The following is a 144,179-nucleotide window of genomic DNA, read 5'->3' as shown; positions in this document are numbered from 1 at the left end:
CTGCTGCGTATCACCACAAAAACAACCTCGAATTCGAGCTTAAAATTAGCATCACAATGGCCGCCGGCTCCACAAGTTTTTCCAATCATAAACCGAATGAGATTTGTTAAATAAAGAAAAGATGCGTAAACAACATTTTTCTCCCCCCAGAGTGATCCGTAATTCAGACCCAATGCCACGTCTTCAGAAGGGCTTGATGGAAAAACCCCAGAAACACACACACTGAGGATGGATTTAAAGACCTAAAAATGATACACTGTGTGGCAGTGTGTGTCTCATCACTTGTTTTATAGTACGATTCATGATTCGGGTCAGTTGGTTATTTTATTAGTGTGATTTTTTTTTTTTTAATGCTTTATCATATTCAACTGATCTAAAAACTCGAATCTAATCCTGCATGTTGTGAAGTCTTACACTGGGTACAGATTAACGTATACAGGAAATATTAGAGCTGTGATTTGATTTGACTGGAGTTAACTTTTAGGCGTTGCGATTTACAATTTGATTCAACAGTACCAAAGTTTACTGTCTGATTTATCGCTAGCAGGTACATTTTTTACACCGCAAAAAATTGTTACACCTACCTGGAATTTTTTAAAATACGATTATGAACAAACAAAAGAAACAGATCTAAGACTATTAAGCTTATCCCTGATCAAATTTTACTAAATTTTTCAGCAACGTTTTTTGTTTTATTGGCCGATCATTTACTAGTTTTAGGAATTTATTTCTTAAAACAACCAAAATTAATTCCGAATAGAACATTTTTCGCTTGCAATTTTAGTAACAATTGACTAGAAATTAGCTTAATTCTTATAATTAATTTATTGTAAACTTATTCTAAGAAATTTTTGATAGATTTGGCTAAACTTAAGAATATTTCACTTGCTACAATGTCATTTTAATTGCAGGCCCAGGTTCCAGGCCCCCGACGCCCCTGAATAAAAACCGGGTATACAGTATAAACGGTTTAGACCATGAGTGAGTGAGTGAGTGAGTGATATTTGGTTTGTGGTAACTTGTTTTACAAAATTCCAGACAGGTTTGGCTAGATTTAAGAATTTTTCACTTTCACAAGATGTCCTTTTCTGCGGTGTACGTGTAAAGATTTAGTTTGGCTGCAGTTTCGTAAAAGTGATTCATGACTTGGACTTGAGTCACAAAATATTCTATGTTGAATTCCAATATTCTATACTTTTTTTCCCCAGCAAAAAAGCTGTGCAACCTTCCTTTAGTTCCAAGGTCAACCCTGAACCAGCCACTTTAAGGCACTTTGAGGTAGGATCGCTCCCATGAAGAGCAGACTTCACCTTTAAATCGTGTGCCGTTTGCGATGACAAAAGGGCCGCGACATGTAGAACCTGTGGTTCAAGATTATCAAACGCACAAGCACCAACAAAGCAAACAGCGTTTGAAACAAAGCCACAACGGAAATCGAAGCCAAAGTGAAACGAGACGGATGAGGACACTCTCATGAATACAGTCACAACATCGTAAAAACTGAAGTGTCTGTGTTCGACTTTCCTGGTTACATTAAAACAAGAATCAGTTAGAATCACCTCACACAGACAGTATTAGAAACATGTGTGTGTGTGTGTGTGTGTGTGTGTTTGTACTGTAGACGTACACTTGACAGGCAGCAGCTACATCTCTTTACAATATGTCGTATATTTTTTGTTTTTGTTCCCCTGTCCAGCTCGTTCCCAGTTCCCTCTGAACCCTACATTCCCAATCAGCGCTGTACAGTACAGTATGTCTGGGATCCGAGCGGCTTGAGGTTTTGAATCTTTTCGGAGGTTCGGTCTGTAGTGCAGAACTCTGGGTAAAGATTATGCTGATTGAACAGATAAAGACTAATGTTCTCAGACGGCAGCTGATTGAGGGGGTTAATGCAGCCAGACTAAGAGCAGGAGCGAGGCTTGTGGTGCCCTAGTCTTTGTGTGTGTGTGTGTGTGTGTGTGTGAGAGAGAGAGACGGGGGAAAGGGGGCTGGGATGGAAGAATGCCACCGTGCTCGTTTCCTGTACAGATGGAGGAAGTGGGATTTATTTATGTAGCCTCTTAGCGATGGAGAGATCTGGGAAAGTGTGTGTGAGGGACAGTAGGAATCATTAAAAAGAGAATGTTAAAAGTCTTAATTTTAATTGGTTAGAAGGTGTGTACTAGTTTTTTTCTTTTTTTAATATAAAAGCAGCCACCAAAATAAATTGTATTTATTTATTGTAGGTAAAAATAAAAACATAAAAGGTGGCACAGTGGTTTAGAGATTAGTGCTGGTTACCACAAACCTCCAGGGTTCAGGTTCACATCCCTCCTTAGGTACTGTATGTGTGCATGCATGCATGCATGTTCTCCCAGTTCTTGGTGGGTTTCTCTGGTTTCCTCCCACAGTCCTAGGATTAGGTTAATTGGCGTTCCCAAATTGCCTGCAGTGTGTAAATGAATGTGTGTGTGTGTGTTTTCTGTGATGGATTGGCACCCCATCCAGGGTGTACCCCGCCTCGTACCCTAAGTCTTTTGGGATAGGCTTCAGGATAAAACAGTATAGATGATGAGTGAGCGAGTGAGAATAAAACCAATTAACAGCTGGTATGTTTATTTTTGTGTTTTTCTAAGAACACATTGTTACAAGTTACGGAAAATGAATGAACACCTTCCAACCAATCAGATTTAAGAATTCATTTGGGTTAAAAAAAAACAGATTTAATTAGTGTATATATATAATATGTAGTTGGATTGATGTAATAGCTCGATTTGTAAGCCAACAATAACGATGCACACACATGCACACATCCGCGCGCACACACACACACACAGCACAATGTTGTGTAAGCTACAGTACAGTATGTTTCCCGCAAGTCTGTGCATGCATGTGTGTTCACGCTAGGTGTGTACATGTTAGGAAGCAGACAGGGAGTGTGTTTCTGGGGTTGTGTGTAACACCGTGCACACATGACTATGGGTCTGTGTAATGTTGTCAGACAGAGTTGTGTGTGTGTGTGTGTGTGTAAGCATGAACAGAACTCGTCGTACTGTATGCTTGGTGAGACAGAGGACAAACCCGCACTGACTGGCTCTCTCTTTAACATTTTCCTGTGTGGGCTTTTATAGATGTCTATGAAAATCTCCCACATGGCAGAAGTATGTACACATACACACACACACACACACACAGACTCGGTCAGGGTTCTACTTCATTAGGCGTAATTATTCCTCAGTAGAGTTAATTGGTGCATGCGGTGTGTCTGATTGTGATCCAGTGACACAGCTGGAGGTAAAGCCATGCTAAAGTCAGTGTGTTAATGCTAGCACACACACACAGACATGCACACACACATATGGGCCTCACGTATCAAACTGAATATACCGTTCAATCTTTTTGTGAGCTGCTCCCAGGAGCTTGTGTGCTGTTTGGTGAAATCTGGTTCAGTGGGAAAAACACGATCACGTGATCGACTTCAGATCGTAAAAAAAAAACGGCGATGCGTTTGTGCGATCATGCTGGTGCTGAGAAGTCAGCATGTTTATTTTAATTATTATAAATAATGACATGGAAGCAAGCCACTCGTGACAAATAAGTAATTTAGGCATTCAGTGAAGACGAAATTAATGGCGCCCTTTAAAAATAGCGCATTGGCGACAGTGCTTTACGATTATTTTAGCTTTTCAATCGCTGCACCTAGGAGGCGCTCTTTCATCGCTCTGTATCAGCATTTTGTCTTTTTCAACCTGTTTTTTGGTGTAAGTGCCACGAACAGGCTTGTACATTTATCCATTGCCGTTATATACACACAATTATACAACAGTTTTACTGTAGTTCTGAGGAATTTGATTGGATGAGACGTATTCCGGGAACAGTGATAATAGACAGTAACAGCACTGGGACATTCAAATATATGCATCACTCTGCATAACGGGTGTTCTAATAACTAACGTTTGGTCCGCGGTACTGAGGAGAGAGCAGCTGCCGGAAAAAACCCACATTTACAACCAGTCACAGAAACACTTTCAGCAAGAACACACATCTGATAACGTTATTGATAACTCATTGTCTATATTTACAGGGTCGCAGGGGGCCCTGAGCTTATCCCAGGAGACTTGGGGCATGAGGCGGGGTATACCCTGGACTGGACTATGCCCAGCATACACACACTACAGGGAAATTTGGGAACTCCAGTTGGCCTAATCTGCATGTCTTTGGACTGTGGGAGGAAACCGGAGTACCCGGAGGAAACCCACCAAGCATGTAGGGAGGAACATGCAAACTCCATGCACACAGAGACGGGAATCGAACCTTGCTGGGAATCAAACCCAGACCCTGGAGGTGCAAGGTGACAGTGCTAACCACTACGTACACCCCCGTGTCTCCTAGCAGCTTTAAAGAATAACATATATACTGTATAAATATGGAAATGTGTATAAAATGTTAGAAGATATGTGTGAATCAAAATGATCAGATTTTCCGTGATGATCAAGCCGAGGGTACCGGTGACGAGGAAAAACTCCCTGGGATGGCACTTGAGAACATGCAGAATAGTCTTCATTTAAATCGACATACTGATAACAACCTGAGCCAGGAGAGGGCCGTTCCATTACTCCCTACTACATTTCCTGATCTGTGAAGAATAGTATGAATACTTTGTATTCTTTCTTTTTTTAATCTGTGAAGAAGAGTTGCACTAAGGTCGAGTAACACAAGCAAAGGGACGCAACTCTGATCAGAGTCCAGTAGGAGGTTATTTACCACTTTAACCATTGCTGTGTCATGCTTGGGCTTTTGTCTTGCTAGATATGAGATTTCTCTCAACTATATGATTGTAAAAGCAATGTCATTCATTTTCTCGTGCACAAAGTTTGACGAAAAAAACAATCCCTTCTCCCTAATCAGCGTCTATTACATGAAGTCGACTATTCGGGCCGTGAAAAGGATTTTATGTTTTCAATTGTGACACTTATTTTGACTGGATCTCGACATGAACTCGACCTCCTTCAACATTGAAGGTCTTGACTGCAGTTCTAGGTGACCGGTTTGTTCTACAGGAGATGTTCCGTGTCCATACAGCAGCACATGTGGTCAAGTAATCTGTTTCTAATCTGAGCACAGAGTCATTCATGATTAATTATTTAAATGTCATGAAAAATGGAACTAAATCACCTGTGTGTGGGGGGGGGGGGGGGGTACTGTGCTGATTATCCCCATTATGGAGTTTTGTGTTTGAGGAACAGATGAAAAAGTGTTTAATTGGCACATTATTTCAAACTAGACACATTCAAACTAAACTCATACTGTATGACTGTCGAACTCGGAGCCAAATCACACACCGGGGTACTAAATGCCTGCTAGTGTATTAAAGCGTGCATTAAAAACAAGAGATTTTGTTTTCTCTGCTTGGACTGAAGAAAGGTTTAAACACCAGCATGTGAATGAAACACGTCGCTGCTCTGAGACTCTTACTGAGCAGGTCATGTTTAAACTCATGTAACATAAATCAGCATTTCTGATAAAGTTCAAAAGAACATGCACTGTAGATGCTATCTGGATGTGGGCTACGGGTCTGCTTCAGCAACACACACACACACACACACACACACACACGAATTACAAGGTGATTCATGTCATGCATAAAGAGAGGCGAAAACATGTGTCAGAGCGTGTATGTGAAATATATATGTGTGTGTGTGTGTGTGATTCAGCAGCTCTCCAGCATGAAGCTGATGAGTCACGAGCCGATCAGCACCTGCACCCGACACACCCGACACACAGACGCACACCAACCAACCCACACACACACACACACACACACACATGGGTGTGTATCAGCCTCTTTAAAAACAATTAATACAGCGAATATTGCCAACACACACACTCTTACAGACAAACAGAGGTACACACACGCCCCTCACACACCTGCACAGACACGTCCCACAGCTCCAGGATCATTAGAGCACGGATTAACAAATATTCACAATAAACAAGCAGAACTGGACTCAGACACACAAAAAACACACTCGGTCGGGTACAAGTCTGTACCGGTCGCACAACAGGAGTGACACAAAAACAACACCAGGAATAACCATTACACACTTTAGATCAGCGTTATAAATGGAGCAGGATGTGATCGAGGTGTTCACACTACGAATGAGAAGTTTCAGAATTATTGGCGTGAACAAAATTATTTGTGCAGTATACTGCATATTGTTTTCTATTTCATAAGCAAGTAGGTTTCCCGCCCTGTATTTAAACCAGGGAGGGTGAAGGCTGATACCTGCTTCCTCTAACACTGCGTCACTCAGAGGGAAAACGCTATCCACCCTCTTCCACATACATCAGCCTACAGGATGCCCTTGGGTTGCTGTGATTGACAGGTACTGTAGGAAGAGCATGCCCCTCCCACCCAGACAGCACAACTAGTTTCCACTTCATTTTCTCTTCTCTAATGTTTTTCCTGCTTTCTTTTCTATTTATTTTAGTCGTGTTTAGCCTTCAAACTTACCTGCATACTTTATATTTCCCCTCTCGTCTGTTCCAACCACTCCCTATTCAGCATCATCAGTACACTAATCACCGGCCCGAACATCTGTCATCATCTGTACCCGTTTCTCACTGGTTTATGCCTTAAGTTGGATGAGTTTTTTTTTGTGCCTCATGATTCATAGGTCCATGTGTGGCGCAACAAACAAAACAACATTCCTTTAAAACTGCTCAGGTGCTCTGACTACACTGCAAATGATGAGAGACAAAAAAAGGACCTTTAGGAAGCCTGGAGAACTATTTCTCAAGACTATATTAAAAATACAATAAAGTCTAGAGTTTTGGACGCGAAAAATGAATAAATGTGGGGTCAAAACTTTGCACCTCACATTTATTCATACTCTATCTATTCATCTCAGTCACTCATCGTCTATACCACTTTATCCTGTATACAGGGCCACGGCGGCATGCAGCCTATCCCAGGAGGTCACCAGACGGTACAATTCATCACACACACACACTCATTCGAACACCACAGGAAACTGGGAATGCTAATCAGACTAATCTGCATGTCTTTGAGCTGTGAGAGGGAACCAGAGCACCCAGAGGAAACCCACCAAGCACGGGGGAGAACATAGACCCCGAGGTGGGAATCGAACCCTGTAACTTGGAAGTGCAAGGCGGCAGTGTTAACCAAAGGAAAGATTTTTTAATATAATCTACTATATACTGTTTACTATAACACTGTGACCATGTGTGTGTGTGTGTAAAACATATATTCTTTTGTGTCTGTATGTGTGTGTGTACAGCGCACACGTAAAACAAAAGCAAGTCTCATTAGAGAGGTTAAAGATCCATTTTCTCTCTCTGCTCAAGACTGCTCTTTGTGTTACACACACACACACACACAGATTCCTCCTACTTTTGCAATTATAGACACACACACTCTTTCTCTCTGCTCTACACAGAAACATAGAAAGTCATTAGAGAGATTCCTTGTTTATTTTTCCGATAAAACAGTGTTTCCTTGTGTGTGTGCGTGTGTGTGAAAAGAGTGGAAGAAGGGTAACTGTGTAAGATAAGAAGGGCGAGGGGGAAGCTTACTCTAGATTCACACACGCACACATACACAGCGCCTGTGCCCACAAACAGAAACACTTATTTGTCTGGATTTATTTTTACTTTTTTTTTAAGTAAAGTGCAGGTTAATTTTTCTATTTTTACTTAATATCTTGCGTTCATTTTTTATATGTATTTATTTTTTTGGGCTGTGGAACGAATAATTAAATTTTCCATTATTTCTTATGAGAAAATTCGATTTGGTTTATGAGTGTTCTGGAATACGAGCCCACTCCGACTTATTCGAACGAATTGTGCTCGTAATCCAAGCTTCCACTGTATCTATCTATTTAAACTCATGATATCCTGATGGTTGGTCCGAACGGGTTTCTGATATCCGTCACGAATCTTTTATTTGTTATTTGAAGTCGAACGCAGCATGTGTAAAATCGTTCTAACATTCAGGATGTCACTGTACAAGAAAGTTTATGAATCTTGAATCTTGAAAGACAGGTATTTTGACATCGACCCCGTTTCTATGTTATATAATATGCCTCCTATTTAAATGTTTGTACAGATGGCAATTGGCAAATATTATTACAGCCATGGTAGCTTTGCCACATGTGTTTCAGGGATGAAAGACAAAAAAAAGAACTAAACAAATGCCGAAACTTTGGCAGATTTCACTGCCTCTTTCGGATCAGATCCGGAAAATAGAAGGGTCACGGCAAAACCTTGACATCTTTTCAAACTATTTTTCTGTTGCTTTTGGCTTCTGTCTTGGTCAAAGTTTCATTTCATTTTGAACTTCCTGGAATTCTGTTTTTTTTTTTTCACGCTAAACATTTGCACGTGACTTCGTCTTTCTATCAAAAATCTTCGTTGTATTTTTTTTTTTTTTTGCATACACTCTGTAGCTTATACGATAGCTTATGAGTTAGCCATGTGTTTGCACTCAGCAGGTGGATGTGTTCTATACGACTCCATTTATAGCTCAATCTTCACTGACAAGACATTTTCTTAGGCTCAGAGCCCAAACAGCAAACACACACCTCTCTCTCACACACACTCACACACAATGGTCCTCTCGGCACGCATTGAACTGATTAGCTTTGATGATTTGAGGTCGCTTTCCTTGCGTGTTAAACATTCCTTTGTTTTTCTCCCTGTCAGGGCTCAGGGTGTAGCGTGTAAATCCTCATGTACAGTGCATACAGTCAGGAGCCATGTCACTTACACTAACTGCTGGGTTTCTAAATCCTCACTCACACACACACAGACAGCGTTGTGCAGGAAATTAGGTCCAGTGGGCAATTAACACTCCACGCTCGAGTGTGTGTTTAAGAGCGCAGTGGAGTTCGGTCAATGTAAAGCTTTGTAAAATTGCTCTTATAGGTTTTCCTGGAGGAAGGTGTTGATTAGTTTTCTATACCTGCACCTTTGACAGTTTTTCCAGCCAGCAAGGTTGAATGGCATGGTTTCTATAGTAACACTTTTTAACACAGTTGGATTTGTCCTTGTTTCATCCACTGTGCATGAACATTTTAGATTGTTGTATTCGCAGTGGGTTCAACAAGCTAATCCTATTTTCCTCCTAATGTGACCTCATATAAGAAGATTGTCGCTCAGCTCTGCTGTTCTCTACAGGGGGCGTGGCTCAGCTGTCCGTCATTTACATAAACGACGTATAGAGTGAGCTACAATCTTCTACTTCCGACTTGACTGCGCTGTATTTTATGTTTATCTTATACTTTTTTCACTGTTATTTTCTTTTATTTTATGATTATTATGATTTTTCTTTATGTAAAGCACTTTAAATTACCATTATGTATGAAATGAACTTGCCTTGCCTTAAACACTGAACCAGGACATTTGAAAAAGGAGTGAAATTAAGAAAGTTTGAGGGGTATTTCAGCTGGAGCCTTAACACACACACACACTTTAGAGGAGATCTGAGACCTGTGTTGACTTTTTGAAAAAATTATGGAACCTTTAACTTTTATGGAAGGAGTCTCTGGTGTCAGCGTTTTATTCCAAGTTTTCCAACATCTTCAGGATGGAAGAACATGACAAGCGCCAGGTATCTATTGGACACCGGATCGTGTTGAGTTTTTTACAACGCACTAAAAATTCGCAAAGTACAGTACGATGTTTGAGCCGTCGCCTCCGTCTCTGGTCGTGAAGCGCGCTGCCCTATAAACCAAATCGAATGCATCATAAAGGCCTCAATCAGATTTATCAGGTCCCTGTGATGCGGAATGCCGGCGGACCAGACGTTTTCTCAGCTCCGTCTCGTGTGTGTTAAATGAGAAACCAAGTGTTGGTGTGTTGAAGAACACACAGCATGGAATTTGATTTCCAAGCCAGTTTACAGTTCGGAGCAATTACACTCGGGCATACTCAGCCATGTCTGAGCTTGTGGGACGGTAATTCCATCCACCCGCTCGAGACAAACCCAACAGTCAAAGCACACACACAGACACACACATGATCATGCACTCAGATTTGAGAAGCAAATGGGTCCTGACTGCACACGCTCTCCAGCGTTTGAACACAAACCCAAAAATGAAATAAAGACTGTAAAAATCACAAGAAGGAGCCCAAACTAAGTAATCTAAGTGGCCTACTTTCTAATCTGGGAGGAACCGTGAATGACAAGGTGCTGCTGAAATCCTGATAAAACACTTCCAACTGTAGAAAACTTGTGGGGAAGTCTGGAGCGAGGCCACCTCTGGAGATCAGCGCTACCACACCGGGGCCTCTCTCTGTCTCTCTCTCTCTCTCTCACACACACACACACACACACACACACACGATCCTGCTCCGTCCACAAGAGCGTCCGCTCTGAAATCTCCCAAATTGCAAAGTCAAAGAGAAAGACAGCTGCTCCTGAGCACCGGGTTTCACACACACATGCTTTGTGGCTCAGGCGGAAACAGAAACTGTTTAAACAAAAAAGAGTTCAAGCAGAATTATGAAATGTCCAAATGTAAACACATTCTTACACACAGGCCTGGTTAAACAGTTACAGGACGAGATTAAAGCTGATATTTACAGTATCGCACTGAGACCCTCTCCTACACCGATGACCTGAGTCCTTACGAAAGGAAAGTTTGTGTATCGCCACAAAGTCATTATGAGATAAAAGTATTTATATAAAAAAAATATTACTGTAATGCCTGTGGTTTTGTTCAGTATATATGTATATTTAGTTTAAATGCACATTAAAGGAGTTCCTAGGAGGCCAGCGTTTCAGATGTAAATCAGACAGGCGTTCCGATCATGGCTCCAGCATACTGAGATAACTTTATATCTTAATAGTGTCCAAGCACTAATGAAACACTGGGGATTTTATACATAAATAAATGGAGTTCTTACTCTCAGAACTGTGTTCTGTTATTCCGTAAAATTCAAAGTATGTATACACTATATTGCCAAAAGTATTGGCTCGTCTGCCTTCACATGCATATGAACTTGAGTAACATCCTATTCTTAATCCATAGGGTTTAATATGATGTTGGCTCCACCCCCTTTGCAGCTACAGTATAGCAGCTTCATCTCTTCTGGGAAGGCTTTCCACAAAGTGTAGGAGCGTGTTTATGGTGATTTTTGACCATTCTTTCAGAAGCGCATTTTTGCGGTCAGACACTGATGTTGGACGAGAAGGGCCCGCCTCCTCCCTGTTCGCGCTCTAATTTATCTAATTCAAACCTTGGATTGTTAGCATAATTTGTTCTGGAAGTGTGCTTGTATATCGAAAACACTAGTATATCAAAGCAAATTCCTCCCATAAAAAATAATGGACACTTAGATCATTTGTTCTACAGCCCAAAAATATTCATATTAAAATAACAAATTATATAAGGAAAAAAATAAGGAAAAATAAAACAAATGAACCAGCACTTTACTTTTGAAAAAAAGTCAAAATGAATCCTAACCGATAAGTGTTTCTGTTAGTGTGGTTTTTGCGCGCACACACTATGTGTGTGTGTGTGTGTGTGTGTGTGTGTGTGCATGATTGCCACTGTTGTTAAATGCGCTATACAAGTGAAACTGAAACTGTACTAATTGATGTGGTGTACAGATGAAGGTATGGAGATGGTAACAGTGTCAATAGTCAAGCTTTGAAGTTTTTCTAAAAACTTTTCCAACATAGGAAATTTTTCAGGACAGACACATTTACAGTTACGTTTCTCTGTCATATTCCTATTTATTATTATTTAACTTCCAGAGAGAGAAAACAAATCCAATAGCAAAGTAAAGAAACAAGTGAGGAATACAACAAGAGGAATAAAACACTTGCTTAATCCAAGGTGGTTACAGTGAGTCCTGCCTGTATACACATTTAATCTGTTCCGGAGGCAAGTTCTTAAGCTGAAATTTCGTATTGCGAAATGCATTGTCCCATAGGATATACCGTAAATATAGATAATGCTTTCCAGCCACCCAGAAGTATTACCAATATTACCAATTTCCAACACTATCATCATATTTTTGCATCTAAAAACATCCAAAACATTAAGAAAAAGACAAGTAAATGAAGTAAAATATGAAATAATATAGACAGACTTTATTAACCCTCACTTAACCTTAACTTATGATTCTTCTTGGCACCGGCTGCTTTAAAAACCAAACTGAAAGCGGCTCCCTTTTCTTCTTGCTAACATTCTTGGGATCCGTAGTGGCTAAGATATTTTGTTACCTTGTCTCCTTTTTTCTGTTGTTGTTGCAATGTTGTATCGTTGTCGTTGTTACGTGCTTGTGAATCTGTTTAAACTGACACGCCCTGCACCGTGTGAACAGCAGACATCTTCACTCCCTGAATTTTGGATACAGAACTCGATTTTTATTCATTTTTATTTTTTCGACAAAGGCTAAGATTTTGCACTTTACCCTCACGCTCGCTGACCCGTTCCGAGAATCAAACATCAGACCGGCGCGGAGAGACGAGAACAAAATGACGAAATGTTACAAAACATCCAATTACTGGCGGATTAGAAACCACTTGGCGCAACATCTTCATTAAAATACATCTGTCAATAATTGTCATGTTGCTGATAATTAATGGGTAGCTCCAACTGCTGACATTGTGCTGAGTAAATCTATCATCACGGTTTCAAAATGCATGCACACACACACACACACACACACACACACACACACGATGAGTAAGAGTCTGTCTGGGCTGTAGTTCGGTCCAGGCTGCTCAGCATTAAAGTGTTCACAGACAGGCGGTAAACATGGGGCATTTGGTTTAGTGACACACACACACACACGTGCTTACACTCACACACACACACTCACACACACACACACACATACACACACGTCTGCCAGGACCAGATGGGAAAATTTCACACTCGTCTGGTTTCGCTGAGTTTTCAGCACCTCTCTCTCTCGCTCTCATCCACGGTCTCGGCCTTTTTTTTTTTTCCTATTATTTGTTTTTTTAATACCGGTGTCACGTTCAGGCTCTTAAGGTGTAATACAGAGTATATCACACTGCTCAATTAGTATAATATATAGTAATATAATACAATACAATAATACTTTAGACGTTGAGGTTGTCAGAATCATTCGAACGTAGCGTGTAGCATGGACGCGCGTCGCGAGCAGCGTACTAAATGCATTAACACGCATTCTTACAAAAAAAGCAGCTTGCGGCGAGCTGCGTTAAACAGTCGTCTCAAATTCTGCTGAACATAAAACCTGGGAGGCTGCGTAAAATCCTCCCTTCTTCCCCTCCCCCCCCACACACACACAGTTTTTTCCTTTTTCTCCTTCTCTTCTCCAAACCACCTTTTTTTTTTTCCTTCTTGCTTTTCTTTTCTCCCTCAAGGAATAATAAATAGCTATGAAAATGAATCTTGAAAATGGAGTGGTTGGCAGAAAGCACGGGGTGAAAGAATAGGAAAATAAATTAAAAGCCGCTCTCCAAGTCAAACAGGGCCGCCGTTCAAAGGCCTAGCTGCGGGTGCTAGCCGCTAGCTTTATTGCTAGCATATGCCATGGCTCTATTATATCCTTCCTCTGTTGCTCACCCAGGAAAAAATATTATCACAGGAATGAGGGATGAACCGGGATTCTCAGGGCCTCTGCGTGTTGACACGCTGACATGCTAACAGGCTAACAGGCTAGCGGGTAAACGCAGAAATGATTAGCTGCATGATTCGGCGCTACCGTGTGTTTATCGGTCAGTGTGTGTGTGTGTGTGTTTTAATGTGATGGCCGTGGTTGATAGCGGATCAGATTTCTGACTATTGGTGGATTCGGTCGCTCGTTTGGAGTAAACCTTGTTAGCTTTGGCGTTCTCGTGTTATTTATAAGCCTTCTCCAAGTTTCCATCAGCTTTTTCTAGCCTCAAAGTGTAGATACATCTGTCTCCTGTTGGCTTGGACTAAAATAAAGCAAACTTAGTCAGGTTCCTCTGCAGTCTGCTGATCTACAAGGTCGAGCAGGACGGGATACCAAGCAGATAGGCCGTATCAGGTCAGGGTTCTGATCATTAAAGCCCATTAGCGTATCATTTTTGAAAAATGATTAATTATACTATTTTTTTTCCCAGTACTTCCAGTACCAGGGTAGAAATATTCGTGCCAAAGGGAGGATCTTCATGTCCAAAAACACAAATTGCAACCAGGAGACAAAATATTTGCACCTATCCCATGAGGTACACCCTGGACGGGCCCGCCAATTCATCACAAGGCACACACATAAACAAACTCCATGCATAGAGAGGCGGGAAGCGAACCCAGACCCTAGAGGTGCAAGGCGACAGTGCTAACCACTAAGCCATCGTGCCGCCACCAAGGCCATGCAGATTATGATAATTGGCGTTCCACAATTCACTCTAGTGTCTGAATAGGTGTATGTGTGGGTCTGAATAGGTGTATGTGTGGGTCTACCCTACCCTGTACCCCGAGTCCCCTGGGGTAGGCTCAAACCTTCCTGTACAGAATAAGTGCTATAGAGAATGAGTGAGAAGACAGATTTCTGTATTATTAAATAGTTATTGAATAACATGATCAGCCGGAGTGCTGTTATAGGAAAACAACAAACCACATGGTAGTAAAACAAAGTGTTCTATTCCCTTTGTACCAATAAAATTTGCATTTATTATAAAGGAAAAAGACATAACAGCGCTCACCTGAGTCGAATACACATGAAACCGAACTTGTTGTGTTGGTGACTCTTTCTGCATGGAGATGTTGAACATTTTATGGAAGGAGTCTCCAGTGTCGGCACTCTGTAACAGTACAGGGTTAAGCTTTAAACCTTCTCTGAAACATTTTCCAACACAGGAAAGGTCACATTGTCTTAGAAACAATAAAAATCCTAGAGTAATTGACTGAATATTTAAACATATAAATATGGATAAAATATGATGAATTATTCTATAATTAATAAAATAACGTAATCATTGTCAAAATACGAGATATATGAGGAATAAAACTCCTGGATACAGTAAGTCCTGTTGGTGATAAGTTCCCAACAGCAGCATGTCTGGAAGTGTTTGTATTCTGTCCCATTGGGAATATTTTTAGATTTAGAGAATCTTTAGAACTGAAATGCTTCGTTAAGGCTCAGATTACACTTTGACTTGATGGCACCAACAAAGATTTAATGGTTAACCTCTCCGGTTCCTGGTTCTAGTTTTATAGGAAACTCAGACAACCTTTGGTACTCTGATACACATATACATATGAGTCAGGTTTGTTTTGTTCCTGGGTTAACATGCTGTTAATGTGGACAATGATTAATCAGAAAAAAAAAATCATTGCTATGGATTATTCCATAATGTTGAAAAAACAGATCTAACACTCGCTCAATACCAGAGCTTAAAATTGTATTCCTTATTGATGCAGCACATCTGGCTCTGTCCATGTTACACCTTAAAGGCATCCAGTTTGGACTCTTGCTCATAAACCCTAATATACGACATAACTTCCTTTTTTCTTTAAAAAAAAAAACACACACACACACACACACACACACACCCAGAGCTGGCGTTTCTAATGCTCTGTCTCTCCCGGTGTGAAGAACAGCGCCAGCAGCTTTACACAGCCAAAGCTGGAAATTAGCCGTGCAAATCTCATTATTTGGTGGCTACTTTATATGAGCCCATATTACAGGAAGAGAACAATCATATTCTGGACCTGGCGCACCGCGGGAAGGAGGGACGGCCAGGCGGTCATGCAGAGATAGGCTTTCTGAAAACCGAGGAAGACAAATTACAGACGCTGTTTTGTACCTGTTGATGCCAGAAACTGAGAAACCACACACGTGAAAGCATCTGGTGCAGATGTGAGAAAAAACTCGAGTTGAACACATCAGTCAGGGAGGGAGGAAAAAAAAATCAGAAGAAGGAGAACTTCGCCAGGGCTCAGATCTTCAGCTTTAGCTATCATCGAGATGTTTTAGAGAGTTTTATTCAACTAATAGCTCGATTTTAGAATTTAGAAAATCAATCATGTTAAAACTTTTAGATTTAAGACTAAAATAAGCTAGTTGTATAATTTAACTCAGAATTGATCAGCTTTCTTATACTGTACTTTAAAGCCAGCGGATTATGTGTTCAGAGCTGTTTATGTTGAAAGCTTTAAAAAATACACTCAGCCATCTTTTACTGGAAAAAGGAACTTTTAATCTGTATAAATTAAAAAAATAAACTTTTATCTGTACATGGGGTCAGCATTCGCTCTTTTAATGATATTTTTATGATTCATATATCGGAGGACCAGAAATCAAGTTTAGAAAAATGTCTGTCTGTTTGTCTGTCCAGACAGATTATGTCACAGCATCACACAAAACTGTCTGAACAGAATTTAATGAAACTTCTGCAGCACTCAGATCTCTACCTGAGGTTTAACCTGCACCGTAAGTGACATCTAAATATGGAGTAAAAGTGATGTTATGAACAGTTATGTGTGGGATTTAATAATCTACTTTAAAATAATCTACTAATGCGCTACTGTCTTAATGTAAATAAACACCTGCACCAATAGATATTAATTATTAAAGATGAACTGAATATTTTTACTGGGATTAGTTCATATCTGATCAGCAGATTATTTTTAACTCTTTCTCCAACATCTTTAACCATCAACAACGTGTACTAACCCTAGTACTGTATATAATACTGGAGGGATGATTTGTTGGTTCTTCTGCCTGGAAAATTAGGCATGGATGGAAATATATTGCGTGAACAAGCGAAAAAAATACAATGATTTTTTATACCAATTAGTGATATACAGCTACATATGGATAGTAGTGTTTCTCTCAATGTGCAAATCTTTCACCATATGGGAGTGTCTCTTCATACACACACACACACACACACACACACATAGAGCAAAGTGTGAAAGTCCTGAACTGTCTCAGGATCGAGAAGCAAAACACACAAGACCTGAAGATCCATTCATCAACTACATGGACGGACCAGACTCTGGGATTTATACACACACTGAGTGTGTGTGTGTGTGTGTGTGTGTGTGTGTGTGTGTGTGTGTGTGTGTGTGTGTGTGTGAAAATAAACCGTGGGTGTACCTGGGAGCAGGCCCAGCAATAAATTAGTATGCTAACAGAGCAGGTTCTGTTGCAGGTTGCTGCAGGTCCGTCTACACCCACTACACGCGTCCTCGTCGTCGATGTTTACGTAGAGGCAGACAGCGATTTTCCTCTCCGTCCTTTTTACGTTTCCAGGACGCAGACAGACAACCTCATGACATGATGGTGATAGCGGCGTCTCACAGTCACTCTGGCACGCAGCGACTGGAAAATAATCAGCCAGACATTTAAATATGGAATGTAATGGAGAGATCAGTTCACACATGCACATCTGCTTTTATGGGAGCAGTCAGATAATCTGTGCGACTTTGGTACTGTATGGTCGCTGGTTCCAGACGAGCTGCTTTGGGTTTCATACAAATCAGGCTCTAGAGAGAAAAAGTGCGAAGATTGAGGCACAGCAACCTGACAATGACTCAACCAATCACTCTTCTTACCTGCTGAGCAGAAACTCAACTTACAATGCAAGTACAGTACAGTACTGTGCAAAATATTCTTTATACTGAATGAAATTAAATGATGATTTAATTAATGGCAGCACCATGGCGTAGTGGTTAGCGCTGTCACCCTGCATCTCCAGGGTCTGGGTTCGATTCCCGCCTCTGTGTGTATGAAGTTTTCCTCCCCATACTTGGTGGGTTTCCTTTCTCAGTCCAAAGACATGCAGGTTATGCTAATTGTCGTTCCCCGTAGTGTGTCATGTGAATGAGATTTAATTAAAGATATAGAAACAAATGTTTAAAAACTGTTTTTTTAATGTAACAGTCTCAGCAGCGACCTCATTTCCCCTCTCGTCTGTTCCAACCACTCAGCATTCAGCATCATCAGTATAACTAATCACCGTCCTGATCATCTGTCATCGTCTGCACCTGTTTCTCACTGGGTCAGGACTTAAATTAGATGAGTTTTTAATGTTTGAAATGATTCATAGGTCACTGCGTGGCTCACCAAACCAAAACGTTCCTCTGAAACTGCTCAGGTGCAGCGACTGGACTGAAAGTGAGAGTCCTTCAGGAAGCCTGGAAAACTAATGAAGACTACATTAAAATACAAGAAGGTCTAGCTTTGTGGAAGCAAAATATGAAGAAATAAGGGTTGTCTCAAGACTTTTGCTTCTGTATATGAAGAACTCTGGTGAGCGTCTCTCCCGTCAGCCCAGAGAACAGGTTCATCCAACCAGTGAAGACATTTCCACATCCAGCTTCTGTACCGTCCTCGAACAGAGCTGCAGTACGTCCTGCTCGGGCCTGGGGGCTCACACTTGGTGTTCTAAATGTTCATCGCATCATTGGCGCGCCAGTGTTAGAAAGAGTTATTTCAATTCCTTTCCGCCACATTTATTTCTTCTACAACACCAAATGGAGTCCAGTTCCCATCATGGAGGTGTTAATGGAGCGCCTCTGGGAAAGCACTCGGTGTGAGCACGCTCGGTGGAGCTGGAGCAGGACCCAGGGCGAGGGGTATGTCAGGAATGTGCCGCTCTTTCATGTTGCTACACGGTGCAGTTCGACGACCTCTAATCCGCTAACAGGCGAGGAACATTCCGGCAAGTTGCGGCTTTTAAAACTGATCAGTAAAAAATTACAACAAATCTCATGAGTTAACTTCACTTACTGGTACCCGAGGTTTAAACGTGTGAAGGTGTGAAGAACGTGCTTGCAGAGCTCTGCACGGGAAGGATGTCTTGCTAAACGCCACTTATGACAGACTGGCAAGGAATTGCTCTGGAAATTAAGTTAATGTGAAGATGAAAGCTGGCAGGCAGGAAACATCTCAACACACAGCAAACCAAACAACAGATCCCACATGAACTAATTAGCTATGCTACTGCTAACGCCGCAGGCTAATTAGGATACCAGTGCCGTTCAACAGATTCATATAAACTGGAGTGTTTAATTAACTCCAGACATGCTTCACTGGATAACGCTGGTAATGATATTGGTTTTCTGGATCTCAGTGGCATTTCTGAGGAACATCAACATCACACAAGATCAAAGAAATATGAAGACCCTCATCAAAAGGGGAATCAGATAAAGGAGAGTGGTTTTCTGTTCTGTCTCTTTCCTTAAACTTACACACACCTGCATCCGCACACAAACACACACACACACACATACACAATTTTACCTTGTGTGTGCGATTTCCTCTTACAGTGGGAGATTCACATGGGATTCGCATGGGTGGTCTGCAGTTTTGCAATAAAACTGACAAAGACTATTTAAGACAGAGAGAGAGAAATGATAAAAAGAGAATTATAGAGATTGAATAACAATAATAATGGAGTCAAATTGTCAGCGGGAGTAAGTTGAAAAAAGTCAGAGAGAGGTAAAGAGCGAGTCAGAGAGAGTCAAAGACAGTCAGAGAGAGGGCTAGAGAGTGAGTCAGAGAGAAAGATTCAGAGAGAGGGCTAGAGAGCGAGTTAGAGAGAGAATCAGAGAGAGAGCTAGAGAGCGAGTCAGAGAAAGGGCTAAATATTGATTCAGAGAGAAAGAGTCAGAGAAAGAGAGGGGTAAAGAGTGACTCAGAGAGAAAGAGTCAGAGAGATAGAGAGTGAGTCAGAGAAAGGGCTAGATAGTAAGTCAGAGAGAAAGAGTCAGAGAGAGAGAGAAAGGTAGAGAGCGAGTCAGAGAAAAAGAATCAGAGAGAGAGGTAAAGAGCGAGTCAGAGAGAGAGTCAGAAAAAGAGCTAAAGAGCGAGTCAGAGAGAGACAAAGAATCAGAGAGAGGGCTAGAGAGCGAGTCAGAGAGAAAGAGTCAGAGAGAGGTAGAGAGCGAGTCAGAGAGAAAGAGTCAGAGAGAGAGAGGTAGAGAGCGAGTCAGAGAGAAAGAGTCAGAGAGCGAGTCAGAGAGAAAGAGTCAGAGAGAGAGAGGTAGAGAGTGAGTCAGAGACAAAGAGTCAAAAAGAGGTAGAGAGCGAGTCAGAGAGAAAGAGTCAGAGAGATAGAGTGAGTCAGAGAAAGGGCTAGATAGTGAGTCAGAGAGAAAGAGTCAGAGAGAGAGAGGTAAAGAGCGAGTCAGAGAGAGAGTCAGAAAAAGAGCTAAAGAGCGAGTCGGAGAGAGACAGAGAATCAGAGACAGGGCTAGAGAGCGAGTCAGAGAAAAAGAGTCAGAGAGAGAGAGGTAGAGAGCGAGTCAGAGAGAGAGTCATTGAGCTAGAGAGTGAGTCAGAGAGCGAGCTAGGGAAATAAATCAGACAAAGACAGGGAGAGAAAGTCAGAAAGGGAGTCAGAGAGAGAAAGAGAGAGATGAGGAGAGACAGAATGAGAAAGAGTTTAATTCTGAGAGAAATGGAGAGATGGAGAAACTGAAAGAGAGTCCGAGAGTAAAAGACAGAAAAACAGAGAGACAGATTTTAATGAAGTTAATGTAAAATTTACAATAATATTTACAACTACCCCATATAAACACCATACACCTGTGTGTGTGTGTGTGTGTGTGTGTGGGTGTTTGGACGGGCATGCTGCAAGTTTTTTTTTTTTTATAACCGACAGTACAAAACAACAAACACACACACACCCACTTACACAACCCTGTTCAATACCGGGAACAGGAAACCAAATGGAAAGATGCAAACAAGTTCCACTGAAAGGCATCAATCATCAATTTCCCATACACACACACACACACACACACACACACACACACACACTGGAATAACAGATGGATAGTGCGTCACAATTCAGACAAACAAAGCGTGTGGCGCGGAACACACCGTCACAAGAGTGTGCAAACTGACCATCATATACTGGGAACAAAATGTCAGCAGTTACTGATTAACACACACACACACACACACACACACACACACAGTAGTAGACAGAAATGCAGAAAGTAAATAGACACTCATAGTTTTCTAAACAATTTTTTGCACTTAAATTGCTTGCGGTAACTTTAGCGACTATTTCTTTCCATCTTTAAGCCTGAATGTGACAATCCCATAGAAACTGAAGAATGAATAAAGAGGTCGGATTGTTGCTCAGTCGGAAGGTGGGATGTCTTAGAGACGGGAAACTCCGAATGGCAAGCGCGGAAATTCCTGCTCCTAGTGTCATCAGCGTTGAGGAGAACAAACTCTCATCCTATCCAGATGTTGCTCTTAAAGCCACTAACAACGTGTTAATAATACATTAATAGCTAAACCTTAACTACGGATGTCTGTTACTGTACCTTCTTACGTGTGTGTGTGGGTGTGTGTGTGTGTGTGTGTGAGCTCTTTCCCAGGTTCATAAGTAGAAAACAACAACGTGCGTGTGAAATGTTTGATGCTAGCTCACGTCGCTAGCTAATGCAACGGATAGATGTTCGATAGAAAAGCAGATCTTTTCTCGTTTCTCGTTTTCTTTTTTTTTAATCAAATTCTTATTTTTTATTGTAAATTTAAACACAATGCATTAACATACATACATACCATATATGGTATACTATTTTATTCCCCTCCCCCACTCTATACGAAAACAACAGCCAGCTTGCTGAAACAGAAGTAAGAGAAATTATATAAATAAACAATTACACGTTAAACAAAACAAAAAATATATATAATATATATAATAGGAAGAAGAAGAAGAAGCATTAGAGAAAAAAGAAAAATAAATCTTTAATTACAGATTGACTTTATAAGCGTCTATATTTTCCAAGTGGGTCATGCATGGTTGCCAGATATCACAAAATTCCTGAGTCGACCCCCTTTATGGAATAGAGAATGTTTTCTAGATAAATAAAATACGAGACCTTATTAATCCAGTGAGCGCGCGCGCGCACACACACACACACACACACACACACCGGTGGCAACGACTCCTTCCACTTTGTCTAGCTCTAGTCTGAGAGAGTGTGTGCGATTACTTGTCTTTTACACTCACAGAACAGTCCAACTTTCAAGAAATGAAATAACAACGTTACACCACAATGGTCCTAGAATACACGGAGATAAACAGCTCTACTAGAAAGAACCCAAAGATAATTTGTTACATTTAATGATCTTGTATTGAGCAAAAATAAATAAACAAACAAATAAATAAATAAATAAACCTGCAAATGGAGCATGTTTTTGCTTGGCTAATCAATTCTCAAAACTAGCATGAAATCACAGCGGCCCAGAAACTAGACCAATCAGCCTTATTAAAAGGCGCGTTCGAGTGAAACCGGGACTTTTGATTGTGAACAGAACACAGTTATGAGAGTAAAAACTCCCTTTATGTCTCCCCTGCTACACCAATGCACTTATCCCAGTGTTTCACCGGAGCCATGATCGGACTGCCTGCTTCACATCTGAAACGCTGGCCTCCCAGGAACTCCTAAAATGTCCCAAACATGTTAAAATGTACACGGCCCTGTAACGTGCAAGTGGCGTTGGTGAATGATTGTGTGTACAGCTCGCAGTTCGTGTGTTCTGAAGCTTTGAGACAACGGAAATTTTACTTAACGCCACAAGAAGCTTAATAACTTTAACACAAGGGCATCATGTTTATTGGATATCTAATGTGTTAAACTCACCAAAACATTTATTTTCATGACGATGACACACACGAGCTCTAAATGAAGATTCTCAAAGCGGACACTGGAATAATTCAATCAGCTTTACAGTCCGAGGCTGTGACGGTGCTCTCGTGGTCAAATCACAAACATCAGAGAAAGAATATCAAAGATCAAAGAGATCACATGACGCTCTTCATCTTCACACACACACACAGAGGTTAAACACAAGGAGGAGCCGTAATGACTGCTGAAGGAAGTGAGAAACAGGTGAGGGGATGATTACAGATACAGTACGGAGAAGACGGGGACATGCAAGACAACACACAGCTGAAACGCCCCAGGCTCCCGAGACACACATCAACCTCTTATACAGAGAGAGAGAGAGAGAGAGAGAGGAAAGAAGTCTCTGCAGAGGGTCTTCAGACATTGAAACCAGATGCAGCCTTACAGCAAAGTGTGTGTATGTGTGTGTGTGTGTGTGTGTGTGTGATATATATAGAACGTCCCAGTCTCATCCATCAGACAGACACACTGAGATTAGTCTTCTGTCTCTCTCTCGCTGCTCCTCTCTGTCACGCTGCCAGTAAGGTGAGAAAAACAAACTCATAAAACGGACAGCACGCACCAACTCTACATCACTCCACCATGTGTGTGTGTGTGTGTGTGTGTTGATCTGGGTTATATTGAGAGTTACTCCAGCAAACTGCGAGTGTTCACACTTGTACGGGTAAAAATGTGAAAAACCGCCATCCTGATCCATCCTGTGTGTGTGTGTGTGTGTGTGTGTGTGTGTGTGTGTGTGTGTGTCATTTGTTAACAAATAGATATCCAATCACCCCAACCTATACATGATGAAACAGTCAATGATGACATTCTCTGCTTAACACTAAGCAGGTCACTTATTTCGGTATGAGGATCAGCGTATAGTGACCAAAAAAACAAAAACAAACAAACATAAACAAACATCCCTGGTTTAATTGATATTCTGTATATTTTAATCAACTACATCAACAACCTCAGAAAATCCCATACCGACATGCTGACACAAGCATCATCTATATCATTAGCTGTTATCTTTCTTGCATTGTTTGTTATACAGCAACTACAGTGCAAAAGTCTTGGCCCCCATTTCTGTATATTTTGTGTCCAAGGAGTCAAACTTTGGTGTGATTTGATGTAGTCTTGAGGAATCGCTCTCCAGGCTTCCTGTCTCTCATGTTCAGTCCCGTCCCTGTATCTGAGCAATTTTACACTGTGACCTGTGAAACATTCAAACATAAAAACTTCTAACCTAAGGCACGACCCAGTAGGAAACAGGTGCAGATGATGGCAGATGATCAGGCCGGTGATTAGTTATACTGCTGATGCTGAGTGTTTGGAACAGACGAGAGGGGAAATGAGGTCGCTGCTGAGGCTGGTACAGAAACAAACCAGTTTTTAAATTCTATCTAAAACTGTAGCCTCTTACAGAAAAAAGTTCTGTCCCAGTCCTTTCAATTACTATAATATGAAGCGATGAGGGACACTCGAGACTTTCGCTCATGCCCTGTGTTTGACTCGGACGTTGTGCCTTGTTGGTATTTCTGTCGGTGTGAGTTTGCGTAGCTTGTTTCGGTTATCGCGACTGCGTGAGAAATGGCTGTGTGAGTTTCTCGCCTGGTTTCGAGCACATCGCGAGCCGTCGTGAAAGCACCACGCGGAGCACTGTGAGCAATAACATGGAATGTCGTGAAGACATGAGGAACGACCCAAATACTCGCTTTTACACCCTGCTGTCCTTTAAGGAACGACACGACACAACATCAGGTCTTCTCAACCAGAATGTGGAACAGTTCGTCGGGAGTTAGACTTTTTTTTTTCTTCAATACTGTTGGGCTACTTTAAGAGACATAAGATCTGGATTTGTGTGTGTGTGTGTGTGTGTGTGTGTGTGTGTGTGTGTGTGTTTCTCTCGTATCTGTGTCAGCAGATATAAAAAGCAAAGCAGGATGTGAGTGATAGCTGTGTGCTGCTCACCGTGTGTGTGTGTGTGTGAGAGAGAGACAAAGAAAGAAAAACAGCTCTGGGAAAATGCACTGGCAAACACAAGGCTACAAACACACATGTGGGTGATACAGCGAGAGAGAGAGAGAGAGAGAGAGAGAATCCTTCATATACAGTAGGTTCTTTGTTTAATGCAGGAAAACTATATCCAAACTGCCTCTGTTAATACGTGTGTTTAAGACAGAGAGAAGGGGGGGGGGGGTAACTGATACATAAAATGAAATTTCCTGTGAAAACAGATTTTTATTAATATGTTCAATAATTACACATAATTACAATAATACACCGATTTACTGCTCTGTTTTAGAAAAATATGAGCAGATACTAAACAAACTGTCACATTGGGTTTGGATATACACTGTGTGGACACACACACACACACACACACACACTCCTAACTCAAAGCTTTGAAGTGACCTGGCAATTCATCAAAATTACAGCAGAAAACTGCTGAACCATCAAAGACCAGGGGAAAGTGAAGAGAGAGAGAGAGAGAGAGAGAGAGAGAGAGAGAGAGGGATGATGATTTAAGACAGATACAGATTGCCAGAATTAAACGAAGAATAAAATCTGAAACTGGATTCCAGGTCTCTCTGTTCAACAGAACTCTCACGCTCCGGCTTTTTCCTTTACACTTCTGTGTTACATGCATTCTCTAGTCTCTCACAGAGACACAAAAGAGAAAGGTCTCACTCCTCCATCCTCACTCTAATGTCACTTCTTCATCACTCCTACACCAGTTACCATCACTCCTCCATCACCTCTCCATCACTATTCCATCGCTCTTCCATCACTGTTCCATCACTATTCCATCGCTCCTCCATCACTCCTCCAATGTCACTAAACGTCACTTCTCCATCACTCTAACATCACTCCAACGCCACTCCTCCATTGCTTTAACCTCACTCCAACGTCACTCCTCCATCGCTTCAACACCAGTTACCATCACTCCTCCCTCACTATTCTATCGCTCTTCCATCACTTCTCCATCGCTATTCCATTCCTCTTCCATTGCTCCACCATCACTTCCCCATCACTATTCCATCGATCCTCCATCACTTCTCCATCACTATCCTATCGCTCCTCCATCACTTCTCCATCACTATTCCATCGCTCCTCCATCACTATTCCATCGATCCTCCATCACTTCTCCATCACTATTCCATCGCTCCTCCATCACTTCTCCATCACTATTCCATCGCTCCTCCATCACTTCTCCATCACTATTCCATCGCTCCTCCATCACTATTCCATCGATCCTCTATCACTTCTCCATCACTATTCCATCGATCCTCCATCACTTCTCCATCACTATTCCATCAATCCTCCATCACCTCTCCATCACTATTCCATCGCTCTTCCATCACTGTTCCATCACTATTCCATCGCTCCTCCACCACTTCTCCATCACTATTCCATCGCTCCTCCATCACTTCTCCATCACTATTCCATCGCTCCACCATCACCTCTCTATCACTATTCCATTCCTCTTCCATTGCTCCATCATCACTATTCCATCGCTCCCTCATCACTCCTACACCACTTCCCAGCACTTCTTTATCACTCCATCAACACTTCTCCAACACACTTCCATCACTCCTACACCAGTTTCCATCACTTTCCCAATGCACCTCCATCACTCCTACATCACTTCTCTACCACTCCTCTGTCACCTCTTCATCGTTCCACCATCACTCCATTTTTACTTGCACCATCAGACCTCCATTGCTGCAACATCACTCCACCTTTACTCCTCCATCACTTTATCTCTCTAACTTTGCTTTTTAAGAAATCCATCTACACCATCAGACCCCTACTGCTCCTCCATCATGTCTCCATAACTCCACATAACTTTATCATCACTCCACCATGACTGACTCGTCACTCTACCATCACTAAACCACCACTTGATCATCACTTCATCACCCCCATCAGACCTCAAACACTGACTTGCATAACTTTTTTCTTTTGCAATAACAAGCTCTTTCCTTGTAATAAAATAATTGTTTTATAACGAGCTGTTTTTTTAAGTAAAATCTTGCAGTAACAATAATTTTCTCATAATAACGAGAGGTTTTCTTGCAATAACCAGATGTTTTCTTATAATAACAATGTTACTCTCATACAGTTTTCTTGTAGCAACAAGACCTTATAATGGGACGTTTTCTAATAATACACAAATATTTTCATTTAGTAAGAGCGCAGCAATATTTTCTTGTAGTAGCAAGATGTTGTATGTAATAACAAGATAACTGTCTCATAACAACAAGACGTTTTCTTGTAGAAACAAAATCTTTGTATTAACAAGATGTTTTCTTGTAAAAGCCAGATGTTGATGGGGATTTAATTCAAGTGTGCTGCCAAAAAATAAATACGGTACATAAAATAAAACAAATACAAATAATAAGCATAAAAAAACTCACAACCGTACACATGGATGTGTTTAATAGCTCTTTATCAAGTCTAGCCAAAAGGATGAGGGCGTGTGGGTTTTTTAAATAAGCAAATCCAAAAATATTTAAATGTACTAAACTACGTATTACACAGGGTGTCCTAAAGGTTTAGTTCTGCCTTCGTTTATGTATTTCTGTGAGGATGTACGTCAGAACTCTCTGTCTAACTTATTAATACAAAGAAATCACATTCTGTAAGGTTGAGGATCTTACGCCTTGTTTACACTAAGCTGTTTATTGACTAAAAATAACAAAGACGAGTTCGTTCAGAATCAGTTAGATATAGCAGGTCGGCTGACTTGATTTTCTTCTCATACATTCCCGTAGCGTCACAGTGCATTTCCCCGTTGAAGCCCAGCGTCCATTGACTTCAATGCGGCTGCTTTGAACGTTTTTTTCAGTGCTTTGAAACTAGACGGTCATTGGATAAACGCTGCGATTACGCGGGCCAGGACTCCGAGCTTCTGCATGATGATTGGAGGAGCTGTTTAAAGGGCGGAACCCCTTTTTTGATTGACAGCATGTCTTAAGTATACATCAGAGCTACAGAGATTCAAGTTCAGTCCCATTGTCAGGTTATAGTACAAACTTTCGGGTGGCTCCCGCACTTAAATCCAACTAAAAAGTACTGAAAAGAAAACAAAACTCAGGCTTGATATCCCAGCTTACATCTCGCATTCGCGTTTAACTTCACACACACCGGACTGCATTACCCACAATGCATCTCCCTGGACTACACTCCCGTAAACAGTCGTACTGGACTACACTCCCGTAAACAGTCGTAAATCAACCTCTCTCTCCCGCAACAACACGCTCTTTGTCGGCGGCGCCCGTGCGATCGACGCACTCATTCATATGAGTAGGAAAAAGATGCAATATTATGGTTTCCGTCATTTTTTATATATTTGCGTACTGACTGGGCCGGCCCACACTGGCCAGCGGCCCACCGGGAAAACTCCCGCTACTCCAGATGGCCAGTCCGCCACGGCCCATGCGGATTCCCAGGTGAAGTGCTACGATGAACCGCTGCACTCTGTATTGTTTGCTGGTGATATAAAGCATTTTTGTTTGTACAAATCATTCTTTCAATAATTAAAAAAACTTATTATAGCCTTCTTGACTTTGCTCAGTGTTTCAGCTTTGTAAAGTTAGTACGTTCATATAATTAAAGTAGCTTGTGGAAGGGGAAACTAGCCAAAATTTACGTAAAAATAATTCACAAGCTAGCAGCCGCCACTGACTGAGACAGAAGCGCATTAGTAGATTATTTTAAAGTAGATTATTAAATCCCACACAGAACTGTTCATAACTTCACTTTTACTCCACATTCAGATTTCACTGATGCTGCAGGTTAAACTACAGGCAGAGATCTGAGTGCTGCAGAAGTTCTAGTAAATTCTGGTTGATTTAAGACACGCCCACAGTTTGACGCATGCGCAGTACACTGCTTTTTTTAGACTCTAGCACAAAACAGCTCATAGTTTAGGCAGATACCTAGAGAAAAGCGAAGTTTCATTAACTTCTGACAGAAAGACAGACACACAAACGGAGAAAAACACTGTGAGACTGGTTTCTGGTCCTTTACTGTATCAGACAAAACATTTCCTCTACAGGGTTTACGGTTAGAGAGGTTTTTGTGTATACCGTGTAAGCGGTTTGGAGCCCTCTAGCGGCCCAGTGTCGGAATTACAGTCAAATGTCCAGGTGCGGAAAGCAGTGCGCTGGATTAAAGAGAAAAACGCAGCGTGGAGCCAAAACACACACACACACACACACACACACACACAGAGAGAGACACGCACATGCATGTGTGTGAGGGAGTCAGTCAGACTGAGTCAGTGTACAGGAGCGGACACAGAGAGGAATATCTGCGCACACACACACACACACACACACACAGAGCTCTCCAGGTGCTGGAGGTGTTACAGTGAGACTGAGCGGTGGCTGATCACACACACACACACACACACACACACCAGGTCTACTGAAGAACTCACTTGGATTTAATCTTTTTTTATTTGTATTATTTTGGGCTGATCTGAGCACTGGATATGAACAGAGTGAGGGTTTATTTCACCCGCTGGGATTTCTTAATTAAAGGTAACACACACACACATACACACACACGTGTGTTTCTCTTGAGTTAAATATAATCACAACATTACTAATGTATGTGGGATTTCTCAGCTTTAAACTCAAACTAAAGATCTAAAAGGACAAAAGTTACTTAGTAACTCTCTGTAACTGTTGCTGGGACTTTGATCTTATTCCTTTGATCTCATAAAAACCGACACTTTTTACTAAATCAACGCGATTCTGTTATTGTATAACTCTAATATGTATTAGAATATGTATTTACATACAAAACCTACTGTATTTTACAGTGTGTGTGTGTGTGTGTGTGTGTACACAAAAACACACATTTATATACACTATATACAGCATATACTCAATGTAAATATCACAATACTACATTATATCACTGTTTGGTAACAAACAATAAACAAGTTAATTGATGACTTTTTCTCTGCAGTTAATCAACTCTTGGAAACTATACTTTAATATCAACATATTGTCTAAGAAGGAAGTTAAATGTGTATGTTGTAATGACCATATAAACCAACAAGCAAGTAAATAAATAAACAAACAGATCAATAAATAACCAACCATAAACATGTGAAATACCCCGGGTTGTATACGCGTGTTTAATGAGCAGCTGGGTAGTTGAACGCTGCTTGTGTTCATTTTAAAATAAATTAAGTTCCTGTAGTATACCTTATGGTCTGTTTGTTTGTTTTATGTTTTTAAAAAATATATCATTTCTTTACAGAGTGAAGAGGAGGAGAGCGTTTCAGCGTTCAGCTCCCGATTTTAATTGGATTTTTCTATTTGATTATCATTTTTTATTCCTTTTTTTGCTCTGGACCAGGACTGGGTTGGATTTTAGCCTTAAAAATTTGAAAACACAATCCAGTTTTTTAAAGACTCATCCGGGGACATTTATTTTTCTTGAAAAAAAAAAAAAAGTCTGTAATATATTTCGTCTCGCGGAAATGGTGGGCCATCTACACTTGCAGGCTATGGAGGACAGTCTGAAGGGAAAGAGCCGCGAGGGACTTCTGGACAGTCCCGACTCAGGGCTTCCGCCGAGCCCGAGCCCGCCCCTCTGTCCGCTCTCACCGTCAACCGCAGAGCCTCGGACCCCCATCGCCCTCGAGCACCATGGAGCAATGTACTGGAGGAAGGAGGGCCGGGAAGGCAAACTGGTAAGCTTAAAAACAACCTGTCAGAAATACATAAACACATGTTTATAATTATTTTTTAAATTATTTTTGATTCTAAAATAATGAAAGATACAGTATGTTAAGTGCTGATATTCGTCCATCCTTCGTAAGTAACTGGTCCGTACTGTAGTTTTCGGGATAGACATCAGATTCAGAGGATACAGGTTCAATGCGAAGACGTACTGTACGGTCCCCTCAAAACTCACTACTAGTGTCCGACTGATCCAGTCTGCTCTATGTAGAAACAGAAATTGAAATTTTTTTTCTCCCCCAAATCCCAACCTGGTAGTGGTAAGATTTCCATCTCCCATACATCTCCTTTGGTCCAAACGTCTGCAGTAAGGTAAGAGCTAACCTGATCTTTGACGTTACTTCCAGCATCTACAGTACAGTACCTCGTCCACCATATTACCAGTGGTTGATATTTGGTAAGATCTTACCAAGCCAGTGCAGAGCTGAGGAGGACCAGTGTTGGACCAGTTACGTACAGGTCTCGGCAGCACGTTTTTACGAGAGGGAACAGAACCCTGAGGAACCCTGCATGAACATGGAGCTTTAGATCAGGGACCTGAGAGCTGTGAGGTGAGGCGGTGTTGTTCCTCACCGTACCACTGGCTCTCACACTCAATGTATTGCTCCTTTAAAGTGTCGGGAATGGGAAACAGCCAGGAAAAGGCAAACAGCCATCACATGTTGGACAGAATTGTTTATGGATCAGCAAATCTCAGGTTGATGTAATTTTCATTTATAAATGATTGTTGTGGCAAACGTGTTGGTCCTCATAGAGTTCGTTAATGAAGGAAACACGCAAATGAAACACTGCACAAAGTCATGGTTATATTATGACAAACTGGAACACCTTTCCGCTTACCACAGGACAGCTTCCTCATTGATACACAAAGCCACACCGAGGGTATTTTCACATTGAACACGACTGATTTGTACCGTGCGTCTGTTAAACGCGGAGAGAAGAAGAGAACAGAGAAGTCGCAACGGCGAACTGCTTCCATGCTCATGTACGATTGGCTTCCGTATCGTCGTGTCGTTCTCGGGACCATCTGTACAAGCGGACTCGGGCACGTTCCCGAGCATGAAACGAGTGTGTTCTCACTGATCAAAATGGACCAGACTTTGGGGTGGAGTGTTCTCGGGAACGGACCCGGCGCCATGATGAGAAAACACACTAAATCTTTTTAACCTGATGTTTAATGCAGTGGAAGTGAAAGCGCTATCGTCCCTCTTCCGCATACACGAGCACAGGGGTGCAGACAATCAGGCGTTCGAGCTCTTATAATGAACAGCATCCAGTTTAAATATGTTAAGTCAGTGTATCTTTGGTATAACTCTTTTCGTATAGACGTGTTTCCCAGACCCATGGGTCCCCGTCTGCATTTCTTGATGTCATTCGCAATTATCGGGAACGAGGTCTGTTCCTTAATGTCGCCCCGTCACGTTGTGGAACAGCGTACAGAGGAACAAGGAACAAGGTCAGACATAGCGGGAAAAACAGGGGGAAGAAACGTCCATTCTTTAACCATTGGTGAATATTTCGAGTCCAAAACTCTCGCCATCGAGACGAGTCCTCATATCTCAAAACATTCCCTGCAGTGTCAAAGTGCTTTCCGAGCACATGCCATTCTTAACGATTATACATTCATGCAACCGGAGCGCCTGCGTTAAAAGTAAGGAGATCTCCACGGCTTTGCGGCGCGTAAAAAAACAAAAAACAAAACGTCTTCACGAGGTTCAGATCGAAAAGCGATTCGAGGAAATGCAGGAGAAACCCGAGGCGCGGCTCATCCTGCTGGAGACGCTTGAAAGGAATAGAGATAAGATCGAAGGAGTAGAGAAGTGTAGAGATGTTATCGGGGATAAAGTATTACAAGCCGCCGCACGGTGAAAATGCAGCGAACACCTCGTTTACAGGTGGAACCGCGGAGTCGTAAAAACGTCAAGCGGTTGTAACCACGGTGAAGGATTCGATATCAGCCGGGAAGAGAAATGGGTTTATTAAAAGGCCAGGGATGTGAAGTAAACACACACACACACACACAGAGAATGTTTGCTCGTGTGATAATGACAGAAATCTGACCTTGGCTTTCTCACGTCCATCGTGTAAGCACATACAATCAGGACTTTAAAGCACCACACACACACACACACACACACACACATTTCTACCCTTTAGTACTGCTGCTCCTGTTACAGTGTGTGAGGGCACGCGCTCATCTGCGTTCCCTCAGCTTATATTTCTGCCTTTCAAAAGGTTACAGAGTCCTGGACTAACAGACCCCGGCCTGGAGCCCGGAGCCCGAAGTCAGGGGCCATTCACAACTAATCCTGCAGCACCTTTAAATCTCCCGGCTTTAATCATTACGCAAGAATCTGCAGCATATTTCAGAGTCGGCGCTGAAAACGAAAACAACAACAGCAACACAGAACTGTCACATGGGCGTGGTTCAACACTCCAACATCCATGTTTGATCACAAAATCAGATCAAAAATGTGTTTGTTTTTTTAAACCAACCACTTATTCATTAATATTTTGGAGATGTTCTCAGTGGTGTGGGATTTAACCTCATAACCTTCTCCTCTATAAGAAACAAACAAACAAATAAAACAAGGCCACCGTTCACCAACTGAACAAATGAGCAGGAAAACGGGTCACCTCTCTCTCTCTCTCTCTCACACACACACACACACACACACACACACACACACACACACACACACACACAAATCACCAACACTACAGCTGAACCATGCTGAAGTTCACTTGTACACGCTGTACAGCCGGTGATTATCTCTAATCTCTACAGCATGTTGGAAATTTTTTTCCTTCCACTCTTCTTTAAATCCCTGCGACCTGTACAGACTCCGGTCCTCCTTCTGAACGGTGCTTCACGTGCTTTTGTGGAACGTTTATTCCTGAGTGCATTTTTTCCTCCTCCTCCTCCCCCTCCTCCTCCATGTGCGTGCTCACACTTGCCTAAACTGCAGGAGAGCCAGCACAAGCCCGCGAGCTCAAACCCTCGCCTTGGGTCGACTGCGGCGCGTCGCCTGTGCGTGCACGTTCAGCTTTAATAACAACACCACAAATGATTTTCAGATTTGGATTCATGGAAGCAAACTGGGTGGAAACTGAGCTCCAAAAAGCTCTTTTCGTACCTCTAACAGCAGGTGTGTGTGTGTGTGAGAGAGAGAGAGAGAGCACAGGTGGATGAGTGAATAGGAGACAGACATCATGGTGGAAACACTTATATTTTATCCTTAACGTTTAGTTCAGACAGGTGGATTCTTACACATTGGGTTCTAAGCCCGAGATGTGACCACACTCACAAACCACTCACTCATTAGCTCATCATTTATACGGCTTTATCCTGTATACAGTGTTCACAGGGGCCTGGAGCCTATCTCAGGAGACTTAGGGCACAAAGCAGAGAACACCCTGGACAGGCTTCAAATCCATCACAGTGTACATACACACGTGCTTTAACACACTTCAGGCAATTTGTGAACGCCAGTTTTCTTAATCTGCCTGTTTTTTGGACTGCGGGAGGAAACCGGAGCACCCGGAGGAAACCCACCAAGCACAGGGAGAGAACGTGCAAACTCCATGCACACAGACCCCGAGGTGGGACTCGAACCCAGGACCTGGAGGTGCTAACCACTACGGCACCGTGTCGCCACTAACAAACTCACAAACGCTTCCTTGCTGTCTCTCAGTTTAAAAAATTTACAAACACACACTGTCTAAGCACGGGCAGTGATATGACCCCTACAGTAAGGGCCACAACGAAAAAAGCCTAAAAGTCATTTTCATGAAAACCTGAGATGCAGTGATTCTTACATGATGCATCGTACAAACCAAACTCCAAACTTCCTAAATATCGTTTTTTCCAAAAGGTCCTTTTTTAGTGACCTAAAGCCGAAGCGTCCATGCAGACACGACGACGATGTGATAAATACTGACGGTGTAAAAATGTTTCCTGGAAAAAGAAAGCAGAACAATTTAATCTTGTTCCCCTTTTGGTTTTTTACACAATGACAAAGTGATTTAAAAAAAAAATTGTTTTGTTTTGTTGTTTTTTTTCCACCACCACCCTGCTTATTTTGGACAATATTTGTCTTTAACAATGCGGTGAAATGCTGTTCCGTACACTTCAGTACAGAAAACACAAGGGCTCTGTTTCTTCTCCGCGCCGTGTCTGTAGTAGTGTTCGAGAAATCGGAAACCTGCCTCCTCCGGACACGTCCTGGCCCATGAAACTGGCACGGCTCTTCACGTCGCGGCTTGTGCGGCGCTCTCTGGAGCGCTCCTCCCTGCGATACTGTTTATTAGGATCAAGTAAACTCGGGAGAGAAAACAGAAACACACAATGGCAGCGTTGTTTGCTGTGCTTGGCGTTTTCTAGCCGAGCGGGACGACGTGCACATGCCTGCTCGGTGAAGGCTTTATTATATTTAAGTATTTTCTCTCTCTCTCTCTCTCTCTCTCTCTCTCTCGCATGGCCGCAGGTCTATTTCGGAGTTGTTTGCTCATGCCAGCCAAGAACAATCTCCCTGGTCTATTTTTGCGCGGTGGAGCTACCGGGGGCTGTTGCAGCCCGTTGCATAATTGGACTTTCAGCCCGCTGCGTGTTTGGGAGAGTTAATAAACAGCAGAGGCTGTCATTGAGTTGACTTTGTGATCGGGAGGAGAACGCAGCGCTCCTGCTTTCCCTCACGCTCCTGTTTTTGCAGCTGCTGCTCGGCAAATCCGACAAAGTACAATGCCTTATAATCACAGCCTTATTTCTCCTGTAGTATAGAATTAACTTTTATGTCCTGGGCAGGTTTCTCTGCCTTTTAAACACAAACAAGCACCTCGTTTAGAATTAAAGGTGTGCACGTCCGGCTTCACGTACAACCTCGAACGAGCCGACGTCTCTCAGTATCTGCTCCGTTCTCTTCGTCATAGGTCGACTATTATCATAAACAAGTACAAAATCATTTCGTAGTTCAGGAATATCTTTTTCAAATGATTTGTAAAACGAACCCCACACTGGCTCGAGCGAGAGAAAGATCAAAATCTGAAAAAAAAGAAATTGTAAAAAAAAAAAAGAAATCCTATTAACAAGGTCGTACACCTGCTCTCTGCTCCCTAGTGTGTGTGTTGAAACCCCTCGGATCAGTTTTCGTTTTCCCAAACACCCTCTCGTAACTCCCTGTTCAGAACACACCGTTTCAGTGTCTATGTAAATGAGGTACTACTGAGCCACGACCATCCAGAGCCCATAAGCCGAGCTGAACGACGAGGCCTTTCTTTTATGAGGTCACGTTAGAAGACAATCTACTTGGATTGTTTACATTCAATAACATTACATTTACAGCATTTGGGAGACGCCCTTATCCAGAGCGACATTATTCATGATCACATTATACTGTACATCCGAGGGTTAAGGGCCCAACAGGAGCAAATTGGTGGTGCTTGGGTTTGAACCTGCGACCTGCTGATCATTAGGCCAATGCCCTAAACACTGAGCTACTCACAGCCCCACATTAATGAGGGAGGGGTTTAAGTCCAGGGCGAACACAAAATTCGAAAAAGGACAAAAAGCAGGGACTGGTTATTTTTTTCATTGTAATAATAAAAAATTTGAAAAGTCAACATTCTCAGGTTTTTGTCCTTGTTTTTTCTTTCTTTTTTTTATTTATATTAGCCGGTGCTGTAACCCTTAAAGCGCACCATTTTTGCCATTTTTTTGTTTTACAGTTTTTTTTATAGACCTTTATTTATATATAGGGCTCAGGATTGTGCAGTATAGAGTGACGTATACTTTTTTTCAGTATGCACTAGGCAAAATTTTAAGTTCATTTTAACCAACTATACAAACATGGCTGAGCAAAAAAAAAAATGTTTAAATGGGTCACACAGGCAAAGAAATAACAGTTTCTACAAACCAAAATATTAATAATAATAATAATAATAATAATAAGCAATTTTTTTCGATGTCATTCCCATAGTCCAGTACTGGAAGATTTACACATTATAAAAGTAATAATATCTTTTGTTGTTGTCACGGATCTGTGCCTCCTGAGTTTTAAGGGTTTTAAACAGTGCAATTACATTATTCTCTCCCTATTGTGACCTCATACACAGTATACAGTAAGAAGAGCCCCTCGACCTCGGTGTCCGATTTGTCACATATACAAGGAACAGATGCATGAGAAATACAGTGGAAATCCAGATGTTTGTACAGTATATGCACGTTATGAACAGAAACACCACCCAAATCCTCATAAACCGGTGTTGCGTTTGTCTGCAGGCCTCATTTGCATATTAGAACCTGATAGGCTCTGACATTTTATGACGCAATAACTCCTGATTCCTCTGAACAATATAACGTACAGCCAAAAGTGTGTGGATCATCCTGAGAATATAAAACTAAGTCAAGACCATTCATATGAAATTCTTTGCTGCGTCATTTTTACTTCGTGTTTTCTGACTCCACGTCCACACACACACAAATAATATATGACTCTTTGTTTTAATACATGTGCGATTCATTTATACAACCACGATTATCAGGCAAGATTCCTTAAGCAGCACAAAGCCAAGCACACACACACACACACTAATCTCGAGACTCTTTCTCTGATGTATGTGTGTGTGTGTGTTAGGGCTGCCATTGTGGAAAAGCCCTAATCTAAAATCCACTGCAGCAGAGATAGCAAACAGATGTGGAGAACTCGCAGTGACTTGGCTCGCTCACCGACGTGCCATACGCGGCGTGGGCTCGCTCGGCCCGCCCGACCCTTTCACAAAAACAGCCACTGATTTTTCTTTTCTTTATTTATTTTTAGCTTGGTCGTTTCCGTTCCTTTTGTCAGGCGAGAGCATGAAGTGTGTTTGGGAAAGATGTAGTCGGCCGAGTTTGAGGGAGGAAGGAGGTGTGGAGCGAGACACGGTGATAACGACGGTGAATGGGGCACGTAAAGAAAATATGCACTTTCACAAAGGATCTCTGAGCTCGTCTGGGGTTTCGTCTGTTAGAGTGAGACAAAACACAAATGCATGAATCGTACACCTGTGAGAAGGAGCGCTGTAGCAGAAATACAAAATAAAAAAGAAAAATCCCAGATTCCTTCTTTTAGTCACACAAGTCTTATAGTAGAGACTGACACTTCAACATTATGCTCCTGAATAATATAGTATGTGTGTGTTTGTGTATATGGGGCCATTAAAGGAGTTCCTGGAAGGCCAGGGTTTCAGACATGAATCTGACAGATCATGGTCCTGGAGTACTGAGAAAACGTTCCACCTTGATGTTGTCCAAGCTCTAGTGAAACACTGGGATAAGTGCATTAGTGCAGCAGGAGATTATATAGAGAAATAAAGGGAGTTTTTACTCTCATTGTTATTCTGCACAATCAAAAGTCTCGCTTTGACTTGAACACCCCGAAGGGACTGGAAATCAGCATTCAGACAAATCATATATGTAACAGTACGTATACAGTACGTATGAACTTGGAGGATTAAAGTTGTATCGGCAAAGAGGAACGGACCACAATGCTGCGAAAAAGAGAATTTACTTCTTTTTGTAAATAATAGCGTCAAAGCCAAGTCCAAAGTCAAGGTTACAAAACTGACTGAGTACGTCTTTCACTTTATTTATTCACACACTGATTTTGTGTTTATGAAAAGTGCTGCTTGTTTGTTCCAGTTCTTCGGGAGATATTTGTAATAATGTCTTTCGCTGATGAATTGTAAGACACACGTGTCCAGGGATAATCAGGCTCAGCGGGGGGTGTGGGGGCGGGGGGGGGGTGCGAGTGATGGCACAAGCAGGTGGAGTCACAGACCAACACACACACACTCACACACACACGCAGCATGACAAACACAGATTAAGGCATTCACCAGACACTTAGTCACAACGTAGACCAAGATAGTCCTCTACATAAACATGGTATCTTCAAAGGGCTCATATGTGTCGGGACATTTTCTAGCGTTTTTATTGTCCTCAATATAAACAGATGAATGAATGCTGTACGTTCTCTCTTTTGATGGTTGTCGCATGAGCGTCGTAACTCCCCTAGCACACACACACACACGCACACTACCATCTCAACTGTTCGCATCCTGCAACGTGAATCGTATAAGTGTTACTGATGAATCAGTAGACTAACGTTCCTCTTTTCTGTGTGTGTGTGTGTGTGTGTGTGCAGCTTCCATACCTGCTGCTCAACTCCCAGGGCACAGATATCAAGTCACGCATGCACCCCGTGGTTTTCGGAGAGAGCATCGAGGTGAACCCTAGACCCACCACAGAGATGAGGTAAACACACACACACACACACACACCAAAAGTCTGGGTCCACTACCAGGAGAGGCCTTTTACTCCATCTGCTACATGGATCAGTTGTGTTCAAGAGTACAGTATTCTTACAGGAAATGTGTCTATCTAAATGTCATTATGCTGTTTACACACCGTCTGCTTTATAATCGTCAAACAGCAAAACTGGATTTCATGAAAACCTCACGCTTAAATAAACTGTAATTAAATCACGATTAATCACAGTTTTAAAATACTGTTTTACGGGAAAACAGATTATGCCGTTTTACAAAATCTCAAACTGTAACATTTAACAAATGATCAGTTAAAATCGGGGTAGTTTGGGGTAACCCACCAATCACAGGACTCGAACCCGGATCCCCAGATCCAAAAACCAGCAACTTAGAGCCTTAGCCACTTAAGCCATCACTCCCACAGCTTATAGTTGGTTTTATCCAATATTTCTTCTAGAAGTTTTTTAATTACGAAACTTTGAGTTTGGAACATTGAGTAAACTGGTGACTGGATCACGGGCCAGCAGGGACCGAAGGCCGTCCCGTTTGAGGTGATCCCACAGAAAACTCAATTCAGCACAAATTGCTGAAAAAAGTCAAGAGAGGCACCAGAACAACCAGTGCACCACGGCCTGCCACGCACCGGGAAAGAAGCTTTGGTGGACTCTGTACTTGGTGGGTTTCCTCCAGGTACTCTGGTTTCCGCCCACAGTTCAAAGACATGCAGATTAGGCTAATTGGTGATTGCCTGTAGTGTGGGAGTGTGTGTGGTAGTGTGTGTGTACCCCACCTTGTGCCCTAAGTCTCCTGGAATAGGCTTTGGGCCCCTCTCGACCCTTCGCACAGAATAAATCGATATAGATGATGAGTGAGTGAGAGAGTTTTTTCCTTTGCTAAACTTTGGTTTTGCTAGAACAACCTGGTTTTCAAGCCTTAACTCCCATTCAGACTCTTCTTCTTCTTTGTCTTTCGGCTGTTCCCTTTCAGGGGTCGCCAAAGCGAATCATCTGCTTCCACCCAACCCTATCCTCTGCATCCTCTTCTCTCACACCAACTAACTTCATGTCCTCTCTCACTGCATCCATAAATCTCCTCCATTAGTCTTCCTCTAGACCTCCTGTCTGGCAGTTCCAACTGCAGCAACCTTCTACCAATATGCTCACAATCTCTCCTCTGAACATGTCCAAACCACCTCAATCTGGCCTCTCTGACTTCTAACATGGGTTGTCCCTCTGATGAACTCACTCTTGATCCTATCCATCCTTGTCACTCCCAAAGAGAACCTCAACATCCTTAGCTCTGCTGTCTATTCTTCAGTGCCTCAACTGCCATTTAGACGATAGTTGAATATGTAAATCAATAAAACATCCCTCCACCCTGCCATGTCCGTTATTTACATTGCATGCTCTTCATTCGCTTTAAAGAAACAGACTGACATTTTGTAATGTATACCAAGAACATCTCTTCATTAGGGATATGCAGTATAAATATGTACTTTTGTAGCCTACTATACATCAAGTGGTTGTTTTAAACACTCTGGGTTTGTGTGTTCAGGTTCAGCTCGGAGGTGAAGTACGACTCACACCGGCACTTCCGTGACGAGGTTTACTGCGCACGAGTCCCCACGGTCACCTCCTACAGCGAGACGGTGGTGGCTCTGCAGAACCACACGTGGCGCAACTACAAGTCAGAGGTTCACTTCCTGCCAAAGCAACGGCCCATTCACTACCAGAGCACGGCCATAGTCTACCCCAAACATGCGCGCAACACCTACCGCACCACGCTGCACTACAACGCCAACGCCGCCGGACGCCGCAGGTTCGTGTCCACAGTAAGGCTGGAGTCGAGCGAGGACGGCAGTCCCTGCATCATCTACACAGAGGATCTGTGAGACACACCCACCACACCGAGACACTCTTGTACGAACTCCCTTTCGCTAAGCGTTGAGAAATAGACGCCTTGTGCAACAGGATGACTACAGACTTCTCAGAAAGGGAGGAGAGGATGTGATGTTCATTTTGTCTCGAGTGAAAGAAGTGGGTATTAAATATTGGAATCTGTGTAAGCGGATCTGTTATAACAAGATAAACAATTCATCTTTACTTTGCAGTCGGGAGGTGGGTTAAACCTGTCGTTCTTTTGTCTGTTTACTCGTTCTCGCCCTTACACTCCGGTAGAAAGAGTACGATTGAGAAAAGAAATACTAAATCCTCAAAACTGTACGGCAAGGGGAATAGTACAACTTGCTGCGAGTTGTATAAATGCTTGATTGCACTTTTGCTAAGAATTTTGTTTTTCATTGTTTTATTTTTCTTTTTTGGGCTGCAGTGAGTTTGGTCGAGCTGAGAGCAGTGTACTGTAGGAGCACTTGAAAGATTGGACCAATGTTTTTATACAGATCTGAGAAAGAGACATGGGAGTGTGTAGCACACCGCGGATTTGAAGCGGTCCAAAAATACGGCCTTGAAGCAAAATGTTGTTTTGTTCAAGACTCTGGACCGGTGGTTAATAATCCGGCTGAAGGTTGAAGACTAGAGAGTGGACGTGTCGAGACAGAAGCCTGAGTTTACTAGGATTTAGAAATGACAGTAATTATCAACACAAACTAGTCTAAAAACTCAGTCCAGGCAAGTTTTGTTTACAAATCTGGAACGCTTCAGTCGACTACTTCGAGAGAGTCAATGTAGCTCGAAACTGAGAGATCAGCCGTGCTGTGTTTTCCTGACTGTAAGACTGTAGTGACCACAGGTAGCATCTGCCATCTCATGCACTGATGCATGTTGGGAGATTTGGTTTCTACCTTCTAGAAATTTCATGCTGGTGACTGTTGGCTCATCCAACGTGACTATTGATCAGAAAAGCTTATGTACAATGAGCTTTGTAATAAACTGTTGGACAACCTTGTTTTTGAAAGTTAGAATGACGTTGATAAACTAACGTGGAGATAAAGTTGGTAATACAACCTCAAATCAATTAACATCAACTCGCACAACATTTGAGCAAAATTCTAATCAGAGATTGGGACGGATGCATCAGCTTCCCACACACAGCGTGTGTATCTCATGTCACGTCTCTTTCTATTTTCTCCCTAATTCAGTCTCGGCCAATTCCTCCCCGTCGCCAGGGGGCTCCCACAATAAGGCTACTACTACCATTCAGCCGGGAGGGCCGAAGACTATCACGTGTTTCCTCAGAACAACGTGGCGTCAGCCGACCGCATCTTTTCGAACTGCTTGCTCACGCACCGTTAGAGCCGTGAAAAATGTGGGAGCACAAAGTACCTCTCATCCCCCCCTTCTGAGAGAGCTCGGCCTATCAGCTCTCTCTAGACCTCCGGCTGCAAGAGGTAACAGCATCACCCGGGGATCGAACCAGCGATCTCTGGATGATAGGGCGAGCTCTTTACCACTGCGCCCCTCGGAGACCCATTAGTATTGTTTTTAACATCATTTCGGAAAATCTGTATAAGTTAACATTTGTTGAACGTTACCCATTTCGTTATTTACTCAGTGTTGTTCCGACATCATTTCATCAAAGTCATTCTAACTTTCAAAAACAACTGAATAACAACGTTGCCAAATTAACAACACAACATTTCAACAACCAAAAATTCCGTCTGGGTTATCTTTAGCTTTAATTTTAAAATCCTTACTATTGATACAGTTTAAATATAAAATATACGTTGAAATACTGAATAGAAGTAAAATCCAGGTCAGGAATGTGTTTTTATACTCAGGAAAATTCACAGCACCTGACGACTGATACGAGCTGATAACTATGGCAGGAGGATGGAAAGGGACTCGGAAACGATGATCTTTGCTACATAACGCGTCCAGGCACGCCGGAAGGTGTTTTGCATTTGTCTTACAAACATCTGGATTTCAAATAAGACGTTTTTTTTTTTTTTATTATTCGATTTCTTACCTCACACAGAATCTACTTTATGACGACTTTTGTTCTTAATCCAGACATGTGCGTAATTCGTTGTATGTGAAAGTGAAGCACGGAATTTGTCGGTTTTTAGGTACCAGTAGACAGATACAGAACGACTCTGTGTGATGTGATTTGCCTGGAAAGTGAGACGAGGTAAAGAAACTGGACAAGATGTGTACTTAAATGACAAAGTGAGGGTTTTTATTTTTTCCAGATAAACTGTAGCGATGGACAAGGTCAAGTTGGTATGAAAGGAATTTGGAAAGTGTTAAAAAGTTCCACGAGGGGTGAAGCGGTTTCTGTATAAGTAAATGAAGGTCTATGATTTTCAATCATTTTTTTAAATTCTTTTTACTTTTTTCCTCTGTAAAATACTTACTGATGATGTATATGTTGCATAAGGCACTTAATGATTTTCTTTATATTTTTGTATTCACAAGTTTAAATCTTTTTGTTGTTGTTTTTTGGGGCAAAAGATTAGAAAATAATTTAAGACACAGTGTATATCTTAAATGAACAAATAAAATCTCAATTCTTTATTTTTTGTGGATTTATGACTGATGATAAAAAAAGGAATTACCACTTCTATTTTTATAAAGAATTATCTTTTCATTTCCTTTTGTTTTATTCAATAAAATTCAGTGTGAAGCTTTGAAGAAGAGGAGCAAGATAAACCATGAGTCTCTGCAGGAGCCGAACCCCGAGCCTGGTGATGGTGGTAGGGCAGAGGTAGTTTGCAGGGTAACATTCTTAAGGTTTCTAATTAAAATCTCAAAACTTCCCCAAAACCACAAGACCACATGCTAAGATTGGACTTCTTACTTTAGATAAATATCGCACAATGTGAGTCAAAATAATTGGACTTGGAACAAGTAACCGGATATCCTTTGATTTAGTGACTAAAATTTTTTTTAGAAAACATTCTCAGGCGTGTGAGAGAAGCTACGATGCTAAAACGATTTTAAATCCATCCACCGATTTATGCAAAACTTACTGTACAGCTACAAATACAGTAGTCGTGTTAATTGCTGTATAATACGACATGGAGAACACAGGTCTGTTGTAGGATCCATTCAAAAGATAATTGCTGTTCTTCTTACACAGCGTGACTAATACTAGCTTTATAATGATGCTGAAGTGGAGTTACTAAGTTCTTGCCTACATCCTAAGCATGTCACAAAAGGGTGGACAGCCTATTCATAGGTATTCATCTTTATATGAAATTTAATTCTTTTAAGATGGCTTTGAAAATGGAATAAAGCTAGACCGACAGTAACACCTCTGACTTAAGGCTCATCTGAAGGCGGGAGTAGAAGGCAGTACGGAAATCTCCCCAGAACTGAAGATCTAAAACACTACAGTAAAGGAGGAAAGAACTTCTGATGTTATGGAACATCAGCTCTGATACCTTTTACGAAATGTTTAACTTTCTTGGATTCAGTCACCAAGTCCGAGTCTGTTAATTTTAGCTATTATTTAATTTCATACTATTAAATACTTTTTTTTGTTTTGTTCATGGTTCCAGACTTCTGGTCCACACTGTATCGTACTGTATGTCTATTTATGTGCTTTCTGTTACAGGAAAGGGCTGGAAAATTAAAAGGAAATAGGTCGACTGTTAAAGCATGCCAGATATTATGGCGCCCTCTTGTGTTTGAAACATCACTTCAACCTAAATATATACAGTCATTTTTTTTGGGTGGGCGGAGTGTTACAAGTGTTTTAGGCTAAATTGAACTTTTTCATGACTCCCAGTGAAACCTCACGAATGAATCACAAAGCACAAAGTCCAACGGTGGAAAAACTCAAAAATAACTAACATCATCTCGAGAAACAAGTGTATGACAATAAAACACAGGTACACAGCTAGATCTCATAATCAGATGGTATTAGATTAACACAATGTAGGCAAAAGTTCGAGCACCGAATTAAAGATAAAAAATCTATCTGCATTCACAGGGTTTTTTGTTTTGCTTTTAAAGACAAGTTTTCTTCAGGGGGTCAAGATTTTTTTTTTTTTTTTTTTGTCAGGGGTGCGCAGACTTTTGCATACAACCATAAGTGCTACTCTCACAGGTTTTATTTCTATCAGGATCGGTAACGTCCGTTTTTCTCTCTTCTTTTTGACTGCTGAAAGAGGAATACGCCAAACAATACAGTGTGGAACGTCCTAAATCCACGAGTGTACAAGCAGATGAACGTTGCTACTCCTAGTACTAATACTGAACCACTGCTGATTTAAACTTCTATTAAACTACAACCACTAAACTCCTGCTACTATTTCCAATGCTACCATTTCTAGCAGTACACTACTACTACTACTACTGAACAATCACTACATTTTTACCAAAGCATTGCTATCTACTACTACTACTGCTAGTTTTCTTCTTTTGTTGGTGGTGGTACGGGTCAGCACGAGCACCCTGCAGCTACGCCGCCCTGTGCTCAATAAATAAACAAATGAATAAATAAAAACATAAAAAATGATGCACTGTTTTGCATATTATTCATTTTGTCCCCACCCCCCGTTTTTGTTCCCCCATCGCCTGAAGCATTGCATTTGTTTGTCTTTATAATTGAATATTTAATATAAAAGTTATTAAAAAAAAAAAAACATGATGCACTGTTTTCTGACACTGTTCTATCAGATCCAGCATGAACTTTTTCCGAGCTACTGTAGCTCGTCTATCAAATCAGATTACACTAGCCTCTTTTCCGCCCCACACACATCATTGATTGTGGTTCACTGGTTTTTCTTCCTTGGAACACGTTTCTAGATGTCGTCCATTCGTCTAGACATTCCAATTAAGCCCTTATCAGCGTCACTCAGGTCCTTACCTTAAATCCTTAACTTTAACAGACATCATCTGTTATACTGAACCTCCAGAGCCCTAACGCACAGTGTGACTACAGATCAATCCCTGCTATCTGTTATCACCCAAATGACAATGAGTTTCCTGTTGAGTCTGGTTCCCCTTAAGGTTTCTTCTTATTGCCATTTCAGGGAGTTTTCTCCTCTTTTCTGCTTTCAGCACATCAACTTCACGGACATCTCACCCAATTCCAGGTGCCACTGTAGTGAGATGATCAGTGTTATTCTCTTCACCAGTCACTCATCATAACATTGCCAGATGGGCAGGTCTGAGTATTTCTGACGCTGTTTATAGAGAGCGATGTGAAAAAGAGAAAAAATTATCCAGAGGGCAGTTTTCTGTGTTCTCTGGTGTTCTTGAACATGACCATTGTATATCATTCATCTTGTACTTATAAAACTCTTCTGTCAACCATATGATGATACTTTTCGACAGGGTTACTATCAAGCTGCCTACATTGTAAGATGAAATAATAATAATAAAAAAAAGAAAGTAAAATGTAACCATTATCGTTGAGTAAAAAGGCAAACACCCGACATAGTAATGGCAATAAGCTTTTTATTTAAACATTAAGGCAGTGTCTGTTGTATTTTTTTTTTCTTCCCCCGTTTCATTTTTGTACACTGCTTATCCACAAAGCTTTGCTGGTGGCCATGTTGATGTACAACAGTGTGAACAGTTTTCTTTTTGAATCTCCACCTCGCAGCAAATCACATAAATATGTACACCCTTTTAGGCCTATTTACACCCCGACACTCCGCATTATAATACAGTGGGTTGGAATTATGTTGAAAAAAGAAAAACAAGAATGAGCATACAATACAATAGTACAAAAAAAAAAAAAAAAAAAAAAAAAACCCCGGATGACACCCGACTCTCGCTTTCCTCACATCCGGAAGCTTCGATTGGGGTCTGGTCTTACCTTTTCATTATTTATAGAATCGTTTTTTTCTTCTTCTTCTTTGTTTTCCAGACCCATGTATGATTTTTATAATCGTACACAGTTTTTAACATCTGGGAAAACAGAGACAGCTGTTCCAGAGAGAACGCGCTGCATGTTTACTGTAAAAGTATTTTTTTTTTGTTTAGTTTTTTTATTTTATTTTTATTTAATAATTTCATTTTTATGTCTTCTAAAACATGCAGTAATGTTAAAAGCATGAAATGCACGATCTGGAAATGTAGAGTAATATTTAACGCTATCACAATATTTTAACATTTGTAAAAAATAAAAAAAAAGAGAGAAAAACAAGAAATATACAATACAAAAATGACTAAAATTTAATCAATGCTTAATAGAAGTTGCATTTTTATGCAAAAAAAAAAAAAAGAGAAAAAATGCGTTTTTGCAGAACAAAACAAATAAAGTCGCAGTGACCAAAAACAATATGGTTGGCACACGTCTTGAGAACGTAACGTGATTTTACACAAAATCAACACTTGATATAATACACACCGAATGATCGATGATCAATTCTCAACACAAAAAAAAAAAAAAACATAAAATGAAAAACTTAAACCCCTCCCATTGAGGTAAACCTGCGGAATAGAATCATAAAAGTCTTTATTTTTTTATATCAACATTAAAGAGGGATCACGTGTGAGGAGCAAACAATAAAAGTTGACGTTTATCTAAAGCACATGCAAATCATTAGATAGTACTGTTAGCGTCGCGGATATCGGCGACGGATTCCGGAGACGCGTTAGTGTGAGGACATTAAATCCACCGCTTTCAGCAGTGTGTGTGTGTGTGTTTGTGAAAAAACAGTGACACACCAAGTTGTCTCTTAAGCCTCAAAAAAAAAAAAAAAAAAAAAAAGTTGTGCGCAGGTCACATGGTAGTTTAAACTTCGGTAAATATACGTCTCAGATAAATGGCACTTAACACCAGAAATAGTTTTTGTTTTTGTACACAACGAAGGGATACACGTTTATACACATGAGGTGTTGTGTTTGGAGTCCCAGTGAGCCGGAGGTCCTCTTTCTCGGGGGAGGGAAAAAAACTGTTAAAATATTATATCGTTCATCTGTTTTTTTTTATTGTTGTGGTGTATTTGTTTATGTATTTATAAGATAACGACAGCGCAGTGCTCAATGTCCATGGCTTTTATTAGGCGCAGTCTCTTTAACCGTGTGTGTGTTTATGTTCCTGTTTGAGGACGTTGTGGGGACCTGAAAAAAGCAGCTCTGCGTCCGTATGCTCAGCTCAGCACTTCTTGTTTCTCATCTAGATTGTCGCTGCAGCATCGGACATTTAATTTCTTTATTTGTTTTTTTATTCTTTGTTTTCTTTTTTACAAAAGATGTACAGGTGACGAACATAAAAACAATAATCATTCAACTTAAAAAAAACAAAAACAATACTGTATAAAGAAACTGGAACAAAAAAAAGAAAAGGCTTAAACAAATATGTTTTAGTATCCATGACGGGATGCCGACAAAAACCGCCTGCTGGCCAAGTGCTTAAAAAAAGAAAACGCAATCAAATTAGTGACACACACACAAAAGAAAAACTGTTTTTAAATGTTGCAGCTTTCATGAAAGAAAAATGGTTTGACTAGAGACGACTCGCAAACTGTTATATATGTATAAAAAGGAAAAACAGAAATTCCAATGTTATCAATGATGTTTAAAAAAAATGCTGTGTGTACCTTGTAAACTAACGCTCATGGAAAAGAGTAAAACACTCACACACACACGGTCCTCTGTACCTTAAAATGTGCCTTGGAAAGTCAAGTGGTGAATCAGTGAGTCTGTAAAAGCAAACGTGTGACACGTGTGACACCACCGGCAGCCATCCTGGGCCGAGATACGCTCGGGTGAACACAGCTAGCAAACAAACCAAGCGAATATCGAGATATACCAGATTAGCCTCGCTCACAAACTACACATTGGCTTTGTGGAGTGGTTTAACACACGGATAAAAACCTAAAATAATAAACAACAACCCGGACACGTTTTTGTCGTAGCAGCTACCAGTCAGGACGTAGCACGAGGATCAGACTCGAGTAAGGGGCGTGGCCTGAAGTTTATCGGCGGGGAAGGGTGTTATAACGATACGAACGAATACATGCTAGCATCCTGGTTAAGCTAGCTTTTTGCTGTTTCGCTACGTTAACCCTTAAGACGTTACACGAGCTGAGCTGAGCGACTTGTTCATTCCATTTTGGGATTTAAAACAGCGATGCAGAGCTGTAAGTCTTGTCTAAGTGTGTGTGTGTGTGTGTGTGTGTGTGTGTGTGTGTGTGTTGTCAGCAAGAGGTGAGAGTGTACAGATCCTGAGCAGTACTATGGAGAGAGAGAGAGAGGTGTCTCAGGGAGAGTCTGATCTGATAAGACCAGTGTAAAAAAAAAAAAGAAAATCGTGTGTGTGTGTGTGTGTGTGTGTGAGATACGGAGTGGCGAATGCTAAAGCTGCTGTGCAAGTGTGTACACACTCACGGGTACGAGTGTGGTCTACTGAAGAGAAGTGCATTAGTAACATGACGGGATGCACGTTAGATTGTGGGTGAGTGTGTGTGTGTGTGTGTGTGTGTGTGTGTGTGTGTGAGAGAGAGAGTGTATATATGTGCTCTCTAGTGTGTCTCACCATATGGGTGCATGTGTGTGTGTGTGTGTGTGTGTGTGTGTATCTATTCCTGTTTAAAGCTTAAACAAGCACAAGGAGAGTGTGTGTGTGTGTTAGAGAGAAAGTGTGTGTGTTCACTCGCTGTCCGACAGCGTCTCGTATTGAGAGCAGAGCAGCGGTTTGGGTTCCTCCTCCCAGGTGCGGCTCTGAGGCTGCGGAGGTCCTGCAGCGGGCTGGGTGGGCGACGGGGAGGGCCCGGACATCACCGAGCCGGGCAAACGCATCATCGTGAAGGGGTTGCAGGGGTACTGGGTGGAGCCTGTGCACACACACACACACACACACACACACACACACACACACACACACAAATTAATGAATGAGGTTCAAAACCAAAACATTATCATAATGATTATGATTAATGAAAGTATTATATAGGGAAATAATCAGGGACCAAGAGGTGTGATGAAGAATGAATAAAGTAATAATGTAAATGCAGATCATCTGTTCCAGGTAGTTAGAAATATTTCCAATATTAAAAATAAATAAATAAATAAAACCATGGGTTGATCCCTAAACAGCTTTTGCTGACGGGGTAAAAAACAACAAAAAAAAAAAAAAACGTAAAATCCATCAAACTTGCTTGGCTTGGCTTTCCACTGACACAAACAAGTTTTGAACGAAATTTTTTTATAATTCATGATGTGGAACATTTTTATTTATTTATTTATTTTTAAACAAACTCATCTGTGCGTCAAAAAGATTTACAAGTTCACCTCCGACACTGGAGACACCTTCTTCCATATACCGAAAATTTGTCCCTTTTTTAATTTTTTTTTTATTTGTTCAGGTGAAGCATGCACCGCTGACCCTGACTTAACAGTTACCATAGAAACAACACATTTTAAAATCCTTTTTTAAAATCGTTTCTGAGCCTCGCTGCGCTTCAATTATAATGCACAGTATAAAATCTAAGTTTGCAGTCAGAGTGTAGTAACCTGTAGACGACGGTCTGTCCTCCCACACGCGGCTGGTGAGAGGCGTGCGGCGGTTGCAGTCTCCCTCAGAGTGGACGGAGGACACAGACGACGGTCTCTCTCCTCCCGACAGTCCAGGCCCGGGAGACTTTGTCTTGCGCCCGTTGGAGCGCGCGCTGCTCTTTGATTTACCTACAACACACAAACACACACATGCGACTTAAAACCCTTTCCATAAAGCACACAGTGACACGGTACTAAAAATCAGACTGCATCATCAATTTTTTTTAAATCAGAGTAAAGTGTGTCTGTGGTCTAGACATGTACCAGGCAGTGAGTAAGGCTCTTCAGTGCGCGGATCGGCAGTGGCGGCGGCAGCAGCAGCAGAAGGTCCGGAGTTAGAGGGCGAGCGCTCGCCTGCCTGCTCCTCAAAATTTCCCATCAGAGCTTTGCGGATGATCGCCTCCAGGCCGATGGTGTTCCCACTAGAGTCTGAAGGAGGTTGGCTACGAATGCTCGGCGTCCCTAAGACACACACACACACACACACAGATACACAAAGGTATAAGATGGAACTATTTCTGATCATGTGTATAAATTAATACACTAATATTAGACTTATCAAAGGTTCCACAAGATGTTAAGTCCAGGAGAACAGGAGGACATTATTGTATCACAAAACCCAAACCTGTCGCTACGTAACCAAGAGCGCAAGTCTGCGCTTGTTGACACCAGAGAATATTTCCGTAAACGATAGAGATAAACCTCTCCTTTATCATAACTAGGCTTATTATAATATCCTTATATAACACCTGCCGTTACATGTAGAAAAGATAACAGGTTAGAACAAACGCATTACTATAAACACCATCTGAACAATCAGATTTGAGAACTGTAGTCTAAAACACAAATAAGGAGATTTGAACTAATTAGTTAAGAACTCTTTAACAACATTATTAAATCTGAAAGGACAAAGCTGAGCCGTTAACTTTGTGGAAGAAATGTATTTATGCAGGGTTCTGTTAACGTGCCGTCCTGCGCATCGGGCAACGGATATACACCTGCTGTTTCTGTCGGGTTGCCAGTTCGACCACCGGTTGTATCTGAGCACTTGTGGGTTGAAGAACCTTGCTCAAAGAGTCCATCAGTGGCGACCCAGCGACGTCGGGGCTCGAACCAGGGACTTCCTGATCCACAGCCCAACACCTTAACCAGAGAGCCACCCCTTTAGACTTTAGAGCGATAAAAAAGGTCATGTGACTCATCTGATGAGTCCAGACTGATCCTATTCCAGAGTGGTGGGCGTGTAAGGGTAGGAAGGGAAGGTCATAAAGTGATGCTCCCAAGCCTCTGGAGCCAGTGTTATGATCTGGGGTTGATCAGTCGCTCAGGTCGAGACTCAGCAACGTTATGGGCCAATAAAATAAAGACAGCTGACGACCTGAATGTACTGAATGACTTTTGGCGACTGAATGAAGTCTTCAAGTGTGTCACTTTAACCGGCAGTATAGATCACAGTACACATTAGACCTTTTGATATCAACACATACAGTAAGATTTATCGATTCGACTTGATCATGTTATACCTCCACTAGCCGAAGCAGGCATGTTGAAGATCTCGGTCCCGGGCTGTCCTGAGTCTGGAGAGGAAAATAAAATAGATGAAAATTTATTTATAGCTCATATAGGGGAAAAAAAACAAACAAAGAAAAACAAAAAAAAACGCACACTGTACCCTACACACTTACTAAAATCGTTCTCGTTGCCCACGACCATCTTCTTAATCATCTCCTTCTTGCTCTTGACGATGGCGGAGTTGTTCTCGGTGAGCTTGCTGAAGAACGCGGGTGGCTGGGAGGTGCTGGAGGGAGAGCGAGATCCCATACTGAGGGAGACATCAGGAACGGAGAAGGTACAGGGGTTAGGTGGTGTATGACAGGACAGTACAGTGTACAGTGTGTCTGACGTATGAAACGTCCATACCCTTGCTCGGCTTGCTCGCTGGGACATGTGGCTGCCTGGGACTCTGGCTCGGACCCGCCCCCTGGTGGAGAGACTGGCTCGATGCACTCAGCCGACAGAGTCACTGGGGACACTTTACTCTGAGGAGGTGACCTGAGGGGGCGGGGGGGGGGTGTGTATAAATAATATAAATAAATATAAATAGTGGAGCTGAACTGTACTATACTGTATAAGGTGTACGCTTCCCTACCTGTCTCTTAGCCTGTCGCTGTTGGAGCCCTCCGGGGTGAAGCGGCTGATGATGCTTGGATCCGAGGGCGTCTGGGGGGCACTCGGGGGTCGGGTGAGGTCCAGCACGGGTGAACTGTGGTAGCCGAACACAGCCTGGCCTCCGGCCGGCCCTTGCTGTGATTGACGCAAGTAATCCTTCTTAATCACCTCCTGCAAAACAGGGAGCCAGATTTGTCATGTGGGAATTTGCCATGAAACGTCCCGCTCCGTCCCCAGAAGCACGAAAGTGTGTAAGATAAAAGGCTCACGCTGATGTGCTGGGCGAGAGTCACCACTCTCTGGGAGCCTTTAACAGCAGGGGATGGTGGCTGCTGGCTTGGAGAGAGTCGATCATCTGGAATGAAAAAATAACCCTGTTGCTCCAGAGGCTTCTGCTGAGCTGTAGTGGGGAGGGGAAAAAAATAAATAAATAAAAATGCTTGACATCAGTTAGTTACTCACTGACCTTAATTACATTCAAATTGTAATTTCTTGTACAAAAACAAATGTATTTCTGCTTTTAGAGAACAATACATCCAAACACTCGTCCCCTACACATGACTCCCCTCTCTATGAACTCTCAGGAATCTTTTCATGCCCGACCCCGAGCCACTGTTTTCTCTCCCATTTGATTTTTACATCCTCCCACACACACACACACACAGCTATCCAAACACGAGCATCGCCTCATGAGACGAGAACTGAGAAACGTAACAAAAGAAAAAAAAAAAGAACCGTGACGAGATCACAGTGCAGTAACCCCGGTCTTACCGAGCGCACGGAGGTCGTGGTCCTTGTTCTGAGTCTTATCCCTGTTCATCATCCCGGCCTCCGTAACCATTATGGGGAGACCGCGGCTAGTCGTGAGCCCCATATGACCGCCGGGGGCCTGGGCGAACGCAGAGGGGTACACGATGCCCCCGCTCGGGCTGGACATCTTGGATTCGGACTTGGGCTCGTGTTGTTTGGGGGGAACGCTGCGACTCTGCGATTTACACGACTCCCGGCTCAGATCTTTAACCCCGCTCGAGTCTGGATACGCCTCGCTGGCTCTCTGGAGATGCCCAGGGTAGTTTGAGTAACGTGAAGAACTCTGTGGCACAGACCTGGACAGGAAGGTGAAACAGGAATACTCATTAAGTGATCTAAGTTGTTGTACCGCTCATGTGTTACAGTCTAATGAGATTAAATTCTGTGTGCGTGTGTGTGTGTGTGTCTGACCTGAGGACAGACGGGCTGCTGTGTTCTGAACTCTGCAGGGTTTTCGAGCTGGTGTTGTGCAGGACAGTGGGTCTGTGCTGGAGGCTCTCCTGGGGCCGAGGGCTCATCGTCGGGGACCTCACCTGGTGGCTGTAAGGCAGGGACGAAGGACGCGAGCTAGAGCTGCTGCCCCCGGTCTGCTCCGCTGCTCCTGTGAAGAGAGAGAGAGACATATTTATACAGTCTGTTCCTCTATGAATATAAACGTTTGTGCGTTTTAACAATCACGTGCAAGTTACCGGGTCTCCAGATGGGGGCGTGCTCCACGTTGCCATGGCCGAGAGACTTCTCCCTCTCTCTGTCCCGATCCCGCTCTCTCTCCCTCTCTCGCTCCCTATCACGCTCCCTCTCTCTCTCTCGATCCCGCTCTCGCTCTCTTTCTCTCTCGCGCTCCCTCTCTCGGTCCCGCTCTCGTTCCCTCTCCCGGTCCCTTTCGCGCTCTCGTTCGCGTTCGCGCTCCCTCTCGCGCTCTCTCTCGGACGACGACGGCGTGCCCTGGAGTTTGCTTATGTGAGAGTTTCCGACTAGACGAGAGAAGAAAAACGAAGAAAGAGACGTTACAAATACAGGAACCTGCAATGTCGTGTGTGTTATACTGAAAGCTGAGTGTTTTTCCGCTTGTGCGTGTATATGTGTGTTACCTGGTGAGATCGGTGAGGTGGTGTATGCATGGCTGGCGAAAGTGGCTGGGGTTCCAGAGAGGTAGTTGATGCGGTCCATTGGTGACGCGGATGCTCCTGTAAATCAAGTATGATGTCATAAAATCATAAACGACAATTCATCCCCCCCCCCCCCCCCCATCCTCACTAAGTGTGTGTGTGTACCTCGTGTTGAGGGCGAGTACTGTAATGTGAGGGGTGGATCTCGGGGACCTCTCAGTAGGTCTGATCTCTGCGTCATGGCTGCTGCAGGCCACTGGTGCATCTGCTGTGAGGTGATGTAGTCGGTGAAGAGTGTGTGTCTGTTCTCCAGGGATGCCGTGTCTGGAAAGCTCCGGATTAGATACGGGGGATAGGGGTGGGGGTAACCCGGGGCTGGAGCCAGGTGTCGGGGCAGGTAATAAGCAGCTGAGGATGGCAGACAAACACACATACAGATTTAGGAATACACCTTGCTCGGGTAACAATATTTGTTTGAAGGTGATAACACTTATTTAAAGCTTATTTATATTGATCTACTTGGGTCTAGAGGGATGCCCCTGGCAGGGTCGAACGGGAGAGGGATCTGCCCTCGGTACATATCGGCTCCCAGGCCCTGAAGGAGCCTCTCGTAGGAGGCCAGAGAGGCGGCGTGATCCCCCACGACAGGCAGCGGAGACTTGGTGGTGCTCATTTCCCGCGGAGTGGGAGTGGACTTGCGCTCCTGCTGCGGCGCCTTCGCAGAGCCTGAGAACAACAACAACACGTGTACGTCAAATACAATCTTTTTTTTACATTTTTATTTTGCATTAAAAAGGCTGTGTACCATCGTGTGGCCGCTGCGGCGTGTCCCTGCTGGTCAGCGGGGATCCTCTGTGTGAAGCCGGGGCATATCCCGCCCTCTTGTGCTCGTCGTATCCCACCGGGCTGTGGTGGCTTTTACCCGCCTGCTCTGGCCCCAGCACCAGGGAGCTCGAGTTGCTGACTACGGCGCTGGGACGAGATTTGGGACCCGGTTCGTCGTAGTGCCCTCTCTCCAAATGACCCGGGAGGCCCGGGTATGGCCGGGGGGAGCTGGATATGATCGAGCGCACGTCGTGGCGTTTGGACGAACCCGCCGACTCCATTTTCAGCGGCGTGCCCTGCGAATAAATCATCAATTATCTATGAAGTCCGTGGTTACGCTTCCGGGGTACAGATCCTCACAACCGGATGCAGGTCCGGGTTACCTGTGTGATGGAGCCCTCTTTGGGGGCTTTGCTCATGAGCACGCCCTCCGGCGGGATGAGGTGGATGGAGGGTCCGGCCTCTTTAACCGTCGACACTAACCGTGGACTCTTGATGGAGTCGGGGCCGCGCGGGGACGGGGAGCTCTCGCGCTTCAGCTGCTTTGGCTCTCGGCGCGAATACTCCTCCTGAGAATCTATGTGACGTGGAATACCTGAGAGAGAGAAAGAAGAAAGAACAACAAATAAAGTTAGGAGGCACCTGACCATCTGTCCTAGACATAGAGGAAACAAGACACTGATAAAAATCACAGTACAGTGCAAAAACTTTGTTGTATTTTTTTTATTTTATGACTTTATTATTGAGTCAGGACAAAAAGCGATCCTGATTTTCAGTATTTCTACACAAAATTAAAAGTTTTTAAATTTTTTGTAGAAAACAGTAAACAGTAAATTTACTGGACCATATCATTTATTTGCATGTGCCTAAGACTTTTGCACAGCACTGTACTGTACATAACCCTTTTAAAATAAATAAATAAACCACATTGTTAAAGTAAACAAATTGCTGAAGAACAACGCTCCAGCATTTTCAGGCTCTTATAATTTACATTTTATAACCGAATAAGCAGACAGACGCTTTCTCTCTCTCTTTTTTTCTTCTTTCTCAGACATTAAACAAACACAGACACCACATGTTTCGTAAACAAGCGCGATCTTTCACATGCAGCGCGATCTTTCACATGCAGCGCGATCTTTCACATGCAGCGCGATCTTTCACATGCAGCGCGATCTTTCACATGCAGCGCGATCTTTCACATGCAGCGCGATCTTTCACGTGCGGCGCTCACCCTGTGAGATGGAGCCGCGGATATGATGAGGACGAGGACTCTCTCGCTCCTGAGGCATCGCTCTCCCCATCAGACCTATGGCCGAGGGAGGGTGAATAAACAGATTATCTGTTAATAAACATGAACAAAAAAAAAAAAAAAAAAAAAAGAAATGGCTGGTGTTGTGTCGTCGTGTTTACTGACCTTCGGCGGCGGACAGAGAGTCGCGTAACGGCAGCACTCGGGAGATGGCTCCGCCTTCCATGACCTCGTAGGGGCGTTTCAACCCCAACACCTCTCCCCTGACCTCCTCCTTCGGGTTCGGAGCGCCTGTAGAAATTAGAGGAGTGTGTGTCAAAAGTGTGCACCTGATGGAGAGAGTGTGTGTGTGTGTGAGAGAGAGAGAGAGAGATTAGACTTACGGTCGTACGAGAGGATGTGCCCGCTAAGGCCTTCATACAGAACGTGTCCCTTGGCTTGGTTTTCGTCTCTGGATCTGTCCCTGCTGGGGCTGTCCTCCGCAATGAGACGAGTGATGGTACCCTTATACAGGACGTCTGCCGGGGTGCCCTGTCGCGCACGCACACACACACACACATATATATATATAAAAACAGTGCTGTTTGTTCTAGTCCCGTGCTCTCAGCATAGTAGCAAGTAGACTAGAAAACAACATGACCTTTACTGAGTGTGTGTGTGAGAGTGTGTGTGTGTGTGTGTGTGTGTGTGTGTGTGTGTGTGTGTTACTTTCATAATCACAAGCATGCTGTGAAAACAGGCCTTCGGAAAAAAGAAAAAAAATTTTGCATGACTATCCTTCACTGTGTCATTTCAGGGTCAATTCCCAGCAGGCCAGAAGGGGGCGAGCTCTATACACTTTAAGCGTTAAGGAAATCTTTACATCGTGATGCCGCGTTGTGTTTTATTATAGCGATGATTAGGGATTATTACGAGCTGTCACGGGCGAACTTTAATCCTGCTCCACGTGTCAAAAGTGCCCTCGAAATAAACATCGCTGGAAACGTCATATACACGTCTGACTCATTACAGAGCCGCATTACCCTATAATCGTGTGTTAATGCGTTCATGGCTGTGTGTGTGTGTGTGTGTGTGTGTGTGTGTGTGTGTGTGTGTGTGTGTGTGTGTATGATCAGCAGAAGGGTAAATAAAAGAAGAGAACACCAGGGGGACAGCGTGTACCTGCTGCTATAGCAACAGAGCACAGACAGAGCACTGGTTATATCACACTGTGCCGACGTGCACCCACGCGCACCCACACACACACACACATGTGCGTGTGCACACACTTACGCACAGATAGACAAGATCAGACTATGCTAGTTGCAGAAATGTGAAGTGAAAGACAGACAGACAGACACAGACAGACAGAGAGTCTCCATCTCTCTGCTCGTCCCTCTTTTTTTTTTTTTTTTATTAAATCGGCAGTTTAATATGATTTTTTTTGGCATTTTGCACCCAGTAAAGCCTTGTGATTATTAAACCAGGTCAGACCCCACATCTCTAATATCTGAACATATTATAAAGTTCAGAGGTAGGAATAAAAAAGGAATAAAAACGTATTAAAAAAGTTTTTATTTATATATATATTTTTAGTAATAATAATAATAATAATACAGCACATTTTTCGGAATACGAATTTAATTTAAGGTGAGGAATTTAATTTGTATTTAGTTTAATACGAATTTAATTTAGGACCAAATATCGTATTTTGAAACGCATTTTCCAATAAGAAATAATGTAAACGCAGATAATCTGTTCCAGTCACCCAAAAATATCACCAATATTACCAATTTCCAACACTATGATCATATTTTTGCATATAAAAACAATCAAAACATGTAAATAATGTAAAATATGAACTAAATAGACATTATTAACATATGACATATGATTTCTCTTGGCATCAAAAAGCGAATTAAGAGTGACGGCATTTTCTTCTTGCTACTGTCCGTGTTAACATTTTTGTGACCCGTGGTGCTATGTCTTCACTGAATCTTGCACAAAATTAAAACAAACAAACAAACAAAAAAAAAAACGTAAGCTCATTTCCACTAACGGAAAAGGTTTAGAACTGCTCCTGGACGTATGTACGGCTTAGCTGGTATTTGATTTGGAGCCACATCACCATCACCAATCTGGGAATATCAACAAGCAGTACCAAAGTTTATTTCTAAACACGTGGGGGAACGTCTGCCAAAAGAGGCAAAAATGTGAGGATTTAAAGGTATCCACAAAAGCAGCAGCATCTCTTAAAAATACAGAAATTGTGATATTTAAAAATAATCGCCCGCCCTCGCTGCTTACTAACGAGTAGATATGATCGATTTGCCAAAATGCACACTGACTGATGTTTGTTTAATTGAAAAACATTTGGTTTATTCTTTACTGCTGCAGCCTGGTTCCATGTGCTGCATGTAATAATGAGCGTGTATAGCGGGGCAGTCAGGTCTGAAATGAGCATTAAGTCCCTTGACGTTTATGGAAATGGAATTTGTTTTGCTCTTTAGTCGAGCGTAAGCTTTCTATTGCTTTCAGTTTCTTTATAATCTACATAATATAATAACAGAATGGAACATGCTGCCTTCAGGTAAATAAAAGTTTGAAATCTACGATACTTTCTCAGATCTTAATTCTATTTGTGCACGGTTGTTTGGAATAATTACTTTCTACTTTTATAAATAGTAAATCAATAAAAAGATAAAAAAAATAAAAAAAAGAACACTTTAAATGTAATATCCAGTTTTCGGGGGGGGAAAAAAAAACCTGTTCGAAGCAGCCCTACCTAAAACACGTCCGAGTTTCTGCTCAGAGCTCAGAGAGGAGATGTTTGGGATGATGGCTGTGAACTTACAGAAATGTAATCTTGTCAAATCTGATGGTATTATGGACAGACAAGACTGAAGTGTGTATGTTTCTACTTCCTGTAGTGCACAGTGTGTACAGAGAGAAAGAGAGACCCTGTTCTGAACAGAGGTTTACAGGTTTTGTTGTGTTCCTTCTTTTCCCATTTTAAAACTGTGAGTCCTCGCTCTGTATTTACTTAAATACACAATACATTTTATACACCGATTTTGTATAAAAAAAAAAAAAAATCACCGGGAGAACTGAATCAGCGTGTGCTTATGAGGCTTTTAGCTCAGATACACAAACAATCAGAGCGTCACACACTCATGGCACTGTCGCTGCTAAACGACAGGGATTTAACGAGACACTTTTGGAAATCAAAAAATTTACGCGATGAAGTTTCTAAACCTTTCAATAATGGTCCTTTCCATGCTGATCAGTGGCCCTCTCTTATTCCCCTGAGAGATCATCAGATTTTAGATTTTTAGAATTTAGACTTTAATCATCAGAATTGGAAATTAAGTCCTGACTGTTTACATGAACGCTGATCTGACACAAAGTGGTTCTGTTTGAATGTGAAGTGTTTAAATCTGTCAGAAACATAAACTATACATAATTATCTTTTTTGTTAAATCCCGCCTTCTGCGTTGTGATTGGTTACAAGGATTGGGTCTCGTCTGTGATTGGTTAGTTGCTTAACTGTGTGCGAATCAGATCTCTGAACTCAGCCGGCGACCCAGTGGATGGGAGTCTGAAGTGAAGACGGATCAGGAATGGAAGGTAAAAGTTTCCCCCCACGTGGGGCAAACGTGCAGGATCAGATGACGTGATTACACGGCTAATGATTATTACCGTCAGGACCGATCGAGTCAGACGGGTCAGAATGAGGTGACGTGTTTTACACACTGCTGGTCTTACACAAGGAAATAATAGACACCACACACACCTGTGTGATGGAACCACCCCGGTATGTAACAGAGGGCTCTTGGTGGATGCGTGTGCCAGGAAGGCCCTTTGTGATGCTTCCTCCCTGAACAGCTGGCATAGGCCCTGTAAAAAACACACACACACAGTAAAAATTTAACTACCATAAACTCTAACAGAAGACTCTCTCTCTCTTTATAACATCCAAACCAATCAGATGAACCTCTGCATCGAGTCTAATCATCCTCGTTACTACGTCCCGCGCTCTAACCCCGTGGTGCAGGAACGAACGGGAACACAGGACGACTGACCTGACGTTACCGCTCCTCTGCCCTAGTCTACTCTCTGGACTCATAATCATGGTGATGATGATGATGTGAACACTTTTCCATTACACCACTCATTTTTATACACAGGGTAGTGTCTGTTCTCACAACATCCAACTGCATGTAACTGTTTTGTCTCCTTTCTCAAACATCTGCGCACAAGTTACCCGTCCAGACATTTCAGCTAAAATGCAATAACAGTATAAGTGTACAGTGTTTCTTGGCTATTCGATCAATCTAGATGCACAAAGCGATCCCAAACAGCTCTAAATCACATGATGCGTCGCTGACGTTAACCGACACGTGACTGTCTGACAGTCGTGTGAGGCCGAAGCTTGTGCTACGACGTTTGTTTAGTCGTCGTGTATAAACTGAGTGAGTGTGAATAATCGCGTGTGGACGCTGCTGTTCTCTGAGACGCTGTTTTTTGTTGCGCACTAACCGCGGGCGGCGGCGAGGCTCTCGTGAGCGATGGCGTGTGTGGACAGATTCTCAGCCTGGGAGGAGGCGGGGCCACGAGGAGACAGCTGCTCTTGTTTAACCACTGGGAACGTGGCTGTTGGAGAGAGAGAGAGAGAGAGAGAGAGAGAGAGAGAGACAAGCCAGCGGTTAGAAGATGATAACTTAAAAAAGGAGGATCATGTACCATACAATAGCGGCTTCTAAATAAAACAATGTCGCAAATCTTTCAGTTTAAGCACACACACACATATACACACAGGACACACACCGAGTTTCCGCGGCTCTATCCAGGACAGAGCTCCCGGAGGCAACTTGGTGTGCTCTGAACCATGAGCAGGGCTGTGCATCTGCACCGGGGTACCCTGCAAACAAACACACATTTATGAGAAAAGGAAACCTTACATGCAAGGAATAACACACTCCAGGCTGTGCGGTTATGTGAAATCCATCAACAATGTCAAAGTGGAGAAGATGAAGCTGAAACTGTACCTGTGTGATGGAGCCGCCCGGTTTGGCCGAGGAGATGAGGGGAGGAGGATCAGGGATCCGTACACCAACCAGCCTGTCCTGCTGTGGGAGAGCTACACACACACATACACGCACAAACACGCACACACACGCACACACACAGAGTAATCAGACTGTGCTTTCTTTCTTTCCTTTTTTCTTTTGTTTTTTTACACGCATCATCTTTCACTCATCACTCAACATTTTTTCCTTTTCCTCTTTTCTTTTTCATGTCCTATGTCTTGCTCTGTTCTTTCTACAAAAACTTTTTTCTTCCTTACCATCCTCCTTCTTTTCCTATTTATATTCCTTTTCTATTCTGTAGGTTTTCCCCCCTGAACCTCTTTATCTTTTCTCTTATTTTATACTTTCTTTCCAATTCTAATTCTGTCTTCCTTTTTTAGGATCTGGAAACTGTCCTTAATTGTTTGTTTGTTTCCTTCTTTATACAAATCCCACTTTATTATTTCTTACTATTTTCTAGAAACGGCAGGAAAAATCTATACAGGTAGTCCCCGACTTACGAATGATTTTTTTGGGAGCACATTTTGTAAGTGGGATTTGTCCTTAAGTAAGACAAGTTGAGTCTTATACGCCTTTGACCCGAATATACAATGTAAAGCATACCGATCCACTCGACTAAATCTCTGTCCCCTTTCCCCACACTGCCATTATGTGACCAAAAACCGTAACGATGCCAAAGGGAAATGAATCGCACACGTTTCTTTTAATTGTGTAAAAGTGCTTTGTGGCAATGACACTGTTAAAGCGCTTTAAAAATAAAACTGATTTGTAGTAAATCTAAGTGTATTTTTGTGTGACTTTAAATCATGAGGGGAATCCCCCGCACATGATTTTGTCTTAGAGCTGTTTTCCACTGTATTGGACTTTCTGAAATTAAAATTATTTACCATCAGGACAGCTTTACGGGACAGACATTTTCTATCATCGTGCTCCCGGACTGATTCATTGAAACCGGTGAGGCAGACTCATTTCTCCCGGACCCTCATACAATATAGCAGACATTTCAATATTGTATATATTTGTAAAGATTGGTATCTGGTGAATTGGTATTCTTTCTTCATTTTTATTTCTACCCAATCATTCTTCTTTTATCTATCTATCTATCTATCTATCTATCTATCTATCTTTTTTCCTTCCCATAAATAGGAAGATCTACGGCAACAAAAACAGGACACACAGTTACATGACCAGGTTGCACATATTAGTGGTGGAATATTAACTAAATATTATACGCCTTAATTCAGAAGAAATATGACATACACACCACACACACACAAAGTCTTACAGGAGTTGTAGTGCAGAACTTGTTCATGGCTCAGCTTGGCCATGTCTCTCGGGTATGATGACATCACAGGACGGGCGAGACCCATGACTCTGATGTGGTCCTGGCCGGGATCTTTCTTCATGTCAGTAAGAGGAGAGAACTCCCTGGGTTTATCTACAAACACACACACACACACACACACACACACACACACCCACCATGTTCAGTAGGTGATTATGACCTGCCTGTACTGAAGCGAGCGGAGTGTGAGATCAGGTTGACTCAGACCCGAACCCAATTCTCACACTGACAGAACCAGCACAAGCACCAGGAGCGGAAACGTGCTCGCACATCTCTTTCTTTCTCTCACACACACACACACACTTGAGGGAAAAAAACACACACACTCAGCAAAAAGCAGAGGAGCAGACGTGCCAGTAAACAAATAATCTGTGAAGAGTGTGACTGGCCACCGTGATCGTATACCACACGTGAGTCTGGAAAGAGAGAGTGGTGTGTGTGTGTGTGTGTGTGAGTGAGTGTGGGTGTGTATTTTTTTTCTGTGTCATGTGTAAACCTACACAATCGGTGAAGTAGAGTGTGTAGCCATCTTTCCTTCCCCCCCTCCAGTTCTGCAGGGACAGACAGACTACAGCTGAGCACTTCAGCTCACAGCAAAAAATAAAACACAGTAAAAAAACAAAAATAAATAAAAAATGAAAAAAAAATAAATAAATAAAAACCCAATCACAGACGTATTCCAGCACGGGCGTTTTCTTTTTTATCCGAACGGTGAGGGGACTCGGGCGCGCGGGGTGGGGTGTGGGGGGAGACGCTCAATCCTGCTCTGAGGACGCGCGGGTTTTGGATATTGTCTGGAGGGATGGACCACGTCTCCTCCACAGACACACACACAATCTGTTATTCTCTTTCCTTGTTCAAGTTTGATGTTGCTTTCCTCCCCCCTCTGATTTGGTGCATTACCCATGAGCACTTGGTGTTCCTCTGCCTCACCCTCTTCACCGGTCCACAGCTGTCCTGCATTCTCTCCTCCTTTAATATCAGATGTAACTTCCTAATAAACTCAGTGTGTCGGATCAGTTCCGGAAACCAAACCCATGAACGCTACACTCTTCTCGTCTTCTTTCTCTTTATATTTTCTTTCTTTCCTTTCTTTTAATTCACAGGTCATTGCCCACAATCCTATTTTCCTCTCTCTCTCTCTCTTTATCCATCCTATATCATTTCTCCTACCCTGCTGTTTTTCTTCTGGATGCATTTCTTCTTTCGTTCTGTCTTTATATCCTATTATTCTTTTTCATGCCTTAAATCTTTCAATCCATTTTTCCATTCCTATTTCTTTCTACCCCTTCGTTCTTCTATTTATTCATTTCTTTCCTTCTTCCTTTTTTACACACCCAATTCCCTTGTGTGTTTCTTTCCCTTACCCTTTTCCCACCTTGTTGTTTTTTTTTCTCTATTTAATTCCTTTTTTCTATCCAGCTCATTGTCCATCTTGTTTTCTTTTTTTATGTTTTTTAATCTCCTTGTACTTTCATTCTTTCTAACCAGTGCTCTCTCTTCATTTCTTCTTGTCTACCTTATCGTACTTTTCTACACTTGTACTATACACATCCCATTTCTTTCTATCTTTCTTTCCCTCTCTTTATCTATTCTAGATCCTTCTTCTATCCTACCATTTAAATTCCTTTTCTTTTTTTTTTAAATCCATTACATCATCTTTCCACGCTTTTTTAACCTTCGTTTTTTTTCCTTCTTTCCTTACAGGGTATTTATCTCTCTTTATCATGACCTAATTATATAACCTAACTATTTTTATCACTTTTTCCCGTTGTTGTTTTCCTTCTGTATTTAAATCCCTTTTTCTTTGTATTTTCTACCTAGGTCACCATCTTTCATTTATTCTTTTCTTAAATTCTATGTAGTTCTCCTTATATGTTCTAATGCTTTCGTACCTTTCTTTATTGATCTGTCCCCCTTGTACCTTAGTTCTTTATTTCTATCCTTTATGGATCGATTGATACATCATTTAATTTTTTCCAGCTTAGGGAACGATGGCAAACAAAAGAAGATAGAGTTACATGACCAAATTAAGTGTTTTTGCAACCAAAACCACAAACACTTCGTCTCCAGGTGTACTTATACTCTAGTCGCATTATAATAATCAATCTAATGGACTGAGCGCAATGTGAAAGGGTCAATCCGAGTTCCCCACCTGGACACAACAGGTTATTTTATACAGATGCATAGAACATATGAAATTTACTTCATGGACCGAGGTCGATAGGGGGCCGATACTTGTGCACGGCACTGGAAAGGCTGGAGCAGCTGTTCAGAAGTGCATTTAGAAATCTATAAAAATACTATAATGGAAGGAGCGGGGGAGGGGGGTCTCGGTGAGACAAAGCGGTTAGTGAAAGCTGGACGTGTGCGGCAGAACGGATGATCAAGCCCTCGCGGTTTCACTTTATGGATGTTTGCTTTAAAGGCCCTTGGTGTGATAACACGCGACAACCTGTTCCATCTGACACATCTTCATCTCCAGTACACCATCCACCCTTATTATAAACACCATGCATTGTTGCTACGGCAACTCTCTCATTCCTTACAGTAAAAAGCAGACGAGTGGCCGTTTAAAAACAAGCGTGTTACACAGACGCTACAATCGATCACGGCATTCAATCAATCGATCATGCTCGATTCTGATCGGTCAGGAGAAGCCGAAGTGGCGGGGATGGGTCAATTCGGCTGTTCCAGAAAAACGGATTAAAATCGTGTGTGTGATGGGAGGGCAAGGTGAAGTTTTCTGTAGAGAGAGGTTTATTTAACATATAGGGAAGAAGTCTCTAGTGTCAGTCATGAGGCAGATTAAAAGTTTTAACATCATGTATACTGGATGGAGAGTTTTTCACACACAGAGAGAGAGAGAGAGACTGGAAGGGAGAGACTGCAAGTGAGAGATGGGAGAGAGAGAGACTGGAGGGGAGGATGAGATAAGGAGAGAGAGAGAGAGAGAGAGAGAGAGAGAGAGAGAGAGAGAAAGACTGGGGGGGGAGATGAGAAGAAAAAGAGAGACTGGAAGTGAGAGATGGGAGAGAGAGAGAGACTGGAGGGGAGAGATGAGATAAGGAGAGAGAGAGAGAGAAAGACTGGAGGGGGAGATGAGAAGAAAAAGAGAGAGACTGAAAGGGAGAGATGAGGAGAGAGAGAGAGATGAAGAGAGAGAGACTGGAGGAAAGATATGAGGAGAGAGAGAGAGAGACTGGAGGGAAGAGATGAGGAGAGAGAGAAACTGGAGGGGAGAAATGATTAGAGAGAGAGATAAAGAGAGAGAGAGACTTGAGGAGAGATATGAGAAGAGAGAGAGACTGGAGGAGAGATATGAGAAGAGAGAGACTGGAGGAGAGATATGAGAAGAGAGAGAGCGAGAGACTGGAGGAGATATGAGGAGAGAGAGCGAGAGACTGGAGGGGAGAGATGAGGAGAGAGAGACTAGAGGGAAGAGATGAGGAGAGAAAGACTGGAGGAGAGATATGAGGAGAGAGAGAGGGAGAGAAAGATGGGAGAGAGAGAGACTGGAGGGGAGAGATGAGGAGAGAGAGAGAAAGAGAGAAAAAGAGGAATGAGGAGAGATGAGAAGGGAGAGAGACTGGAGGGGAGAGAGGAGGAGAGAGAGAGAGACTGGAGGGAAGAGATGAGGAGAGAGAGAGACTGGAGGGGGGAGATGAGGAGAGAGATGGACTGAAGGGGAGAGATAAGAGAGAAAGAACGAAAGAGAGAGCAAGAGACTGGAGCGGAGAGATGAGGAGAGAGAGAGATGAGGAGAAAGATGGGAGAGAGAGAGACTGGGTGGGAGAGATGAGGAGAGAGAGAGAGAGAGACTGGATGGGAGGAGATGAAGGGAGAGAGAGAGAGAGAGAAAGAGAGATGAGGAGAGAGAGAGACTGGATGGGATAAGATGAGTGGAGAGAGAGAGAGAGAGAAAAAGACTGGAGGAGAGAGATAAGGAGAGAGCCTGAAGGGAGAGATAATGAGAAAGAGAGAGAGTGAAAGAGATGAGGAGTGAGAGAGAGCGCGAGAAAGAGACTGGAGGGGAGAGAGGAGGAAAGAGAGAGAGAGAGAGAGAGACTGCAGGGGAGAGATGAGAGACAGAGAGAGATGAGAGACAGAGAGAGAGAGAAATAGACTGGAGGGGAAAGATGAGGAGAGGGGTAGACTGGAGGGGCAAGAGAGAGACTGGAGAGGAGAGATGCAGAGAGAGAGAGAGAGACTGGAGAGGGGAGATGAGGGGGAGAAAAAGAGAGAGAAAGACTGGTGGAGAGAGATGAGGAGAGAGAGGTGGACTGGAGGGGAGAGAGAGAGAGAGACTGGAGGGGAGAGATGAGGGGAGAGAGAGAGAGAGACTTGGGAGAGATGAGGGGAGAGAGAGAGACTTGAGGGGAGAGAAAGCGTGAGACTTGAGAGGGAGAGAGAGACTTGAAGAGAGAGATAAAAAAAAGAAAGTATTAGAGGAAGAGAGAGAGAAAGAGATGTGGAGACAGGGGGAGACTGGTGAGGAGGGGGAGAAGAAAGAGAGGGAGGGATATGGAAATGGAAAAAGATAAAGAAAGGACGACAGGAAGAAGAGGAGAGAGGGAAATGAGAAAGACAGAGAGAAAGAGAGAGAGAGAGAGAAGAGGAGGCTGGTGAGGAAATGGTGGTTAGTCGCTGTTGTAAGAGAACTGGTAATAAAGTTGGAATTGCCGAGGTATCAGAGGAATAAAACGCATTCGGACATGCTGTTACAGTCAGACACTTCAGGTGAGTGGTTCCTTCCACACTCACCAAAAAAACAACAAATAAAAATAATAATAATTTTAAAAAACTAGCGAGAACACACAGTCTAAAGATGGAACAACACCCCAGGGGTGAAGGTACGTACCTTCTTTCTCTCTCTCCGAGGGCGTCGGCGTCCTATCTCGGATCCGCGGGCTGCCGGACTCAGCCATACCGCCGGGGTAATGCTGTGATTTGATTGGCTGAGGGGGCTGCTGCTTGGCCCCTTGCGAGGACTCGTGTGCCATAATTATCTGCTGCTCGTAGAGGGCCTGAGCGTCGGGCATCACCTGCTGCTTCCCCAACACGCCACCGGCGACTGCAGAAACGTCCGGCATCTACACGCACGCACACACACACACAACAGGATCAGGATTACACACCACATACAGCGTTTCAGGTATTTAGGAAAGTGTTCAAACCCCTGAAGCGGACTGTATCGAGTACCAGATCTGTGGACTTAACAATAACTAAAGATCAGCAGGTCAGAGATGTTTAGGTCCTGACGTGACGTTTATTTAGTGTTCAAAACCTAGACTACCCTTTAGTACTCGAATGGACGTAAAAGTAAAAATGTTTTACCGAAACTTCCAGTACTGCTCTTCATTTTATTGCCCCATAACGTTACTGAGTCTCGACCTGAGCGACTGATCAACCCCGGATCATAACACTGTCTCCAGAGGCTTGTACAGTGGACACTATGCATGATGGGAGCATCACCTTACATGCTTCCCTTCTTACCCTGACACGCCAGATCACATGACCTTATTAAATCTTTATTTGTTCAATACTTTTACTATAAAACATAGCTCCGGTTTATACTGGCCATTTCAGTTTATTTTCACGAGTTTCTTTCCTTTTTTTAACACCATGACAGCTTCTACTGCTATATCATGGCGAGAGTCTGTTTTTGGTAAAACTGAATTAAAACTAGATGAGATGTTTGAGATTAATTTTTTTTTCTATGAACTTTAATACTAAATTGCGATTCACTTGTTTAAAAACTTTTGTTAAAAGTATCAACAGAACAAAACAAGTTATTTTTCATGAGTTCAAATGATCACGTGTTCTTTTTGGTTCGTTTTCCTGACCACCCCATGTGATGTTCACGGTGCAGAGCGATCCGTCTTTAATGATGCGTTACACACACGGCTCCTAACCCAGTTCCAGTCATTTCATCTCTAATTTGACTCTTCTGAAACTGGTCTGACGTGGTTATTTAAGAAATGAAAAGCTCTTCTCTGCATCGGTTATTTATTATTCTGTCTTTCTCTGGGGACGATCCAGATCCGTGTGACTGTCAGCCACGTGCCGCTAGGACGCGCGGCGTTGAAGAGCAGCTCTCAGGGATTAACAGCGGCCTTATTATCCATGGTAACGGCGGCGGCGGATCGGTGCGTCTAATCCAGTCTGAGGCAGCGGGGGCCTCGATCTTCACACGGCCATGTGACACACACACACACACACACACACACACACGACTCCTTTCATCCGAGTGTGGTAAGGAATTACAGACGTCTGACTTGAATGTCGGTGCAATTAAAGTGTACGAGTGTGTAATTAGGGACACGACTATTAAGGTGTGTGGTGGACATGCACGCACGTGTGTGTGTGTGTGTGTGTGTGTGTGTGTGTGTGTGTGTGTGTGTGTGTGTGTGTGCGCGTGCTCACTATGGGAGGTATAGCTGCCGCTCTCTGCTTGAGCTGCTTGAGGTCCAGTGGTTTCTGCAGTGCAGTTGAGATCATTCCGTCGTTATGGGCGTAACTCAGAAGACTCGGCCTTGGAGACGTTATTCTGGAGACGAACAGAGAGAGAGAGAGAGAGAGAGAGAGAGAGAGAGAGAGAGAGAGAGAGAGGGTTAGTTAGTATCGTGTATTTTTATTTCTTACAATGTGTGTGCATTTCTAGTTAGTTTAATTTGCTTTGGCAACATTCTTATTACGGTCATGTCAATAAAGCACAATTTGAACTTTAAGAGAGACAGAGACCTGCAACCAAGTGAGAGGCAGCGAGTGACCACACACACACACACACGCACTGATCACTGTAATTATTATCATTATTACTACTATTATTATTAGGATGATTATAATGTACATGCTTTTCTTTATTCCCGAGAGTGACTTTATCTTTGACCTTAACCAAACGTTGCTCTAAATACCCTTTAATGTTATATACATTTATCTATCGTTACTCTTTCTATACCATTCTGTTGTCTTTGTTTTCTAGTCGCTACTCCTGGTATTATCTTGTGACTTATCTTTAAGCGTTGCCAATGCAAATGTAAATATTTGTCATGCCAATAAAGCACCTTTGAATCTAGAGAAAGAGAGAGAGGTAAGGAGGAGGAAGGAAAGGACAGGAGAAAGAGAGGACAGGAGGAGGAGATTTAAGAAAGGAAACTCAAAAGGAAAAGGAATGAAGAGGGAGAGAGCGAGAAAGGGAAAGACACGGAGAGCACGGAGGAAAGAAAAGAGACGGGAAGGGAAAAGAATGAGATCAGACATGATGGGAGAGAAAAAGGAAATGAAAACAGAGACAAGTAAGGTGAGGTAAGGACAACGGGAAGCGAGAGGACACAACGGGGGTGGACAGGAAAGCGAAGGGAAGAGAATGAAAGATACAGTCAAATGTATCAAGAGAGGAGAGAAGAGGATGTCATTCCTTAATATGGACAGAGTCGAACTCTCGCCTATTTACACTCGTTATAAACAACTCAACACTCAAGTCTTATTGAATTCCTTTCTCTCTCTCTCTCACACACACACACACACACACACACACACACACACACACACACACACACACACACACACACACTTCTCGCTCGCACTCAGACTGATGTTTCCTCTGCTGTAGCCAACAGTGTGAGAAAACACACAGCCGTCACCGCTCTGCCAAAGCAGCGGACACGCACCTGTTCTTCTCCGTGCTCTCAGTCTCCTCCACCTCGTCCGCGCTGCAGGTGGCGCTGGAGTCGCTGTCTCGTCCTCCGTGCTCCCGCTCTCTTTTCCTTGCTTCTCTCTTCCCTTCTTCCACCTCCAGAGCGGGAGGCTTCTTATCCTCCGCCTCCCCCTGAGCCTCCTTCGCCGCGTCCACTCCCTCGGGCCGCTCTTCCTGCTTCACGACTCCCGGCTCCACCTTGACCTGCGGCTTCTCCTCCTCGGGACCGTCTTTGTCGGAGGAAGACGCCGACGTGGACGTGGCGTTGGACGCGGACTTGAAGCGGCCCGAGCTGGCGTCTTTCGCCTTGCTGCTCTCCGAGGAGTGCGGCGACGGCAGGCTCTCCGTGTCCGAGCTCTGGTTAGGGCCGCCTGGGAAAGCGCAAGAGGTCGAAGGTTAACAGTGTTTTTTTTTTTACTACCTTTTTCTTAAGCAAATTAGTCTCAAACACACTAATTACACACACTTACACCAGTGGCGCTTTCTGAACTATTTACACATTTCCCCTCCCGTGTGGTAGGAGTGAATTATTTGATAAGTTTGTTTACAAATAATAATTATGGCGGATGACAGCGATACACACGGCTCAGTTAAAACGCTAAACTCGTGTATTTGAAGTTACGTTTGGAGTGTTTCGATTCTGCACTTCGTTTTTAAGAAGGAAAACTTACATACTTGTTATAAGAAACGTGCAACATTTAATTACTCATTACACTTTTTTAACAAGTTTAAAATTGAAACAAAATCAAGTGAAAATGTAGTACGTTTATTATAAAATCGTGATACTTATAGAATCGCAGTTTTAACAGAATCGGCACAGAAGGATCGTGATAATATCGTACTGGGAGGTGACTGATGATCCTCATCCATAGAAAAGTCTCTCAAAAAAGGAAAAAAGTAGTAATAATTAAAAAAAAAAAAAAAAACTAAATAGGACAGTATAAAATAATAATAATAAAAAATAAATATATATGAAATAAAATAAACATGTAACTCTGCAGTTAAGGTGACACCCGTGAGAACTATTGGGGGAAGAAAGGAAAAGTTATTAATAATAATAATAATAATAACAATGATCATAATAATCATCTCCGTCTCTCTCAGAATAAAGTCACTTTATCACGAAGCCACTTTCACTTCTAAAAGCAAATTCAAATCCAAAGTGAAGGCTCACTTAAAGCAAGTTTCTATTAATGTACAACACACACACACGCTACCCAGTCTGATTTAAAATATGGTGTGTTGTATTTCTCTCCTGAGCACACTGGACGACACGGAGTTCAGTCAGCAGTGAATTTATTCAAATATAAATAAATCAGTACAGCGTCGCAGCGGTCAAGTAAAGTGTGTGTGGAGAAGCGCTCGCTGGCTTTTACTGAAATAACCGAGTGTGTCATGCAGGGACGATGTACTGTTATTATACTTCTAAACTGATTTTTATATCTGTGTGTGTGTGTGTGTGTGTGTGTGTGTGTGTGTGTGTGTGTGTGTGTGTGTACACGTACCCTCTCCGTCCTCCTGAGCTTCCTCCTCGTTGCCGCTACCACCGGATCCCTCCATCTCCTCTTCATCAGCAGCAGAGGGAGCGCTGGTCTCGTTCTCGCTCTGCAGGGCTTTACCTTTACGCCTGGCCTTACGCTCCTGCTCCTACACACACGCACGCACGCGCACACACACACACACACAAACTCATTATACAAAAAAAAATACTTTTGTGGCACAAGCACCTACAAAAACAACAAAAACCATTGCATCAGTTTTTTTTTCCCGTTTTCTTTCTGAAAAAGAAAAAAAAAAGAGAAACATCAGACGTGCAGCCAGTGCAGGATAATTAGCAACCATGACAACGGCTCAGACGAGAAATCCGAGCGCTTATGGACATGTTTGCACTTCAAGTAAAAGAAAGACGAACGGGAAGATTAAAAAAAAAAAAAAACAGCTACAGTATAAAACGGAGGCCTGTTCGATAAACGATGCTTGGGAAGATATGGAAGAAAAAAATGAGAAAATCTATGATATTAACTGTAACATTATTGAAGAATGACCCAAAAAAAATATGTGTCTCTAAAAACTCAGTCCAATGCGTCCTGGTGCTGCTCATGCTGTAGATAAAGCACTTTAAATAGAAACACGCAAATTAAAACAGCAGCAGGTGATTAAGGGAAAAGCAGTGGAAGCTACTGAGCGCTACAAGTGTGTAAATGCACAGAGAAAAGGGGCGTGGCTTAACAAATGCTCGCATCTACGAATGTTTTTATCTGTGAAAGTTCACAACTCAAATGTTCGTGAGTCGGGACCTTACTTGTATACAGTCGTGGACAGAAGTTTTGAGAATTACATAAATATTGGAAATTGGAAAAGTTACTGCTTAAGTTTTTATAATAGCAATTTGCATATACTCCAGAATGTTATGAAGAGTGATCAGATGAATTGCATAGTCCTTCTTTGCCATGAAAATGAACTTAATCCCAAAAAAAGCATTTCATTGCTGTCATTAAAGGACCTGCTGAGATCATTTCAGTAATCGTCTTGTTAACTCAGGTGAGAATGTTGACGAGCACAAGGCTGGAGATCATAACGTCAGGCTGATTGGGTTAGAATGGCAGACTGGACTTGTTAAAAGGAGGGTGATGCTTGAAATCATTGTTTTTTCATTGTTAACCATGGTGACCTGCAAAGAAACATCTATCATTGCGTTGCATAAAAATGCCTTCACAGGCAAGGATATTGTGGCTACTAAGATTGCACCTAAAGCAACAATTTATAGGATCATCAAGAACTTCAAGGAAAGAGGTTCAATTCTTCTTAAGAAGGCTCCAAAGCGTCCAAGAAAGTCCAGCAAGCACTAGGATCGTCTCCTAAAGAGGATTCAGCTGCGGGATCGGAGTGCCACCAGTGCAGAGCTTGCTCAGGAATGGCAGCAGGCAGGTGTGAGCGCATCTGCACGCACGGTGAGGCGAAGACTTTTGGAAGATGGCCTGGTGTCAAGAAGGGCAGCAAAGAAGCCACTTCTCTCTAAAAAAAAAAAAACATCAGGGACAGATTGATCTTCTGCAGAAAGTATGGTGAATCGACTGCTGAGGATTGGGACAAAGTCATATTCTCTAATGAAGCCTCTTTACGATTGTTTGAGGCATCTGGAAAAAAGGCTTGTCCGGAGAAAAAAAGGTGAGCACTACCATCAGTCCTGTGTCATGCCAACAGTAAGCATCCTGAGACCATTCATGTGTGGGGTTGCTTCTCATCCAAGGGAGTGGGCTCACACACAGTTTTGCCCAAAAACACAGCTATGAATAAAGAATGGTACCATAAGGCAAAAGTGATAACTAAGTGGCTCGGGGACCAAAGTCGAATTGCAGTGGTCCTAGAAAAGAAGGGCCAACACTGCAAATACTAACTCTTCGCATAAATGTCATGTAATTGTCGATAAAAGCCTTTGAAACATATGAAGTGCTTGTAATTATATTTCAGTACATCACAGAAACAACTGAAACAAAGATCTAAAAGCAGTTTAGCAGCAAACTTTGTGAAAACTAATATTTGTCATTCTCAAAACTTTTGGCCACAACTGTACATATTGTGTGTGTGTGTGTGTGTGTGTGTGTGTGTGTGTGTGTGTGTGTGTGTGTGTGTGAGACAAACCGATTTCATTTTATGCTGCTGCAGGATCTCGTCCAGTTTCTGCCTCTTTTTGTAGTTGAAGTAGAAGTTCTTGCACTGCGAGACGGTCTTGGAGCCCACCAGCTTGGCGATGGCCGACCAGTTGCGGCCATATTGGAGAAGTCCTGCAGAGATACGGCACACAAAACAGCACACACACACACACACAAGTCAGAGTAGAACTACATGAGTTTAAGCACTTATCAGTTATCTTACACTTTCTCATGATTTATATTTCGAGAGAGAGCGAGAGAGAGAGAGAGGGCAAAGAGAGAGAGTGTCTGTGAGGAGAGAAACTACAGGTAATCAAAACACACACCATCTATTTAAAACAGACAGTGGCTATCCTTTTCTTCCTGTGTGTGTTTGCGTGTGTGTGTATGCCATTTATGTGTGTGTATGTGTGTGTGTATGTATGCGTGTTTTCAGCTTGAGTTTTGCAGTCTCATTTATTTTCTACCAAACGCACGAGAGAAAGAGAGAGAGACAGAGAGAGAGAGAGAAAGAGAGAGAGAGACAGACAGACAGGGAGAGAGAGAGAGAGAGACAGACAGACAGGGAGAGAGAGAGAGAGAGACAGACAGACAGGGAGAGAGAGATACAGACAGACAGGGAGAGAGAGAGAGAGAGAGAGAGAGAGAGAGAGAGAGAGAGAAAGATCCCAGCATATCCAGTGAATCATGTAAACACACACATGGAGCCAAAGTACAGCTTTTACATCCATATAATCAGAACTGAGTAATAAAAACAACCTACCTACAAACACACATGCTCACATGGTCTCTCTCTCATACTCTCACACCCCCACTCTCGCACACCCCCACACGCACCCCCACTCTCGCACCCGCACACACCCCCCGCACCCGCACACACCCCCGCACCCGATGCACACGCACACCCCCCGCACGCGCACACCCCATGCCCGCGCACACCCCACTCACACACACACACACACACACACACACACACACACACACACACACACACACACCCTCTCACACACACCCTCTCACACACACCCTCTCACACACACCCTCTCACACACACCCTCTCACACACACCCTCTCACACACACCCTCTCACACACACCCTCTCACACACACCCTCTCACACACACCCTCTCACACACACCCTCTCACACACACCCTCTCACACACACCCTCTCACACACACACACTCTCACACACACACACTCTCACACACACACACTCTCACACACACACACTCTCACACACACACACTCTCACACACACACACTCTCACACACACACACTCTCACACACACACACTCTCACACACACACTCTCACACACACACTCTCACACACACACTCTCACACACACACTCACTCACACACACACTCACTCACACACACACTCACTCACACACACACTCACTCACACACACACTCACTCACACACACACTCACACACTCTCACTCACACACACTCTCACTCACACACACTCTCACTCACACACACTCTCACTCACACACACTCTCACTCACACACACTCTCACTCACACACACTCTCACTCACACACACTCTCACTCACACACACTCTCACTCACACACACCCTCACTCACACACACCCTCACTCACACACACCCTCACTCACACACACCCTCACTCACACACACCCTCACTCACACACACCCTCACTCACACACACCCTCACACACACACACCCTCACACACACACACCCTCACACACACACACCCTCACACACACACACCCTCACACACACACACCCTCACACACACACACCCTCACACACACACACCCTCACACACACACACCCTCAAACACACACACCCTCACACACACACACCCTCACACACACACACCCTCACACACACACACCCTCACACACACACACCCTCACACACACACACTCTCACACACACACACTCTCACACACACACACCCTCACACACACACACCCTCACACACACACACTCTCACACACACACTCTCACACACACACACTCTCACACACACACACTCTCACACACACACTCTCACACTCACACACACACACACTCACACACACACACACACACTCACACACACACTCACACACACACTCACACACACACTCACACACACACTCACACACACACTCACACACACACTCACACACACACTCACACACACTCACTCACACACTCACTCACACACACACTCACACACACACTCACACACACTCACACACACTCACACACACACACACACACACACTCACACACACTCACACACACACACACACACACACACACACACTCACACACACACTCACACACACACTCACACACACACTCACACACACACTCACACACACACTCACACACACACTCACACACACACTCACACACACACTCACACACACACTCACACACACACTCACACACACTGCTCCTTCACTCAGAAGTAAACTCCATGCTCAGGTGCTGTGTGGTCAGGATTGGTTTGCTCCGGTTCTGAAGTCTTTGCGGTGTTTTAGTCCAAAGCGCCCCCTGTAGGTTCCACTAAAGCACAGTAGGCCTGAGCCTTAGGCCTTTCCGAGACCACGCCCACCAAAACCTGCACTCTCTATCCTCCAATCACGTCTCCCGCCCCGTTGCCCAATCAGCCTGTTTAATTCCGCCGCTCCGCCGGCACTCGCTCCGATCACGTGGAGCCTGAGAAAGCGATGCGAGGCCTGCACTCTGATACGGCGCTCCACTCGTCCGCGCGTCTCACTCGCTCCGTCCACGGCTTTATACTGACCGCGCCTGGTCTCCACAGAAACACGTTACGGCGAGCAGCTGCTTCCGTCCTCAAGAAGTGGAACGACAGACAGAGAGAGAGAGAGAGAGAGAGAGAGAGAGAAGGAGGAGAAGGAGGGGGAATGGGAGCGGTGGAGAGAAGAGGAAAAGTAGCTCAGCTTCCCTGTCCTCACCTCGTCCTCACTCTCTAAACACCGCCTGCTTTCTCTCTTTTTTTATTCTGCTCTCCATCTATCATGCTCTCGTTCCGTCTCTCCAGCCCTCCCTCCTCTCTCTCTCTCTCTTTCGTTCTCAAGGCCAGAGCTTTTTTACCTTCCTGGACTTTCATAGCAGTGTAGATCCAAGAAGGAGGAGGCGTCTCTCTCTCTCTCTCTCTCTCTCCCTCTCTCTCGCGCGCGCTCTCTCTACTAATGTTTTTCTGTTCTGTCTAATGTGCCCTATCTGAGCCAGAGGGCATATAAACTTCAACACACACACACACACACACACACACACACACACACACACACACACACACACAAAAGAAAGAGAGCAGTGTGTGAGAGATGAGAGAGAGAAAAAGAGAGAGAGTTTGATATTGATACCATGAGAAGCAGAGGGGGGTTTCACTTTTTTTTTTTTTTACTCACTGACCTGCTTTTCCTACCCAAAGTGACCTTTCCTGAGAGAACAAGAGAAAGAGAGACAGAGAGAAAGAGAGAGAGAGACAGAGAGAGAGAGAGAGAAAGAAAACACAGAGCAAGCCTCGCCAAAACCTCTGTGATGAGTGCCAACCTTCTCCTCAGTCACTTCCCCTGTTACTCAAGCATTCATCAAAAGAAATACAGAGAGAGAGAGAGAGAGAAAAAAAAGAGAGGACAAACAGAGCACCGAGACTCCACACAGATGCAAAAATTAACCTGCTCACTTGCCAAGTATTCAGCGCTTTAAAACGCAGCCAGAACGCCTCTGCACATACACACACACACACACACACACTTACACAGAGAAAGCGTTTTCCTCAGCGATGTCGCACACACTTGCTGACATGCTGTACGTGACTGAACCACACCAAATAAAGCGGTGACATTTAATAAGCTTCACCCCCCCCCTCGTCCTTTTAAAAGCCACAGAACACGAAGACACACACAAACCTTGCTCGTGTGTGTCATGCGCACAGAGGCAAAACGTCACACCATACGCTTTCAAGTAAGAATAAATGAAACAACCTGAGGCTGTGAGGTGCCGCTGCTGAGAGGCCGCCGGTTTGCAGGCTTCACCGTGGGGACGGGATTCTAGAGGACGCCTGACGCTGGTACAGAAAGTGAAACTAGCAACCTTTCAAAAGAACTTCCTTTCCTCAGGCATGTTAAGGGTTTGCGATGTTCCATCACCGCGTTAATAATGCGTCGTGTATCGGGGAGGAGGGGGTGGTTAAAGGTTCATCGTTCTTTTTGTTTCTTGTCCCATTCCGTTTGCATGGTGCGACACTACAGGCGCTAAGCATCTACAAACCTAGCGTGACTGGGTGGAAAGCAGCTAGCTTAAGTGCAGTCAGATGCGGTGATAACGGGAATGTCGTTCTAGTTATAGATTCAGGTCAAGGTCATTACAATGAAACGGAAAGCGACCATAGAGAAAACTTTATTATTATTTATTTTTAAACTATTATAAACCAGAAGCTAAAACGGACTGTACAAGTCAAAAAAATCAAGTGATTCAGAACTCGATTTTAAAGTGCATCTAAATTTTATCTTAAAATTTAGATGCATAGTCGAGTGAATCACACAGCTCCAGAGTTTAGAGGTTTTGTTCACCCCTATATACGAATCTTCCGACAAAACAGACGGCAAAGCATTTTGTCTGTTTTTTTTAAAAATCTATTTAAGTTATATATTTTTTTAAGTTGTTGTTACCTCTCATGCAGCCTTGAAAGATTTTCCAGCTGGAGGTCATGACGACAGGCATGACAGTGGCGCAAAGTTTTTAAGAAAGACATTGATATATAAAAATATCAATGTCAAGTGAAATAAAATAGAGGAATATATTATTAATATGATGTAATAACTGGATATTGTGGTATAGATCATGTAGAGATAAGCACGTCATCATGACTACTCTGATCACACTACTCTGTATGTGTGTGTGAGAGAGAGAGAGAGAGAGAGAGAGAGAGAGAGAGAGAGAGAGTAGTTAAAAGGTGACAGATGTCAGGCTGACACAGTGAGCGATCATTATCGACAGCGGCTGCTGTTTTTTCCCAACCTTACACTGTAATCCGCTCCTTTCCTTTTACCGCACTTCAGCCAAGCGAGACGCTCCACTGTGGCCAAAACCTCCCGCCTCACCTACAGAGGGTTCAAAGCCCTAAACCTCACGCCATGGTGCGTAACCTTTACTCTGTTTTCCAGCACTGATCGCTATCAGTGTTTCTGATAACCTGCTTAGCAACGACACCGATTGTGCTGAGGTAACGGAAACGTGCTGTTTCTGTGTGTGTGTATAAAGAAGTATGTAGAGCAAATGTCACCCCACAAAAAAAAATAACCAATCGCTGATACCAACATTCACTTCTATTTAAAAGAAAAACGAAAAAAAAAGGGGGGGGGGCGGAGCTTTGAGAGGTTCACAGAACATTCACGGCGGTCGTTTCGTTGGAAGAGGTGTTACCACACGGCTCGTCGTCGAGAGAGAGAGAGAGAGAGAGAGACTAAAGGTCGTGCATGTTTAACAGGAAGTCGGTCTGACTGACGCCGTGACCGACCGATAACAGAGCCGAGTTAGCAGCATTATCAAGAGTGACGATCCAGCGGATCATTCGATTGGCTCTCACAGGTGACCAATCGGGATTCGCTCTGCCCTGAGAGGCGGTAACACTTCTCAGAGGACTGAACACACAATTAACGGTTGTGTGATGCACGTAAAATAGTGTGTGTGTGTGTGTGAAAGAGAGATTTGTAAAGTGGGTAATTGTTTATTGAGTTGCCAAGATTTATTAAACACGCAGTTTATCAGAACAGAAGTGTAGAAGACCCGTAACCTGTTGCGCGCACACACACACACACACACACACACATATATATATATACCTTTCTTGGCAGTCTCCATCTCCTCCTCTGTCCAGCGAGAGCTTTCGCTCATCTCCAGGTTTGCTAAAACAACACAGTGTTGATGTTTAAAAGAAAACAAGTGATTTTATTATTTATATAATAAAAAGGGACTGTTCATTATTTATCTACTCATTTACCTCATTATTTTATATCCACCTTATGTCCTATTTATTACTGACTCGTTTTCTTTCATCATATCACATATCGTCTAAATGTGTATTTTTCTTTTTATTACTTACCTTATTTACTTCAACATTTAAATATTTACTTTTTTAAGTATTTAATTACTCGCTCAGTTTCTTATCACCTATTAAACTTCATCTCCATCATCTGATTTATTGATGAGAAATCTAGCCCTGATGAGATTTATTTACCCCTGAGACCCTCCACATGTGCTCGACCCCTGGGTACCCTAAACCTACAAAAGCCCCTCCCCTCTCAGATCCCCTCTGAGTTGCACACGCAAGACACAAGTTACTCCACACCCACAGTTCACTCTTCTGGTTTGTTGCTCACATGCGTCCAAGCATCACATTTTTCTCTTTCAGTGAATTTTTCCGAGTTACTGTGCGTGTGTGTGTTTTTGTTTGTTTCTTTGTTTGTGCGTGCGTGCATATTTCCGAGTTATTGCACGTATTTATTTTCTGCAGTTTTTGCTTGTATTTCATTGAATCCTTTTGGTATTCTCGATTTATTGGGCGTGTTCCTGCATTTTCACAAATATTCCCAGGTTACTGTCAGCGTTCCTGAGTTGTAATCCATGTCACTGCGTATATTCCCAGGTTAGGCTGATTGCTCGATTACTGCTCACAGTCAGTAAACTTTTTCCTTCTTATTCAGAATATCCCTCAATTATTGCACATATTTCCAAGTTATATATTCCTGAGTTATGCCTCTTACAGTCATGCTGCGTATTCCTGAGTTATGACACTTCTAGTTGTTGGCACATTCCTGAGTTATGCGTGTTCGAGTTATGCCACTTGAAGTTGCTAGGCGTATTCCTGGGTTATGCCTCCTACAGGCTCATTATAACTCATTGTCCATATTCCTGAGTTATGTCTCTTACAGTTGTTGTGCGTGTTCCTGAGTTATTGTGCGCATTCTCGAGTCACGTAGTGGTTATGGCAGCGATGTACGGATTCTTTAGCCCTTGCATTAATTAGTCTTACGGTGCCCAGCTTGTTGGTGTAGCCGCCGCAGTACACGGCCGTGGGTGTATAAGACGGTGTCTGGTCACTCATTAGGCTCCCCGTCCCTGTCCGGAGCGTGCCGACAGTACTGGATGATACTGGATGCTCTGCTTGATTACGATGTCGCAGCAGGACGTGATGACGTTTGTAACGCCGCCGCGGTTGGACCTCACCGGAACCTCGAGGGGTACGCTGCCGTGAGGATGTGAGCTCTCGTACTTTCTCTTCTTTTGTTCCCATAAAGTTATTACTAATTTAACACATAATTGGCACTCAAATATGTCTTATTTACATGTTTATCTCATTTGGGCTTTTGTCAGCAAACCTGAATATTGTGACGTAAGATCATCTCTATAAGCGCTGTGTGTATGTGTGTGCGTGTGTGTTTTGAGGTGCGAGTACTGACCCAGTTCCCCGCTGAGAGGAGGAGAGCTGCTTTCTTCCTGCTCATTGGCCATGGAGCGAGTGATTCTGCCTTTGCGGTGGCCGCGGCTGTTGGCCGTGCTGCGTCCTTTAGCGACCGGAGGATCTTTATCTTCGCCGTCTTCTCCTGACGTGTCATCTCTGTACAAAGAGAGAGAGAGAGAGAAGGAAGGGATGTGAGACACACTTGATACTTGAGTCACACAAGGAGACTTAAATGTCACATTTCTCATTAATATTATAAACTATTGTTTTATTATCTGTTCTGTTTGTAATTTCCCAGGTTTTCTCCACTACTGGAAATCCTCCAAGCACTCCGGGATGCCTGGTATCGCTTCTGTTCGAAAAAAAAAAAAAAAAAAAAAAATCACCACCACATAATTACTCATACGCTCCGGGACCTGGGCTGAAAACACCGAAACCACCTTCAGACCTTCTGGCCAGAAGCGTCAGGGACCACAAAGACTGAAAAAGGAAAGAGGTTTTGAAATTACTCAACGCAAAACACCCTGGTTCCTGTTAGCGCTTTCAATACAGCGGCTATAAACAGTTCTTCCTACCTCAGCATCCCTTTTTTAATCTCTGTTGGGAGAAGCGCAAAAAAAAAAAGAATGTTAAAAAAAAATGTCTTATTGTCTACGCTACGCTAATTCTTTTCACCTGTTCTGTATTTTTCTACCCATTCTGAGGCATCTGGGGATTTGTGCCAGCCTCAATAGACAAAGGCCGACCCTGCGAGGATCCTGAGGCATCCAGAGAAGGGACCAGCTCCAGCTCCTCCCTTCACCCAAACGAGGATGGGTTCCCTGTTGAGCCCGGTTCCACTCAAAGTTTCTTCCTATTGCCATCTCTGGGAGTTTTTCCTTGCCACTGTACCCTCACTATTATCTAGACACATTTTTCTCACACTTACACACTTCAGATTTATTTCTGAATAACAGAATTATTCTGTTATATTTCTGGATAACAATAAATGTTCTTTTTTTTTTTAAACATCCCCCACCACAAGGCTTCGAGTTCATCCACCAACAGTGACGGTAAAAGTGGCGCACCGTCGTTTATCTTCCACGTCTTGTAGAGAAAGAGGCTAAATATAGGAGCTCCAGCTGGACCGGTGGCCTTCTGCAGGCTGAGAGTGGAGCTCATAGCGCCGTGTGACGCTCGCCTGGAAACTGAACCGTCACGCTGTTTGTGTTCGGTGGAAGAGTTAAAGGAGCTGTACCGACTGCTTGCTTTAGGTGGACGATAATCAATGACACCCTTGTGAACTTAAAGGACTGTGCAAAACCTAGAAGCTGATTAGACACTAAAGCAGGTTGAGTTTACAAGGAACTCTTTGTTTTTCACCTGGACCTGACACTCAATCACTCCAGGAACTTCATAATGAGGTACAAAAAAAAAAAGAAAAAAAAAAGACCCCAATCCATGAATAATACAAAGTTTTGGGAGTTTGTAAGATGTCCAGAACAGAGTAAAAATCTTAGCCACCATGCTATCTGTAGTCCAAATGTTGTTATACATCTCTATCACGTCTGCTTTATTCTGTACAAAATCATTTTACGTATTATGTGTGATATTTCCGAACGTCACTTAGGGTTCTCCAGCACGCTCAGTGAAACCTAACAGCTGTGTTAGTGAGCATGCGTCACACACCTGTATCTAAAACTACTGATTATCTCATGTTCATGCCTGTTTGCACGCTCCCCAGACATTTCTATTAAAACTTTATATCAATTTCCACATTTTTTTATATTACGTATATTTTGTACAGCAAAAAACAAGTTTTTTTTTAATATTTAAAATTTTTGTCTTCTATTTTTTTTTTTTACAGCTAAGTTTTCATACATTTTATTCTTAATCTATTCCATAATTTATTTTTATTGATAATCTTGATTTTAAGGTCACAAGTGGTCATTTAAGCATCTCACTGCATATCGTACAGTGCATGAGACAAATAAAATTAGAATTTGATTATTTTCAAGTATTTAAAATATTAATTGTTTTTGATAACTATTTAGGGACCTTTATAGAGGTTTCTTTTATGTAGAAATGTTTTTGTGCAGCACTTTGAATCAAAAAGCTGTTAAATTTTACTGAGCATACGACTTTGTCAGACAAGCGCCTTCCAAAACCCAAAAATTCCGTTTGTTTCCCTCTGAAAACTGGTCTGTCGTGTAAAATGTTGCTTTCCTTACAGGCATAAAAAAATATATTTTTTGCAATATTATTTATTAATAACGTTTTGTAAATACTGAATGGTTTTGTACAGAATGTAAGACATGATAAGCGTACCTGTATATAACACATGTACTACCGATTTTAAAACTTTTGCACAATACTATATACCGAGCCCTTAATAAACAAAATAAATAAATAACACTACAGGAGAATATATTTGCACGCCTGTACAGAAAGCAACATGATGGACCAGTTTTCAAGTGAAAACAATAACAGCACGATGGCGTGTCTTATCCAGTGCACAAAGCTTGCAGAGTTATACGGTATACACACACACCCTATCCCCTATTCCCTATTACTCAGTGCACCTCCTGTACATTAACCACTCTCACCCCTGTACATATGAACCTACAACCTCACTTACCACATTATTTACTGTAAGGAGGAAACTTACACACTTCTGGTTAGATGCTAAATGTATTCCACTGGTTTTGTGCACGAACCAGACCAAAAAAGCTAAATCTAATCTAATCTGATGGAATCCAACATTCAGGAACATTAACGTAAACAAAAGTAAAAAAAAATAAATAAATAAAAAAAAAAAATGAGGGAATTTAAAGTCTTGAATTTAAGTCCTGCCTTCATGCTCTGGGTTTCTGACCAATCACAGATGAGACGGCTTCTCTTCTTGAGGCTAACCGTTCGGCGGGATTTCTCAACCTCACTCAGACATGTTTGGCGATAGTTTAGCGACCGTTCTTTATCATTTCAATAATCAGCATCATCATCATCCATCTTGTAATCGCTTAATTATAAATAAATCCTGTTTAAAGTGACACTGAGATTGAAGAACTGATAACTGCTTGTGTTTCTAAGGTTTCTAAAACTTTCCTGGCTTTGTGATCACGGTCTCTAACCAATACCAGACGAGACTGAATTGTTCTAACCAATCGTAGTGCAGGAGGCGGAATTTCTCAAGATCACGTGGAGGCTTAGCTGAAAAGTTTTGCAATCTTTACAAAGGAAACTGAGTACTTTGTCTAGCGATGAGTCTTCTTAGATCTAGACTTACCCATCTCTCTTTCTCTTTAACACTCAGGAGAGATTCTGTCCCCATTCTTGTTTAGAGGTTCGAATCCCTCTAGAACCGTGACTCTGTAAATAAATGTTCCTTGCCACGTGTGGGCCCTTGAGCAACGCTCGACTTCTAGAGATAAACAGAAGTCATGCTGAATAAGGGCATCCGCCGAGTGCCGCACACGTGCTGTGCGGGGAAAGAGCTCGGGACGCTCGTGGCAAACTCGCTCAATAATCTTTATCTCGGAAGTAGAGACCCGTAATTAACGTGCGTGGAGGAGACTGTATGGTTTCCTCACGTGACTCCGAAGGGACCCGAGAACGGCATTCCACACTCCGCTAACGGTACGGAATTCTGGACTCGAAAGTTTTTAAAAAATAATAAAACGCCTCATGTAATGAAATCCCGCTCCATTAAGCTGACGGCGCGATAACTCACTTCATGCCATCCTCCTTGTCGTCTCCGTCGTTCTTGCCCTCGTCACGCTCTCCCTCCTTCTCTGCTTCCTTGTCCTCTTTCTCCTCCTGGTTGTTCCGGTTCACCTGCTGCTGCTGCTGCTGTTGTTGTTGTTGTTGTTGTTGTTGCTGCTGTTGCTGCTGTTGCTGCTGTTGCTGCTGCTGCTGCTGTTGATGTTGCTGCTGCTGGTTATTCTGTGTGTGTGCGGGTGTGTGTGTGAGAGAGAACACAGCGAGTTAGAATACACCCTCTACATATTATTCAGCTTTTTGGGTTTTTCTTTTTTTTTTTTTTCACAATAACAAGGACGGACCTACACGCCCTTAAATGTGCTTCGTGATGCAATTTAAACCATCTACTTCCTCTCTGCCAAATTTCAGACGAGACAAAGATGCATCAGCTTTCTAGTGCATACCATCAGTTCGGCACACTTCCCCTCTCTTTTTAACATATTCTCTCTCTCTCTTTCAGTTCCACACACACACAGTTTTGACCTTTTGTACCGGAAAAAAAAAAAGGGTGACAGGGTTGCGTTAAAAAAAAAAAAAAAAAAAAAAAACCTAAAGTGAGAAGCTCAGTCTGCATCAGCCGAGCTCTCACTTCTTTAATTTGGGCATTTCGGTTTCCTGATTTCAGAGAATGTGTTTAAGCTACGAGAAAGAAAAAAAAAAGTGATAAAGGAGAGATGGAAGATAAAAAATATATATATATATTTTTTTAAAAGAGCGAGCAGACAGAAGCTTAGGATTTATGGAAAGGTCGGCTCTAGTTTGCTCTGCCTTTGAGGTTTTTCGGTTTGAGTGAAGAGGGCTGAGGAATACCGCAGGTAATACTACAGCAACACACACACACACACACACACACACACACACACACACACACACACACACACACACACACACACACAGAGCACAGAACAGACTTCCCGTTACAGATCTGTGCGCGTGCACAGTTTCTCATGCACGGTTACACAAGCACTTATCTGTATGAAAAACTGTGTGTGTGTGTGTGTGTGTGTGTGTGCGTGCGCACACTAGATTTTCTACCAGCGGCTGCATTACACTGAAGTGATATTTACAGACGTGAGCTGACCACAAAGCAATGTTTTCACATGTTAGGGTCGATTACTCAGCTTTTACAAGCTGTATTTTTTAACCATGTCTTCCCAAACTCATGTAGGTAACGACACCAAGTTTAACATCCGGTCTCGCCAGAGAGATCACATGTACGCTGGTCTGTTTGTTAAACTGCTCTACAACCAACATTTTAAAAACACTTCATTAAAAAGTGTTTTTTTTGGGGGGGGGTTTCCAATTTTCTCCTTAATATTAGTCGTGGCCAATTCCTCCCCGTCACTAGGGGGCTCCCACATTAAGGCTACTACTACCATTCAGCCGGGAGGGCCAAGACTATCACGTGTTTCCTCAGAACCGTGTGACGTCAGCCAACCGCATCTTTTCGAACTGCTTGCTCACGCACCGTTAGGGGCGGAGTAACACACTCGGAGGAAAGCGCTAGCCGCTCCTTCCGCGTGCGCGAGCTCACAGATGCCCCTGATTGGCTGTGGAGCCGTGATTAATGTGGGAGCGCAAGTACCTCTCATCCCTCCCCCCTGAGAGAGCTCGGCCAATCAGCTCTCTCTGTGCCTCCGGCTGTGAGAGGAAAACAGCATCACCCGGGGTTCGAACCAGCGATCTCCGGATGATAGGGCGAGCGCTTTACCACTGCGCCACTCGGAGGCCTAAAAAGTGTTTTTAAACGGGATTATAACATTATTATTACATTGTATAGACAGAGTCCGTTAATAACGGGATTACACTGACCGAGTCTGTTTTAACGGGATTAGGCTGTATAGACCGAGTTTCAGGCCGTCTATAACAGGATTACGCTGTATAGACAGAGTCTATTATAACGGGATTAGCCGTATAGACAGAGTCCGTTATAACGAGATTAGCCGTATAGACAGAGTCCGTTATAACGAGATTAGCCGTATAGACAGAGTCCGTTTAACGGGATTAGCCGTATAGACAGAGTCCGTAATAACGGGATTAGCCGTATAGACAGAGTCCGTAATAACGGGATTAGCCGTATAGACAGAGTCCGTAATAACGGGATTAGCCGTATAGACAGAGTCCGTAATAACGGGATTAGCCGTATAGACAGAGTCCGTAATAACGGGATTAGCCGTATAGACAGAGTCCGTAATAACGGGATTAGCCGTATAGACAGAGTCCGTTATAACGGGATTAGCCGTATAGACAGAGTCCGTTATAACGAGATTAGCCGTATAGACAGAGTCCGTTATAACGAGATTAGCCGTATAGACAAAGTCCGTTATAACGAGATTAGCCGTAAAAACAGAGTCCGTTATAACGGGATTAGCCGTATAGACAGAGTCCGTAATAACGGGATTAGCCGTATAGACAGAGTCCGTTATAACGAGATTAGCCGTATAGACAGAGTCCGTTATAACGGGATTAGCCGTATAGACAGAGTCTATTATAACGAGATTAGCCGTATAGACAGAGTCCGTAATAACGGGATTAGCCGTATAGACAGAGTCCGTTATAACGAGATTAGCCGTATAGACAGAGTCCGTAATAACGGGATTAGCCGTATAGACAGAGTCCGTAATAACGGGATTAGCCGTATAGACAGAGTCCGTAATAACGGGATTAGCCGTATAGACAGAGTCCGTAATAACGGGATTAGCCGTATAGACAGAGTCCGTAATAACGGGATTAGCCGTATAGACAGAGTCCGTTATAACGGGATTAGCCGTATAGACAGAGTCCGTTATAACGAGATTAGCCGTATAGACAGAGTCCGTTATAACGAGATTAGCCGTAAAAACAGAGTCCGTTATAACAGGATTAGCCGTATAGACAGAGTCCGTAATAACGGGATTAGCCGTATAGACAGAGTCCGTTATAACGAGATTAGCCGTATAGACAGAGTCCGTTATAACGGGATTAGCCGTATAGACAGAGTCCGTTATAACGAGATTAGCCGTATAGACAGAGTCCGTTATAACGGGATTAGCCGTATAGACAGAGTCCGTTATAACGAGATTAGCCGTATAGACAGAGTCCGTTATAACGGGATTAGCCGTATAGACAGAGTCCGTTATAACGAGATTAGCCGTATAGACAGAGTCCGTTATAACGGGATTAGCCGTATAGACAGAGTCCGTTATAACGAGATTAGCCGTATAGACAGAGTCCGTTATAACGAGATTAGCCGTATAGACAGAGTCCGTTATAATGGGATTAGCTGTATAGACAGAGTCCGTTATAACGGGATTAGCCGTATAGACAGAGTCCGTTATAACGAGATTAGCCGTATAGACAGAGTCCGTTATAATGGGATTAGCTGTATAAACAGATAGTTATAACGGGATTATCCAAGTAAATCCCTAATTCAAAAAGTGGACATGGAGGTAAATAGGTAATTATGTAAGTGCTCTGTAAGTGAATAAGAACGCAAGGACTTAAGAGTCTATAAATAAAGAAATGTGTAAATAAATAAGTGACCCAAAAGAATTTGCATAAAAATAATTACGCATAATAAAATATTTTAAAAATGCTTGCTATGTCACTTAGACAAATCAAATAATATCCAAGGATAAATGTACATTAGTCAATAACTACAAATGCAGAAGTACAAGTACAAACACTCAGAGAGAGAGAGAGAGAAAGAGATGAAACAAAGTGCATGCTGGGTAATGTAGTTTAACCCAGAAGCTGTACCTGGCTGCGGCCCCTGCGGCGGTTGTTTCTGCGCACAATGTTCTTGTAGTTCTCGTTCTTCTTCGTGAGATAATAGAAGAGGACACACTCTGCCACAGTCTGAAAACAAACACACACACACACACATGAATAATTTTAAAGATTTCTTTGGAGTATAGGTCTGACTGCTTAACATAAACATTGAGTGTGGCCTCGTCTGATTCACACCCAACACGAATAACTCACGTCACACTGTGTATGTGCAGAGTTAGTGTGTGTGTGTGAAATGTAAAAATACAAGGCATACAGTACGTGTGTGTTATAGAGCAGGTCAGCAGAGTTATAATAAAAAAAGAGATAAATAAGGAACAAATAAAAGGGCAGGTGTACCTTCCTCTCCAGAAAGGAGGCTATCAGGCCAAAGTTCTTCGGGTGCTGGATAAACCTGCAGAGAGAAAGAGAGAGAGAAAAAGAGAGAGAGAGAGAGAGAGAGAGAGATTATAGTACGGTCTTAAATCACAATGAGAACAGATGAAGCTCAAATCATTTTTTTATCGTTAATTATTCTTTCTTCCTGAACAAATAACTAAAAAATGTTGTTCATGGTAACGCAAGAAAAAAAAAACGCCTACTACCACCTCTGTGTTCAAACTCCCCATCACAAGCTCCACTTCAAGCTGGAGGCTATGTGTGTGTGTGTGTCTGTCTCTCTGTGTGTGTGTGTGTATGTGTGTGTGTGTGTGTGTGTGTGTGTGTGTGTGTGTGTGAGATGTGAGGTTGTGTGCAGCAGTGAAAACCACACGTACTTGACACTGTGATACTGAAGGAAATATTACAAATTTCTTCAGAAATCTCATTACTGAATGACTCGGATTTCTTTTTTTTTTAATTAGGCAACAGAATTGTTTGTTATCAGATTGTTTTGCGCGTGCGCGCTCTCTCACACTCACACACACACACACACACACACACACGATAAAGTTATCGTATGGTCTTATCAGTCAACAAGGAAGTTCGTTTTTATGGCTGCCTGTACATACGTAAAGCTCACAGTGAGACAAGAAAAGGCTGATACACACACACACACACACACACACACACACACACACACACACACACACACACACACACACACACACACACTAACAGAGGAAGGGGGGAAAAAAAAGAAAGAAAAAAAGGTGTACGTACTTCTCCCGGAAGGTGTCTTTCTCCTGGTCGCTCCACATGTTCATCACCTGTCTGTCTTTGTAGATCTTCATGGGGTCGTCCACCAGGCCGTTCATGTTGATGAACTTTATCCTCTGTTGCTCGGCGTCGAACAGCATCGGCGGGATCACGGCCAGCTGACGCATCTGTTTCTCAGAGTTCTAAAGATAGAATAGAGGGAAAAAGAGAGAGCGAGACAGAGAGAGAGAGAGAGAAACAGAGGGACAGACAGTGAGAGAGAGAGAGAACGAAAGAAAAACTTGAAGTGAGACAGCAAGCAAAAGAGAATTCCATTGGCAAGTTAAAGAAGTACCAGTCAAACAGAGAATTTGGAAAAGGCTGTAATGACACACACTCTCAGAGAGAGAGAGAGAGAGAGAGAGAGTGCGCATGCATACATTATATATATATATATATATATATATATATATATATATATATATATATTTTTTATATATATATATATATATATATATATATATATATATATATATATATATATATATGTATATATAGGAAGTGCTTTAGCCACAAAACCTGTCAACTTGTGAAAGCGTCTAGTGGCATAAAAAAAATTAGTTCATGTCTAGACCAGACGTCGAAACTTACACACGCAACGCACAGACAGACAGACAGACAGACAGACAGACAGACAGACAGACAGACAGACAGACAGTTAAACTTTATAACTGCATGCTTGGTGTTTATTAATCAAGCAGAAGCTCAAAAATAGAGATCTTCTTTTCTGATATCAAACTAAGATCCATTTCTTCAGCGCTTATAACAAAAACCTTCAGAGAAAATACACAGCTCAGGAAGGAAAAAAAACTAAACAAAAAAAAGAACACACACACACACACACACACTCACACACATGCTTACAGAGACAATGCTGTTACATTAACATATAATTAATACAATAAAGAATAAAGTACTGATAAAACAAAAAGTGCTGTAGATATAATTACAATTTTCATTAATTTTATTGTCTATAATTTAATTAGCTTCATTTGACATTACAATCATATATTAAATGTGAAACTAACCGTCTTTATGTTCAGACACATTTGTGTGTGTGTGTGTGTGTGTGTGTTCACCTCTTGTTCTGAAATGCCGTCTATGATCTCGGACACTTCGTGTTCGCTGCGTGCTGCGGACGCCAGACTGCCACGCTGACCCACCCTGCTGCACAACACACACACACACACACACACACACACACACACACACACACACACAGTCAGTCACAGACCCGTGCCTAGCCTGTAGCATAAACACCCCAACCCAATCCACCCTCCCCCACCGCCACCATGCAACCCGGGGGGGGGGGCGCACTTACTTCTGCATGCGCTCCTGTAGCTCCCTCTGTTTGCGGATCTCGGGGAACTGCTTCTCGTAGTACTCGCGCACTTTGCTCTCCTTGGCTCTGCGTCGCGGGTTGTTCTCGATGCGCTCCACCTTCTTCTCCCAGGCCTCCATCAGCTGGTCATAGCGCTGACAGAACTTTTGCTCCTGCACCAACACACACACACACACACACATTCAGGCTTGAGCTACAGAACACACACACACAAGCAGGACCGCTGTGACATCACTGAGGAACGTACCCATTGCTTGCGAGCGTGGTTCCTCCTCTTGAAGTACAGAATGAGCTTCTTCCTCATCACCTGGTTTCTACAGAGAGAGAGATGGAGAGAGAGGGAGAGAGAGGGAGAGGGAGAGAGAGAGGGAGAGAGAGAGGGAGCAGAGGATTCGGGTAAGGCACGTGCGCATATACACTAGAAGCACGAGTGTACCTGTTTTGTTGCCATGGCGACCTGCATTTGGTCTTGATGTCCAGCGCGTTAACACCACAGGCTGTTCCACAGCAGGTGCTGAGACTGAGAGGAGACTTCTGAAGCCGGAGAACGTACACCTCGGACTCGAGACAAAAACGTGCCAACAGAAGAACGACCCTTCAGACTCGGGACTGGCACTTAAAGGTGCCCTAAAACCCCAGAGGCAGGGATTAGGGGCATTAACTAGGAGCCCTCCGATTACCCAACAAACATTGCCAATGAGACAGGAACCTCATCATCACGCTTAATAGGATGGAGTGCAAGACTGACATTCACATTCGTGTAAAAGCATCAACACGGAGTTCGTCTCTCACTGAGACGTATTATTTCGCTCTTATACTGGATTCGTGTAAAAAGAGCGAGCGGTGTCCGCCATCTTTTCACCTCGCTCCGATCTCTCAATTATTCGCACTTTTGTCTCAGTAGTTGTTGCTTGGCACTTCCTAGCGGTACTGGCTTCATCTCCGCTGCTTTTACACTTGCTTCCAGACACCCTGGTCTTGTACAGCAAAAAATACGAAACTCGCCAGGAGCAAACTAAAATCATATCCGCCCACGTACAATGCACTTTTGCACGCAGGTGACGATGTACGCCAGACATGTGATTTAACTTCCTTGATCGTGCGCGAACACATGTTTGTATCTTCTAAAGTTCATAACTCGGATGTCCGTATGTAGGGGACTTACAGAAGAAAAGAAAAAAAAAACATTTCATACTCTCATCCACGCAAGTGAACGCCCCTGTTATGACATCTCATGATTACTTATGAACCAGCTTTTGCTCCTTATGAGTCGTCAAGGCTTAACAACACTGAGTGTGGCTGGAGAAGCGCTTAGTAATTAGCGCTTCGGTTTGGCCGATCGGGTCCTCGGCTACAAAAATGCCAACGGTTTTCGTCTGGCACGAAGACGGGGAGAGGTGTTAAACCGCATCGGCGCTGACGTAACACTTTGACTGCATTCGCATTACCAGGCTGAAGTGACTCAAATCCGATTTTTTATTTCCCCCAATCTGACAATTCTGAGGTTTCATTTTTGCATGTGGTCTTAGATCGGGTATATATTTATTTACTTGTATCCGATACACGGTCATGTGACTGGAGTGAGATCAGAATGCATGTGAACTTTATCCTCTGCGCATGCGTCGTGTGTCGACGTCATTGGCAGCTCCTGAAACAGCTAAGGCGAGACGTCTGGCTTTCTTCCTTTCGTCTGGACCTCGACAAACACGGCCGTCTGACCGCTCACCGTCGACCGGAGCGTATTTTTTGATTAAACGATTTAACCCAGATGGCGCGAGCAGAGATGTAGCGATGTGCACGTGAAATCAGACGAGTCCGCATAAGAAAAGTCAGATAAAAGTCACTTTGTAATTGTGAACAATCAGGACATGCAAATGAATCAATTCGGCTTATAGTGTGTATATCCCTGTGACTTTTCAACCAGAAACCTGGACGTTGCCTGAACACAAAGATTATTCAAACTATTCCGACACTCAGAGTCAGAACCTGGAAGTGTAAAACTATTTTTTTCTCAATCTGGTTTAAAAAAAAAAAAAAAAAAGACTGCGCTATTACACCAGACACACACACATTTAAGTCAGCACTGAGTGTGCAGCAGAGTGCAGCAGAGAAATGAGGAGCAGCGTTTCCCACAAGCAAACAGCGCTCAGATTAATAAAAGACTGCGAGAACAAAGCGTCCGACTGTGTCTGATCAAAGCACTCATCTGTTCAGGTACTCTCCTCCTCTCTCTCAAACACACACACAGTCTAATCACTGTGAGAAAATAACACTGCTGGAACAGGAGCTGGAAGAGATGTGCGAGTTATATATAGAAGTGCGGGTGCAAAACTTTCAGAGAGGTGGATGAAGGGAACTACGACTTTCCCTAAAGTCTGGTTTTCATTAGGGTTCAAGCCGAGTTTGATTTGATCCTAAACCTAATGCTGGGATGCCATGTTTCGATGAAAGATGAAACTGTAAGATTTTAATTTGCTCCTGGCGAGTTTCGATGGTGCTCTGACCGCAGGTTGGTTACGAGGAGGTTTATGATGTACACACGGTCTCCAGTCTATGTCGTTTCATAACTTTACGGCTTCATGAAGGTGAAAAAGTGATGCACAGGGTGTCTCAAAAGAATGTGACATCATTTCCTAGTCTAACAACATACACAATCTCAGTACTGAGATTAACCAAGTTTAATGTTTTACTTCAGTGATGATGACAACATGCTGTTGAAATAGTCACCTGACTTGACACATTGTGATTTTTTTTCCAGGGGTCTATGTGAAAGGGAAGACGATCTTATACGCTCTTCCTACAAGCTTACAGGAAATCAAGCAGAGAACCATCGAGGCGTTGGAGAATGTGATGTGAGATACGCTACACCGCGTTTGGCAGGAGCTGGACTACCGTATCACAAGTGGTGCACCTACTGAAAATTTGTGAAGCTTTGTGAAAATCGGTTATAATATATATCGGTTTAAAGATGTTGTCGGAATTTTACTTAACAAATCTGTTATTTGTCAACATGAAGCCTATTTCTGCAATTTTGTTTGCCTAGTCCAGGGGTCGGCAACCTTCGGCAACACTCAAAGAGCCATTTGGACCCGTTTCCCACAGAAAAAACAAAACAAAAAAAACACTGGAAGCCACGAAACCCTTTTGACATCTTAAATAAATATATCGCATCTACCGTTTGTGTTGCATTTATAAAATCAATAGGGGGGAAAAAAAACAGTGCTTGTTGCATTTATTTAATCGATGAACTGCTACAGAGAAAATGAAGCTTTATTTTTGCATCCAGCAAAAAACTAATTGAAAAAAAGACGCTGACTTGAAGGTTACTTTCGAAGAAAACTATTTAAAACTAATAGTCTATTTGAATCCTCTTTGTATTTATAAAATAAAAAACCGAAGTTGCAAAATAAAAATGGTGTCTGCTTCGGTGTACCAATAGTCATCAGCGTGCAGTCGCCCATCAACCTAAATAAAACCGGGGCTTGAAAAGCGGCGTGACGACAAAATAATTTTATTCAACCCGTTTTGTTTTATAGTTACAAGATCACCATAATATTCAAATTCAGAATTACATTTTAAAAACTAAAGAAAATTTAATAAAACACATTTAAATACTCATCATTTATTATCTAAAGCCAGAGGGAGCCGCAGTAGGGAGACGAAAGCGATTTGTGATCACTGCTGACCCTGAGCTCACAAACAAGCGGTGGAACTGTGAAGAGCTGCTCAGGTTTAGTTCACACATCTGACCATGAAATCTTTGGGCTCAGCTCTCCGTCTCGCACTGTTGTTGGTTTCTCTTTCTTCCTTATCAGCCAACCAGAGCAAAAACTGTGATCAGCGTCTGTTCTGCTAGGTTTGGTGTGACGAGTGATGACGACAAACACGAGACAGGACCAAGAGTCTGCAGTGCGGATGCAAGCTGACAGAATCTCCACATTTTTTACAATATTTGTTTTTTTGTATTTTTGTGTGTTATTTTTCTTGTTATGAGTTATTATGACGGATCTTCGAACCACGTGCGTCGTCTCGACACGGCTTCGGTGGAGTCTTCTGGGAGAGAAAGCGAGGGAGAAACCGAGTGAGGCGTTTGCTGACGTAGCCCAAAACCGTTGGAGCAACAGCACTCCTACACTCGCAAACAATTCACTGTGATCATTCTGAAACTAGAAACAACCAGAAACGCTTCCGCAACCGTGCAGATAAAAAGGAGAAAAAAAAAAGAAGAAAAAAAAAAAGAGTTCCTGGGTGACACCGATTGCGCCACACACCCCGACCGCAGCGCAACTCATCTCTCAGATCGCACCTTAGGCCAGGAATAGATGCATCGTCCATTGGCGTGAGGTTGACAATCGACATTCGATCCGACCTCAACTTAGTGCCCGGTGTTTTTTTTTTTTTTTTTAGATGACAGGAAAAGAGTGAAAAAAAATCTGCAGAAAGATAGAGAGAGCAGGTATACTCACATTTTAATGTTCTCATGGTACTGCTTCGTGTCGGACGGCTGGTTATACAGCGGCTGTGATAAGGAAGACATGAAGAGAGGTGGGGTTCAGTTTTACAGACACAACAGCACACACCTGGGTCTATATTTGAACCCGAGGTCAACGCGGGCGCATCAAACAAAGGGAGAAGAAGAAACACATACACACGGCTTAAAGGAAACTCTACACCGATGATTACCGAACGACGGCGCGCGCTTACGGTGGTAAAAAGCAGAGAGAGCGAGGAGCGGCTCAGGGTGAGGAATTCATGTGAAAACTGAAACTGATGTGCTAACCTCAAGACGTCAGTTGAAAGGGGGAACTAGAGGACTGTGTGCGAGGAAATCCCCCTGGTATCCTCAATTAACCTTCTGACAGTGAGCTGGCTGGGGAACAGTGCGGTCTACTGTTCTACACGCAATTATCAAAATCTGTTGAGTAATGCGCTCCAAACACACACAGGGTGAAGAGACAAAGCGTGGACGGATGGATGGATGGATGGATGGATAGACGGATGGTCTATAAAGGAAGGCCTTAATAAACGTAATAAAGGGGTTGAAATTTGTACTACTACTGACCATTAACTACATGACTGGTAAAAATATAAACAATATTAATAAGTATATCATTATTATTAGTAGTAGTAGTAGTTAAATTAAATTATTTTCTGTTTCCCTGATGCACGTAGTCACTTTAAATATGTGAAAATGTGTGAATCGTGACACTTTCAGGCACATTTGCACACCCACTGGACATTTCTATTTTTATTCAACTTCATTCCTACACCAAAAATTTCACAAATTCTATATTTCTATATTGTACAGCTGTTTTTCTTATTTTCTATATTTTTCATATAATTTTCTCATGTTGTATATTTTGTACTGTACAGTTATTTTAATAATCTAAGTTAAATTTACCTTCTATTTTTTTTCATATTTATCTCCTATTAATATTCTTTTATTTTAAGGTCACAGGCGGTCCTCTAAGCATTTCACTGCATATCGTACTGTGTGTGACTGTGGATGTGACTAATAAAATTAGAAATTTGTGTATGTGACTAATAAAATTTGAATTTGACTAAGAAAAAACAAGTTTTTTCTTTCTGAAAGGAAGGGAAAGAGAAAATGTGTGTGTGTGTGTGTGTGTTTGTGTGTGGGTGTGCGTGCGTGCTTGTGCGTGTGTGCGTGTGTGCGCGCGTGCGCTCAGCAGTTTTTTTCTGGCTGTTCTGGCTGTTTTGAGTGCTGTTGAAATGGTGTTTTTAATGAATGTTGTGCCAGTACCACACCCACACCCCTCCCTATTCACTGTGCGCGCTATGAAACAACACCATGGAGCAGCCGAGACCACGTTATCCTGATACCCGTGTCTAATCGATGTGTGCTGCCATTCTGCAACCATCACCATTTTATAAACATGATGTTTTCATGACGTTATTTTGTTAAATTGTTATGTGAAAAGTTAAGTGCGGCACCTGTAAGATTATAGAGAAATAGCACTATTTTCAAAACTACCCAAATTTGCAGTTGGATGTTGAAGTCAGTGTAGCGATACACTGTTAGTTGAGTTGTGATAAAAACCTCGATCGATTTTCCAGTTGGAACAAATTTCAAGGTCAAACAAACACTATAAACTTTACATTTAAACAATATTTGAAATTTGACATTTTTTCTCAGTTTTTTCAGCTCACATATAAAAATTTAATCTTAAATTATTTTCAACTGAATTTCATTCAAGATTCAAGAGTTTTATTTGTGTCACATACAACAAGTTGTACAAGTTCACCAGTAGTGAAATGCAACTGCGCCAAACTCCAGACTGTGCAGAATATTAAGAAAAAGAAAAAACACTAATTATAAGAAGCATGTACAAGTTACAAATAAAAGTAATTAAAGAATAAAGGAGAATAAAATAAGTATTTCGTGTAACGTTTGTTTCAAAACATTTAACATTAGAATTTTAATCAGAATGTGAAATTTTATCTTAAATTTAATTTTAAACGCAAAAATGTTTGAATTTTAACACATCTAAAGCTTAAATTTTAACAATACTTAAAAATATTTTGAGTTTTAATCAAAATCTATATTTTGAATATTAATTTTAAATATTATAATATAATTTTAATATTGTAATAAATTTGTAAAAAAAAAAAATTATTACTACCTTCCAACCTTATATTTTAAAGTCAAAATTTACTTTAATTTTAAACATCTGCATTTCGGTATTGATTTTAGTTAACTTGATGAATTAATTTAATTGAAACTGATGTTTGAACGTTATCTGAATGGGGAAAAAGAGGAAATTTATACATTAACTGAATTTTAACAGAAACTAGAAAGAGAATTTTGAACAGAATTTTGATGACGTTTGAAATTTGAATTTTGTTGTAATTCCCACCCGTCTCTCAGTCCAGACGCTCTCCTGTCGAGTCACCAACCGCAGACCAAGGTGAGTGAACACCACTATATCACGCGCTTTCTTCAAGGCCTATGATGTAACTTGACTGTGCTGAACTGCCGCTGATGTGACTATCCGCCCCTTCCGCATGCGTGGGCTTAACTCGATCTGTTGCTCAACTAGCACTCGCAAAGATTTGTGAGCAGAAAACATGACGGTAGTGCCGAAATGATGACACATACGCAACACACTGTCCAGCACTAAGGCACACAAGGCAGCAAGACAGACAGACAGACAGACAGACAGACAGAGACAGAGAGAGAGAGAGAGAGAGAGAGGGAAAAGACAGAAACAAGAGGGGAAAAAAGACAGACTAAAAATTGTCAAAGATGGAGGGAGGAGATTTGAAAAGCAGAAAGCAGAGAAAAGACTGTTAAAGAAAGAGAAAGAAAGAGAGACTAAAAGAGAGAGAAAGAGAGGATGATGAAAGAGGAAGAGACAAACAAAAAGTGAGAAGATCTGCAGACTCACCAGTTCCACTCGGGGTCCCAGTCCCTCCAGGATACGATGAGCCTCCTCTGCTTTTTTCTGTGCAGGAAACACACACGCACACAAACACAAACATCAGTGGTCTGCTGTCACCATGGCAACACACACCTCTGGTTTCACCCTGGCAGTTGCTCATAAACAAGGTAACATTAGCACAGCTTTATGACACCACACACACACACACACACACACACACACACACACACACACACACACAAGTCTGGTTTGTGAGGTAAATCCCAGCAGACGAGAGAGCGAGCGACCCCCCCCCCCCCCCCCCCCGCTGTGTCACTGAGTGAACAGTCGTGGGGTCAGACTACGGCTTTGGCGCTCGCTCACACGCGAGAAACCGGACCTCTGAAGCAAACGAGTGCTCGAGCGGCAACCCCGCGCCCGTCCTCACGTGAACCCGCGTCGGCCGCGACTGATCCTCGTGGAAACTTTACCTTGCCTTTACCTTCGTTACTAATTATTATTCGCGGTAACTCATGAGTACTTCAGCGCCTTTAGCTCATTATTAGTTATGATTCAACAGTAACTCATGGCTGCACATTAATAATTCATTAAAACTGTTCATGTTTTTAATCCCATAATACACCATCTACACTGAAAAGCCTCTGTGATCTTGTACGGCGGGTGAAGAGCGCCACTAGGGGGCGCACTGGCATTAAACATGAGCACGGCGTCGTGTTCGTACCTCGTCCCGCCGTAACAACTCTCTCACGCTGAGTAAAAACAGGTGTTACTAGTTGCTTGGAGCTGGAGCGTGGTTATGCATTGCGCTAAGGGAAGTGCGTGTGTGTGTGTGTGTGTGTGTGGGAATGATTCAGCACATCTGGCAGTGCTATGTCTGACTCATTAGGGGGGTTCGGGCGGGGGGTTTGAGGGGAGTGCACCGGGTTCAGGCGTAATCGCATTATTCTACATTAGATGTTTTACGAGGAATGTGTGTGTGTGTGGTTTGATTTACAGTCTCTCTCCCAGTCACTCACACACACACACACACGATATTTCCGCACCCACGGTCGGGATGAGTCCGTCAGTGGAGTGGGAACGATATGAGAGCTGAGCAATAGGACACAAAAATATTGTATCACGATACTGGAAGTAATTTCTATACGCAGTATGATTTTTACTCTCACACACACACACACACAGCAAAGTAGTTGTGCTGTATTTAAAAAAAAAAAAAAAAAGATTTAAATTGATTTTAAAATCGGGTTTAATTGACAAAAAGGATAACGCTGAGAAATTCTATAAAAAATCAAACTTTACAATTTGTGAAATAATTTTACACAAAATCAGCTGATTTTTAACTGCTGTCATAAAAAAAAAAACATTAAAAAAACAAACATTTAAAGGCATCATAATCTGCGATATTGCCGTAACGTGTTATAGGTGTGACATCATCGATTCTCAAGAACAAAATGTCAGACTTTTAATCCAAATTACAGCCGCATTCACTGCTGTAGAACAGAATTAGCGTGTGTAAGTGTGCGAGCGTGTGTGTGAGGGCGTGTGTGTTACCCGGTTCTCGTCGTAGATGATCTGTACGAGGCTGCGGTGCTTGGCTTCGCTGGGCGGAGGAGAGATACTGCGCTCCGGCTCTTGGGGCTTCGCCGCCTCTTCCTCCAGCTGTTGCTACAAAAACACGAGACACAGAGACGCGTTTCAGGAGAAAAAAGAAAAAAAAGGGAAAAAAAAGTAATTGTTGCTTATATAAATAACTTGAATGTTGTCATGGCAAAGAAAATTATGCCAAGGTCCCAGCATACGTGTGTGTGTGTGTGTGTGTGTGTGTGTGTGTGTGTTGTGGTACCATAATTATCAGATTAATAGACGCATGGTATCACCAGCACTTTGTAAAAAAAGTAAATAAGCAAGCTTTTATGCAGATGACCACACACACACACACACACACACACAATTTTTTATTTTTCTTCATCAGTCTCTCTCTATTTGCCTCTTCATTTCTCACTCTCTACTCAAATGAAGGTTAACCGCAGATCCTAACAGCCAGATGGTTTAGTGCTCGAAGGGGACCTGAGGGAGTGAGGGAGGGAGTGAGGGAGGGAGGGAGAGAAAGGCGAAGGACTAATAGAAAAAAATAAATAAATAAATAATAATAATAATAATAGGAAAGGTCAAATGTGCAAAACAGTGTGGGTAAAGAGCGCAAAAAAGAGAGAAAACGAAAAAGTGAGAGTGATAGTACACATGGGTCTCCCTGGCTTATTCACGCCTGCTTTTCTTCTGACACTGGAACAGTGGACGCAGGTCAGGTGATTTAGATTCACGCAGCTGGGGAACTTCACAAGCTGACAGGCGACATGGTTTGGCACGAAACAGCGAAGAACTCGAACAGAACCAACAACGTTCCACACATTTACTGCAGCAGACAGGAACCTCCTTTGCATCCCCGTCTCAGCCAAGGGGACGCGGCCCGTGCCGTCTCAGAGAGAGGACGTGCCTCTGGCCATCTCAGTGACGGAGATCTCCTTCATTCAGATGAGGACGTGCTTCCTTTAACCAGACATACGGACAGGACAACGTCACGCCTCCTTCACCGAAACAGAGGCCACGCCTCCTCCGTTGTGACCAGGGAGGTCTGGACTTACTCCATTACTTTTGAAATTTGACATAATTATATCTGCTGACTCCGCCCACGTATATATAAGGCGATGAAAAACCATTGCGTGCGTGTGTGTGGTGTGTGTGTGAGAAAATCCCAGAGTAAACTAGAGCAAAGGATCACAGTGAGAAAGAGACAGAGAGAAAGTGTGTGTGTGTGTGTGTGTGTGTGTGTGTGTGTGTGTGTAAAGGGAAGTATAAACAGATACTTTAGAAGGAAGCGCAAAAGAGGAAATTGAGAGAAAAACCCCGGCACACACTCCCACTGGAGTTCCTGTTTATAGCCTCGTATATTTCTGACCTACTTCTCTCTCTCTCTCTCTCTGTCTCTCTCTCTGAGTGAAGCAGCAGCAGAAGGAGGAAGCAGTGGAAGTGTGTGTGTGTGTGTGTGTGTGTGTGTGTGTGTGTGTGTGTGTGTGTGTGTGTGTGTGTGTGTGTAATTGTGCGGCTGCTTTGAGGCGTGCTGAGTGAGGATTTAACCGCGCGCCATAATCACACCGCTGTTACGACTTTCTCCCTCTTTATTTTCTGTCCCACACGCCATCATTCAGCTACTGAACACACACACACACACACTCTCAGTGTTAAAGAGTGTTAATGCAAAGGCTTGCTGTAGACATGGTGCTGGTGTGCGTGTGTGAGGTGAGGGGAGGAGAGGACAGTGCGTGAGGGGAGGAGAGGACAGTGCGTGAGGGGAGGAGAGGACAGTGCGTGAGGGGAGGAGAGGACAGTGTGTGAGGACAGGAGAGGACAGTGTGTGAGGACAGGAGAGGACAGTGTGTGAGGACAGGACAGTGTGTGAGGACAGGACAGTGTGTGAGGAGAGGAGAGGACAGTGTGTGAGGACAGGACAGTGTGTGAGGACAGGACAGTGTGTGAGGAGAGGAGAGGACTGTGTGTGAGAACAGGACAGTGTGTGAAAAGAGGACAGTGTGTGAGGGGAGGAGAGGACAGTGTGTGAGGGAAGGACAGTGTGTGAGGACAGGACAGTGTGTGAGGGGAGAAGAGGACAGTGTGTGAGGAGAGGACAGTGTGTGGAAGCAGGTTGGAGGCGGTGCTGGGGGCGGAGCCGGGGGCAGGGCGCCGCCTCTCGGTACCTGTTTCTTCCTGAGTTTGCAGATCTGCTGCTCCACCATGGTGATCTCTCGGTCCACTCGGTCCATGTTCTGGATCAGCTCCTCTTTAGAGTAGCGCGTGGACACCAGCTCCAAATCGGCCTCCATCACCGCCGGACTCACCGGAGACACGGGCTCCAGCTTCCCCATCGCGCTGCTGCCGCTACGCTCCTGTACACACACACACACACAAACACACACACACACACACGCACAGAATTAATGGTAATCATTATAGTATCATTTTCAACATTATGATTTAGTTAACAATAGTGTTTTTCTTAGTAGCACGTACACACACACACACACACAGACCGAGAGACAGGCAGGACCACACACAGAGAGGCAGACAGAGAGAGAGACAATAACACACAGACACACACACAGAGACAGACAATCACACACAGAGAGGCAGAGAGAGACATAGAGAGAGACAATCACACAAACAAAGACAGACAGAGAGAGAGATGGATGGACACAGAGAAAGACAGAGAGAGAGAGAGAGAGAGAGAGAAAGAGACAGACAGAGAGAGAAAACAGAGAGAGACAGACAAAGAGAGAGGGAGAGACAAAGAGAGAGGGAGAGACGGGCAAAAAGACAGACAGAGAGAGAGAGAAACAGACAGACAAAGACAGACAGAGAGAGAGAGAGACAGACAAAAGACAGAGAAAGAGAGAGACAGAAGACAGAGGTAGAGACAGAAGACAGACAGACAGAACTGTATAGTTGGCTATAAGTTCCCTGTTGTCACTTTATTTTACGTGTCTGTGTTTTAAAATAGTTTTCAAAAGCATCATTTAAAATGTTGTTACGAGCACACACACACACACACACACACACACACACACACACACACACACACACACACACACACACACACACACACACACACACACACACGACCCTTGAGGAATATCACTATGTAAAGTCAGGTATGATGTAGGGTAAGGGTGTGTGTGTCCTCTGGGTGCGTGCGTGTGCGTGTGTGTCCTGTGTGTGCCCTTATGCTGTCAAAACAGTCACGTCATTTCTGTCACCACTTCAACCAACAGCTGAACACATGACGGGGAGAGAGTGTGAGTGTGTGTGTGTGTGTGTGTGTGAGAGAGTGTGTGTAATCTGCAGTCGTCGTTGCTGTCGTGCGTCAGCATGTGTCTGAAGATATTAATATGGAGGTATCGGTTTACCAGCGTTAACACTCACCTGTCAAAGCCGTGTGTCTCTAAACCCTCTCACACACACACACACACACACACGATAATCACACTTCCCTACACACAGTGCATGTAATCACAAGAGACCTTCTTTCTGTGGTATATATAAACAGCAAAAGGTGTGAGATGACTGTCCTTCACACTTCTCTCACACATCTCACTCTAACACACACACACACACACACACACACACACCCCTCTGAGATGTGATTGATCCTACTATGGATGGTAAAGATCAATAATTAATAACGTAAGGAGGGTTGGGTACGGAAATACCGGTACCTATATAACCAGTATGTACTGGACCGAAACAGAAGGCGAATTTCGGTGCCACTTAAATGCCTGAACTGTCGATTGAATGACGCAGTTGTAATAAGCATCAGATTCATCGACACACATGATCGCTAAGAAGTTTTAAATACTGGATTTATGGAGTGTCATAAATTATTTCCTTAATTAGAATAATCTCGAGAACTTTGGAAAGCTTTGATAATACAAATCCAAAACATTGTTGCAGTAATGTTACTGTTCATTTTATTTCTGTAGATTAAGAGTTTATTAGATTAGATAATTTTTTTTTAATGAGACCATCCGAGATGCGCGTGAATGCAGCAACTAACGTTACACTCGCTCTGACGGCAGCAGGTGGTCTACCGCTATCTTAGCTTGCTAAATTAAACAACTTTCATTAAAATGCCTAAAACTGAACGGTCGAAAGTGTGGCTATATTTCACAAGAAAGGATTCCGACACCGTGACGTGCAGCAAATGTTTTACAGCATGTGTGTGTAAAGGGGGAAACACGTCAAAATCTAATGACACATTTGAGGGCACACGGAATAAAGTTAAAAGCAGAGGGAGGCACCGTGATTGACAGCTTGCGGACAACAGCTGGCACTATCGGTGTGGATGAGCCCAGCCCCAGTCGTACCAACCGTAGCAAAAAGGAGTCCATGGTTATGATGAGGACAGCAGCCTTTCCGCAGGTTAGTCGTAGGCTAATGTAATGTTGCATTCATGTTAACAAATGGTCAAACGATTTGTAAAATACTAATGTAACATGAATTCTGTTTATAATTATAGCTTTCCAGCTAGTACTAGAAGTACTACAACAGTGACCCCATTTACTGTTTTTATTTTATTTTTGTTCAATAAAAATGTATTCTTCAGTCATCCACCATTATTTATTTTGTGGCTTTTGTAAAGTATCGGTTCAGGCACCATTTTGCCACTGGTACCGTTTTAAAAGTATCGATTTAGCACCGGTATGGAAATAAACCCAAACGAGACCCAACCCTAAACGTAAGCGATTATAATTGTATTAAGGAAAACTTTGTGTAATATTTGTCTGTATCTCACTCGTCTATTAACACGTAGCAGCAGCTCAGGCGGCGTTCCTGTGTATCGTATTTTAGCTGCGTTATCTCATTTTAATTTATATACTATTTTTACTTCGTTCATTACTCACATAACTCACACGAGGGACTGTCCTGTCAGATCCGTTTAAAGAAAACTATAATATGAAAAAGTTTTTTTTTTTTTTTTTTTTTCAGTAATCGGTTTAAACATTTATACAAGGGGCGTTCAGGTCGAACCGGGACTTGTAATGGAATTTCTGCTGAGTGAAGGCGTAAAAGCGATCGTACAGTCTTGACCTTGCTCCGAGCCACTTCCACATGTTTGCAGCATTAAAGGAGTTCCTGGGCGGCCGGTGTTTCAAACGTGACTCAGGCAGTCAGAGAAAACTTTCTACCTTAAAGGTATCCCAAGCTCTAGTGAAACACTGATCAAACGCTGATTAAAGCTCACAACTCTAACGTAAGTGGACCTGCTGCTGTAACCAGAACGCCTCAGATTTTGCTCATCCAAGGACTCTTAACCTACAACCTGCTCACACACTCTTCGTAACCTGTTATAATGCTGCTATGCGCTCCCACACACACACACCAGAATGGGTGTGGTTTTTGCTAGCGTGGTGGGTGAAGGAGATCGAGAGCGATACGGCATACTCGATTGGAAATTGAAACTGCGTTTGATAGCATCGCGCTCGGTCCCGTCACACAGCCTCTGGGACAGGAAGCGTCTGGGCTTGGTGTGGTGTGTAGGTGTGGGGACGGGGGACGCGAGTTATTATCCCTAACATCTGCCTCTGTCTCACACAGACACACAAATCAAACTCTGTAAAGATGTGAAATCACACACACACAGGTTTGTAGTCCCCAGGCTCATCTGTGCTGAATGAGCCGGAGTTGGTGGCAGCAGGATGGAGACGGAGCTTAATGCTAAAAGACACGCTGATTTATGGAGCCAATAAAGGCGCGGCGAGCGACGACCCGCTGATCATCGCTCCTGTGCTCGCGCAGCGCACCACCCCTCCCCCCCGCCAACCTCGCACCCTAAACCCTGCGAAGCCTCCGCTTTAACCCGCGGCGCCGCGCTCGCCTTTTCTACTTACACAGCCTGGGTTAAACTGCCTGTTTCCATGGCAACTACTTTCTGACTGGACGTGGAAACTAAGACATGACTACGCTGAGATTGTGAGAATATGGGAAGTAACACACACACATAGGCAAGAAAAAGTTGTTTTCTGCTTTTTTATAAAATGTGATCCGATCAAGAGTATTAAAAGTACATAATGTACACAAAAAAAAACATTATGGTATTTTATGTCTTTATGAGAACAACCGTTATAGCCTCATAGTGCTGGTGGAAATATGTATGTAAATTCTTGAGTTAATGACCCTAAAAGAAGCTAATTGGAGTCAGACGTGGTCATACCTGGAGTCTCGTTAAGTAAATTAGTTTGGAAGTTGTGGACTTAATCCACTTTGACTGATGAAAAAGTCACACACCAGTCCACAGTTGGAGACAAATGGAGACATCTTGGGACTGCAGCTAGTCTACCAAAAAGTGGGTGCAATGATGCGAAGAGCACAACGAAGACACATCAACAACTTGGATGTTGTGGATACTTGGATCACATTTTATGACAAATTTGGGCAGAAAACTATAAAACCCCAAAAATTTAACATAGTTTTTATTTTTATATATATATATATATATATATATATATATATATATATATATATATATATATATATATATACATATATATACACACACACACACACACACATACAGTTGTGCATGTGTCTGTGCGTGTGTATATATGTATATATATATATATATATACACATATACACACACACACGTATGTATGTGTGTGTATATGTGTATATATAAAATCAATAAAAAAAAATTTGTTCACTTCTTTATACACACGCATATACATATATAAAGGGCCATAAGACTGATCTGTGTGTGAGAAAGAGAAGGAGAGAGCACAAGAAAGAATAAAAAGAAAAGGATAGAGACAGAAATAAATAAACCCTGACAAAAAGAAAGAGACAAAGGATTGAGAAGGACAAACCGAAAGAGAAGACTGCAGCGGTTACAGAGCGAGAAGCCAAGATAGATAAAAATCGTGTAAGAAAGAAAGAGACACAAAAAAAGCTAGAAAGAGAGAAAAAGAGAGATCAGATAAGTTAGAAAGATGAAAAACAGAGGGAAAAGAAACAATGACAGAGACAAAAAACAAAAGTAGAACTGAGACAGATAAGAGAAAAAAAAACTCAGAGAGAGAGAGAGAGAGAGAGAGAGAAGAAGTATACTACAGAGACCTCGTGCAAAAGGCACATCCAAATTCCATGTATTATTACTGGGCAGCCATTATAAGAGCGCTGATGTTTTGGGTAAATAATGACATTAATCCCCCTGTTTGGACAAGTCTGGAGGGGGCTTCAGTTCGGCCCACTTCTCTAATAGCATTATTGTGTTATAAAATAGCACTTATTCAACCAATCTCTAGTTTAAACTCTAATCCAGTTGTTATACATTCAGTTATAATCTGGAATCAATTCAGACTATTGTTTTCCCTCAAAGAGTTACCGCAGGCTGATTCAATTGCTAAAAATTACATGTTTGTTCCATCGATAATGGATGATGCTTTTACAGTTTGGGCTAGAAAGGGTTTGGTCTCATTGTCTGAACATTATTTTGATGGAAATTTTGCATCTTTCAAACTGTTTGTACAGAAATACGACATTCCCAAATCACATTTTTATAGATACTTGCAGCTTCTGAACTTTGTGGCATTGAATTTTTATAATTTCCCATCATGCCCTCCACTTTCTTTATTAGATTGAATATTTAAATGAATAAAAACAAACAATACGCAGGATTTATGAATTGCTCAGTGTGCATGATTAACAGCTTTAGATTTACTCAGAAATAAATGGGAGACAGATTTAGATGAACCAATTTCAGCGGAAATCTGGCACAAAACAATACCTGGAATTTTCTCATCATCCATTTGCCTTAGACATGCTGTAATACGATTTAAGATTGTGCATCGTCTACACTGGTCAAAAGTCAGACTTTCTAAGATTAAAACTGATACAGACGCCACATGTGCCAGATGCAGACAGGCTCCTTTAACTCTGCTGCAGATGTTCTGGACTTGTCCAAATCTTTACATGTTCTGGACCAATATTTTTGAGACCTTTTCTGGACTATTTGGAGAGACAGTAGAGCCATCTCCATTTATTGCCTTGTTTGGTGTGCCCCCAGAAAACACTAGCTTTATCCAAAGGAAAATTAAGATATTGGCCTTCTGCTCCCTCCTGGCTAGGAGACCGATATTGACGGGACCAACATTGGGAAGGACCAACATTTAGTCGCTGGATAAGGGAAGTGATGGAAGTGTACTGCATTAAGCTGGAGAAAATCAGGTATACAGTTAGAGGGTCTACTGGCAACATTTTATAATATTTGGCAGCCTTTCTTAACGTTTGCTGAAGGTATGAGCACATGTAATGTTGTACTGTAAAGAAAGGGTGTGGGGAAAATTACTTATTATTTTTAAAAAAATTTATGGACATCTGATTGTTATGGCATCTTTGTGTTTGTCTGGTGTTAGAGGGGTTTGGTTTTGTGTTCTCTTTTGATGTGTTTGTGTTTTTTCTGTATAATTTGAAAATAAATAAATAAAAAACGTTGTTTAAAGAGAGAGAGAGCGCAAGACGAAGTGAAAGAGAAAGAGGAAGAGAGAGACAGAAAAAGTGAAAAGAGAACAAGAGAAAACAACAAAGACAAAAAAATGAAACAAAGAAAAAGAGTTATAAAAAAAGAGTGAGAGAAAAATCAAGACAAAGAAAAAAAGGGTGAAAAAGTAAAAGCACAAAACAGGACAAAAAACATAACTGACAAAAATGGAAAGACAGGTGTAGAGAATGAGACAGAGGGAAAGATGAAACGTAGAGAAAAAAAGAGACAGGTCAAAAAAGAGAAGCACATGTAGAGAGAGAGAATCATTTTGAACTCAAAGTGTGGACGGGACATGTGACTGGTGAACAGGTATAACTTCCTGCAGGCTAGCTGTACACGCTCGTTAAGCTCGTTAGCCTCTCGGCTCATGTCCTGGCCGAGATCACTGACCTTGACGACGTCCTCGGCTCCGCCTAGAGGCAGAGGCAGACGCTGAGATGGGTGGCGCATTAGAGACTCGGCCCCCATGTCCAGACGAGGACGCTTTATCTCTCCGTACTCCACCTCCGACTGGCCGCTGACGTCCTGCAGATACACTTGCTCGTACCGCACGTGGGGCTCAACGCCTCTGAAAGGAAATGAGACATACCGTGATTAGACGTGAGGAGGAAATCGATTACAGGAAATGATGTAATCACTTGGTGCCAATAAGAACTGTAGATTCCAGAAGTATCACGCTTTTATATATGTGTAATGTGTGAGTTTGAGACGAATTCACTCAAAGAGACAGATCGGAGGCTTTTATTGTGTGTGCGCGCGATTGTGTTCTAGACATAAAAATGTGTTTCTGTTGAGGCTGATCGGCTGGAAACCAGTTAATTCTGCTCAATTATAAATGTAAAAATTAGAAATGCACCGAAATGAAAATTCTGGGCCGAAAACGAAACCGAAATTTTTGGATGCACTTGGCCGAAAACCGATACCGAAACCGAAAATGGCTTCATTAAAAAACATGTTTAAAATATTTTATTTTTGTTTGTATTAAAAAAATGTTGCATATTGCAACTTTGCTGTCTTCATCTGAAACTCTGAAGTGCTTCCAAACCGCCGACATACTCCGTGTTTGATGCATAATGACAGCGCGAACGAGACGGGAGGATGGGAGAGGCGTGGCGACAATTTCGGCTTTTATTTTCGGCGCTTTCTTACGTTTCGGCCGAAACCGATAATGCTATAAATTTCGGTGCATCCCTAGTAAATATAGTTTATAAAAAAAAGTTTTTGGAGTCAGCGTTACGTTGATCACTGCAGAAAACAATCAGGATTCAGAACTGAATTGATTTTTCTCCATCTCTAATGAGCAGGTAAGAGGAGTGTACAGGTGTGTGTGTGTGTGTTTCCTCACTACATAGTACATAGAGTCGCTTTGTACACGTTATGATCGCTTCTCATCTGGCTGGCTCACCTCCAAATACCCAGCATGCCTTAGTGCGCTGTTAACCGCTATTCTTAGGAAACCGCTCCTGCCTGCTGCCTCAGTGCCAGGAGCTCTGTGTGTGTGTGTGTGTGGGTTTTTTCATATTTACTATGGCTTAGGTGATGCTCGGCAAAGATCAGACATTTATAACACTGCCTGACCTAATTATGTCAAACTCACACACACACACACACACACACACTTTCACCACCGCAGGTCTCCATAGCAGCCTGACAATTGTATAATCACATCATCATATCATCATAGTACAGCTTTCATCTCTCTCTCTCTCTCTACACACCTCACATCTCTCTCTCTGCTTCCTTTCTTTCTCTCTCCTCTTCTAGAAATATCTATCCATCCTTTCTCACCTTCCAGATATTTCTCTCACCCCCTTTCGGTCTCTCTTTCTCTCCCTTTCTCTCTCCATATCTTTATCCATCTGAAGTCCCATGAAAAAGAATTTCCTATTTTTAGTTTTTTTTTTACTATTTTTCTCACACTTGAATGATTTCAATTAAACAAATTTTTATATTTTATAAAGATAATGTGTTATGTTTAAATAATGATTTTATTCATTTAAAAAAAAAATGCTGTTAAAACCTATCTGGCCCTATGTGAAAAAGTAATTGCCCCCCACGCCTTGATAATTCATGAATTATGACACGTGCATTATTTCCCTGCCGCTCTCCGTCTGTCTCTCGCCCCGTCTCCCTGCGACTCTCCGTCTGTCTCTCGCCCCGTCTCCCTGCGACTCGCCGTCTGTCTCTCGCCCCGTCTCCCTGCGACTCGCCGTCTGTCTTTTGCCGTCTGTCTCTCGCCCCGTCTCCCTGCGACTCGCCGTCTGTCTCTCGCCCCGTCTCCCTGCGACTCGCCGTCTGTCTTTTGCCGTCTGTCTCTCGCCCCGTCTCCCTGCGACTCTCCGTCTGTCTCTCGCCCCGTCTCCCTGCGACTCGCCGTCTGTCTCTCGCCCCGTCTCCCTGCGACTCGCCGTCTGTCTTTTGCCGTCTGTCTCTCGCCCCGTCTCCCTGCGACTCGCCGTCTGTCTCTCGCCCCGTCCCCCTGCGACTCGCCGTCTGTCTCTCGCCCCATCTTCCTGCGACTCGCCGTCTGTCTCTCGCCCCATCTCCCTGCGATTCTCCGTCTGTCTCTCGCCCCTCAATCTGTCCCCGTCTCTTCTTGTCTGCCTGTCTCTCTTTCTTTAGGCGTCAGATGGAACTGTATTTGGCACTGGAGTTCCCTGTCTGCCTCCCTGCATTAACTAGAGGAAAAACGGTATGCCTGTGCCTGTGCGTGTGTGTGTACGCGTGCATGTGAGAGGCGGCTCTTACACAATGCTTATGCAAGGATCTGAAACTGTGTGTTACTCTGAATACATGGTGAAATAGTGAATAAGGTCTGAGAAGAGCTCTCACACACACACAGCTCACAAACACCTCACACTCATCCTTAGTGTTTAATTCTAATTCTTTAATTTCAGCAAATAGATAAACAAACAAACAAACAAAAGCAGGAAATTAACTCCACACCAGCACGGTCTCTTCCCTATCGCACTAAACCAAATCCCGAGCGTGTGTGTGTGTGTGCGTGTGTGTGTGTGTGGTTTCCGAGGTGTTTTTTTTTTTTCGCTTTCCTGACTTGACGTTAAACAGACGCTTCATCACGTCGCTCCAGCTTAGCTGTAAATATCCAACTTTTTCCCCCTCATCAATTTTCACTCTTTTCTGACAGAGACTGTTTACACTGGAAGCGGTTACTCGGCGCGCACCGCTCGCCTGCATCACACTCACATTTATAAAGAAAAGCGATTAATGCACTTCTTTTCCAGAACCCTGATCAGAGGCACACGCTTTACAGGTTTTAGTTCTAGCCATCATGCAGAGACAGAAAGAGAGATGAGGAAAGGTTGCGACCTCCTCATGCGTTCCCGGTAATACATCTCATAAACTGCGTTACTGTACTTAAGTACATATAAGTAATCTTTCTTACTTTGTTTTATTAGAGGACTTTTTTTTTTTCTTTTACTTTTTCTCTGCTCTATAATACAGCAATCATCATCTGTACTTCTACTTCACTACTCACTTAAGTGGTGTGCAGTATTTGATGCAGGAATTTTGCCATCTGGTGGCTATTAGGCATAATCACATGAATTGCCTTTCCTTCAAGACACATAACAACAAAGGGTGTCTGGTTGGAGAGGTGAGTTTTGTTTGTTGTTTTTTTTTGTTTTTTTTTTACCTATAAAAAAAAAAAAGAGTACTTGGACTTGTATATTTGTTTATTCGAGTAATACTTGCCCTGTGCCCTGCCCACCTACTCACTCCCAACACTCTCCTCTGCTTCGTAACGTCTCTACAACATGGTATCGTGATGCTTAAAGATATTGTTTACCTCTCGCTCCCGGGCTGAAACTCCGACAGCAGGGATGGTCTCCGGCGGTGAGACTGGGTGAGAACTCCGTGCGAGAGATGGGATCCAAAGTCCCGGGCATGGTAGTCCACAATACCGACATCCTGCTCGACACACACAAAAAACACACACCATTACATTTAATACATCTTTGATTTTTACATTTTAAATCAAGATCAACTCTCTGGAATAATTTCTAAACATTACGCAACAACGTGACGTCACAGGCAACCAATCGGCGACACACTGATGTGATGATGCATGATGAGGGTGTGAGTCGGGCCTGCGTTGCCATGGCAACACGACCTGTAGCATTGTAGTCGTCTAACGCCAGAGCAAAAGCGTTGTTTTTTTTATTATTTCATCAGTTATAAAGGGTTAGATAACGATCATCATCACCACCATCATGGCAGCCTGTTCTCAAGAAACCGTGTCAGAAAATATCCCCTCCCACGGACAGTCCCTGTGAACGAGCCGTTACCATAGAAACGATAGTGTGTCAGAACACTGTAAAAACCTGTGACCTGCTGTTTTTAAAAAAAAAACTTTAATAAATAAATAAACTGATTAACACCTTCCGAACAATCAGAGTGGAGATCCTGACGTCACTGCCTAGTTTTGAAATAGTTTTGAAGGCGATGTTATTTTATGCCAGGCTTTTCTTCCTTAACTGGATATTCGACGTCAAGACGCCGTGCGTTATACGGCTATAAAGCACTTGAGACCAGGGTTAGGTTATACTGTTAAAGTGAACGTGCTCTTTCAACAGTAACACCAATAACACCAGTAGGACCAGTAGGACCAGTCGGCCGGTGTGTCAGCGCAATCTTAGACCCTGACTGATGAGAGCGCGGAGGAACACAGCCGGCGGTGTTCCTGACTCAACTCTACAGCCAGTGCTGGGAAAAAGAAGCGCTGCGTCCAAAACCTGTTTACAGAAAGATTAGTGTCGCCTTACAGGGAAGAGCATTAACTGGTACAGTCAGAGTGCGCGCACACACACACGCACACACAAACGGCCTCCAAGGAAGCAAGTCATCTTCTCTTTCATTATTAACAATAATATTACAACTTTATTATTTTAAAGACGATCGTAAATCTAATCTAGATCGGAAATCGTTCTGAGTGAGGAAGGATGTTGCCATGGTTACGACGCACCTCAGGCAAAAATCCTTTTTCTTAGGCAAGGTTTCTGAGATTGCAACAACAAACCAGAGATGTGTGCAGAAGTTTAGGCACCCTTCCGAGTGAGACACTACAGCAGCATTCACAGAACTCGCTTCGTAAGCTTTCCAACAAAAAACAATTTGTCTATTATTTTTTTATTTTTTTTAAATCACAGTTTATATATGATATTGCATTGGGAGGGGGCAATTACTTTTTCACACAGGGCCAAATTTTTTGCCCCCTTTAAATAAATAAAATCATTATTTAAACATTGCATTTTGTATTTCCTTAGGTTATTTCTATGTAATATTAAAATAAAAACACAGGGCAAATACTTATTCACAGAACTGTATATTATTTCCTTGCGTGTTTAAGATCCTCACACAGACTCCTGATCGCCGTCATGTTGTGAAACTCTCTCTCTTTCCAGCTTCTTGACCGACTGCGTGGAAACATCCTTTCACATAACTGGAACCGGAAGGGCGCACATTCTTTTGCAAATGCCGTTACCCGTTTTACTCACTGCTTTATTAATGACATCAATCAATCATTTCGTCTGAAGCTGATTTGTTTGTAACAACTCATCAGCCACAGTGGTGCACAAACTTTTGCACGCACAACCTCATTACCGTGTGAGCGCGGGATAACTGCATAGGAAGGCCGGCCGCGCTCGGGAGGTGTCGGGCTTCCACCGCTCTCCGGCTCTGGGGCACCGGCTGCGGGTGAGACGACATGCTGACGACGGGACTTTCACTACACGCAGGAAGTGGGTGTGGCTGCTCTATGCACGCTGACCATTCTTGGGAATCGAGTCCTGACAGTTAACAGCAACCTGAAGGGAGAGGAGCAAAGAGATGAGATGGAGAGGAACGTGTGGGAGTCAACAACAGATTAATCTTTAAAAAACAAAAAAAAGAAGAAAAAAAAAATTGAAATTCTGAAAAGATGAGACTCATTATCTAGGATAGGATGGTTGAGAGACAGAGAGCGAGAGAGAGAGAGAGAGAGAGAGAGAGACGCACCATCCACCAAATCCAACACATTTACAGAAACAAAGTGAAATTTATTCTTCTGATTCCTTTGCTAGTTTGATTTTAAAACACAAAAATATAGAGGGGGTAAAAAAGGGCGAAAGCGTAGAGGAACTTTTTTTTTTAATTATTATTACCGAGCGTTAAACGCTAATTTGATCATTTCATTTAATTCAATAAGAACTGGGTGTGTTTATTTTTGAGATTTGTTGGCCAAATTCTTCCAAAAACCATCTCTGCTATTTTTGTTACAGTGTAGTCAGTTTACCAGGTCAGATCTAAACAAAAATAATAATAAATAAAAAATTTATTAAAAATTAATTAAAAACGCCCTACATGCCGTGTTTGATTCAATAGAGTCGACTCACTCGGGAACACTGAGCTGACTCACTGATTCACTGCCTCGATTTACTCAGATACTGTTTGTGTATGTCAATCTCCCCAGATATGTTTTCTGAAGCCTCTGAAGCCGCAAACACACCGACATCAAATAATCTCTCGCCACATAGAGAGATACGAGAGATTCTTCGCATCTCTATGCCAAAATTCTGCACAAGCGCTTTAGAGTGCAGGTTCGAGAGAGAGAGCGAGAGAGACAGAAAAAGAGCAAGAGTCAGCACATTTTTATATGCTATAAATACACACACAGACACACCGAGCAGATCCGGCTGAGCCAAGCAGATTTAATACACTGTCAGTGCAGCGCAGAACAAAGAAAAGCACCTGCGTGTTTTGATTATTACAGTTCAGCTCGAGCAAATGTCACAGGCTGAAAAACGAGCCATTATTCTGAGACACGTTAAAGCGATAAAAAGCCAGTAAAAACGACAGGATCGTGGACTGAGACAAAAACCAGAACACCGCCGACACAACGTTCCTCGTTTAGCTAAGTTTTATCGGCTAAGTGTTCTTTCTGGGTTCTTGCGAGAAACTTGGTGAGTGCTGAAGATATCAGTGGAAAAAAAATCTAAATTTCTGTGAAACAGAGGAAAGGAAGCTGGGGGAGTTTCTGATCCTTACATTCCTCCAATCTGGGTTTACTGGTGATAGTAACCGTGTAGGTGTTTAATTCTGTCGAATAACTCACAGTTCTTCAGGAACCGCGATATTGGTTTTTAATTGCGTCAGCATGTTTTTTTTTCCCTTAGATAGAAGTCAGATACAGACAGACTTTGTAAAACATAATTCATTAAAAAAATCAGACAGAAGGTCAAATAGACCAGCAGTCAGAGGGAAAAAAAAAACATACACAAATATAAATTGTCTTAATTTTGGTCTGTGACTTTCTGACTGACAGGCAGACAGATACTTATACAGATACAAACAGTGAGACAGACTCTCTCAGACAGGCTGTCAGAGAGACAGAGTCTGAGTAACAGACAGACAGAAAGATTGAGAGACAGACAGTCAGAGAGACCAAAAGTCAGACAGTTTGTCTAAAAAAGTCTGAGAGACTGAGACAGATACAGTCAGAAGGTCGGAGAGACAGACAGCCTCATAGTGAAACAGACAGGGTTAAGTCAGGTGGTGTGTATCCTCATTCCAGGAAATATGACCACGTCCACTAAGACCACAGAGCTGCAGAACACACCAGAAAACTACACAAGACTACATACCATTGAATCTGACAGTAGGTCAGAAATATTAACAATCAGACAGACAGACAGACAGACTTGTATATCTAAACGAAACATTACTAGCCAACACCAAATGAAAACAGACCTGGCCATCAGACATAAATCCAGAGAGAAGAGAAAAATATTAGATAAAGGAAGATCAAACAAAAGGTATTGCTAATAAAAACACTAACATATCCAATCTATAGAAAAAAAGAACCTGTTAGACAGATCCTTGATCAACAGACAGGGACGATCAGACAGACAGACTCATTTTATTATCCGTGAGCGCTGATTCCTCACACTCGCAGCTTTTTAACAGGGAAAGAGAGAGCACGGAGTCCGCGCAGAACCTTTATCTGAGGTAGAAAGAATCACCTGGGTGCCTTTTTACAGCAGGAGGAGGATGAAGGCTGACATGAAGCTGAAAACAGTGTTTGTAGTGCAGTCTCACACTCCAACTCGAACGGAGAGAGGGAGAGGAAGAGATGACTGAGGGAAAAAAATTACTCAAACACGGACTAAAGAAATTCTGTGGAATGAGAGAAAGGTAGTAATGTGTGTGTGAGACAGAGAGAGAAAAAGAGAGAAGGAGAGAAAAAGAGAGGAGGGGGGACATTCTTTTATTATGGATTAATGCTTTGGTTACCATGGATGGTGGAAGAAAAAGAGAGAGAGAGGGAGAGGGAGAGAGAGGTGGATTAAATTCACTCAAAGGGCTCAAAGACAAAGTACTGCTGCGGAATGAGAGAGAGAGAGAGAGAGAGAGAGAGAGAGAATAAACACAGACAGGAGGGGAAACACATGCCCTGGCACGGATACAAACACCCACAGGCAAGAGCACTTGGCCGTCTGCCAGCAGCACAGATGAACTCATTCACCCTTCTCTCTCTCTCTTCCTCCCGCTCACTCCCTCTCTCCATTCTTTCCTCCCTCCCTCCCTCTCTCTCCCACTTTCTCTTTCAAGGCTCCGTTACAGCAGCGGTGCAGGAAGTAACAAAACATTTCCAACACCGCCGCATGGTCAGTAACACGCAAGCACGCACGCAGGAAGTAACAAATACTTCCTCATGCCAAATAAAACAATAAACAAACAAACCAATATATTTACATTCTGTTAAAAAGTCAGTGCTTGTGACTCAATACTTATTTTTAGTAAACAAACCGTTTTTTTTTTGTTGTTGTTTCTAAATCTTTTCCATGAAAATACCGTGACTGTGCTGTTTAAGATTTCAGTGAATTGTCTGGTTTCTGTCGTTAACCAATCGGCATGGGTAGTTCTCTCTCGTTAACTGTTCGGCGAGGGTAATTTTATCCCCATTATTCTTTGCCAGGAGCAGTTTTATTTCGTTAACTGTTCGAAACGGATAATTTTATCTCGTTAACTGTTTGGTGTGGCAAATTTTATCTTGTTTGTTTTTTTTTTGCTGTGGTTAACTGTATCTCGTTAAATATTCAAATTCTTATCTTGTTTCTTCTTTGCTGTGGGCAATTTTATCTCGTCAAATGTTCAAAGCTGATAACTGAAGCTGATAATTGAACACTGGTTATTTTTTTATCTCGTTTATCCTTTGCTGTGGGTAGTTGTATCTCGTTAACTGATAAAACTGAGTATCTCATTTATTTTCTTGGCCTGGGTAGTTTTATCTCACTAATGGCTCTGCAAGGGGAGGTTTATCTTGTTTATTGTTTGACGGGAGTAATTTTGTCTTGTTAACTGTTTAGCATGGGTAATTATCTTGTTAAATGTTCACCGCTGCCAATGTTTATTTCGTCGACTCTTTCGTAATGTTTATCTTCTTAACTGTTTGGCACAGACAATTTCATCTCGTTTAGTGTGGGTAATTATATCTCGTTTGTTGTTCGGCATGGACAATTCTATCTCGTTAAATGTTTGGAGTAGGTAGTTTGATCTTGTTTATTGTTCTGAGAATTGATTAATGATTTTTATCTCGTTAATCCCTTTGAGTGGGCAACTTTGACTTGTGCACTGTGTGTGCGACAAGCAGCAGTCTTTTTATCTCACACAGATCGTCACTGCTTTCTCTTTTTATCAACTGATTCGTGATAAAAGGAAGAGGAAATGAAATATTAGCACCTTTTCGATTAGATTGTATTGGAATTTTTCAGATGAGACGTCGGTGCTGAATGCGGGACATTTCAGATCGTTTTTCTTTATCTCTAGGGTTTATGTCACAGCGCTCACTCGCTCTCCATCTTTCCTCTCTCCGGAGATTATCGAGCACGTCTGAGATCTCGCCGCATCTTGTGCTCATGTTTCATCTCGCCTCTCTGCCTCACACACACATGACTATATCACTATTCCAATCACCCGTATTTCAAACTCACACACTCCTCTGCAATTAAAAACAGAGTTGCTTTTTCCCCACTCTCTCACACACACACACGGATGCACTGAAAGAAATGCAGGCTTTTGTTTTTATTGGGATCGATTCCTGTGTCTTTCACCGTCTCGACGTTTTACAGCCCAGATCCCACTCAGAGAGCTAATTATATGAAAAACCACACGGTGCACAACACTGAGAGAAGGAGGAGGAGGAGACGCTGATGCACTTGGGCTAATGAGCTAGGATTAGCACTCTCTCTCTTTACACACTTACATAAGTGGCAGTACAATTAAGTACACTACTGCATGATTTAAAGCTGCAGTCAGAAACCCCGTGGCGTTGAGTTTATACGTTGCGACTGGCAGCGGGGCCGCGTTTTGGTGTTTACAGCAGCGTGAGGATGAAAACGTCTCGCGGAACGTCACTACCTATTAGCGTGAGCTTGCACAACACTTAAATGCACCATTAGCAATTCGACACACAAGGCAAATCAGCTAAGCATTTAACACACAGCGACTCGGAATTAAAGATCCAGGAACAGAACTAGGGCAGAAAACTAAAATTAAAAATAATAATCCTCACCTAAATCATTCTGTTGCGCCGAGTTCTCTACAGAACCACGTGCGTGAGCTAAACTTTAATTAGCGGTAAACACCAGAAAGCTGATTTGCTCATAGCGACACCTACCAAAAAAAAAAACCCATAAAAGGCAAATAAAGCTGAAAATCATGACGAAACTGACATGACGTAAAAGCACTTTTTTACACATAGCAAGGAGCTATCTGCCGGCGTTCACAAACAGATCACATGATATGGAGAATAACGTTGCTTTCTGTCGCCCCCTTGAGCATGGAGTTTTATTACCGCCAGATAAGCAGTTATAATGTTACAATAGCTACGTTATCCTTCGTGTTAATATAAGTATATAATGCTCACTCGTTTCCAAAGGAGTAGCTTTGTTCTGCCGGGGTAGATTTGTTCTGGATTTGCTTTCTATGACATCCGTATTAACAACTGATAAATAAGTTCCTAATAGATTTAATAAAGATCACAATTGTTTTTGCGATGTTGGTAATTAAATTTATGCTCCTCAAAGATGAGTGTTTGAAATGTAACCTTAAATGGATTAAATAAAATACTGTATATAATAAATATCCCAAAATTATTATTATTTTTATTTCTAAACAATCTAAGCAAATATATATGGATGGGACTCACGAAACGATATTATCACAATACGTCTGCGTTGATTACATTTTTATCGCGAGTCTGTATCACGATTTTCTAAATATCACAAATCGATATTACCTTTTTTGTTTGTTTGTTACAATGTTAAAATAAACTTTAATAATAAACACTTTGCTCCTCCCACACTGGATGATGTTCTGTCTGCTAATGTGTGGATAGCTCAGAGTGCACCACCTGCAGGATTATAAAGGAACTGCTACATTTTACCACCCCAACTATAAACATCAAAAATAAATTAATGATGTATGATGATGATGAATGATAAATGAATTAAAAAAAAAAACACACTGTTTTTGCGCAAGTCCTCGTCCCAGCGAACCCTCTGAGCTTTTTACAGGTCGCTAGGAATGTAAACGTGTGGTGGTGGTGGTGTATAAGGGAAGTAAAGCGTTACACTGCACATGCCTGTGGTGAAGCTCTGCCCTCATGGACCCGCCTCTCCGTCCTTGAACACGGCCGCTTACGCAATTACAGCACCGAGCGCGGCTCCAGCTACAAACACGCTAATCGTAAACACCCGGTGAGAAAATGACTCTGGAGAGTGTTTGGCTCTGTCTTTTTTCTCTCTGATACACACACACGCGCGCACACACACACACACACACTCTTACTTCACTGATGTTTCGGTGAACATGTGATGAGCAGATCTCAGAGAGAATCAGCCGCTGTCACAGCGCTACGGCCTTTCATTCATCAGCCTCGAGCCTGCCAAGTGGCCCAGAAACATTCCAACTCACTGTGTCACTCTCACACACACACACACACACACACTTCTTTAAAGACCGTGATTCTCTAAAGAATTTGTTGGCTATTTTCGTCTGTCAGTATGTTTCAATACAGGATCATTAACCACACATCCTGCTTACTGCGCGCACAGACACACACACACACACACACACACACACACACAGAGTTAATTCCACATCAGTTGGTCATCACTGTTGGTAAGGTTCTCCATGATGTTTGCGTGTGTGCGTAGGTTCACTCGCACTCTCTTGCTCTTTCTGTCCACTATTGTGGAGCTTTGTGAGATTTGACCCCTGGAGGTCACTTAAGGTTAAATGTCAGGGACAGCTGTCTGGCCTTCTGACACTCCTCTCTTTACAGCATTCAAACATCATACACACACACACATACATTACATTACATTATATTATATTATATTACATACATACATACATACATACATACATATACATACACACACACACACACAGAGAGTAAGACATAAAGAGATAAAGACATACAGAAAGAGACGACAAACAGAGACACAGGGAGAGAAACAAAGTGAGACAGGGAGAGAGGGACAGAAAAGGACAGCATGTAAAGACAGAATCCACACTCACAATGACACACAGACTCGTTGCCACAGGAAAGGGCAGAAAAAATGCAAGATTGAATTCTCTCACACACACATATACACACACATATATACACACAGGCATGTGTGTTGCATAAGAGTGCTGTGAATGACTCGTCACTCAGCAAGGGATAATCTGCATTAATCCTCCCCTCTCTCATAAGTGTGTGTGTGTGTGTGAGAGAGAGAGAAATGTTTCACATCCTTTCTTTAGGGCCTGTGTCGTATACACACACAGGAATCTGAGGAGAGGACCGAGGAGAGGACAGAGGGACGAGAGTATCAGAAAATCACTAGGAGTACGACAGTTCCCTCACAAAGTAGTAAATAAATAAACAAACAAATAGCAACGTAAAAGAGTTTACACAGATGACACGGAGACAGTCATAGGAAAAAAACAAAGGAAACAATAAGAGCGCATCAGGTATCTGTGCCTCTTGAACACAGCCATGTTCGCTGACTTCTACACACACACAAACACGCTCGGAGCGCTGCAATAAAAGTGTGTGTAGTGAAAGCAGAGGACGTCTCGGCCCTTTTGTGCGCCGCTCAGCTTCAGACGGTTATTTTTCAGCGTCGCTGGAGCAGAAAATAAAATTACGCCGCTCAAGACCTTCGACCCCCCCACTTAGCGTCGTGGAATGTATATGTTCACCGAGCGGGTCGGCTCTCGCGCTACGCTGCGCCGCGAAGTGCGGCACCACGCCTCTGATCCTCTTCATCTGAAAATCATTCAGCCTTCATTACGACTGAAAACCTGAGGACCTGAGGTGTCCACCACTCTGTCCCACGTACACAGAGATAGAGACAGAGAAACAGAGAGAGTAAGGCAGAAATACAAAGGGAGTCAAACAGATAGACAGACAGTGAGACGGGCAGACAGACAGATGGACAGTGAGATACGGACAAACAAGGACAGGAAGACATAAGGACAAGGACAAAGAAAGAGAGAGGGAGAGAGAAAGAAAGCAGAGGATGAGGATAAGGATGGACAGAAAGACAGGCAGACAGATGGGCAGCTGGACAGCCAACGGAACAGAGACACCAACAGGCAGATAGGTGGACAGTGAAATATTAACAGACAAGGACAGAGACATAATGACAGAGAGAGAGAGAGAAGAAAAGAGGGTAGGATGAGGATGGACAGAGGGACAGGCAGACAGATGGACAGGCAGGCAGGCAACGGAACAGAGACACCAGCAGAGAGACAGATGGGACAGTGAGATATGGACAGACAGGAACAGAGAGAGAAAGAGGAGGATGGACAGAGAGAGCGAGAGAGAGAGGAGGATGGACAGAGAGACAGGAAGAGAAACACAGGGACAGAGAGACAGGGACAGAGAGTGAGGAGATGGAAAGAGAGACCGGTAGAGGTACAGATAGACAGCAGAAGGACAGACAGAGAGACAGATGGAGAGAGGCAGACGAGACAGAGAAACAGAGAGAAAGAGACATGCAGGCAGAGAAAGACAGAGAGAGACAGACAGAGGGTCTGGCAGCAGTGTTATGTCCCATCTGTCTGTCTCTCTGAGCTGTTTGTTCAGGTGTGACCAATTCACAACCAGCATCTTATAACTGTGACTTCATCATCATCATCATCATCATCACCCCCACCCCCACACTGAACAATAACACTCCATTACTAATATCCCTCCACACACACACACACACACACACACACACACACACACACACACACACACACACACACACACAGAGAATAAAGTAGGTCATGCTCGATCAAACTGATGGTGGACCGAAGTGGTGTAAATCGTCTGAATTACAGCAGCTGCCGCCGCTACAGGAAACGCATCATCACCTCCAGACCAATCGTAGCGCAGCACTTGACTCAGCCGCGGTGTAAATCTATTCCAAGCGGACACGGCTCGTCGCCGGCCTCGATTCCCGCCGCTGATATTGAGGACACGCGGGCTGATAGAAAACACGACTCCTCTTCCAGTAACCCGCTGGCAGCCTGCCACATGACTCAACACTCCACTGCGCAGCCGGGAACACACACATACACACGCGCGCACACACACACACACACACACACACACATGCACGCACGCACAGATCATCCCGAAGCACCTGAATCCATTATGTCCTTCTGTTTATCTATAACCAGAGATCATGTGACTGCAGAGTAATCCATTCTCATAACGACTAATGAAAGTCGCTGTCGTTTGTGCTGATGGGAAAAGGTGTGTGTGTGTGTGTGTTGGGGGGGCCTTTCGTGCAACACACAAGGACACATGAGCGACTGGGAGGAAATTAATTATCCGAGTTGAGGGTAAAAACAACACGTCCAGGGTCTGTGGGTTCCACTGAGGCCTGTGTGAACGAAAAAACAATGGGACCGGGGAGACTTGGGAAGTGTGAGACAGAGTCGCTTTTTCCTACGCTGAGAATTCCATCGTTTCCCCCATCAGCCTTAAACCACCCACACACTCGCCTGTGTGTGTGTGTGTGTGTGTGTGTCTGTGTGTGTCCGGAATGCCGCTGGGTCCAGCTCGGTACTGGATCATTACTGGCTCGGCTTACAGACCGGAGTTGCCCCGCGATCCGTACGCATCCCGGAGTTCCCAGAGTTCAGTTTTGCACGTGACCTAAACCTCGGATTCAATACAAAAGTTTAACCACAATAGAGCATTGTGTTTTTCCTCCCGGGTTGCCAGATCACACCGACAAAATCCCGCTTGGGCAGCAATGAAACCTCAATAAAGGCTGATTTGTGCTTCTACGCAGAGCACAGTGAGCATTTATACGTGTGCACTGGTCTGTGTGTGTGAGAGAATGATTCCGCACCACTGTGCTGAATCTCTTCAACACTCTGTGTGTGTGTGTGAGTGAGTGAGTGAGTGAGTGAGTGAGTGAGTGAGTGAGTGTGAGAGAGTTTGCATGCTACAAACAAAGGAGATTGAAGCTGAGCGTTTCATGTTGGAAACTAACAGATGCTGAACAACAGTTGTTTTTATTGAAATTGACTACGACAGAGAAAATATTTACAGACATCATCCTCTCCTCAATCTGGTGTTAGGATTTCAACTCGATTTAACACTCTGAGAGTGTGTAAGGGCGCAGGTCTTGGAAGAAAACACGTGATAGCCTTCAAAATAACTAGTTGGAAGTCGTACCCCTGATGGTAAAGCAGCTATAATTATAGGTAGGAATAAGATACGATGTAAATGTAATACAAATGTAGATGCAAATACACTACACACTGATACTCAAGCGCATGGCAGTTCGCAAACAAAATGTAACAGTTCAGATTTTTACGGATCATTACGGTTTCGCAGGTGGTTGCACTCATCAGGCTTTTTTTTGTGGATAGACGGTCTGGTGCGCTGCGTGAGCAAGCCCCGCCTACTTTTTTCAGCAGCGTCACAACGGTGGCTAACCGAAGATGTTATCCCTCAGAGATATATGAGATCACAGCATTTACACATCGCGAGCTGGTTCGAGCGGTGAATAACTTTACAGTCGAAGATAGAAGTCCAACTAGCGGCATAAAAAAAAATTGCCTCGCATCTTATCGTAGTACAGCATTACAGTGTGTAAGTAATATTTTAGCTAAATGCTAAAAATGATTTTTAGTTAGCTATCAGAGCTCCTCACCTCCTGCGGGTCGGATCGGAGACCGAGATGTTCGACGACTCGGCTGGACTCTGCGGGACGATCGCATCCCTGCTGGTTTCAGTGCATGATTATGATGATGACGATGATGGTGATGATGTGTACCACAACAGAGCCACTATTACAGTCACAGAAGACTGCGGTCTTGTTTTCTTCATGTCAGCGCTCATCAAGCACAGAGATGAGCAGAAAGAAAACAGATCGGTAACACTAAACATTCCACACAACCCACAGAGCTGGCCAAAACAGAGAAATACGCTTTTCCAGAAGGTTTGATTAAATCCGTGTGCCTGAAAAACGCTGCCAGCACTCGGGGGAGCGTGAACAACGGAGACCAGACCAGCGCAGGAACACCGCCTACTCCGGCCAGTTAATAATGGAGCGTTACAAACGCTGAGTGGTGGTGGTGTTTTTTTTTTTTTTAGGGGGGCAGACGCTATTTATACGCCTCTATCCGGAACGTCGCACATCCCAGAACGCAGATTTACCGCTCACTTCATCTCGTGTTTTACACATCATCTACCCACCTATCTGGCTGTTCTAATTTAAGTCAAACCAGGACATTTCTGGCGAATGGAGGCGTCCAAGCAATTGACGTTTTCAGAAGACTTCCAGCACGGTACAATGATGAGACTCTTGGCTGCAGTGCAATGACACATTTGAACAGTGCGAAATTTTTAAGAAAAGCTGTACGTAGATTGAATGACGAGGTGGCTCGGAGCTCACTGTCAATATTCATCCAGTGGAACATCTAATGCTTTAAAAATTGAGTAGAAACTGTACACACACTCGTTCACCAACACCACTTGCACGTTACAGGAACTCGCTGGGAGTCATTCCCACATCCCCTGCAGGACTGTTACACATGCAAAGGAGTCGCTGGGAGGCCGGCGTTTCAGATGTGAAGCAGGCAGTTTGATAAAGAACTTTCTACCTTGATGGTCTCCAAACACTAGTGAAACATTGCATTAGTGTAGCAAGGGATTATATATATTTTTAAAAATGTAAATAAAAAAAAAAAGTTCTAACTAGTACAAGGTAGTACTATCAAAAGTCCCTGCTTGACTCAAACGCTCTTGGTAAAGGTTCGAGTGCCGCTGTCGCGTACAGGATTAATGGCTTAATGACGTCCGTTTTGTGACATTAACCTACTAAAGCAGTAATATTCATAAATATCCGTACAGGTCTCAGATTTAAATACTGATAAATCACAAATAAGTAATAGAGAAATCAGTAACGCTTATTTACGACTGATTTTTTTATATAAAAAAATTATTTAAAAAAAATCAAGTGACTATAAAGTAATAAAAATTCACACACGATAATGTTTATTTGCTTGTAGCTACGTAATGGTGAAGTGTAAATTCCTCTGTCTTTACAGCTTCATCTCCGACACTGGAGACTCCTTCCATTAAACACACTTCCCTACAGTTAATGTCACCACATCAATAAATAAATAAGTGTTGACGGTTTTTTTCGGATGGAACCGTCTGCTGTAGTCCCCGTGGAGGAGCTGTAACCATAGCAACAAGAATGTAAAAAATGAATAGTCGGTACCGTGTGAAACGTTTTTTTTTGTTTTGTTTTTTCTTTTTGTTTTTTTCTGTGCCATCTGGTTAACCACCAGGAATTTAACTGGGCTACAATCGGGGTAGAAGTCGTCATGCGGCGTAACCACAAATTACACGTTGTATTAGCTAGAGTAAATAAAATTGTAGCGTAAGATTTTTATTTTTTTTTCCTCTACACAACAGCATTGGATTCTGGTGATGTTGATCTCTCCTGATCTAAGAGAACATGTCCCTAAAAAACCTGCTTTAGTAAAGAGATCGTATTTTTCTTTCCTCTTAATCTCAGTGTAAACTTAAGCGGGGCAACAAGACGCCACAGTCTTTATTTGTTCCCCAGGCTGTCTTATGTGACACGGAGAACAGGACAAAGCCAGAAGTGCACAGCGTGTACGGTCTTCTAATTCGCACACAGGCCTCGTCGACAGATGATTACAGTAAACAGCTTAAGTCATGCTGATGATTAAAGTCTCATGCCATCGTTAAGAGTAGCGCGATACGAGATCGTGGACGGTACTGAAAAAAAAATAAAATAAATAAGACAAGACCCCCATTTCCGGATTTTTTTATTCCTGTATGGAACTATATAATACAAGTTCATAAATCTAGTGAGAAAACAAGGTTATAACACTAACTTTTCACTTAGGTTTTTACTGTTCCTTAAAAGAACACTTCAAAGTCCATCTTCTCAGCTCACAGCTCAGTCACAGCACTACGTCATCAGTACGAGATTAAGTACGCATGCCAGTAAACCCGTAGGTCAATTAGTATGTAAGCATGGCAGTGATTATGACCTCAACCCAACTCAGCTGCTTTTCCCTTCCTGAAGACAAATCTACAGCAGAAACCTCAGTCAGTACACCAGTCACAACATCAGTACATCAGTCAGTATGTCAGTCCTTACATTGAGTACATAAGTATATCAGCAGTCAGTACATCTGTCCTTATATCAGAACATCATCAGTTTGCTGGTCAGTACATGCCAGGCGGCATATAAGATACATCAATCAGTACGTCAGTCAGTACGCAAGTACATCAGTTAGTACATCAGCCAGTACGTCAGTACATCAGGTAGTATGCAAGTACATCAGTACGTCAGTCAGTACGTCAGGTAGTACTCGAGCACGTCAGCCAGCACACAAGTATGTCAGTCAGTACGTCAGCCAGCACACAAGCACGTCACTCAGTACGTCAGCCAGCACACAAGCACGTCACTCAGTACGTCAGCCAGCACACAAGCACGTCACTCAGTACGCCAGTCAGTACGCCAGTCAGTACGTCAGCCAGCACACAAGCACGCCAGTCAGTACGCCAGTCAGTACGTCAGCCAGCACACAAGCACGTCAGTCAGTACGCCAGTCAGTACGCCAGTCAGTACGCCAGCCAGCACACAAGCACGTCACTCAGTACGTCAGCCAGCACACAAGCACGTCAGTCAGTACGCCAGTCAGTACGCCAGTCAGTACGTCAGCCAGCACACAAGCACGTCAGTCAGTACGCCAGTCAGTACGTCAGCCAGCACACAAGCACGTCAGTCAGTACGCCAGTCAGTACGCCAGTCAGTACGTCAGCCAGCACACAAGCACGTCAGTCAGTACGCCAGTCAGTACGTCAGCCAGCACACAAGCACGTCAGTCAGTACGTCAGCCAGCACGTCAGTCAGTACGTCAGCAAGCACGTCAGCAAGCACGTCAGCAAGCACGTCAGCCAGTACATCAGGTAGGACGCAAGTACATCAGGTAGGACGCAAGTACATCAGGTAGGACGCAAGTACGCCAGTCAGTCAGTACGCCAGTCAGTCAGTACGCCAGTTAGTCAGTCAGTACGCCAGTCAGTACATTGGGTAGTGCAATCAATTCATCAAATTCAAAACAAAAAAATCCATTTCCACAAACACCGACAACAGGGAAGTATGCAGACTTACTGCCGTGGTTGAAATGAAAGATAGAGTGTGAAGCGCTTTGCACTCTATAGTCCACTTCTCACTCTATAATCTTTCATTTAGGGTTCGGGATAAAGCTCTGATAAGCGGCCAGAGCCGTAAACTCAAACGGCGTGGTTGAAATGGAAGAGGGTGAGGAACTCTGGTCTAGCCGCTGAAGAGCTGGCAGGGTGCACGATGCCATGAACATTTCCCAGTTCACTTCAGTGGGGTGGGGGGAAGGAGGAAAGGAGAACGAGAAAAACAGAAGAACGACAGCAAAGTCTGCAACCATTTACACACCAGCGCTCGATCGGAACGAAAAATTAATGATGGAACGTTGTGTCGATGTCTCAGCAGGGCTAGAAGTAAAAGTGGAAACAAAAACCCGAGGAATAGGAGCGATGATTATGTGCGCGCTAATAAACACTAATAAGAGTTTACATAGAAAAATACAGAACATGCCAACTGTCTATTTCCACTATCCGGATTTTTTTTTATTTTTGGTTTCTAACAGCTTTACAATGACATCAGCTTTTCTTTCACCTTTATCCCCACCATTGCCATGACCACTCAGGTCACGATGAGCTGCCCAACCTTATTGCACCACACACACACCGTATACACATATACACACAAACTAATTTAGCTCTGTAGTTTCCAATGACTGTTGCGTCATTCGCAGGCACACACACACACACACACACACACACACACACACACACACACACACACACAGTGTATAATTTTCAATGCCAGTCTGGCATGTCATTTTGGTCTTTTTGAGTGTTTTTTATTTTTTATTTTTTTTATTCCCATTCTGACAGGCCTCCAGTTTCCTGGAAGTGTCAGCAATGCAGCAGCTGGAGGGGCCTGCGAGAGGATGGGCTGAAAAAATTTCACGGCAATGTACGCACCTCCCACACCCACCAGCCTCCAGAGCGCCGAAAGTAAATTAAACTCCAGCTGTGAGTCTGAGCCATGAATTTTGTTCCAGACATAACGTGACACCATTAAAATATAAATAAATTATTTAAAGAAAAAAGGAAATGAAAGTCAATAACGCTGAATAAACTTCTCAGACGTGTTCATAGTGTGAGATCTCAACATTCCCTGCTATTAGAGTTCTCCCTGATGTGACCTCATATAGTAATCATGTTTTGTATCATGTTGCCCGGCTCTGCTGTTCTCTGGAGGGGGCGTGGCTCCGCGGGAACTCATTTACACCGACACAGAAACGGTTTGTTCGGAGGAGGAGAAGTGAAGAAATAGTAAAATACGGGACCTTTAAATGTATCAGACCTGATTAGGCTTGTGCGACATTATTTTAGTAATAACTATATGATTTCCAAACAACTGTATTCCACTTCAACAGGGTAGAACTTTTTTTTTTTTTGAATAAATATTGTATAATAAAAAAATGATTAGATTTAAAATGAATACTGACTTGTCCCGTTTTCTATGCTGGAGCGCTACAGATCGCTCTCTGCATGTAGATGTTTTCTGAAAGCTGTAAGACTCTGTTAAACCCACATATTTACACACACACACACACACACACCAGACAGACTCCCGACAGCTTTCGGCAGCCGTGTGGTTCGACTGACCTTCATCAAAATCAACCCGAACGCATAAAAATAACACAAAATTACAGCGCCCCAGCGTCAGCCAGCAGGTGATTACTCTAATCGCTTCCTCTGACCTTTGAGACTAATTAAACATTTTGTCTGGGTCACACCAACGCAGGAGCAAAAAGAGGAACTCTAAACACACACTCACACACACACACACAGCTTTCTAATAAAAGACTAGACCTGACACTCATACACTCACCACAGCAGAGACTCTCAACTCCCACACACACACACACACACCTCCATTTAAATCCCCTGCGACGCGTGACATTAAAGCGGACAGTCTCCTTGCTGTGTGTCGTTTTTATCGTTAAGCAGCTCATTAACGATGATTAATCTGCGGCGAGCTAAGCGTGTGCACCGAATCAGGATCGCCTGTGTGACCTTCCTCGTCTTATCATCATCAACTAGACACGAGCTGAAGGTCACATGACTTGTTGCTGTGTTTTAATCGTCACACTTGTTGAGCAGCGCTTTGAAGGAGGTCGCGTCGATACGCTACGAGTATCGCGATATTGCGTTTTGTGTTGATTCTAAGACACACATCTGGACGTTCATGCTCGGGCTGAGACAGTGACGGGGAAACGCTCCCACCGTTAGCGGAGACTGAAAGAGCGTCGGGCAGATACCGTCTCCGCGACGATCACGCGCACAGAGCCAGCATGGCTCTCATACACTGCTCTGCAGGCAGCTATTCATCATCTTAATCGACACACACCATTCAGCATACAGCCACTCACTCATTAACTCAGAGACAGAGACAGAAAGAGAGAGAGATCAGACAGTCACACTTCACTGTGCGCAAGAATGAAAGAGACAAAAAAGGAAAAGGAAAAAAAAAAACAGAAACAGTAGGAGAGAAAATGACATACTGACAAAGAGACAAACGGTGACAGAAACTGGGATGGACACAAACAACAGTCAAACAGTCAGATAATAACAGACACAGAGACAGATAAACAAACAGGTCAATGACACACGGTCAATGACACAGAAGGAAAGACAGACAGACAAAGAAACCGAAAGATCAAACAGAAATACAGAGAGAGCGAAAGAAACAGACAGACAAAAATAAACAAACACAATTAAACAGAATTAAAAACACAGACAGAAAAATTAAAGAAACAGACAGAGACAGAACGAACAAAACCAAAAGAAAAACTGTTTGACTGAAACAAAAAAGCAGAAACAGACAGACGGAAAGCTAACATCATTAAACACACCATTTTGGTGTTAATCCGCTCTCAGTGTCTCTGTTCACACCTTGTTTTTTTGTAAACTCTCGGATTAGATGAACAACGTGACTGAAGTTCACACTGAGATAAACAATAACAATGATAATAACAACTTTGAGGTAAATCTTTGTGTTCAGGTGTTGGTTGCCGAGGAGCGCGGCAGATATTCCAGGTGCTCAGAGGCGTCTCTGTGAAGACCTTCACCTTCTGCCTCGAGATTTTTTTATTTATTTTTTTGCCCATGTCTGCAGAAAACAGCTAATAAAATATGGCCGAGTCAGCTAACCGCACTGGAGACGGTGCAGGCTGAGACCGATCCACGCTAGCGCTCGCGTGAGGATTGTCCCGAGCCGCTCATAAATCTATAAGCACGGAGCACTCGAAACTGTACAGGTGACTTTAATCTCTCCTCTTGTAGCATGATGATCCGAGGCGAGGCTAAAAAACATTCGCGTGCAACATTTTAAAAACGTTCCGCGATTAAACCTTAGCCTTTGTCAAATGTTCAAACAACCACTTGCATGAAATAAGCTGACTTTATCCATTTTAAAAAGACCGGATCTGGCAACCTGACACAGAAACACATCCCTCCGTGCGGGGAAAAAAACCTTGAAGGTAACACGGAGAACCTCCGCACTGACTCACCTCTCGTGGACTTTTCTCCGCTCACATTCCAGCGCGTTTAATTATGGTAAAATCTAAGAAATATCCTTTCTGGAAATCGTTATAAATTAAGAACAACGAGAACTCTTCCTAACGCATGGGGCTGGAAAAACGGCGCGCAACATCCGGGATCAGAAATCCGTCAGATCCTGATTTGACGAGCCATGACAGGTTACACGCCTTTGATTTGACGTCGGCTCCGACGCGTTTGTTCTTTTAGCTTGCTTTTGTTGAGCGGAAATACAAACATGCGTCCTAGCAACGCGCAGACGTACACTAAGGCTACGAGCTTCATTGTTTGGTCTAATTTTAACACGACTCTGTGCTCTTCGCTCGTCACTCTCTTGCTGTATATGTATGAAAGTGTGAACGCGGGCCGGGTGACGTTTCGACACGTCTGAGTAGTAGGTTTAACCTTAACCCTAGGGTGTTTGGGGAAAAAGGGAAAAAAAAAAAAAGTTAGGATAATTAATCTGTGGTTACGACACCCTGTGCAGATTAGATGTGCATCTTTATAACTTGAACGTGATCCTAAATTTGACTTAATTTCCTACATTACCCACAATGCTGCTCTGGCACCAGAGTCAAAGATTTACCTCCTACACGTCTGTAAAGCACTGCCCTAACACTCTACCACCGAGTACACAAAAAAAAAACATCAATTCAGTATCGCATTTTTTTCTGTTTCCATATCGCCAACTTAAAACTCTATATATATCTTTTTTTTTTTATTAATCTTTAGGTTATATATGGTTACATTTGAGACAGTAAGATGTTGCATTCCTCTATAATCTTACAGGTGAAGCTTTAAACTGGGTTTTTATTAAATACAAATTTAGTTTTAAAGGAAAGTTCTTACGGTGACATTTCGTAGGGCAAAACTAATTTCCCCCACAGATAATAATCCAAATGCAGTATACCAGTATTACTAACTTCCAACACTATAATCATATTTTTGTATAAAAAGACAACCACAACTTTTAGTGGGGGTAAAAGCGGCCATGACAACGAAGTAAAATATGAAATAAATAAAAATTACACCTCGCCTAACCTAATTTTTTAATTCCTCTTGAAACTTGCTGCTATAAATACCAAACTGAAAGTGGCTCCCTTTTCTTCTTGCACAGAACGTAAAAAAATGTTAACTTGCTTCACTTTGACACAAACAAAGTTTGAACAGCTCCCAGATGTACAATGTAGGTGCGAGTCAGAAATTTTTAGCAAATTTTCAGTTCTTAAAGAGAAAATTTAAGCATGCTGAGGTACCACTGTACTTATGGAATCGCAACACGGATTGAATCGGAGGTATCGTGATATCATATCAGGTCGTCTATACGTTTTTTTTTGTTTTTTTTTTGCTATTTGTTCCATCCACGTGCCTTCTGGGACATCCAGCGACGGGAACTCCCCACCCTGGAGGGACATATCTGTCGTCTGTCATTCACACACTACGGACAATTTGGACGCTGCAAGTCTTTGGACTGTGGAAAGGAACCGGAATATCGAGAGGAAAGCCAACAAGCACGGTGAGAACATGCAAACTCCATGCACACAGCTGAGAAAACGGTACACAGGACAGATTTTACACCCGACTCGGCTGATGGGAGTGGGAATTTTGGAAGTGAATTCTGGAGTGTCCAGGAAAAACAAGATAGATGAAGAGGAGGAGGAGAACAAGTAGTGGGAGGACGACTGCCAGCGATGCCAAGAACACAATAACGCAATACTAACACATACTGGTAGTGTACAGTGTGTACTGGGATGGAGCTCTGACTCCCAAAATGCTTTGAGGAAGAATGAAAAATATATAAACACACACACACACACACACTGTAATACAGGATGCCTTGTGTTTGTGTTATGAACTTAATATAAACTTCATATGAACACTGTGTGTGTGTGTGTGTGTGTGTGTGGTGTAAAACCATTTTAATGGCAAATAAAAAAAAAATACAATTGGGAAAAAGCAGAAACATGTCTCAAATCACTGATCCGTTTAACCGTTAAAACAAACGGTCAAAATAAGACGTTAGAGTTGCTTTTTTAAACATATTTAAATTAACGGTAATAACGGCCCAGACCGCCTGTCTAATCTGCACACGGCCCTATAGCCGTTTAAACTGTCGTGCTATTAGCATATCTTTCAGTTAAATTATTTATATTTGATTTTTTTCAGCCCTATTCGTGCCGAGTTGTTTGCTAACGTTGCTAGCTCACTCCATGACGCTAGCCCTATGCTAAGCTAACGCTCTAATCGCTAAGCTAAGCTAATAGCCGTTTTCTCGAGCTTCATGGCATTAAACAGTTAGCTACAGGTACATCCCGAGGAGAGGAAAAAGAGGTGGAAAGGGTGGAAGGTTCGGGAGAAGAAGAAGAAGAAAAAGAAGACGGCATTAGCATTAGAGCTAGCACAGAGAGAGAGTGAGAGAGAGAGTCCGTTAAGCTAACGTTATGCTAGCTCAAGAGAACTTGTTCAGAAAGGAGATAAAAAATAATGACATTAATGAATTAATAAAGCATAATTTATCATTCTTACCGTGTTTTGGTGTTTAAATGTGTAAATCCAATGTTTCTGGTTGTTTTATTTATTTAGTTTTTTTTTATCAGAAATTAATCCACATGTAGCGAGAAAGGCGTCCTGTTAACGTTAAGCCCCAGCTTTCCCCCGGTCCTCAGAGAGTGTCTATGTATGTATGCGTGTGTGTGTGTGTGTATGTTTGGGTGAATAAGTGATCCTCCTTTCTCCTCTTGTCTTTTTTTATCCACCGTTCCGTCCACTCGCTACGACCCCATCGTGTCCGCTACTCGCTTACAAATCCAAGCAGAAATCCACAAGACGTCCAAAAATATCTGCCCCTGCTTTCCTACCCCCTGCTCCTGCTTTCTGCTTCTTCGTTTTTTCTTTTCGTTTTTTTTTCTCTCCTGCACTGACTCCCGCTGAACGTCAACTCTGTTTCTGTGCCGGCTTAAAGGGACCGGCACAGTTTTTTACCCCGCACAGCACGAGCCACGTCTTAATCGCGTACGCATTTCTTGACATAGAGCACTAGGTAGGGTGCGACTCTAATTATTATCTCATGCCATATAGAGGGCACCCGGGGATATATAAAACGCGACCGGTTTTTTCGCTTCTCTCTGGATGTGACAAATCACAAATCACGCCCATTGACTTTTCTTTTTATTGTAAAACTGTTTATTACGTTTATTCACGTTCATTTCATTGCAAACTATTTTTTGCTTTTGCAAATTGTTGTTTTTATTTTTTTTGGGTTAGATAATAAATAGAGTTGATGTGTTTATTATTTTTCTATTATTAGCATGACTGGAATTAATAACGTCACGGAAATAATAAATAATAATGTGTACCATAGCATAATTCTACAATAAATATTAATAAAATTAATAATGATAAAATAAGGGTAATGATTAGTTTTATGCTTCTGAGGTCAACAGAGAATAGCCCTTTTCAGACTGAATTAGTTTTAAATGAACCAGTGTGGTGCGGAGTGGTGGTGTGTTTTATGGTGTAGTGTAGTTTAGTGTAGTGTAGTGTGGTGCGGTGTAGTTTGGCATGGTGGTGTGTATTATGGTGTAGTGTAGTGTGGTGTGGTGGTGTGTATTATAGTGTAGTATAGTGTGGTGCGGTGTAGTCCGGCGTGGTGGTGTGTATTATAGTGTAGTGTAGTGTGGTGCGGTGTAGTCCGGCGTGGTGGTGTGTATTATAGTGTAGTGTAGTGTGGTGCGGTGTGGTGGTGTGTATTATAGTGTAGTATAGTGTGGTGCGGTGTAGTCCGGCGTGGTGGTGTGTATTATAGTGTAGTGTAGTGTGGTGCGGTGTGGTGGTGTGTATTATAGTGTAGTGTAGTGTGGTGCGGTGTAGTTCGGCGTGGTGGTGTGTATTATAGTGTAATGTGGTGCGGTGTGGTGGTGTTTATTGTAGTGTAGTGTAGTGTGGTGCGGTGTAGTCCGGCGTGTTGGTGTGTATTATAGTGTAGTGTAGTGTGGTGCGGTGTGGTGGTGTGTATTATAGTGTAGTATAGTGTGGTGCGGTGTAGTCCGTCATGGTGGTGTGTATTATAGTGTAGTGTAGTGTGGTGCGGTGTGGTGGTGTGTATTATAGTGTAGTATAGTGTGGTGCAGTGTAGTCCGTCATGGTGGTGTGTATTATAGTGTAGTGTGGTGTGGTGCAGTGTAGTCCGGCGTGGTGGTGTGTATTATAGTGTGGTGTAGTGTGGTGCGGTGTAGTCCGGCGTGGTGGTGTGTATTATAGTGTAGTGTAGTGTGCTGCGGTGTAGTCCGGCGTGGTGGTGTGTATTATAGTGTGGTGTAGTGTGGTGCGGTGTAGTCCGGCGTGGTGGTGTGTATTACAGTGTAGTGTAGTGTGGTGCAATGTAGTCCGGCGTGGTGGTGTGTATTATAGTGTGGTGTAGTGTGGTGCGGTGTAGTCCGGCGTGGTGGTGTGTATTACAGTGTAGTGTAGTGTGGTGCGGTGTGGTGGTGTGTATTATAGTGTAGTATAGTGTGGTGCGGTGTAGTCCGGCGTGGTGGTGTGTATTATAGTGTAGTGTGGTGTGGTGCAGTGTAGTCCGGCGTGGTGGTGTGTATTATAGTGTGGTGTAGTGTGGTGCGGTGTGGTGGTGTGTATTATAGTGTAGTGTAGTGTGGTGCGGTGTGGTGGTGTGTATTATAGTGTAGTGTAGTGTGGTGCGGTGTAGTTCGGTGTGGTGGTGTGTATTATAGTGTAATGTGGTGCGGTGTGGTGGTGTTTATTGTAGTGTAGTGTAGTGTGGTGCGGTGTAGTCCGGCGTGTTGGTGTGTATTATAGTGTAGTGTAGTGTGGTGCGGTGTGGTGGTGTGTATTATAGTGTAGTATAGTGTGGTGCGGTGTAGTCCGGCGTGGTGGTGTGTATTATAGTGTAGTGTGGTGTGGTGCAGTGTAGTCCGGCGTGGTGGTGTGTATTATAGTGTGGTGTAGTGTGGTGCGGTGTAGTCCGGCGTGGTGGTGTGTATTACAGTGTAGTGTAGTGTGGTGCGGTGTGGTGGTGTGTATTATAGTGTAGTATAGTGTGGTGCGGTGTAGTCCGGCGTGGTGGTGTGTATTATAGTGTAGTGTAGTGTGGTGCGGTGTAGTTCGGCGTGGTGGTGTGTATTATAGTGTAGTATAGTGTGGTGCGGTGTAGTCCGTCATGGTGGTGTGTATTATAGTGTAGTGTGGTGTGGTGCAGTGTAGTCCGGCGTGGTGGTGTGTATTATAGTGTGGTGTAGTGTGGTGCGGTGTAGTCCGGCGTGGTGGTGTGTATTACAGTGTAGTGTAGTGTGGTGCGGTGTAGTCCGGCGTGGTGGTTTGTATTATAGTGTAGTGTAGTGTGGTGCGGTGTGGTGGTGTGTATTATAGTGTAGTGTGGTGCGGTGTGGTGGTGTGTATTATAGTGTAGTATAGTGTGGTGCGGTGTAGTCCGTCATGGTGGTGTGTATTATAGTGTAGTGTAGTGTGCTGCAGTGTAGTCCGGCGTGGTGGTGTGTATTATAGTGTGGTGTAGTGTGGTGCGGTGTAGTCCGGCGTGGTGGTGTGTATTACAGTGTAGTGTAGTGTGGTGCAATGTAGTCCGGCGTGGTGGTGTGTATTATAGTGTGGTGTAGTGTGGTGCGGTGTGGTGGTGTGTATTATAGTGTAGTATAGTGTGGTGCAGTGTAGTTCGTCATGGTGGTGTGTATTATAGTGTAGTGTGGTGTGGTGCAGTGTAGTCCGGCGTGGTGGTGTGTATTATAGTGTGGTGTAGTGTGGTGCGGTGTAGTCCGGCGTGGTGGTGTGTATTACAGTGTAGTGTAGTGTGGTGCGGTGTAGTCCGGCGTGGTGGTTTGTATTATAGTGTAGTGTAGTGTGGTGCGGTGTGGTGGTGTGTATTATAGTGTAGTGTGGTGCGGTGTGGTGGTGTGTATTATAGTGTAGTATAGTGTGGTGCGGTGTAGTCCGTCATGGTGGTGTGTATTATAGTGTAGTGTAGTGTGCTGCGGTGTAGTCCGGCGTGGTGGTGTGTATTATAGTGTGGTGTAGTGTGGTGCGGTGTAGTCCGGCGTGGTGGTGTGTATTACAGTGTAGTGTAGTGTGGTGCAATGTAGTCCGGCGTGGCGGTGTGTATTATAGTGTAGTGTAGTGTGGTGCAATGTAGTCCGGCGTGGTGGTGTGTATTATAGTGTAGTGTAATGTAGTGCGGTGTGGTGGTGTGTATTGTAGTGTAATGTGGTGTGGTGTAGTCCGGCGTGGTGGTGTGTATTATAGTGTAGTAAAGTGTGGTGCGGTGTAGTCCGGCATGGTGGTGTGTATTATAGTGTAGTATAGTGTGGTGCGGTGTAGTCCGTCATGGTGGTGTGTATTATAGTGTAGTGTGGTGTGGTGCAGTGTAGTCCGGCGTGGTGGTGTGTATTATAGTGTGGTGTAGTGTGGTGCGGTGTAGTCCGGCGTGGTGGTGTGTATTACAGTGTAGTGTAGTGTGGTGCGGTGTAGTCCGGCGTGGTGGTTTGTATTATAGTGTAGTGTGGTGCGGTGTGGTGGTGTGTATTATAGTGTAGTGTGGTGCGGTGTGGTGGTGTGTATTATAGTGTAGTATAGTGTGGTGCGGTGTAGTCCGTCATGGTGGTGTGTATTATAGTGTAGTGTAGCGTGCTGCAGTGTAGTCCGGCGTGGTGGTGTGTATTATAGTGTGGTGTAGTGTGGTGCGGTGTAGTCCGGCGTGGTGGTATGTATTACAGTGTAGTGTAGTGTGGTGCAATGTAGTCCGGCGTGGTGGTGTGTATTATAGTGTGGTGTAGTGTGGTGCGGTGTGGTGGTGTGTATTATAGTGTAGTATAGTGTGGTGCGGTGTAGTTCGTCATGGTGGTGTGTATTATAGTGTAGTGTGGTGTGGTGCAGTGTAGTCCGGCGTGGTGGTGTGTATTATAGTGTTGTGTAGTGTGGTGCGGTGTAGTCCGGCGTGGTGGTGTGTATTACAGTGTAGTGTAGTGTGGTGCGGTGTAGTCCGGCGTGGTGGTTTGTATTATAGTGTAGTGTAGTGTGGTGCGGTGTGGTGGTGTGTATTATAGTGTAGTGTGGTGCGGTGTGGTGGTGTGTATTATAGTGTAGTATAGTGTGGTGCGGTGTAGTCCGTCATGGTGGTGTGTATTATAGTGTAGTGTAGTGTGCTGCGGTGTAGTCCGGCGTGGTGGTGTGTATTATAGTGTGGTGTAGTGTGGTGCGGTGTAGTCCGGCGTGGCGGTGTGTATTATAGTGTAGTGTAGTGTGGTGCAATGTAGTCCGGCGTGGTGGTGTGTATTATAGTGTAGTGTAATGTAGTGCGGTGTGGTGGTGTGTATTGTAGTGTAATGTGGTGTGGTGTAGTCCGGCGTGGTGGTGTGTATTATAGTGTAGTAAAGTGTGGTGCGGTGTAGTCCGGCATGGTGGTGTGTATTATAGTGTAGTAAAGTGTGGTGCAGTGTAGTCCGGCATGGTGGTGTGTATTATAGTGTGGTGTAGTGTGGTGCGGTGTAGTCCGGCGTGGTGGTGTGTATTACAGTGTAGTGTAGTGTGGTGCGGTGTAGTCCGGCGTGGTGGTTTGTATTATAGTGTAGTGTAGTGTGGTGCGGTGTGGTGGTGTGTATTATAGTGTAGTGTGGTGCGGTGTGGTGGTGTGTATTATAGTGTAGTATAGTGTGGTGCGGTGTAGTCCGTCATGGTGGTGTGTATTATAGTGTAGTGTAGTGTGCTGCAGTGTAGTCCGGCGTGGTGGTGTGTATTATAGTGTGGTGTAGTGTGGTGCGGTGTAGTCCGGCGTGGTGGTGTGTATTACAGTGTAGTGTAGTGTGGTGCAATGTAGTCCGGCGTGGTGGTGTGTGTTATAGTGTGGTGTAGTGTGGTGCGGTGTGGTGGTGTGTATTATAGTGTAGTATAGTGTGGTGCAGTGTAGTTCGTCATGGTGGTGTGTATTATAGTGTAGTGTGGTGTGGTGCAGTGTAGTCCGGCGTGGTGGTGTGTATTATAGTGTGGTGTAGTGTGGTGCGGTGTAGTCCGGCGTGGTGGTGTGTATTACAGTGTAGTGTAGTGTGGTGCGGTGTAGTCCGGCGTGGTGGTTTGTATTATAGTGTAGTGTAGTGTGGTGCGGTGTGGTGGTGTGTATTATAGTGTAGTGTGGTGCGGTGTGGTGGTGTGTATTATAGTGTAGTATAGTGTGGTGCGGTGTAGTCCGTCATGGTGGTGTGTATTATAGTGTAGTGTAGTGTGCTGCGGTGTAGTCCGGCGTGGTGGTGTGTATTATAGTGTGGTGTAGTGTGGTGCGGTGTAGTCCGGCGTGGTGGTGTGTATTACAGTGTAGTGTAGTGTGGTGCAATGTAGTCCGGCGTGGCGGTGTGTATTATAGTGTAGTGTAGTGTGGTGCAATGTAGTCCGGCGTGGTGGTGTGTATTATAGTGTAGTGTAATGTAGTGCGGTGTGGTGGTGTGTATTGTAGTGTAATGTGGTGTGGTGTAGTCCGGCGTGGTGGTGTGTATTATAGTGTAGTAAAGTGTGGTGCGGTGTAGTCCGGCATGGTGGTGTGTATTATAGTGTAGTATAGTGTGGTGCGGTGTAGTCCGTCATGGTGGTGTGTATTATAGTGTAGTGTGGTGTGGTGCAGTGTAGTCCGGCGTGGTGGTGTGTATTATAGTGTGGTGTAGTGTGGTGCGGTGTAGTCCGGCGTGGTGGTGTGTATTACAGTGTAGTGTAGTGTGGTGCGGTGTAGTCCGGCGTGGTGGTTTGTATTATAGTGTAGTGTGGTGCGGTGTGGTGGTGTGTATTATAGTGTAGTGTGGTGCGGTGTGGTGGTGTGTATTATAGTGTAGTATAGTGTGGTGCGGTGTAGTCTGTCATGGTGGTGTGTATTATAGTGTAGTGTAGCGTGCTGCAGTGTAGTCCGGCGTGGTGGTGTGTATTATAGTGTGGTGTAGTGTGGTGCGGTGTAGTCCGGCGTGGTGGTATGTATTACAGTGTAGTGTAGTGTGGTGCAATGTAGTCCGGCGTGGTGGTGTGTATTATAGTGTGGTGTAGTGTGGTGCGGTGTGGTGGTGTGTATTATAGTGTAGTATAGTGTGGTGCGGTGTAGTTCGTCATGGTGGTGTGTATTATAGTGTAGTGTGGTGTGGTGCAGTGTAGTCCGGCGTGGTGGTGTGTATTATAGTGTTGTGTAGTGTGGTGCGGTGTAGTCCGGCGTGGTGGTGTGTATTACAGTGTAGTGTAGTGTGGTGCGGTGTAGTCCGGCGTGGTGGTTTGTATTATAGTGTAGTGTAGTGTGGTGCGGTGTGGTGGTGTGTATTATAGTGTAGTGTGGTGCGGTGTGGTGGTGTGTATTATAGTGTAGTATAGTGTGGTGCGGTGTAGTCCGTCATGGTGGTGTGTATTATAGTGTAGTGTAGTGTGCTGCGGTGTAGTCCGGCGTGGTGGTGTGTATTATAGTGTGGTGTAGTGTGGTGCGGTGTAGTCCGGCGTGGCGGTGTGTATTATAGTGTAGTGTAGTGTGGTGCAATGTAGTCCGGCGTGGTGGTGTGTATTATAGTGTAGTGTAATGTAGTGCGGTGTGGTGGTGTGTATTGTAGTGTAATGTGGTACGGTGTAGTCCGTCGTGGTGGTGTGTATTATAGTGTAGTGTGGTACGGTGTAGTCCGGAGTGGTGGTGTGTATTATAGTGTAGTGTGGTACGGTGTAGTCCGGAGTGGTGGTGTGTATTATAGTGTAGTGTAGTGTAGTGTGGTGCGGTGTAATGCGGCGTGGTGGTGTGTATTATAGTGTAGTGTGGTACGGTGTAGTCCGTCGTGGTGGTGTGTATTATAGTGTAGTGTAATGTGGTGCGGTGTAGTCCGTCGTGGTGGTGTGTATTATAGTGTAGTAAAGTGTGGTGTAGTTTGATGTGGTGGTGGTTACTGAAGTCTAGTCTAGTGTAATGTGGTGTACTGTAGTTTGGTGTAGTTTACTATATTGCAGTCTGATGCAGGACAGTTTAATGTAGTTAGGTGTAGTCTGGTGTAGGTTAACAGTCTGGTATGGTTAAGTATGATCTGGTATAGTCTAGCATAGTGCGGTGCGGTGGAGTGACATGAATATTTATATATATTTTTTGTTTTTCCATAATTGTAATAAGCAACACCAAATAGTAACTTTAGTGTAAAAAACACAATGATAAAAAGAGTAACACACAATAACAATTACACAGTTTAACATAAATGATAAAAAGAGTGACACACAATCATATGCATAGTAATAACAAAAAACATTGTAACAAATAAAATATATATTATAAATAATAAATATTAATCGATAATAATCAAAATAACAGAGTAATATAATAATTAGCATAACAGCTTAAACAAACAAAAAATAATTATGACAAACTAATGCATTGAGAAAAACACATAATATTAATATCATCTATTTAGTACAATACATTTAACCCCTAATATCACAAGACAATTTTACCTACACATCTTTCTAAATATTTTTACTGTAGATAATAAACATAAAGTAAATAAATAATTTATAGTATTAATCAAATAATATTATTGAAGTTGATTATTATAATAATTATCCAAACAGTTATAGTGATGGTAAAACACTGCAGTATGTGGAGCTCCATATTAAAGCATGATTTACAAAGATTCATCTCACAATTACAGTTCTTTTGTACTATCGCGGACACACACACACACACTGAAACTCTCCCGCGCTGGACTCTCCAGGCCGTCCACATCTGGCCTGTTTGAAGCCTGCAGAGACATAAGCTGTGGCTACACAGGACTAACGTTGAAGGATAGCATGATCGAGATCCCAGCAGGGCTCAGTGTGTGTCCACTGACTGACCTGTGCTCTCTCTCTAATGGTCTGAAACCGTGCTCACACACCCTCCGCTCGGCCGCTATTGAAGTGCTCTGATTAATCATTCATAAGTGTCTCTTCTGCAGTCTCGGTCCGGACGCTGGAGGTCAAAGGAGCTCGTCCATTTTCCTCGATCAAGAGAACTGTTGAAATTGTGCAGCTGCTGTTGAGCGAGGAGTTTCCTAGATAGGAGATAAAGAGACAACACCTTACATGTTTCTGTATACATGATAATATCGAGTTTGCGTCATTATAATTTTTTTAATAATGTTATAATACAATAACATTGTCTAGCTATTAATTTAATAATATCATAATGGACAATAATGTTGTTTAACTGTTTATTTTGGACTGGAACTTAATTATAATAGAGGAACATTATAATAACCATAAAAGTGTAACAGCATGATAATAAAAAACACATTTTCAATAAATGATACACAACGACAATGACAACATAACTTTCAAATAATAATTATAATAATAATAATAACATACAACAATAATAAAATAACACACAATAACAGAGTACCATGTAATAATAAGAATAGCTTCTTGAGACTTAAGTTCATACTTGAGTAACCTGTATCTCTTTCTGTCCAGTCTCCTTCCTCCTTTTGGAGGTTACAGACGTTTCTGTGGTTTTGCTGTCTCATTTGCATGTACCAGGGATCCTTCGCCAAACCTTTCATCATTTGCATAATTTTTCATCATTGCATGAGAAACCCTTTCGAATCTTTTGCTTATTCTTTTTTTAAAATGTAGTTTATATAATAAATCCTGATTTGCCTGTTGCACAAAACTGAGCCAAGCTGCCTCCAGGTAACTTAAATTAAAGAATGCCTAAATAAACTCAAAGAATGGTTTATAGCCAAACTGTGTGAAAAGTGTTGTGCCTTCATGTGCATGAGGAAACTATTTAAATATTGCATAGACAACCATTCAACAAAATATTAGTAGCAGTGTAACACGCAGTCAAAATGATAACAGCAGATGTATGAGATTAGTAACAGAGAAACACATGATAACTATAACTGACGATAAAAA

At 42.9% G+C, this 144,179-nt stretch overlaps 2 protein-coding genes across 5 annotated transcripts; one reads left to right on the top strand and one right to left on the bottom strand.

The window, feature by feature from the left end:
• Positions 1-28,874: 28,874 nt before the first annotated feature.
• Positions 28,875-43,112, top strand: rflna (refilin A). The gene is made up of 4 exons (XM_053503202.1): positions 28,875-29,167; positions 29,898-30,333; positions 38,563-38,672; positions 40,238-43,112. Exons 2-4 carry the CDS (start codon positions 30,121-30,123, stop codon positions 40,572-40,574), a joined length of 660 nt encoding a protein of 219 aa, XP_053359177.1. The 5' UTR covers positions 28,875-29,167; positions 29,898-30,120; the 3' UTR covers positions 40,575-43,112.
• Positions 43,113-47,303: 4,191 nt separating this feature from the next.
• On the bottom strand, positions 47,304-135,232 carry ncor2 (nuclear receptor corepressor 2). 4 transcript variants are annotated; one of them, XM_053504658.1, is made up of 47 exons: positions 134,796-135,232; positions 114,629-114,831; positions 112,815-112,936; positions 109,397-109,574; positions 102,669-102,857; positions 100,468-100,581; positions 98,923-98,979; positions 95,980-96,032; positions 91,761-91,827; positions 91,493-91,665; positions 91,251-91,335; positions 90,136-90,314; positions 89,335-89,389; positions 88,966-89,064; positions 85,199-85,410; positions 81,488-81,645; positions 79,871-79,933; positions 74,015-74,157; positions 71,878-72,019; positions 70,347-70,743; positions 69,100-69,223; positions 67,535-67,766; positions 63,174-63,224; positions 62,614-62,766; positions 61,287-61,378; positions 61,066-61,159; positions 60,778-60,891; positions 60,032-60,135; positions 56,643-56,790; positions 56,425-56,550; positions 56,242-56,316; positions 55,394-55,605; positions 54,991-55,306; positions 54,705-54,911; positions 54,351-54,593; positions 54,168-54,263; positions 53,766-54,050; positions 53,488-53,677; positions 53,038-53,372; positions 52,536-52,666; positions 52,247-52,437; positions 52,018-52,149; positions 51,783-51,919; positions 51,621-51,674; positions 50,362-50,559; positions 50,056-50,226; positions 47,304-49,376 (listed from the first exon to the last, which is right to left on the bottom strand). In XM_053504658.1, exons 2-47 carry the CDS (start codon positions 114,731-114,733, stop codon positions 49,192-49,194), a joined length of 6,987 nt encoding a protein of 2,328 aa, XP_053360633.1. In that variant the 5' UTR covers positions 114,734-114,831; positions 134,796-135,232; the 3' UTR covers positions 47,304-49,191. The 4 variants fall into 4 exon arrangements, with proteins under 4 accessions (XP_053360633.1, XP_053360632.1, XP_053360634.1 ...); XM_053504657.1 differs by having other exon boundaries at positions 91,251-91,338; positions 134,796-135,231; XM_053504659.1 differs by lacking the exon at positions 63,174-63,224 and having other exon boundaries at positions 91,251-91,338; positions 134,796-135,231.
• Between the last annotated feature and the right edge of the window lie 8,947 nt (positions 135,233-144,179).

Source organism: Clarias gariepinus, chromosome 9 (assembly GCF_024256425.1).
Source record: "Clarias gariepinus isolate MV-2021 ecotype Netherlands chromosome 9, CGAR_prim_01v2, whole genome shotgun sequence".
In the NCBI taxonomy this organism is placed as follows: domain Eukaryota; kingdom Metazoa; phylum Chordata; class Actinopteri; order Siluriformes; family Clariidae; genus Clarias; species Clarias gariepinus.
The sequence above is the reverse complement of the archived record's forward strand: the minus strand, read 5'-3'. Positions and strand labels throughout refer to the sequence as shown.

Coding starts and splice junctions, on each gene's coding strand:
- rflna (XM_053503202.1), top strand. CDS start 30,121: ATGGTGGGCCATCTACACTTGCAGGCTATGGAGGACAGTCTGAAGGGA. Junction 30,334..38,562: donor AGGGCCGGGAAGGCAAACTG/GTAAGCTTAAAA, acceptor GTGTGTGTGCAG/CTTCCATACCTGCTGCTCAA. Junction 38,673..40,237: donor AGACCCACCACAGAGATGAG/GTAAACACACAC, acceptor TTGTGTGTTCAG/GTTCAGCTCGGAGGTGAAGT.
- ncor2 (XM_053504657.1), bottom strand. CDS start 114,733: ATGTCGTCTCACCCGCAGCCGGTGCCCCAGAGCCGGAGAGCGGTGGAA. Junction 74,158..79,870: donor GATGGAGACTGCCAAGAAAG/GTATATATATAT, acceptor GTATCTCTGCAG/GACTTCTCCAATATGGCCGC. Junction 52,150..52,246: donor AGCGACAGGCTAAGAGACAG/GTAGGGAAGCGT, acceptor CCGCCCCCTCAG/GTCACCTCCTCAGAGTAAAG.